The following is a 121896-nucleotide window of genomic DNA, read 5'->3' as shown; positions in this document are numbered from 1 at the left end:
AAACCTTGTTAATGAGAGCTTTCAGTTTACAGTTTGCAAGAATGATTTAAATCACGTTTTCCTTTACCATCATGAGTCACTGGGTGTATAATGATGCAGTTTCATTTAGTCAGTTTCACCTATTTAACACTGAAACTACTACACAGGCTAGAATGGATGTGTGTAGAATGGTTTGATTTGTCAGAAACGTCCATTCCAAAGGTTGTACAAATAAGTAAAATTTAAAAAACATTTTTATCTGCATGGCAAGCCTTCAGGTACAATATGAGAGAAAGTGAAAGATGTTTGTGTGTTTTGCAATATTAAAAGAAAAACCACAAAACCAATATGGCAACTCTCAAAGAATGTAAAAACTCCATCCAGCCTGATGGAAATGTTGTCAAATTGTGGGGGAAGACTGAACAGCAAATTTCCATTCACTGCAACACTTTGTATATTTTTATAGTATGTAAATGATGCTTTTGGACTGACGCGAAAATGTTCTGCTTGTTTTACACATGCAGTACTAAGCTAACACATTAAAAATACAATCAAAAATAACCACAAGCTGTTAAGCTGTATACATTTACACTGACGAGGGTGGGTGATAAAAGTACACTGTAGACCGTCATGCTTTGGTTTCCTGTGCCTGTCTCTTTGAAACAGGAAACTACACTGTCTGAGCAAAAACCAGCATGTTACATACCCTCTGTAGTCAGAGAGAAGCAGCACAAACAGGAGGTTTCATCGCGTTTTTGGTCTGCATTTTCTGCATGTGGATATCAAACGGAGTCCATAAACGACTTGGTGAGCAATTTTATATATTAATGATAATATTCCACATATATACATAATTTTAGTAATTTATCTATCAAAAAAAGACTTTAGAAAATGTTTCACAAAACCTGCCGAGATTGTAAAAAAAATCTCTGTTCTCTTAAACTTTACAGCAGAAAAGTAAAAATTATTAAACATCTAAGAACACTTTGTCATCGTTTATTATTGAAGATGATTTACTTTATTGGTTTAATTTGTGGACGGTGACTTTCTGCCTTGTTATGCTTCACTTTTGTTAATTTCTTGAATAAGTTAAGTATAAAATCCTAAATTACTCTTTGTTTTAATAAACCAGATGAAAGCGTTTTCTGGAGCAACAACAACGTGTTAAAAGCAGAATCTACTTTAAATGTTTCTGATCAGCTTGTGTTTGCTGTTGTGTGGAACTGAAAGTGGAAAAACTCTGAATGGAAATGTGTGTGTGTTTGTGTTGCAGGAGACAAACTGTGATGCTTCATTTTTGAGAACCATCCTACGCTTCTTTTGATATGACCAAGAAAAATACCAACCTGCCATGATGAATGTGACAAACGATGACTGCAACATCCAAACGCAAGAGTACGAGTATCATCTATTCCCGGCCGTCTACATCCTCGCCTTGCTTGTGGGTTTGCCGGGTAACCTGGCAGCCCTTTTCGTCTTCACCTTTAAGATCACTCACCGCACGGCCTTCAGTATCTACATCAGCAACCTGGCGGTGGCGGACATCATCATCCTTTGCGTTCTTCCCTTTCGGATCCACTACCACATAAACAGGAACAACTGGCAGTTCGGGGACTTCACCTGCCGCCTCACAGGGACTCTCTACTACGCCAACATTTACATGAGTATCTGCTTCATGACATGTATCTGCGTGGACCGCTATATGGCCACGGTGCACCCGCACAATTACCTGAGGATGCGGAGCCCCTGGTGCGCTCTGATTGCGAGCGTGGTGCTCTGGTGCGCTGTCGGAGTTGCCATCCTGGTCTTCATACTCATGGGGCCTCTGAAAACCAACTCAGACAATTCTCAAAACCTCAGTTGTTTTGAAAATTTCGCCAAGATAGAATGGGACACTCGTCTGGGGCCATACAGCATACTGGGCCTCGTCTTTGGCTCCTTGGTGCCCACCATAATCATCCTAGTGTGTTACCCGCTGGCCGTGAGGCGCATTTCCCTGATCCGAACTAGAACAGCCCAAAAAGCTGTGAGGGTCATCTACACCATTCTAGTTATCATGCTGCTCTGCTTCCTGCCTAACCACATTGTGTACTTGCTGCACCTCCTTTACCGCTGGGAGATGATCCAAAACTGCTCCTTTGGCAGAGCCATCTACAACGCCCGGCGGATCACCATGGCGCTCATCACCCTCAACACATGTCTTGACCCTGTGCTCTACTATGTCACCACCAGCCACTGCCACTGGGAGCGATTAAAGATGACATGGCTGTGGGGAGCGGTGAGCCGGAGGAGGGGGGTTTATACCATCGCAGTGAACTGAGGACGGGGGCAACAACACACTTACTGTAAATACAGCTGTAAATAAATAAGACTCTATATAAGTGTCATTATCACTGGACATGTAACTGGAGGACTGCAAAGACTTTTCGATAAAAGTGTTTATTTGTGCATCAAAATAAAGGGATAAAACAGAATTCAAATGGTCTTTTTTTCCTCAAACTGAGTCAATAATACGAAAAAAGCCTCTGTGTGTTACATGTATAAAGGCAGCAGCTCTTTTGTTGAAGTTTACATGTAGACATTTCAGTTTCTCTGCACTTGCATGGAGATTTTAACTAAAAATGAGCTTCTTCTAGTGTGAATGTCCTTTGAGGCTAAAAGTTGCTTCAGCAGATTCCAGATGGAAGACCCTTTTTCAGCAGGGATGAGAGGAAGCTCCCCAGGTCCTCATCCTGACGAAAGATAAGAAAACAAACCAAACATTTTAGGGAAATAAGAAAGTTAGCATCATGTTTGTGCTTGGCACAAATTAGATTTAAGGAAGTAGCTCAGGGGTTTCCAAACTTTTAACCTCATCGGGGTTTTCCAGCCTCATATAGGGCCTTGCTATACATGAAAGTATGATTGGTCTGCGTACAGTTAAGCACAAATAGCCTGAAATACAGGGAATGCACATACTTCTATCAGGTAACACGATGCTTTGCAAATCAATAAATAAAAGCCCCAAATATTTGAAATAAAATTCTCATGATTTTCTTTTGAAGAAGGCCAAAACCTCGTTCACAGATGGAAACCTTACTTATAGGTCCTTAACATTAGAGAATAACACCTGCCACAGATTAAAAAAAAAGATGAAAATAGCAAAAACATGGTAAAACATATTATTTTACAAACTATTTAATATATTTACCATTCAAATGATCTAGTATATGTGTATTTATCCTTTAAACGTCTTAATTTTAGTCAACCTCTGAAGCACACCTCATTGGATTTCATTTCATGGATTAGTAACAACATTCCTACAATCAACTTCGAAAAGACCACATTTTAAAAAACACTCCAAAGGGAATCTAACCAATAATTACATTTTGGATCTTACATTAATACACTGTCGACACATCTTCCACTTGTTTTTTAGAGGGTGGTATCTTCATAGGAATTATTTGGCTTCAAACCTCCCCTGCACGGTTTGATACTTCATCTTTACTGTGTTTTCATAGAATGTGCAAATAAGTCAAATTAAACATAAAATAATATTAAGACAGTAATTTTATAATAATTTTACTGTTAGTCACTCAGGCTTTATTTACGGTATATAACACTTTTAAAATAAAATGCAATTTAGAGCACTTCACAAGCAACTGATTCATCGTCTATAACTAAGTAAGCGGAGGTTACCACTACAACTCACCCGGTTGAGTTGGTAACCCATTGTACTGAAGACTAGAACCCTTACTGCAGATACCTGGAATTGAGTCTACATGTCTTATGTGCCATTTCTCTTCCATTTGTCTACTTTTTTCTCCGGTTTTGTCCTGTCCTGTCAAAATGAAGGCTAAAATTCCCCAAATCTCCCCCTCCAAGACCTCCTGCACATGATCTTTTGCAATTCATAAATAACATTAATTGTTCAGCGCAAGTCTTATTACACCCATACTTTTCCTGTCATCAAAAGGATCCTTCAGCCTTCTTCCTTGAGGTTCTCTAAAGTTCTCAATTACACCTCAACTACTAATCAAAGAGATTCGATATGTTAAGTCATCAAAAACTGTAAAAATAAAAACTTTCTTAGTTGAACCTGTGCAACACCACTTGAAGTTGCAAGACATAAAAGATATAAGAAAGAGGCATAAAATGCACAGTAGAATATTTTGTTTTTTTTACCCGCTGCTCTTTGCACGGAACGCACAAAACCACAGAAACCTCTTTTCTTCTTTCCACTGTGACGGAGTTTAACAGGCTGGTTTCCCCACCTTCTACTTTCCCCTTATTCTCACTTTCAAAGCCCCTACTCTCATACTGTCCACCTACGCGACTGTTTTCACTCCCCCTGGCTGAACTGCTCACCATCAGGCCTGTGTAGGCACATCTTAACAGAAGAACTGTCATCTCCTGAGCACTGCGGTCCCAATTTTACTTGAGTCCATCACTGATAAGGATCTAGGACAGTAAACCATGATATTTACATTAACCTTTATCAATCTTCTTGCACTCATTGCGGTCACAATGGATCCCTTGTTTCACGTGCCAAAATAAATCACATCTTGCAAATACAGTTGGCCTCGTTCTTGATATGAGCTGTCGGACTGCACTGTAACTCTTTGAATATTTCTGCTGCATGCATTAGTGTGACCCAGCTTTAATTCACTTGTACACCTTTAAAAAAATATTTACAAAATTCACAGTTCACCAACTTGAAAAACTGGAAAAATCCAGATAAAGTTACTAGAATTTAAAATTCCTTAGGAGCTGTACAAGACTATTGGGGGGAAAAAAAGCAGGAAATAAATTATACCAGAAGCAAAGAAAACGTCCCTCACAGAGCTCAGTGACTTCAGATCAGGAAGATTAATGCCAGATTTAGACCAGATCCTTTAGGTGTGTTTTGGTGGTATTTCATAGCGAACCGTTAGCCTCCACAGCCCCACACATACAAACTAACACACACACACATGGTGTTCGACAACAACTAAATCCAACCTTGACTTGCTTCTAATTTTATCAGATGAAATCCAAACACACACTTTTAGTTCTACCACATCACATTTGTTGGAATAAACTTGTGTAAACTTCCCCGAGTGCAGTGAGTCACCAGTTCTATTTAACAGGAAGAGTAAAGTTTAATATCAAACACCTCCGAAACTACTGAGTCTTTAACACTTGCAAAGGTTAACATTTGAGACCAATCTCATCCTAAAACCCTGAGTGTGACATTTACGTGCTCACTCTTTGGACCAGAAGACATCGTGATTTAGAAATGACTTGTAAACACATTTGTTTTGCATCTCCCTTTCTTTTTCTAGCAGTCTTTCTACTTATTGTTTTATTTTAATTTATTTATTTTCTCTAAATGATTTTTATTTCTTTCAAAGAAAAAAAAAAAATAAAGCGAGTTTACATTAACGTTTAAGAGGAAACTGGAAACTCACAGGTTGAGGATGAAATTAATGTACAGTCATGATTCATTTAAGAAGAAGGTGCAAAAAGGCATGACCGGAAAAACTCTATTCAACTGCAGCATCAAGAACAGAAATATGACATTTATATTTGTTTTTTGTATTAATTTCAGTGAAGGTACTTTCCATGGCACGACACCCCACCAGAGGTGCAGAAAGGAAACCTTGTTGCCACTTTCCACTGCACTTTGTGACACTTACTTTTGCTTTTCTTTTGGATAGGGCGACTATATTACGTACTGAGCTACAGAAAGCTATCAGTCTAATCATCTTTAGCTGATTTTAGTCTGTGTTAGGTTTGTTTATTGGTAAATTACTACATGTTAATGGAAAAAAAGAAATTATAAACAAGGTTACAACTAAATATAATGTTACCCACAACGAGAATATTTACAGGTCAGAGCAGGTCATCCAAGCCTTTATGTCTTCAAGATCTGCTGTTGTTTAATCTGTAGTTTAAAGTTTGGAGTTGGCTGAAGTAAAATTGTAAATATTTATTATGCTTGAGTTCTGCACATCTAATTCTGTAAGACAATAAGAAGACTGGAATTACCAAAACTTTACAACTACGTCTAATCCACAGAGCTGGAGGATGCTCAAGTTGTTTTTCAAATATCACACGCAACTTCTTTCATTTCCTTAAAATGTGTGTCAGTGCAGCGATGATTTTAGCCACCATTAAGACCACATTTATATTTGTTAACCTATAAAGAAATAGACCTTAACACTACAACTCTCGGGGACTGTCCTTTTTACCCCATCCTGCAACTACAGGAGCAGCAAGAAGTTATTTCTTGAAGAAGTTGGTAATTTCTATCTATTTTTTGTAATTAGAAGTAATATATTTAAGACTATGTTTTAGGGGTTTTACTAATGATTTGGATTATTTCACTACAGACTGCAAAGTTACACTGACCAACCTTGTGTTGTTGATGGATTACCTCAGATGTTCCCCAGACTGAAGTCTGGTTCATTTTCAGCATCTTTTTCCTGCCATGTCATCTCTGCTCATCGGGAATCTCACATGAACTTTTATTGAGGGGAAAAAAATCCCCCAGCCTCACTATGCTAATGTGTTTATATATCCTAACCAAAGCTCTGTAGCTAGCCACCAGGTAGCACACCATTATATATTAGTGTCTTCATTTAAGTCCAAAGTGATACCAGAGCTGTGCGTTTTAGTTTTTTAGAAATCCCTCAGTCAGAACATTGCGTATCATCTCGCCTTGAGGCGACTTTTGTTGTGATTTGGCGCTATATAAATAAAATTGAATTGAATTGAATAGATTGAAACAATCGAGCTAACACCCTGCCAACTTCTAACTCTGTTACTTTGTAAATCCTCTTTTTCATGGATGCCTGGATGATAACTTTGTTGTAACACCTGGAAGAGCAGCCGCTCTGATCATTTTACTGAAGATTAAAGAATCTGGACCGTTTTTAACTCTCAGTGATGCCACAGTGTTTGTTTGAATCTGGGAACTGAAGAAGAGTTTGGACCCAGAAAGAGCTAATGACGTCAGACTTAAGAGGTGGATTAGCTAAGACAGCTGGATAAAGGAAAGATTTTTTAAGTAAAGGCTCAATTATAACCTGTTAATAAAGATCAAGCGATCATATATAATCTTCCGACATATTAAGTCAGTATAACTTTTTTAATTGCAATATGAGCCCCTATTTGGACCTCTTTAAAATGTTTAGTACCTCCTCTCAATTTTTAAGTCCAAAAAAAATGGCATAAAATCTCCTGTACACTATATACATTATATCTCATGTTACATGTCTATCTTCTGTTTTCCAGCATCCTGTTGTTCCTTCACAGAATTTCATTGGAAAATTATTTCATATCTCAAAACAGTGATTCAATAACTAGATGATTAGGGGAACTACCAGGCTTCGACTGCATAGGCAGTCCTCTAATGTATCTTTTTACCACCCCACTGTATGTCTATCAGTTCTCTATCTTGTTGCTGTTCAGAGCATTTAAAAGAATAAATAATAACGAAACGCTCCAAAAATAATGTCCATGTTTTCACCTGGTAACTCCAGGAAAGCAGCAGGACTTTGGTGTTGGAGTCTTCGGCAGAGGAGGAGACTTTGATGACGATAGACTCCACGATGACTGTGCCATCAGGGAGGTGCTGGATGGTGTAGCCTTTTAACACACTGAGGCAAAGAAAAGCAAAATGATCTAATTTGATAATTATACTGAGAGAAATCAAGCAGACTTTAGAACAAGCAGATAATAAGGCCGACACATTCGCATTAATCATTAGCTAGTGGCAGACTAGTGACCTCACTCTCACCTCTTAAGGTGCGTGTAGATTCTGTGGAGCGTGTCGGCGTCGCTGTGTGGATCCTGGAGCTGCACGTGGCAGGTGAACCGTAACTGATGCTCATTGAGGCCCAGCTCCTTCAGGGCCTGCTCTGATGATACCAGCTTCAGACTCTGTGTAGTGAAAGCCACAAGGGGGTAATTATCATTATACAGTAAATAATAACTGAGCAACTGCACGCCACAAATGAAAGGGATACAGCTGCCAGTTTATTAGGTACACAGATCTAAAGTTAAACCACACAACGTGATGCAACGTTACTGAAATATATCAAAGCAAGTTCTAAAATAACTAGACACAAAATTGAGTCCTCTTAAAGGTAGATCTTGATCTTCATGTATATTTTGGCGTTTCAAAAAAATTAGAATCTAAAAACATGTTATAAACCATGAAGCTTACGTTTTCCTTCATGATGAGCGTTCCGTGCATGGTGCGAGGTTTTTTGGGATCAGGCAGCGGCCCTACAGCACAGCAAATAAGATACATCATTGTATAAACTGCTACTTGTGGTCAAAATGAACAAAACAGTGAACAACAATACAAGTCCTGCAACAAAGGCGTGAAGTTCAAGAAAAGTGAGCAAACCTATATTAACCTCTTTGAACTAGAGAGGTGGTCTGCTGAGGAAGTTTCATAGGTTAGTGAGGTAAACTGAGGGTAAAGGGTGTCACAAAGGTAGTTTTAACATAGATCACCATGGTAACTTATGCTGAACATGTAGACTGGTCTGGAGAAGGTTCAGCGTTTCAGTTAGAAGCTGTCTGGAAGCGCCACATGAATTCACAAGTTTAATGATTTCCTGCCAGCATTCTGCCTCTTCATTATTCTTTTATTTGAGGTTCCAGGGCTGACTTTTTCTACTTTATGTTTTTTATTGTCCGTCACCCATTCCTCTGACACATGTCTGACAGATGCAGGCGGAGCTCAATCTGTCAATTCTGTGTAGAATTAGAGCAAAACGGTGCATCAAAGGCCCCTTTTCCATGTGATCTTTTGTGCAGAAAGCCTGGGTTAACACAAAAGGTTGCTAGCCAGTGTTGCAACTGGGGTTTCAGGTATCATCAAGCCAGCAAACACAAAGAAAGCCTGGTTACGTTGAACTTGATTTATAGTACACCTCTCTGGAGGCCAGGCACTATTGCTTATAAAACCAGTGCCATTTTGAAAGGTTTACCAAGGAGGGTGCTTTCACTGAAGAGGCACCTTCTATAACTAGAATGAATGTGGCATTTGTTTGACTTCCTTTATAGTGAATCAAATTGTGTTAAATTGTAGTTTAATGTAAAGAATGTTTATAGCATTTAATGTATTTATTTATTTTTACTGATGAAGTAAAATTGTTAATATTTGCTTCAGTTGAGCAGTAACCTCACTCTGTATTCGTGGTAAGATGAGTTATCTTAATAGAAAATCCTCCCGAGTGTCCACAGTTAGCTCTGTGGACACTCGGGAGGATTTTCTATTTTTGTATTAGGTTGTTCATTTTGGCCTCACAGTTTGAAGTGGTTACTCACAACACTTGGGGATATTTTTATTCCAGGTGGACATTAGAAAGAACAGCCCAAGGCTTATGGGGCAAATAATTCAACATCTAATTGGAATTAGATGTTGAATCTTTTAATATGACAAGTTGTTTTCAAATCTCATGAGCTACAACAAACAGATTGGCCACCATTAATCCCACATTTCACATTTTAGAAAATGAGTACAATGACCATCTGTTTCTTTTTTAATATGTACAGACATACTTTTAGTTTTTGTGCATTTATATATTTTACTCTTGCAGAAGTACTCATATTTTTTTTAATGAATGACCATTTATGACCGTAAGTCTTTTACCTCGTTATCACGGTATACTTCTGATCAGGAACTGAAGATTTACACTTACTAACTCCAAAAGAGAAAATGCACTAAAGTCTAAAATACCAGGAACTGGGACAAAATTCAGCAGTTCTTGGAAATCTTAAAAACTAGGTGACAGTTATACAGTCATAAAGCTGCTGCTGTTGTAATGTCCCCACTTACTTAAATGACATTTGCCATTACCACAGCTAATGTGGGTCACAATTCTGAATGGAGGTGGCACAAAAGGTGAACAACTGTCTTCTGCCAACCAATCTCAGGACAAATAAAGCTAAATCTGAAGTGAAACTAAGTAGGCACATTGCACCTAAACCATTATTACCACAGAAAACAAGTTACCTCCAAGAGCCATCTCCCTCTTCAGTAGGTTTAGTGAGATATCAACGGGAACGCTAGGGTTTGTGGTCACAGTCGTTGTCTCTCCATTAGCGGGCATGTAACAGTCGATACCTGTCATTAAAAGAAGGGAAGCATTAAATGTGAGCATGTTTAACTGATTTTAAGCTTTACTGATGAGCGGACGGTCTGCACTCACTGAACTCCTGCTCGATCTTCCCCTTTAGGAACTCCATTTTTACCGCCTCTCCGTGCACGAGCAGCATGTTGCGAGGCTCTGCCATGCGAATGAGCTGCATGATTCCTTTGGCGTCTGCATGTGCACTGAACGACATGTACTCAACCTGCAGCTTCACATCCAACTGTAAGAATCACAGAGAGATTTAGAGGCAATGTAGAGCGTTGGCTATGCTGATCAGAGACCTTACAGGATATTAAAGAAGACATTATTGCCTTCAGGTGGTGCAACTAAGCTTAGTTTAAAAAGTAGGGCTAGTTTCACAAAAATATTTAAAAGAGGTCTAACCCAACAGAACAATCTTTCTAATGCAACTTAGTTTCTTAGGCTAATCTAACTTAGCTTACTCAAAAGCAATAAAGAATGGCTCATTTAACCTAAAAAAGACACATTTTACTTCCATGCTAACTTTAGGAATGGTAATAATGAGTGACATTTATCTATAAGCAACAGTCAATAACAAAACAATAAAAACAAAACTTTTGTGGAAAATGTTATAGGTGTATCGTCCTTGTAACAGTGGAATTCTTCTAAATGATTGACAGTTTCTGCAAAGAAACAGATAATCAGTAAGATACTGCCACCTCGGCAATCATTTTTTTCACCTTTAAAAAATAAAATCTTATTTATGACTATGCAGTTTTCTGTAATGGATGAATTTAGGTATCTATCTGAAGTCTGACTATTTTGTTAAACTAAACTATAGTCAGTCAAGGTCTGCTGTTGTAAAACCAGATACATGACACATTACCAAAAAACTTATTGATAATAACCATAACAATTAAAAACTAAAAATACATCACATTATTGTTGTTTTTTGGTATCGTTTTCTAAAGGTCGAACGTTACTCTCATACTAGAGTAAATTATTTTCCAAGAAAAGCGAGAAAACACACATTATTAAAAAAATTGCCATTAAAGAACAAAAAAAAAAAACCCCAAAAACAAAACCCCGTCATTAACAGGAAATATTTTGTCCCCTAATAACTGTGTAATGATGTGACAGGGCTCATATGTAACACAGCAGGCTTCATCAGTCTATTAAAGTGATGGTGATCTGTTACTCAGGTCAAGGTCACTTAAAAGTTTATGTGGTTTAAACCTTAGAGCTCAGTACATATACTATGCACATGATAGTGCTGTGCCATATAATATTCTCTGCAATAATACCAGTATAAACCTTTATGGGATATAAAAGTGTCATATTGTTACGCGTTTACATTATCTGAGAAAATCTCACAGATGTCTGACATCTGTATCAGCCCCGTGTCCACTTCCAAGGACAATTTAGTAAAAAGGGAGCTACTTCAGCGATCTTTAACAAAGCACAGGGGTTTGTGGAATACGTAAGGAAAGTCTTCCTGCCAAAAGCGAAAACAACAAACTTCTTTCACCCAAATAAACGTTATCGTTATAAAAGCTACCGTGGATTTTATGAAGGAACACGAGGAAGAGATGCTAGCAGGTGGTGATGAACAGCACCGAAGTAAACAAATGACTCAGCCAAGCAAGAACAAACAGTGGATGGAAATTACTGATGCGGTTACATGGAGCCTCGATCCAAAAAAACATCGACCCAAGTTACGACACCCAGGGTAAAAAATAATTTTCAATTTCAGTTTTATTATGTTGCCATGTTACACTTTTCCACTGAAAACACTACTACTGCTTTGTGCTTTCATTTGACTTACGGTGTGTCTGTCTATATACTGCTGCACCACTCTATAATGCTGCTGCTGGCACCTTGTGGCAATATCTTCACACTTTGAATCAGGTAGTCTATCATCAGTGACAGGCGCTAAATGGAAAAGGAGGATGGAAAATGCCCTTCATTTTTTATTTATTTAAATACTGCCACCTGCAAGCTGCACTCAAACAAATGTTTTTCTCTTTGAAAGTGGTATTGCATATTTCCTACAACCGAGTTCACAGAAAAATGAGACTGGATGGAACGACTGAGGAGGATGTGAATAAACGATGTGACTTTATCTGCTCACCCCCTAATTTTTTTTTCCATCTTGAGAATATAAAGTAAGTCTTACCGTTGCTCTGCCTTCCATCTCCAGTTTCCTTTGCCCATTTAGGATTTTGTGACCGATTGTTCCCTGTACACAGTAGCCAGGCATGATAACCTAAAAAAAAACAACACAAAAGCACACCTTTTAGGTTTTAAGTGTTACAGATTTCAAAAACGCTGTCCACTTCCTTACAATACTCACCATGTTCTTCTCATTGCCAGCCCATTTCTTGAATATCTGCAAAGACTGACCTGCATGCAACATACCCGGTGTTGCAAACACCACCTGAAAGTGTCCACATTATTTTACTTCACTGCACTTTGACCTCTTCAGTGAGAAACTTCGCATACTTTTGATGTACAATGGGACTCACCATAGGACCGGGATTATCGGCGTAGGAGCGATCAAAAGCCTTGATGTGCTTAAATTCAAACATGTTTCTCTGTACAAAGGTTTTTCGAATCTTCTGATTGGTCCACGTTATGAAAAGCTTGTAGTAATGATTGGCTTTCTCTGTCAGTCCAGTGGAGAAGTAGATTGGGGCCTTCAGGTTCATTCTCTCCCTGTGTGGTGAGAGGGGGCAATTAGAGCGTCTGTCCAAAGAGCCAGTGAAGAAGTTAATGTGCCACATTTATTCTATCAAGCTTAATAAATTGAATACAGCTACTTTAGGGAGCTGTCCAGACAAATATCAGCCCTTTTTGTATTGTAATAATGTGCAATTACTCTACACTGAAAGGACTTTTTATTTAATTGGAATGTCAACAATTATGTGCTAGAAAAATTGCCTTTATCTGATATCATTCAGCCAGAGAACAGACCGCGATTATCTTCACGCATCACTGTCTTTGCTCTCTTCTTTCTAGCTTTCACAGAGACTTCCTCCCTTTTTAATAGAACCCATACAGCAAACAGAGATAAAAGGCACACTTGCTAATGCTTCTGAAGAGTCTTTTAAAACAGATCTGTACCAAAATGTTTCCAGCAGGATGCAGAGTTCTTGTGCTCGACCGAGGGCGAAAACTGGAATAAGAACCTGGAAGGTTGGGAAGAAAAAAAAGATCTTAGAAAATATATAATACTAAGATGAAGAAAACCCGACTACTCGCAAAAAATGCAATATTCAATAAACTTTAACCGTTACCTTTCCTCCTCTTTCTATGCTTTCATGAACTTTCTTCAGAAAGTCCCGCTCTCTGCACCTCTTTGAGTCACGGATGGTGGTGGCGTATGTAGACTCAGAGATGAGGATGTCTGGGCGACACTTATCGATCCACGCGGCACTGTGAATTTACAACACCAGCATTATGAAACTGTCACAGTCAAAAGCTTGGAAAAACCTAAGAATTAAAAGATGTTTTAATTATAATTTTCTATTTTTTAATTAGGGAATAAAACTAAAGACATCAAAACAAATAAATGAACAAATGTGGATTTATACAGTCGGCGCTAGAGGTTTAAACAAAGTGTGTATTTAATGTATGTGTAGAAAAAGTTAAGGCAATGGACTTAAAAATTCTCTCTAATGGCCAGCTATACAACCCAGACATTCAATGTCCAGGAAAACTTTCTTTTCTTGTTACTGCTGAATGTCTTGTAAGCTAACCAACTGAAACAAAAAGCGAGACATGCAGACAACAACATCACCCACTCATCTATGCTATTATCTTGTGGTCAGATTATGTAATCATATGCATGTCTAATAGTGACGTTGGTGCTTTCCTCCCTTATATATGTAGTTATTAGGCCACAAAGATACATGCACAGTTGTTTTTTAGGTGAAGGTAACAGACATTTGAATCATTTTGAGCTTTTTTGTACTGCTGCTTATGCTAAACTAAGACCTTCCTGGCTCCAGGTTGATATTTAAGTAGTACTGATTTGGTCATTTAAACATCCTTGAAGACAGTGGAAAGTCTGGAGCTACATCTTTCATAATCTATGCAACCCAATCCTAAAGATTACATTGCTTTATACCCCTTTTGACTACAGCGGGGCTTACACTTTACAAAATAAACAAGCTGTACTCAGTAAGACTTTAAGCTAACATAGAAAGGTCATAGATCAAGTGAGCAGTAAGTATGTGTGACTGCAATACATTGGTACAGATATATGCCCTTTAGTGCTGAGTAACAGACTAAAATAGTAAACTTTCGTTGACCAAAACTGAAGCATAAACATCTTGGACAGTCTGTCCCAAACAGGAAGCCATAATATTTCAAGTTCAATCAAAATGCCGTGGCAGCCGTGCCATTTTTAAATATGTCACCAACAGTGTCCCTCACTCGCCTGTAACTAAAATCTGACATTGGGACCCATTCGACCGAAGTCATGATTCTGACTCAGCTAATGCCTATTTCTTGTATTTCTTAGTCCAGGCAGTACTTCTCTTCTAATTAGTCTCCCTCAGTAGTATATACACAGCGTCCTCCCTGCAGCTTATGTGGAGATCTGTCGCTGACTGAACTTTGGGAAGCATTGATGTGCCTTCTGATCTGAGCTGCTATTAATTGGTGAAGTCTGAGCCCCTAATGAACATTTTCTGCAGCAGAGGTGACTCTTAAGTCTGTCTCTCCTAAGGCAGTCCTCACAAGAAACCGTTTCATCTGGGTGTTTGATGTTTAAAAGTTGTTTATATTTTCTGGTCTCACTCACCTTCATGTCTTAAATACTTAAAAGTGACTTTCTGTTCACTTTACTTGTTTGATTAAGGGTTGCTTTTAATACCTGCAGCGGTCAAATAGGGCTATTTACCCACTCACCCCTCTGTTGGGGATCCCTTTCCATGAATGACTGCATCAATGCAGCATACTGTGCAAGTGATCAGCTTGTGGCACTTAAGCTCATCTGCATGAATAAGGTATTTCTCAGCTTCCTTTCTCAAGTCATGTAAGTTGGCTGGCCAATCAAGGACAGTAATGTCATGATTAGCAAACCTTTTAGTAGTAGTTTTGGCACTGTGGTCAGTTGCTAAGTCCTGCTGCAAAAGGAAATCTGCTTCTAATAATACATTTACCCTTTAAATAAGCTCAGTGAGATCCCAGCTTTGATTTTTTTTTTAACACTGTTTAGAACAAACAGACCGGCCTCTATTGAATATTGAAATTTATTACTGAAAACCTCTCCATATAGTTGAATAGTTTAGTACAACTAACACGTTCTTTAATAGTTTTTATGTTTTCAGTTGCTGTGTTGACCCCTAAAAGGGTGTAGTCAAAAGAAGAAAAGGATTCAAGCTTAAAAAAGAAACAGAATTAATAAAATAAAGCCATGGGATTCCAAAATTACAGCTTATTTTTCAACTTCTGATCATTTTTTTGATCCAGAAGTTATTTTATTTCGCATCGCTTGTGAAAAAAGCAATTTAACGGATGTACAAGCCATTAATGGAGGGTCAACCTCAACACGCAAATTGTCAGAAGAATAAAATTACTGAATGAAAGCAAGAAAGAAATACTGCATCTTAGGCTTTTGCGCAGATCAGAGTTAGGATTTTAGGAACGACTCAAAGTAAGGTTTTAAGAAATTCAAAATGGGCACTGGCAGTCTTAAATTTGTAAATGTATGATCTATTTTTTAAAGAGTTAAATAACTAAAAGAAAAACCTCAAACAAGTAGGTTCACTTACCCTAAATGCCTGTCCGGTGTCATGTTATAGTCACCCTAAAATAAAAAGAAATTATTCTCAGATTGCACTTGATAAATTCACCTACTGTGACAGAGTGCACACTTGTTTACACTCACAGTGTAGACCACAGACTCTGATCCCACTTTGATGTGAACCATAGCAGCTCCCAGGACATGGCCTGCATAGTACGCCTTGATCTCCAGCTCATCATCCACCTGCCACCAGCACAAAACAGCTTGAATTGCCATCAAAAGAGAAGAAGCAGCTGGCGCAGAAGCAACTATTAGACATGTGTGCGTGTGTGGTCAAAAATGATGTCAGCACTGCACCTGGACAGTCTGGTGCAGGTTCAAAGGAATCACTTTCTTCATGCAGTCCTTGATCATCTGCGAAGTGAAGAAGTTGGTTTCTCCCTTTTTGTCAACGGTGATCTTCCGGAAATCTTCCAGTAAAATGGGGCAAATGGCTTTGGTGGGATGGGTCATGTAGATGGGTCCATCATAGCCCACCATCTCACTCATGTAGGGCAGAGCACCACAGTGGTCCAAGTGGAAATGGCTGAAAAACGTAGAAAGGTGTACTATGTTCCACACATGGTTGAGATTATTTAAAAAAAGGTGCAATATGAAGAACATAACAAATAAGACAACAAACCTGATGATCAAACAGTCCAAGAAATCTGTCAGACGCCCGTTCTGTGTTATATAAGAAAAGTCTGGGAAACGTCTCTGCAATGATAAAACAATCTGTTATAGGACTGTTACTGAATGGAAATCATCTTCTTTCAAAGGTAGAAAACAGTGCATTTAAAAAGGAGAGTCTCTTTCTTAGAAGGACTGTTTCATAATAGCTGTGTTTAAAATGCATTCCAAGTCAGAATGTACAGAAATACCAGCAGTTTGCACAGAGAAGCCCAGCCCACCTCTGCCAGCTTGGTCATACCTTTACTGCCAATGTAAGCGTTGAATAACAGAGTCCCACGTCACTCAGTGTCTGGGTATTGTGAACTGTCATTTAGTGTGCAGACACAAACGATAGTCACTGTGCGTTCCCTGACTCAAAGCTGCAAGGAAGCAACCCTCTCATCCATTGGGGAAAACCTCAACGTACAGGTAGGGAACACAAGCTGTCTGCTCTCACCTACTGTAGGGCAACTCAAGAGGTTCCATTGCCTGAGCTACTCGCTGAGGTGAGTCCAACTATATCAAGTTTGAATCTCTCATCCTCACACACCAACTCAGGCTCCTTCTCCACCCAAAAAGTGATGTTCCATATACCACAAGCTAGTTTTGGAAACCAGGGATCCTCAGACCTCAGACCACCGTCTGATCCACCAACCCCCTATGGCCCCTCTTTGTCCTTTTATTGCAAAAAATTTGATGGTAAGGACTAGGGCTGGGCGATATATCGAGTTTTTTAAAAATATCGATATATTTTCATACGAGATATAAGATGTGGCAATATCGTTTATATCGATATAGCCTATCTTACGTTATAATTATACTTGTGGAGCCGCAGGTTTGCCTCTCTTTCGTCCACTTTTGTCTCTACGCAACGTTACTCGGCCTCGCCTCCCCCATAGCTTCACCTGCAGGCAATGACAAGATGAAAGCGGAAAATCTCCGTTAGCGAGTTACCGCGGATGGCCCCGTGCGTGGGGCTGGACGGCGTCAACGTGTTAGCGAGCTAACCGCGCTAACGACATGCAGCCCGGAGGGGCTGCACGGCCTAAAATCCTTTCATTTTCTCAAAACTCGACAGTGCGCCTTATGTATGAATTCTGGTTGTGCTTACTGACCGCGAACCGATTTTATGTGGTACACAGCGCTCAGCAATCTGTCAAAAAATGTTTTAATATGACTTTGCTAAGCTACGGAGCTGCACGGCTTGATGTCGGAGGATTACGGCTACCGGGGAGGAGCCTCGCGGAGTGATACGTACTGTGTGTGTATAAGGACCACAAATGGCACCTGTTTAGAGACGTGGTGCAGCTGTGAAATCTGTCTCTTTGTTATTACGCTCAGCGTCTATTAGTTTACATTTTGACTGCACAATTGTGAGCTTTTTGTTATGCACAAAAACAACATTGTTTTCTTTTATTTATGGACCATGATTATTTAATAAATGCTGATAATTTATTTTTGAGTAATTTCTTCATGTACATCTACGCTGTATGTAAATAAAAGTGCCCGTGTGACATCTGGGACACAGTGTGACTAAGAACTCTCTTTTTGTTCTTAACTTATGGCTTAAAAAAAAAATCGAGATATATATCTTATATCGCCATCCAGCTAAAAAATATCGAGATATGAATTTTGGGTCATATCGCCCAGCCCTAGTAAGGACTAAAGACAGTCCAAGACAGTAACAACTGTGTTATACTGCTAACACATCATCGGTTCTTCGAAAACATCCCGCTGACAGCAGGCTAACACAAAAATACGAAGAACCCAAAGTTATGTTCAAGCTGAGTGAATGCAGACGCAGGCCCAGCAGGTAGAGCCTGATCTTCAACATGTAACGAAAGCATTGATGAGCAGTCAGACTCTTCTCTCTATCTTCTTAAGTAGAATCACTGTGGTGACCCCCTTTAAGCCGATTTTCAATTTTACTTTGTGTTATTGTTGATTTTAAATAAGAAATATCATTAGTGTCCTCATTAGGATAGGTGTTTGTGTCAGTGTGTGGGACTAATCCTAATGAAAATCTTAACTTCTTCAGACCTGCCTCCTGTCTTTTTGTCAGCAGATCTCACTACAGTCTTGTAAACCTTCCCAGTGTAAAACAGCCTAGTTGGTGTTAACTTTTGCTGTCATATTTGAAACACTTCTGTTTCACTTTAGAGTCTTTTATTTTGCCAAAGTCTCATGTAGGGTTTTGATTTGGGATTCTTGTCAGTATGCTATGTGCAGGGTGCTTATAACTACCAATAAGATAAAGGAAACCAATAAGGGTAAAAAAAAAAAAGAAAAAAGCTTTTGCTATAACAAATGCATTATGTCACTCACATCATCGTTGTAGCCCATGTGCATCCCACAGTCCAGCATTATGTTTTTGCCTCCGATGGAGACGAGGATGCAGCTCCTGCCCACATCCTGTCCAGCACCTTGGAAAGGCAGGACAGAAGATAAAAGTTCAGAATTACACTCCTTTAGTAATGGTAGTAAACACACAAGTGCGCAGCGGTAGGATTTAAAGGCTAAGTAGCATCACCAAATACAAACAAATCCCGAAGTGGTTTCTTTTCATAGCAAGGCAAATACTTAAATAGATCTTAAAAGTTTTCCAGCTCATGTACAATATGAATGTTGACGGAACTGAGGCGCTAGCTAGCTAGCATCTGTACTCACCGAGTGGCGTTACTTTTATTTCAGGCATGCTTTCTCATTGGGCAGCCTTTTTTTATATACACAGGTAAATGACACCAAGGTTACCTAAACGTCCAGGCTCTGTCAGCTGAAAATAACTTCTGAATTATATAGGAAAGTTTATTGTGTGTAGCTTTAAAACATGCAGCTAATATTATGCACTGACTTTATTTTTTAGCAGCGTTGGGCTAACACGCAAGACTTCCGGCCAGTGCTTTCACAATAAAACCCCCTTGCTACGAAAGGCTGCAGAAAACACAGGTGGAAAGGTTTTGAAGACTATTTCCATATCTCATTTTGATAATCTATACTTCCTTTCAAGCAAACCTTGAAAACAAATTCAACTATCTATATTCCTTCAAAAATACTATGTCTTCCACTTTTAATTATACTGAACTGATAGATGTGTGAATAGATTTTCAGCATAAGGAATATGACACCTCTAAAAATGATTAACCAAGAAAAAGTGGCATCACGTAGTCTGGATAGCACTAAGAATGAAAGGGGAGGTTTACAACATGCTAATAAGACCTGCTATGGTTTGGAAACTGAAACGGGGTCACAGGATAACTGGCCACAGTGATATTTAAAGTCCTCTCATCCTGCCTTGCCTCTTCTTACTCTTTGCTTACTTATTATGCTTCACTGCCTACACACCAGCTACCATTTCATGTGACATTTCAGGTAGCAATTCACCCGTCTGGAGCTCTTTTTGACCTAATTTCAGCACTGCCTACAGAGATTTCAGGTGCATTCATTTATAAAAGTTCATTTCTGGCATACAAAGGCTATGCTGTTTGTCACTTTTTATTTTTCACACATCAGTGACGTTTATGCAACAAAACTATTTGTTTAAGTGCGGCGGTTTGGGTTATAATAACTTCTTTCAACAAGTCTAATAAGCAATCAAGGTACAAATTTCCCTTGCTTTTATTTTGAAGATAAAGTCGCCAATTTAGAGCCTGCGCAGTAGAACCGGATAAGAACAGACAGGATCTGTCGCTTCACGGTGTCGAGAAAAAGAAATGCGTAATTTTCCTTTCAATTTAAACTTTTCTTGTAGGTGACGAGTTCACTTCTTGATCGTTTACCACAGGGCTTACATTTTTACACAGTTCCGGTTTGTTTGTAGCCCCGAAATACATTTTTTCATTCATTTTTTACGTGCCTGTTTGTGTCATTTGCACTTCCTGGTAGAAACCATGGCAGGCTCAGAAGACCAGAAGTTCTCCCTCCAGGAGGTCCTAGACACTTTTAAGTTGTGTCTGTCGGAAAATAAAGAAGTCTATCTAGAACAGTACGTCGCTGGATGGCGTGGGCTTGTAAAGTAAGTGGTTTGGTGGTCCAAATATTCTCTGTTGTTCTTACATCAGTGTAGAAGTAAAGTAAGGCGAGCAGATCACAGCAAGGTAAATGTAGGACAGAGAGCGTTTACTATAAGCTAAGATCAAGTCTTGAGATTTATATCTGATCCAGCTGACTCTTCATCTATTTAAAAAAAAAAAAAAAAAAAAAAAAACAACTTTCGTATGTTTAATGAATAAAAAAGTGTCACCTTCATGCCATGAAAACTTTCCAGGTTACAGACCCTCAAAGAACATAGGGATAGGCTAAAATTTTCTTTTTAATTAATTATTTTATGAGTCCTTGCAGCTTCATAATTACAGGAGATATCCACAGATTTGAAAAACACATTAAAGCTCTGTTCAAAAACAAATAAATTGTATAACCTGAAATCAAACCCCCCTTTTGTTCAATTCTGTTTTCTGATTCCAACTTTGTGCCTCAGTATCATGTCTCCTTTCCCTCAGCCCTAACTGCTTGCACCAGATGGCTGCCCCTGACTGAGCCTGGTTCTCCCTTTTAACAGGTTTCTTCCTGTTACAAGGAAATGTTCTTTCCCACTGCTGCCAAAATGCTTGTTCATAGGGGGTTGTCTGATTGTTGGGGTTTCTCTGTATTATTGTAGGATTACTGTACCTTATAGTTTTAGGCACTTTAAGGTGATTTTTTTTGTGATTTAAATAAATAAAATTGGATTGTATTGAAAGTTATATTGTAGTTTCAATTGCAAAACTACAACAGTCAAATGTCTGTGAAACAAGGGTCATCACAGGCTGAGATAGGTGGCTGATCAAAACAGGTTATAGCATATGAAAGGGTCTACTTTACCTACAGACTGATTCCAGAATCATATTCCTGGTAATAGTGTGCCTTCTTGGCTAGGGCTAGGTCTCTGTGGAAAAAGAGATTTTATTCTCAGTGGACTTTCTGGTTTTTAAAAAAAAAAAAAAAAAATCAATAAAATGTGATGACAGAAGCAGGCCGACAAGTATTTGCAAAGCTGGTAATGCTAGCATGAGTGTTCCCCTTTAAAAGCTCCATGTTTTTCTTATATAAGAGCAATTAAAAGATCCAATAGAAAAAAGAAACAAATACCAGAGCTGTATAGTGAGAGTTTTGACGGAGAGTATAGTTTGGACTCTTTTCAATTAGGAAAAAATGAAAGTAAAGGAATCAAAGGCAACACAATAGCATTACGAAACAGGCTGAGGCACAATAACTGCATCTTGATAATATTTTAGAAATGACTGGAATTTGTAATTATAATTGAAATTCAAATTGCAGCGGCTTTCATAAATGTTGCATTTTTATTGTAAAAAGTATGAAATATTTTTGCAGCAGGAACAGCATAAAAGGGAAAGAGTTGAGCTTCAGCTCTGGTCTGTGAGTGAATTCTTGGAATTTCTCATGTGAACTGAACCGATTATAATTTGCAGGCATTTAGAATTTACTGCCGTAATAGTAGACCAAAAGGACACCCAGGTGTTAACGGAGTGTGTTTTTACTCCTTGTAATAGGTTTCTGAACAGCTTGGGAAGTGTCTTTGGCTTCATTTCTAAGGATGCTGTCAGCAAGATCCAGATCCTTGTGAATTATATGAATGGTGAGAACGCTTCTCACTATGCTACTGTGCAGTCGATGGTAAAATACGAACTGGACAATAATCTCGTGGATGTGAACAAGAAAGGAAGCCACCCAGAGTCTGGCTGTCGTACTCTGCTGAGGCTCCACCGCGCTCTGAGATGGCTGGAGCTCTTCCTGGATCGCCTGCGCACCAGCACAGAAGACAGTAAAACATCTGCCCTGTGTGCAGAGGCCTACAACGAGTCCCTCGCCCAGCACCATCCGTGGATGATCCGTAAGGCTGCGGGCATGGCCTTCCTCGTGCTTCCTGGCCGCCAAACCTTTTTCGAAGTAATGAATGTTGGCCCACCTGAGCAGGTTGTGGCCAAGCTGGGGGAGGCCCTACCTCTCATCTCTGAGGTGTACCAGATCACAGAGGACCTATATGCTCAACATAACATGCTTGATTTACCTTAGAAGCAAGAAGTGCTAATATCTGACACGTCATACTTTATATAATTAAATATTTGTAACTTGTCCTTGGTGAAAGGCTGCTGAACAAGATGCTTCTGCTGCTTGGTGAAGGATTGTCATAATTAGCTGTAATACCACTAAGATTAATTTTGAAACTACTGTATACATGTTTTAACATAAAATTCTGTACATTTTCCTCCAAGTAATGGACCTTTGAATGTATTTTTATTAACTCATCTTTTGCTTTTAAATCAACAGTTCCCAGTCTAGGGTCAGCAATCATTTACAGTATATTAATTAATATTAATATATTGTTTGTAGTTAACTCAGATTTTGAAGATTTTACATTTTTAGACAGAAATATATAATTTAAAAAGCTGCACCTTTTAAACTTTTGACCATCCACCCATCAATCTTTCTGAGTAAATGAGCCCAGCCATCTCTCAGAGGAAGGTTAAACATGTAGGATAAGATCCTGTTGGTTTAATTCTTATAATATTTAACAGAATAAAATCCTTCTTCTAAAATAACCAATCTTAAATAATAAAAATCAGTTTATTTCTTTTTAAATCCTTAAGGACTTTTTGACTTGGTTTTTAATTTAGTTTAAAATTGCAATTAGATCTTTATACGGTATTTGAAAAAGAAACTGATCCTGAATTTACCTTAAATCCCTTCATTAGTTAGAATTTTTTTTTTTAAGTAAAGCTGCTGGAGAAACACTCTTAGACAATAAATTAATAAAAGTTAAAATCTAAAAGAGTTTTTAGACAGAATTTCAATTTTCAATTCTCTCCCAACAGTCAAGATTTAGAAAACAACACGGCAAAATAACTACTTCTATTAAAGCGTAAATGACAATACTGATACAAAGAACTACAAACAATACAAAACAATGTCTTTTTCTTCAATTCTAAAAGGCTTTTCATACAGTTTACAATACCACCTTAATAAATGGACTACACAACACTGCTTTACCTGGGAATGCTGTAAGTTGATTTTTAAGTTACTTGTAAGCACACATTGTGTCGCTTCGTCTGGTCTGCCCTCCCTTGTCTCCTATTATTCAAGGAGTTCCCCAGGGCTCCATATTAGGACCACTATATATAACTTTTCCATTAATTTCCGTTAATTTATTAAATGCTGCGTTCTGTTTTTATTCAGTCATCTATTGTTATAAATTATTTACTGTTATCATTTACTGTTTAACTCCTTCAGTAGTACAGACCCTGGAATTTCTGCACTCATTCTTTGATGTTCTCATTTGATCTCATTGTGACTGTTCTAACCTCAGTAACACTTTTTACTTTGATTTAAAAAAGAAAATCTGAATTAATGAAATAAAAGGAAATATTGATCTGCTTGAAGTTTTCGGATGGAGGATGTTCAAATTACAGTTTTCCATTGTGGTCATGTTTGGGAATAGCTGCTCTGGATTGTTTTGTTTTTTTTAAATTAATTTAAAAATATGAAGGGAACTACAGTGGGTCCCTGAAGTCTTGGGCTCCCGTTTAAAGCTGCTGTTTTTGCAACAACATTTATTCAAAGGAAATAAACCAAGTTTGCATTTTGGATTTGAGATTTCAGCATTAAGAAGTAATGAAGAAACAATGAAATGACAAATTAATTAGAAGTGAACAAATGTTTGGCTCTCAGATATGAAAACAGGCTGAAGAGATTTAATATCTTAAGAGGATTAACAGAAAAGTTATTTACTGGCATGATGATGATATTTTGTAATGCTTAAAAGACCAAACATTTAATTGGGGAAACATGACACAAAGTAATAATGAATAATAGTGAGGTATACCAATTATGAAAATTGTATGGAATAAAGTAAACTGTTACGTCAGTTTTTCAGCTGCCATGCAGTATTTAATCCAGTGTTAAAATGTTGAACCTTCTGTTGCTGGTAATCATTATTAATGACCTTTCTATTTAGATATATTACAAAATATTCCATAAATATGGGATGATGATATATTACAAATGCAAATGGACAAACATACTTAATTGGGAAACAGCATGTTGTAAATCATTGATTAAAAAGGTTTAACTCTGTACATTGTTGTTTTCCATAAATTCATATCACTTCAGTGTTTTACTACACATCTGATTTAGGTTTTTTCTTGTTAAATGAAGATTTGTATTTTTGTTACATGCAAATGTTTATTTATGTCCACATGAACAAATGTTTTGCGTTATGAATTGATTTATGATTAATGTACAAATATTATGATAGAATATAGCATTGTATTTGGAACAAGCATGTTCTGTATTCTGTGTTATTATTCACTCAAACATGTAATAAACATTGCAGGTGAAAAAAGACAGATGTTCCCGTTTGGCCGTGAAGGATGTACTTAAGGTTTCTTATTTTGTGAATTAAACTTTGTCATGTGATTTTTTTTGATTTTAGAAAATAAGTCATTGTAAGTGCAGCCATCTCACTGTCCTTAAACAGCATCTTGAAGGTGACAGAAATGAACACATATCATTACTATGAGACTAAATACACTCACCGGCCACTTTGTTGGGTACACCTGTTCATCTACACATTAATGCAAATGTTTACTCAACCAATCACATGGCAGCAACTAAATGCATTTATGCATATAGACAAGATGATCAGCTATAATTCAATCTGAGCATCAGAATGGGGATGAAAGGTGATTTAAGTGACTTTGAATATGACATGATTGTTGGTGCCATATGGGTTGATTTGAGTATTACAGAAACTGCTGATCTGCTGGGATTTTCCCACACCACAGAGAATGGTCTGGAAAAGAGAAAATTGATTGATGATTAAGGCTAAGGATATTTTTCCTACATTATTTTATTTTAGGTAGTTTTGTGAGAACACATTATTGTTTCAGTTAGTTTTGGTTTTGATTATAGTGAACACGTTTTCAAACCTAATTTTAGCTTTTAGCTCACTAAACAATAAAATAAGCTTGCCACCTTCTGTTTGCATTAATGTATGAAGCTGCAGTTGCATGTTTCCAACAGCAGGGGACTCCCACTCTCCAACCACAGGTTGTCAAGGCAACCAGAGTGTCATGGCAACGTTGCTGACGCTTGAGAAAGGACTTAATACCCAAACTGGGAAGTAAAGCGCACAAACGCTAATTTAACTTGTTGACCGGCTACGGAAGCGTACATTTATACGTTTAACCAGTGCGATAGTTTTTAAAAGCTGTGCTCATAGCCTTTAGAACAATATAAACTTTCTTTACTCTTTTTTGTAACGCACTTACGCCGAAACACAGCTGGAAATCTTCAAAGCAGCGGATCTTCGATGCATCTAACAAGGCCAAAATCCTCTAAGGGGCGAAGCAGACCTGCTGTAGACAGCTCACTGTATCCAGGGGAGGCGAACAGCATCCACAGGGAGCCGGGGTCTCCTGAGTTCCGCAGGCCGGACAGAAACCTTCGCTCCCGGTCTCAGCCCGTCATGTTGCAAGCTAACCACCTGAGCCAAGAGGAAGTTTTGCACATGCTGCAGCGTACTCCTGCTGCTCCGCCACAGTCCTTAAACAAGTACAAAGTCCTTCCGTCAATAGAGAAGAGAAGGCAGTCAGAGGTGAGCCTGCACAAAGACGTGTACAACCTTAACCTAGCAAAGGATGGTGATGATGTGACCAAGGTCTGCAGCCCCAGTGATTCAACGGCAGAAGCTGGCAGTGGCAGTTTGCTTCTTGCTGTAAGAGCTCCATGCGGAAGGAGGTTTCAGCAGCCCTTTGACCCCACACACACTCTGCTAACAGTGAAAGCCAGTGCAGAGGCCAGGTTTGGAACCAGGTATGAAGATGCTTGCATTGAGACCATGGAGGTGCCACGCAGGACCTTTAGAGACCTGCGTATGACTCTGGCACAGTGTGCCATTCCTAACAGATCCGTGCTGTGCATCTCTCAGAAAACTGACACTATGGGGGGACAGGAGTAATATGTGTTCTTTGAGGTCTGTAACTGTGCATTTTGTAGCTTCACTTGGATATCTGAACTTCACTGTGCAAAGTTTAAAAGGCTTCTTTCGCACCAATCTGTAGCCTCTAAGATTTTTAATGCCAAACTTTGTCCAATATGCACCTTACTCAAGTAAAATTAAACTTCTCGTGCTCAGGATCTGTGTAGCAGAAGAGATGTTTTTCTGCATTGTGTTCATGAACCTGCACGGAGTTGTGATTCTTCAGAGTACTTTGAGATTATATACATTTCAGGATGTATAAATAAATGTTTCATAACTCTGGAAGCTCAATGAGCAAATGGGGTTATATATTTGGAAAATAAAATATTCACAACGACGTTGATTCTCAAAAATGATTTAGGTGGTCTTTACGCATGTAAAAGCTCAGTTTTGCAATCTACATTTAATAAATTTTAGTATAGCTCCTTTCAATTTGTTTTCCCAAAGTGTTCATTAAAACTAACTTATCATAATCAAGTTTTATTATTAAATGGAGGAAAGTAATCTTTTGAATCATTTGATTAAATTTAAATTAATAAAATGTATCCTTTTTCCAGGCAGTTCATGGCATGGGCAAGCAAGTATAACATCTTCCAAAAAAATAAGTTTAATGACAAAGTAAAATGGTAGAAGTTTTACATTCATGTCTGCAGTATATACCGTTTATATTTAGAGTTCAGGGTGCCTCACATCCCACTAAATGATATTTACTAGTTTAATTGCTTCAGTAAGATTTTGCAAGCTGGAATTGTACAGCCTGCTCCTGAAGGCATCATCAAAACCTTATTACTCAGGTGTACTCATTATAATGTAAGCTATTAGAACCACGCCAAGGAACTTGGAGTTTTTCACCAGAGAACTTTTGAATCCATTTAAATTGCTTGTGTGTTTGACTTCACAGAAATGGTAGTCAACACCAAAGTGAGTCAATTAGTCTGCTTAACTGAAAATACAGTTTTACATTTTAAATAAAATTATGCTCAAATGTGTTTCAACAAACTCATAATACCATTTGTGCCAACTCTGGAAAATTTATTGAAACAATCACACAGTAAAGTTAAAGGGGGAAAAAGCTATCAGGTCTCTCCCTCTGTCTCTCTTTTTATTAACTTATTTTTTAAACTTTAAGTCATCTTCTCAGCAGGCTTTAACAAGATTTTTTTTTTTAAATCCACAAAAAAAAAAAAAACCTCAGCAACATCCTCACATGAAATTATGACTCCCGCTACAGTAAGACAGGCATTTTAAACTTTTAAAATGCTTTAAGCCACTCAAGGATAATTGATCAAACTCAAGTCATGCAAACATCTATACTAACTACATTAATATTTCACTGCACAAATAAATGAAAGAACACTGCAATCCAACACTCCTGTATGCTTTAAGGTGACGTCAGTGAACAAAGGCAAACAAAATCAAAGTGCAAACTTTGTTTGGCACAGTTAACACACGCATGCATCTGTAAACAATAAAAGTGCAAACAATAAATCCTTGGGGGAAGGGGGGTCATTAACATTTTAGGCAACATGTCTGGTTGTTGCAACTTCAGCTTATCAGGTTCTCCATTTCCTCCAGATTGGAGGTGTCAAGTTTGATGATTTTCCTGTCTGTAGGTGAAAGGAAAAAAAGAGGATGCGTCATTAGGATCTGGATTCTCTCAATTGTATCAAGCTCGAGTAAAAAAATGGAACATACCGAAATGCATCTCAATCTGTTTTATAATGTCCATGCTGTGCTCGCTGTCCACCATATTAACAGCAAATCCACGTCGGCCAAAACGGCCGGTACGGCCAATGCGGTGAAGGTATGTATCATTGTCAGCATTCCCGTCCAGATCAACTGGGAGTTCGAAGTTCACCACCAAAGACACCTGTTCCACATCAATACCTGCAATCCATGTAAGCAAAATAGTAAGTGCTGGATAGGGCTGTTCGATATAACGATATATATCGGATGACGATATAAAAAAGCCTATTGTTTCATTTTACGCTATTGTTTGTTTTGTGGTGTCGCAAAATAAACTGTTTACGGCAATATTTTTTCATCATTTTGATGGTCATTGTAGTGACTATATTAATTTCTTAAAGTTCTCTCTTTCGCTTATATTTTATATAACCACACTACGGACGGACAAGCGCCTGTTTTTATGCACTGTCGTTAGCAACAACGATGGTAAAACCTTCGCTTGTCCGCTTGTTTATTTTCCACATAAACCTTTCACAATAAAGCTCAAGATCCTGTTGAGACTTAAAAAAAAAAAAAAAAACCCTGAATCATGTGAAAGAGTATGCAGAGTATTTATGGATGAGAAGCAAAAAAGAGCCGTCAGGTGCTAAAAAATAAACCTTAGACTCAAACATTAGAACAGGCTTTTCTCCGCAGAACGCTATGTAATAAATACTCAAAGAAAACAGCGGCCGGTGCAACTTATGTCTAAAAATGCATCCTTTAATAAATCTGTTTTTTTTAAAACACTCGACTCCAGGTACACGACGCCCAGCTGGAAACACTTTCCGCAAGTCAAGCTGCCCGAGATTCACAGAAAATGTTAAATCTTTGTGATTTATATCGTTATCGGGACGATAGATGTCTTATATCGGGATATGAGATTTTGGTCATATCGCACAGCCCTAGTGCTGATGGACATGGACTTCAGGGATCAACAGTGGTTAAAGTGATCTACACTGGCTCACTGATAAAAAAAAAAAAAAAAAGTTTTAGACAATTTCCCCACTGATGGATTAAATAATAAATATTTTAATAAACCGAATCTGCCTCACTTTAAAATAGACGTGTCCACCTCTAGCTCTACATTAATGGGTGCACACTTACCACCATTGGTATCAATCATTGGCAATCAACTCTCACTTAATAGCCTTCTTACCTCTTGAGCACACATTCGTGGTCACAAGCACTTTCTCTTTGCCGCTCCTGAAGCGTTCAATGACAGCAGCTCGCTGCTCCACTGTCATTTCACCACTTAGCAATGCCACCTGATGGCCCTCTTTGGTCAGACTTTCTGTCAGCCAGGCAGCCATCTTTCGGGTCTAAAGAAAGAGGGTAAGAAAAGAAGTTATAACCACACATACTTACAATTTAGCCACTAAGGGTTTGGGGTTTTTTGGGTGGGTGGGGTGGTGGTGGTGGGTGTGTGGGTGGGTGTGTGTGTGTGTGTGTGTGTGTGGGGGGGGGGGGTGTTGATGAACAGTGCTGACCAAAAGTGTTGTGCTTGTGTCACATTTCTCCCCTCAATTTTAATAGCACTCTAGTTTTCACACAGTCATACTTACTTTCTACATCTCATTCACTGACATATACCAACATTTGCACCACTCAACAGGTCATTTTTAATACGGACAAGCAGGGAGAGGCACAGGTGGGTCCTCTACATCCCATTTTTCTACACCCTGCCTGGTGCCAGGTTTGGCTGGCCCTGGGGATAGGTTGACTGAATCCCGGGATCACTGTTGGCTTTTTACCCCTTAGCTTTAATAGCTCATCGCTCCTTCAGCCAGGTGAGTTAAAACTGATCATTTATTAAGTGAAAAGGTCACACGAGTCTGCTTTTTCTAAGCTCCAGCTTCCTACCTAGAGCTACAAGCAACCACAGCCTGAAAAAAAGGATATTTCCTCTGTCAACAAAAACACCGTGTCTTGCAGCCAAATAAACTCGGGGCTCATCATGCACTATTACTCTACTAGTACTGGTGTCTTCAGCTACACTTTATCTGTAGATTAAAATTTAGGATACTAACTTACTGACATAAAACCCTTCTTTTTGTGAGCTCTCTCCTTCTCACGAGTTACAGTGCTTTCAGTGCCAAATTAAAACCATTAAATCATAGTTTTTGTTAAGCAGCTTTGAAAACACCTGACTTACCTTGCAAAAGATCATGGCCTGTGCAATGGTAAGGGCCCCGTATAGATTGCAGAGTGCCGTGAACTTGTCCTCCTTCTCTTTGCAGTTCACATAGAACTGTTTGATGGTATCCAGAGTCTCCTCCTCACGCTTTAGCCGGATTATATTAGGTTCAGAAACAATTTGCTCTGCAAACCTCCACACAGAGTCCTCAAATGTTGCAGAGAAAAAGAGCATCTGACAGTTCATCGGCAGCTGTCTGCATAAGTGTGGAGACAAAGTGTGACAAAAAACACTTGTTTAAACAAACAACAAAGAATGTTAAGTCATTAGACCTCTCTTTTCAGTTTATTGTTGTGTGTACATTGGTATATTGAGACGGAGGAATGTTAATGTGGCTTTTGATATAACTGATTAACAAGTGTTCCCTGTAGTACATTTTTACATTAAAAGAAACATAAGGTTCCTGAGATAAACCAGACTGATCTTAGTGGAAAGCAGAGCAGCACGTTGAAGCTGGTACTGCAGGGTTCAAAACTGTGCAAACTATTAAATGTAATACAGAGATGGCATGTGTGAATAAAATATATTAATCAACAAAGAAAAGGCTGATGATGCCAGCAGTAAAAAATAAATTAATAAAAATGACAAAGTTGTAGTTCATGGTGGAGCTGCAGCCTCTCCTCTCGCACTCACAAAAACACATGCAGCAAATCTGAGGCCAGTGACAAAGGGGATTTCCAGAGTCGAACAGAAGGGTTCACTGTGACTACAATTAGAATCAAAAGAGGACTGTGGTGGAAAATTTTACATTTGTGCTTCCATAACATAACACGATTAAAAGAAATTATTTTTTGTATGCTGGTCTTTAAGAGTTCCTTCCTGTGAGAACAAAGTCTTCATGTTGCTTGGCTCACATCTAAAAATGTTAGCTTGCCCTTTTTGCTGTGAATCATACTTTATATATGTATGCATGCATGTATATATTATTATCAATCTCCACTTTGATGGGCCACCTGCTCAACAAGTTTAAATATGAAGCGATCTTTTCACTGACACTCAAGCAAAAAATGCTGTTTAAGAAAAAATTAAAACGACAGGATTGTATGCAGATATAAATATAGCGGATATCATGTTAACTTGGCTGCCAGCTTACATCGTCTCTGCTCGCTCTTTAATGAGTTTTAAATGATGTGAAGTCCTCTCCATGACCCCTTTTAAACTCATCCCTGCATGCTTCAGGTTATCACACAGACACAGAGGGAAAACTGCTGTCAGCTCTCGCAAAGCATTTTGTGACATCAGATTTAAAGACTGCGTTTTTATTCTAATTTGTTCTTTATTAGCTTTGTCGCCGCAAGAAGGAAATCAAAGGTGTATGGGAGGAGGTGAAAAGACTCCTCTACTCACACAGGTGGTTCAATAAACAATACTTATTTACAGATGTTCTCATTGCGATTTTAGGAACAAGCACTGATGCTGTAGACTAGAACAATATTTCTTCTCGTCCACCTTCACTATTATCTTGGTAATAATGCTGGCTCTTTGCAGACTGCCATGTGTGTTTAAGAGGAGAAGCTTCAAATACAACAGGATCATCTTCATTCCCGCTGTGTTATGAAACTTTGTTGAGAAAAGCACAAGTTGCCTAAGCCGAATCCTTTTTCCCACATCTCTCTCCCACAAGTAAAATCCACGTGCATGTATATTTAAGTACAAATGTGAGTGGAACGCCTGCACTGTGGCATCAACCAGTGCTGTCTTCTTACTGTGTTTTCAACACCAACAACAGGTTCTGTAGTTCAGAGGTATATCTTTTATTTTTAAAACTGGCAACTGAATAAATTTTTAGTGAAGATTCGTGCCACTTTGGTGGAAATAAAGTTACTGGCCACAATAAGCCAGAAGCAGGCTAATCTACCTACCTGATGTGCTTTTGTTGGTTAAGCTGAACCTACTATGACTGATAAAATGAACTATGACATTATAGATTATGGCACCAAATACTAAGCAATTAAAAACCTGCTTCAGGTGAACTGTACTGCATGCCATATTTACCAGCCAGTGTTTGTTATTGTAAAACTCTGGAAATAAAAATATGAACATAAAGACCGAAAGGAGTGCACCTGTGGATTCGAATGCTCTGGTCCCGGTGGCCCTGGGTGGCGATCATCACATCAGCCTCATCCAGCACAAACATAGTGATCTTTTTGGGGTCAATGAGCTTGTACTTGGTGCACCAGTCGTGGACTGTGCCCGGTGTACCAATGACAATCTGCTGTTGCAACTTGGCTCCTCGCTCCACTGAACACAATGCAGAGAGTCACGCAGTGAACACAGACTGGTGACTAGAAATCTTTTCTTCAGAAGAGAGTACAAACACTATCACATTCTTACTTCTATTTCCCCGAATGGCATATGCCAGCTTCACATCTGGACAAAATTTCCCCATTTGCTCAATGACTTGACCAGTCTGCAATGCGAGCTCGTACGTCGGTGCGATGCAAAGGCACTAAAAGAAATTTTTTTTGACCTAGTGAATACATTTCAGGGTCTGATAAAAGGATACCAGCTGTCTCAAGAGATTGAAAATGCTGTGATACTCTGAGGATGTTCTGCTTACCTGAGTCCACTTATTGTCAGGGTTTACATGGCTGAGCATGGCCAGAGAAAATGCAGCAGTTTTACCTGTGCCAGACTGCGACTGTGCAATCAGATTCTGAGGTCTGAAAGCAGAAAAAAGTAGACATGAAGAAATGAATAAATCACAGAAAAACCCGATGTGCTGAAGATTTGAAAGGGTTTTTAAAATTTTGACTGCTTAGATTTTTTTTTTTTTAATCATTACAACAGGACAAAAGTCCATTTAAAAAAAAAAAGAAAGAAAGAAAAAAAAAAAATCACAAACTAAAGTTTTATTAAGTAAAAACCCAAAAAACCAAAACATACCCCATGTCCTCAAGCCTCACCTGCTGAAGCCAGGGTTCCAACACACAAAAAAATGTGCATAAACATGTTTATTTATTCCCACCATTGTTTCAATTATTTGTTGTCAGCAGATTAGACTTGTGACCCTTTCATCGCATAACAGCTGACAACAAGCTGACTAAACAACAACAAGCTGTTATAGGCTTACAAAATAATGCCTGCTAATGTTGGGCTTGAGTGTCCTATAATTTACCATTTCCTTCTGATAAACAGTTGTATTACATTTCCACATCTTATGGGAGATTATTCGCAAAGTGTCCCAGTCCAACAGCGCTGAATTCGTCAACATCGGCTAACAGCATTTATCAGAGGCAAAAAAGCAGTGCTGTCACAATACTAGAATTCAAAGTCAATACCAATACCCAGGAAATTATTCGATACCATTATTTAATGCCACACACAAGATTTTAACCCAATTTTTTTTGAGCCCATCCTGCAACACCATCCTAACATCAGAACCAACAACCACCTTTATATATAAATAAAGTAAAAACAATATAAAAGACTAATAAGGGCAGAAAAGTATGTATGTCCAGTTGACTAGTCACATACAATTATGGTAGCAGGTATAAATTTTGGGCCATTGTACACTATATGCAAAAAAGAAAATTAATGGTTGTTCTTTTATAGATAATTGTGAAGCTTTTATGCAGCCATGACACTAAACAAGTATTTTATTCTTTTTTCTCGACTCGGTCATTTAATTTTCCATGATTTGCTGGTTTGGAAGTCTTAAAAATAGAAGCAAACTTGGGGGGTGAATTGTCAAGCTGTGCCCTTAATGACTTTTTGCATCTGTATGAGCTTCTCAAAGGCACAGATCATCGTTTTGGAACCTCAGCTTCTCTTACATGTTGAGTTCCAGATGTTTCAATCAGGGCTTAGGTTTAGTCTCCCAAAGGCAGCAGAAGTAGATCCAGCCTGTTATTTACTCCATCTGCTCTTGTTTTTAAGAAACATTTTAAACAGTTGTCTTCCATTAATTGTGGCAACAGTTATGTACTTTGTTTTTTTCATGGCCAACTGTATGTATGCATTTTGCTAGACTGTCTGTACAGCATTTGTTAATTTAAGGTTCCTATATGCAAGGATCTGTTAAAGAGTAATTAAATATTAAAATATTAATAAAATAGTGTAACTTTTTGGCACAAGGCACCATTATAAATGAACACAAGTGTGACATCCACACACATCTTTAAGATGAAAAAAGGCAAATGGTTAACATTTTTCTGAAATAACTTAAAATTGCTGTTAAATAAATCTCTTAGAATATTTATCAAGTTAATTGTTTTGGCACAAATTCAAAATTAGTGAATATGAACTCACAGCTGTGCCAGCACAATGGGCAGCTAGCCAACTAGCATTACCCAGCATGTCTTTTGGTGGTGTAATTTTCTAAGTGAGCAATTATCAGTATTAAAAATAGGTAATTTTTTTTTAAAAATCACTATGCCCCATGTTTCCCCTGATGAAGTGTGTTATTTTTAAGTTATTAATTGCTGTAATGTAGTAATTTATTTATTTCATATGATTAGAAAAGTGAGAGAAAAATACATTTAACACAGGACCCCACAGGAACCGTTTCTCAGCCCTAAAAGTGGTCAATAATGCAAAATACACAATAATGTAAACCACTTGAAAAACCACAGTGCACGTTTTTTCTGGCCACTGGAAATTATGACTGTACGCCCTTAACACCATTTGTTGAGATGACAGCAAAGAGATGTCCATTAAAGTGCCATTATTATCAACCTGATAATTTACTGAGAAAAAAAAAACTACTATAAATTTTAAAAGAGCACGCTACTGTAACATTTACGAATTTAAAACAGACAGATACTTGGGATTCTCCCCTCAAACAACTTAACTGTTTTCAGTCAATAAATCAAACAGATTTCTCCCTTCGCTACTAAAACAGATGACTAAAAATCTGACTTATTATAGTGTTGCATTTTCTAACTAGTAGTCATTTTCCTTTTCCATTCATTTTCTTCCACTTATCAGGGTCATGGCAGGGCTGGAGCCTATTCAAGCTACCACTGGGCGAGAGGCAGGGTACACCCTGGACATGTTACCAATATGAGGCAGGGTTAAAACAGCATTAGTCCCATTTTCATTTTGTTTTCAACTGAATTTGCCATTTCAGTTTAGTTTTTATTGTTTTGATGTTCGGATACTTGTCAAAGGCAAGATCTAAGAGGTTCAGAATAGCAAATACAATAAAACAACACTTTGAGAAGGCAGCTTACTCATTATCACTCACGGCCTCATATAATTAACAAGAATCTCCACCAGAGCCTCACCAAGCTCAACAAACTGGACAAAACAAACAAACACTAAAATTAAATGGAATTCCCTTGTATCTTTGAACTTCGTGTAAATCAACAAATACAAATTTGAAATGTAGTTTTTTTTATAAACAGACTTACGGCTGTGCCAACATCATAGGCAAAGCGTTTTCCTGGATCCTTGATGGTCTGTTAAAGCCCATATTGTACACCCCCTTCAGCAACTCAGGCTTCCTATTAAAAATACAAAATAAGGTAATTTTATAAAAGTAACACACAAAGCAAACGAGCATGATGGAAGTTTTCCTTGCAGACTCACAGTCTCAGCTCCTCAAAGGTCTTCACCGAGTACAGTGGAGAGTTGGGGTCCGCCTGCAGGACCTCCACCTGGTTTCTGTTCCTCACCAGTGAGCGGCGGATTAGTTTGTTCAGCAGAGACTGCTCGGCCAGGTTGACTCGCTCCTCTCCCCATCCTCCATTTCCGGCCTTCACGGGCATGATATTCCCTACACAGGTGGCAATACCAGCAACCACCATGACAGCACAATCACAAGTTAGCAGTTAATTTAGTTAGATGTGATTTTAAGGAGGAAAAACGAATAGTTAAGTTACCGTTTATGTCTCCTATCACGTTGCGTGGACCACGAACTCCACTGACTTTTTTGGAAAAGTCAAGCTGGTGAAAAAAACAAAATATGTTTGAAATTTTTTTGGCGCAAATAACGCAGCAGTGACAGCGAAGTCAGCGTTAAGCTAGCTAGTTAGCACGCGTTTTGACCCAACAGTTTGGAAGTTGTTGGGTAACCTTTAAAAGTTACCTGTGAGGATGTAGCCTCCTGAACATCCACTGCAGCTGCCCAAGAGTTTTGGGACATTTTCAGGCAGTTTTTGTGTAGTTTTTTTTCCGAGACGAGCAACCTTTTTTCTTTTTGTGCAAAAGTTTGATGTCAGCATGAGCGATGTGCGTGAGCGCGCCGCTGTCCCGACCTGAACCAACCGCAACCTGCTGCTGGACCACGCGTGTCGCATTCACAAGCGTTGGAAATATTGACTATATTAAAACTTCAGCCCACAGACGCAACTAATCAAAGCAAAAACAAGCTGAGTAGTGGTGCTTTTGCAGCTTTTCGTTTTGAAGCCAATTCTTTGACGTTTCTTTAGGTAAAATGTGTGAGAGAGCTTTTAATCAAGTTCCATCCACAGATAGTTTATAATGTGATAAATATTTCTAGTAACTGCGCCATTTTCATCTTTCTTTTTGTGTGATACAAGAAAGTAATTTTTTCCACAAGTTTGGAGAAACATTTCGTTTGTTTGTTTTGAACTTTTAACGCTTAAATACAAGCCACGATACGTTTACGCACTTTCTGAGTGATACGTGAATGCACCACAATGAACTTACTGACACACCCTTCATAGAAGATGCAACCAATTACTGCGCATCGACAGGTATTTTAAATTTTATCACTTAAACTGCTAAATGCAAAAATACAGCACTTTATAACGTAAACGTGTGTTTACATACGTAATGTTTTAGTGCTAGTTTACTAAATGCGACTATTTTAATGTAAAGTAACATTCATTATTTTCAAGCTAAGGTTCGTGTTAAAGTTTACAAATAGATGGCAACGCACTACATATTTAAATTTAATTTAAATATTTTCTAAAGATCCATATTTTCTAAAGATCCTTGTTAAATTAATGTTAATTTAATCCGTATAGGCTATTAAGGGCACTTCAAGACACTTAAATTTACATGTTTATATTAAAGGGTTTTTTTCACACCGAAACGACCGTAAAGCAAGTCTGCAGTTACCAATTATATGCACTTTGGTTTACAAATTACTTATGTTTTTGATAAATTGATTTTTCATGAGCCCTACTACAGACTGGCAACCTGTACAGGGTGTACCCCATCACTTGTCCTATGGCAGCTGGGATAGGCTCCCAGGGACTTCCATTCAGCCCCAGTGGATGAATGGAATCAGAAACATCAGGGTGGATACATGTAATTAATGTTGGAAAAGAAATGACACCAAGCTCTCCCACAGGGGAACTGTAGAAAAGGGGAGAGGCCAATGTGGTACCCCAAATTTATAGGGTTGCACCAAAGAGGAAGAAGAAAAGGATGAGGAGGGGCTCTAACTGATAATGAAGATAATTACAGGTTTGGAGGTCCTAAAAGTCAAGTATACCAGGAACAGTTTGGGGTTTAGAACACATTTAGTGTAATTATAACAATATGTAATTTATGACCCAGTTACATGTGTGAGATGGACGATTCCTCTAATTCATGAGTCAGTCATTTAAATAATTTTTCAGTGCAAAACTAGAGACGGTTTTATCAGCTTCTCAAGTGTGAGGATTTGCCTATTTTTTTGGTATCTTGTGTCTTTAGAAAGTGGCCAAAATAAGCAACCAACATTTGGGATTTTCTGACATCTTATAGATCAAACGATTAACTGAAGGATTAATCAAGTTGAAAGATGACAGAAGCAGTTTTTATTTTTGCAAAAGAAAAGCTCTGGATTGACGTGGGGTTTTCCTTTACCATTCATGCCATGTGGATGTGAGAAATAGAGAAAGAGAGGTCGAGAAACAGATAGAAAGGAAAGCACGAGGGAAGGGGGGAGGAGGAGGGAGCTTTATTGGCTGCAGGTTAATTCAATTTGGAGGCGGATGTTGAGTTTCAGCCAACCCACACGCACACACGCACACAGACAACGATCTACATGTTTGCAACTATAGTAAAATGATTTTATAATGACATATTAATTGTCATGGTAACCTCAAGCAGAAAACAGATGGATGTAACAGAGTGATCGCAAAACAGAGAGACAGCCAAACGCCCACACTGGATTAAAAACATTAAGGGCTTTCCAATCGCACCACAGGAGAGATTCTAGGTGATATGAGGGAGACCTGTAACGCTGTATTTCCCACCTCTCTGCTCCTGGTGTTACAGTACATGTCAGGCACTGATCTCATGTTATTAAAGAGGATACCTAACACACTGTCATCGAGGGCTTGAATGAGTGGGTGGTGCTTTGAATGGGGATGGGAAGGGGGATGTTTGGACCCTGTGTCTCAGTCCCTCTCTCTCTTTCTGTCTGTCTCTCTCTGAAACTCCAGCGTCCACACAGTCAAGAAGAGGAGGAGGAGGAGGAGGAGGAGAGAATAAATGAAACAGTTTTTGCAACCACATGTTGCTGATTGAGCCGCTGCAGCAGCTACCCTTCCTTTCTTGTGGCCGCTGCATGTGTAGTTTCCACCACCTGTGGCCACACTCCTATTTCCTCTACGCCACAGAGAGAGAACAAAAAAGGGGCATCTGAGAGAGGTGGAGGAGGAGGATATCTTTCACGACAAGTGGACTTCTGATAGAGAGAAAAAGAGAGAGCGAGAGGGAGCTTACTGCATGCCAAGTTAATGCAAATGAAAGGTAAGATAATGAGAGATCAAAAAAAAGGGGATCTGCATATCAGATATGTTTTCATGCTGCAGAGTGTCTCTCTGATGGCCCACATCTCAAACAAGCCTGTCATTTGTTTTAAATGAAGAAAAAAGGTCAGCCAGTGTGATGATGATTAAAACTGCCAGTGCTGCGTCTCAGTGTAAACAGACTGCGTTTCAACAGGTGGTTTTCCACAGCATCCGCTCTCTGATTCGACACTAATGAGTTCAGAGGACGCTTGCATTGCTGATAGAAAATGTTCAGAGTTGATGGCAAACCCCAGAGTGTGGCTGGAAGATTCATGTGACTGAGTCAATCAGGAGAGAAGCATCCTGGGACTGCCACTTTTTAACACTAATTACTATAAAGTGAGGACCCTAAAGAGACAGATGCTCACTAGGCGCACTGAAGTGAAGCTTTTTAAATTGACTTTTGAAGAATAAGAACCTATTCCATGACAGTAATGCTTTATTTCCAAGTAACTTGTGATTTTATAAATATACGTTGATGTGATTTCTCCTTGTAGTGTTTCTTAGATTGACATTTCAATAACAGAAAATGAATCTTTTGCAGTCTTGATTTTTCACTTTCTGATCTATAGAGTGACATATATGTATGTATAAAAATATCTATCTATCTATCTATCTATCTATCTATCTATCTATCTATCTATCTATCTATCTATGTGTGTGTGTGTGTGTGTGTGTGTGTGTGTGTGTGTGTGTGTGTGTGTGTGTGTTTGTGTGTTTGTGTGTGTGTATTCCTTCTCAGTCAGTGGTTTACTGAGCACATGATGGCAGTGTTGAGACAGACGAACACAAATGCATCTCTGACCTTTTCTTCGCAATAAACAACCATGTGGCACCTTAAAACCTAGTTGGACAATTTCAAATACTAATCAAATCTGTTTTGTGATTCTCACGAGCGTCCAATGTAGTCAGAGAGTGTGGATGTTGTGCCTGAAGTTTGAATTTACTTTATTTTTATACGATTTTATGGTTTGTGTGACCAAAAGGTGCAATCAGCCCCTCTATCACAAATGAATGCACACTTGGAGATGTTACTGGTCAGTCTGCAGGCAAGCAAGCAGAGCTGTCTCTATGGATATTGCTTTCGTCACAATGCTTCCCATCAAGCCTGTGCTAAGCTCTGGTCATGCAGCAGATGCAGACCCTTCACAGCACATAACCAAGATTTCTGGTGGAGGAGACACCATTAACGATGAAGCACAGCCCAAAAGAAACACAATTTTATTGAATACTTACCTAAATAATTAGCAGTGCTGTTTTCCTTTGCGAGTATATTTAAAGCACGTGAAATTTCTTTTTTCATGTCTCATAGCACACAATGCAGTTCCCTGTCTTCTCGAGCTACAGCATATCACTGTTGTGTTGCAAAAAATGATGGTGCTTTAATTGTGTTCTGCTGCTGACCTTTTCCTGAAATGTCCTAAACACCTGTGCCAACTTAGGCGTTTTGTTTTTGCATCCTATCAAAAAAAAAAAGAAAAAAGAGAAGCTCCGATCATGTAAAAAATGTGCTGTGCTGAACTGACATCTAGGTAGCCCCTTTCAGATCTAGTTTTTAGTAAGAATCTGTGATATGTTTTAGTGTTACTGCTGGGAAAGCAAGCAATAAAATATAAGATTAGAACAAAGATAAGAATAGAGAGAACACCAAAGCGTTCAAATTTGAGAGATAATACAGAAATATATGTTCTAGCTTCATATTGGTCAAATCTTGGCAGCCATAGCTGGACTGGCCATCGGGCATACCGGGCATTTGCCCGGTGGGCCGCTGGCGATTTTTTGTTTTTATGGGCCGATCGATTTTTTTTTTTTTTTTTTGGAAGGGTATAAATAATGAAAGGTGTTGGATTGGCCAGTTGGTCATGATCGACTCTGGGCTGGACCAATTACAGCCGAGGAGGTCGGATGCACCCTCCCCCTTGTTTAGCAATCTTATAGACGAACTAAAGAAAATGGAGAACAAAAAAAGGAAAGAAGGTGCAGAAAAAATTAGGGCCAAAAAGAAACGAGCCCTTCAGGCAGACGCTGCCAAATGTGTAAAAATAACTGAATTGTTTGGCGGTAGCTATGGCATAGCTTCCACAGATTTAGCAACATCAGCAAGTGGTGGAGGCCAGCAGGTGGATAAGGGAAAGGGGAGGCAAGAGGAGGAGAGACCGAGGCGGCCGCCGTTCATAGTGGCAGAGGAACTGAACTTCAGGCAAGAAGTTATGACCTGCTGTCTGTGTCAGATATAAACCAAGTTTAGTTGTAGTTTGTTTTCGTTGTGCTGACTTTTTACAGGCGCTTAGAATAACTGGTACTGCGTACTAGCTAGCATGATGGAGTTTATATACTGCTGGGCGGGTGCTATGAAGTTACTGATAGTAAATTTTATTTTATGCTTCAGGTTAGTTTCTCAAACTCCTCAAAATCTTAACAAATTGTGCCAATCCTTACATGTTGCACCAGGCTGATTTATCATCTAAAGTGGAGAAGTCTGTGACAGAGGAGACAGAAGAGCAGCAGAGAGAGATGGAGAGATGACTTCATGTCATCCATGAGGGATGCATTTGACATATGTTTCACATATTATAGCCCAACAAGTTACTCATAGCAATTTAAATACCAGCAATCAGTTTTTGGCAGACAATCACTTTTTTGGCACAACACCGGCTATTGCAGTTAATAATACAACAGCTTCTTGCCATTTTTTGTGTTTCTTTTTATCGCTGTGTAACTGAGCTCAATTGAAAGCCTGCATGCGCTAGTACCTCTTGCCACAAGTTCCCAGAATCCTTTGCGGTTTTATCCCTGAATGACGTCACATTTTTGGTGGGCCGGGCCGATTTTTTGTCCCAGTCAGCCCTGTTGGCAGCTACAACCAAATTGAGCTATAGATGTAAGAACTTTTTGAATTATTTAACAAGGCTGCACATGCTAACTAGCGGTATATGCATTTGCTAGTGGCAGCTAGCAGCTAATTGACTTAATTGACTTGTTACTGTTGTAGCAAACAGATGCCAAGTTCCTAAATTCGGTAGCCATTATTGAGCTCACTAGTTTGAGAGAGGCTAGCTACATGTCAATGTGGGAAATTCCATCATGACATTAATAATTCTAGTTTTTTTTTTTAAATTTCAACCTTAATACCAATAGTTCAGATTTTAAGTTTCAAATTTTTCTGTTATATTCACATACCACTGGAATATCATTAGCAGTAATGAAATAGTTAATATAGTTAAGTGGATACATGTCTATGTACATATACATATACATACAGAGAGGCAGTGGGTAAGGGTCCAGCAATTTCAGTACAAGTGCAAGGTATTTAGATTTTCAGCAGCTCAGTAGCCAGATGGCTTGCTGGTATAAACTGTCCATCATCATCAGTACAGGAGTATCAAGCAGATCTTGATGCTCCTGTATGAGTCAGTCACATCCATACCTTGCTAGGATTTTCTAGCTTCAAATGACCAAAGGGGAGATTTGAAAATGCTAAGCTTCAATGTCCATCTATTTTATTACTACATTGCACATAGATATATGTACACACTTACATACCTAATTCTCCCCATTTGCAAATGTTTTATGACTGATGAATGTTTTCTTTTCCCACCAGCATCCTAAAACCACCACAATGCCTGGACTCATTAACAAGGAGAACCGGGGCGCTCTGCCACTCAGTGTGTCTGACATCAGTTCCTGTGTCAGGGGTTACACTTTGGCTCTGACAGCTTCTATGACCTATGAAAATATTGAGGATCATGCAATTGAAGGTGAGCGAGACTCATTTGTCACTTCAGTAATTTGATGGCTCACCACTTTCGGCCAATTTAGATTAACCGCATGCTCTTTTAGGCACTTGTAAAATTCATTATTATCGACTGAATAGGAAATGCTTGGTTGGTGTGTCTGGATAAAGCTCTTTCTTATTTTTGTTTTGTGTCTCTCTCTTACTGTCTTTTAGGGATCTTCATTTATCCACTGGAGGAAAATTCTATTGTTGTAGGCTTCGAGGCTATGATATCTAGTCAGATTATAACACTTCAGATCAAAGACAAGGCAAAAATCGACGACTGTTATCTGGATTGCTGCGGCACTTCTAATGGAGCTCTCCAGAGTGGCAGCGGTAAGACCAAGCAGCTCTAATCAATACTGTTATATTAGCAAAAGATCAAATGAGATGAGTGAAAGTTAAAGGTGTTCAAGTTGAGGAAACCACTGAGAAGCATTACTCCAGTCTGCAACTCCCTGCCAGCTTTGTGGAGTGGTTTAGGCTCGTTTATATCTTTGAATTAGTTTCACAGCTGCAGTTATAGGGTGTGTTTTGTTATCTTTCAGAAACCCCACATTTCCTCTTTGGTAATCCCTACCAGATGATGCCAGATATTTCCCTCGGGAGCTGGTGGAGACCAAAGCAGAGTAGTTATTGGATTCAAGTCATTAGACCTCCAAAAAACAAAATAAGATCAAAATATATCAGTCATGTCACCACAAGGGGTAGTACTTAACCTGTCAGGCCCTGTGAAATATGCATGGTACAATATTTGCTTTTGCTCTGGGGGGAGCTTCCTGCAGTCAACAAATGGGCTTCAGGTGCATTAGCATGTATGAGGGGACGCAAAATTTACCATGTAACAGTGGATGTAGCATCCAGCTTTGTACTAAGCATGGGAAGTCAGTTTATGCTCCACCCGGCTGCTTCAAGCTTGATCATTCTTTGCTTAGATAACAGAAAAGATTTCTGGTCTCCCTTTTTTCTCCATTGATAATCAAGTGAAGCAAACTGCGTCATTACTTGAAAAAACAAAACAAAACAGAGATACTGAAAGTGACTGACATTCAATTTTGAAGTAACCCTAAAGATTTTTCAATGCCCAGCATTAGGATTGTGCTTAAAGTCCTGTGCTTAGGAAAGGTGTACATTGGAGTCAAGAGACGTAAGTGAGATTTTATACATCAATCAATCAGTAGGACTAATTGTTTTAGAAAGAAAAAAGGGATAATTCAAGAAAGTAATTTGTTGTAAGAAAACGGTTGAACAGTTTTGTTTAATATTTTATACATGCAGGATCGTAGTTACTGTGGTTATAGTTTAAAAATCTGCTGTTTCCCCTTCTAACAGGACACATAGTGATGGATGAGGATTTTGAGAGGACCGTGTTAGTAGTTAACCTTGGGATCATCCCTCCCATGGAGACGGTCCACATTTTGGTCAGTACCTCCTCTGAGCTTTCCACTCTGCCAAGTGGGGGCATCAGAGTCTCATCTCCACCTGTGTGTACGCCCCGGGTGCAGAGGTCCATCAACGAGGAACAGGGACTGTCCCCAAACTTCTCCAGAACGTAAGAAAGTTGAAGAACAGCAGAAATCACTGTCTGGTTGGCTTAAGATGGTATATTTCTAAATGGCATCTGGCACTTTAGGCTCTTTAAACTCCAGTTCTCATACTTCTATATGGTTTTAACATATCTATAATTTTCCCACTTTTAGGCGGGACAGACAGACCTCTGCTTCAAGTCCTCATGACCAAACTCCCAACACACCTCAGCTTTGGTTGGCTTTATTGCTGGAGGAGGAGGCCATCAACTCCATGGACTATGAGTTTAATTTCCAGCTTGAGATACGAGCTCCCTATCTCCTCGCAGGTCCGTCAAATTTCTCTCATGAGAATTTCTTGAAAGTGCATCTGTCTGCAGTAAGAAGCAGCACATTAAGACGATTACTGCAGTGAAGTGTGAAAAACACGTGTTTGCAGAGATTTGATCCTGCTATATATTTTCACCGACTCTTCTAAAAGAGGGGGACTTGGCCTAGCATAGACTATACAGAATGCTACACAGCTAGCATGGATTTTTGTTCTAGTACCAGCAATTCTGAAGCTCTCGAATGAGCCTACAAATATTAAAATATCAAGTGGGCACTAATGCTTGACTAAGCTTGTGTCTCACCATAAAGTTCTGAGATATCTAGTTATGACTAACTAGATATCGCTGGTTTTGCTGGTTTCATTGTGTTTTTTTGTTTTCTTTTTTTATTATCCTGGGCTAAACTTAAGTCTCATGAATGAAGCTTCATATTTAATCCACAGATTTGAAATTAGTACATTCTCTTATTATGTACGGTAAGTATTAAAAGAGAACAAATTGACCATTATTATAGGCAGGCAACCAAATTAAGCTCTGGACAGTTCTGGCGGATCTGCTAATCTCAGCCAACATTAGCTGATGGCTCAGCAGGTACCGCTGTGCACATCCATTTGGCAAGTTACATAGCCCTCTATTTAAGCTGCTGTAGTCTGCCTACAGTTGCAGCACATCTGCAGGCCTGCTTTCATGCTCTACCTGACTTAATATGTTTTGCTACTGAAGATGTTCTGTTCTTTAGTGGCTTCAGTTTAGAGGACTAACAACTTGTTATTTGATCTGCTGTGGATGACGCTCTGCGCAGGTGTGGAGAGCCCTTCTCACGCCATCCGAGCTGATGCAGATCCTCTGGCCCGCTCTGCTACCAGAATTGTAATCACTCTGGCAGACAAGTACACTTATGACTACCCGGTCGTAATCCTCATCTACCCAAGCGGTAAGTCTTCAACTTAAAAACAGCCCCACAATTTTGTTCTTCCACCCTCAAGTAAAACAAAACCAAAAACAAGTTACTTCAGCTCTGTGAGACTTTTACTGCAGCCCATAATAAGATCAGTGAAAAGGTGATTCACTGCCTCACGTTGTGTTTGTGAGTGCCTCTTCAGGAAAAAGGTCTTCTGTTATTAATGTATGACATGCCAGTAGAGCCAGACTCTGCCGTGTGGGTGGGTATTGTCAGTTTTCTGGTTCTTGTATTTCCCTCACCGTTGTCTTAACCTGCAGTGTGTGTGTGGGCCGTTTGTCTCCCAGAGGGAGGAACGAGCCCCGCTCAAACTGATCCAATAGGCCTCTTATGAAGGCTTTGTTCACAAACAGACCTGCGGCCAGAGGCGGGCAATTTAATTCATCTCATACGAGTGCTGCAGTTTCAATCACAACATGGACGCTCAGCCAGACCAGAGAGATGGAGGAAATTGAGGTGCAATAGGAAAAGAGGAACAGTTGGGTTTCATCATCAACTTGGTTGATTAATTGCCTAATTGTGTCAACTTATTGCTGAGTTTCTGAAAGGTTCAACCTTTAAATTTAAGGATTTTAATACTTCATGTATTGGAAATTAATATCTGATTTATGACCAGAGAAAAATGCATATTAACAAAAATCATAAGAAATGAAAAAGTATTTCCAAATGTTATTTTCTATCAATAAACTGAGCTTATCAGCAGCATAAAATGGATGGATGAAAGGATGGGTCTCTCAACCAAGAAAATATCTAATTAATTGAACTTCCTCATGAATTTTAATGTCAGAAGTTTTCTTTAATAACACAAAAGCGCTTTTCTCTCATTGTCTGCAGAAAGCTAGAAAAACATTTTGGGCATTTTAGATATGCTTTAGATAAGCTTTTTCAAGACCTGCAAAGTCTATGCAGAGAAGAAAAATAACAGTTGAAATCCCCAAGATTTGCACAGATGCCTGAGCATCGTTTCTTTTTTTTTTATCTGTCACCTCTCAATCCTAACAGTAACACAATGTGTCTGGTTCAGAGGGAGAGGAACCAAACACATATAGGTGCAAGTTTAAAGAACACAATATAAATAAATATTACCAACCAACCCATCTGAGAATTGGTTAGAATTTCAGCACTTTAAAGGAATAATTTAACCGTGGAAAGACCTCCTACGTATATGAACATATATTAGGAGATTTACAGGTTTTGAAAGAATATACAATGTCTGACCCAGCTATGTGATCATTTCCAGAGGAAGTGTTTATTTAAAGAGTTACAGTTCATCGCTGAAACTGCTCTAGTGAAGGATACTGAAGATCTTTGTGCTTGATCTTTGTGGAGCGCATTACCATTGATCACATTTTGCTGCAGAGACAATGAGTCTGCAGGGTTTTGTGCATGCTTCTCAGTATCATATTGTGGTCTTCCATTTTTCCCGCCTACCTAGCAGCTTCATATTCAGCATCCTTTGTTTCATATACTGTATTCACTATCCCTCCTCTGCACATGTCCAAACCATCCTCGACTACCAGGCTTTGTCTCCAAACCGTTCATCCTCAGTTGTCCCTCTGATACACTAATTTGTAATCCTGTCCATGCTGGTGACTCCCAGAGAAAATCTCATCATCTGCAACCCTGCCACCTTCAGCTTAGCCTCGTGTCTTTCTGTTAGTACAACCATCTCCAAACCAACCATCATAGCAGGACTCACTACCATCTTGCAAATCTTTCCTTTCATTCTTCCCTTTCTATCTTTCTGACTCTCGTCTCCACCTGCTCCACCCTGCCTGCAGTCTCATCTTTATCTCTTTCTTCATTGTGCACTGTCTATTGCTTTGGTTGTTCCCCTCCAGGGATTTAAACTCATCTGCCTTCACTGTCTCCACTCCCTGCAGCTTCTCTGTTACAACTATACCTATAAAAACAAGATGATGCAAATGAATTTGTTAAACTACAGACATGTCTTAAGGATATAAAAGCCTGTGTGACCTGTAATTTTCTACTCATAATTTCCCTCTTTTCATTAATAAGCCACTACTCCATGTCATGAACTTTTATTCTTTCTATCGTTTGTATTTGGACCCTGGTCTCTCTGTTAGTTGTTCATAGGAAATCATGTGATTGTTGTGTTGCTTTCTTCAATATTTTGAGACGACTGCTGTTTTGAATTGGTGGTATATAAATAAAACTTAAAGTAGCACTTATCATGTGTAGATTTGCATATAATGATTTTGATACAGGGACAATAAGGATACCTGCAGTAGTACATCTTATTGCTTATTGTGAATGATATCCTGGAGCATTACTCTGTAAGTGGTATTTTATGCTTATAACTCTAGATGGTGGTGGTTTACATTTTAAATGATGTGTTGGGCAATGTTGTTGCCATAAAATATGAAAGGATAGGGCGATAGAAAGTACGAGACACAAAAGGGAAGAATGAGGAAAAAAGTAATAAGGCCAAGACAGTGAAAATCTGTATTTTTAGATTTCCGCACTTTCCTTCCCTTCAGCTTCAGACATTGTCCATCTGCTTCATAATCTTGTCTGAGGCATTTATAGTAATGTCTTTGCCATGACCAACTGTGCCACTTTAGAGCCTCATGTGCCGCATGTGCTCATTGAGAACGGTGACATGACACAGGAGGAGTATGATGAGTATCTTCACAGCCGGAGCGATTTCATCAAGGCCACCAAGAAGGACTCCAGCAATGAGAGGAAAGTGAGTGTCCATGACATGAGCACCACACCTGAACTGATAAGCACAATATCACACTGCTTTCATTTTGAGCATGATATCACAAATATTTCCCTGTGAAAAATATTATTTATTTGGCTATTTGTTGCAATTTAGTGTTGTATAATACAATGATATTACGCACTGCGGTTTCAAAATAGGGTTGAATTGGCTCCTGTGTGGCATAAATACTGAAACTTCCTTTTGTATTATGAAACTTTATTAAAGTTGGCAGGTAAACTATGACAGAGATTTTTTTATTTAAACTGATCTAACGACAGTAAGTGCCTTAAAACCCAGACAGGTAAAGGAAAACCTCTACTGTGTTCTTTTTGTTATATTATACAGTTTGTTTAAAGAAATTTGTGTGATAATCAGCATTGCTGAAAATCACACTATAATTAAATGTATATGTTAAAACATTAAATTTAGTATCTTAAACCAAGCTTAATGCTGAAAAGCTACTACTCCAAAGCTAAGATGATATTAAATACTACTCAGTTACGCTAGTTAGCCATAACTTTAACCTTTTTGTGAGACCAATCTGCAGGAACAGACTGTGTGCAGTGTGAATAGTGGACCCAAATGCAGACGAACGAGTCTTTATTACAGCTGATTACATGAATGCAAAAGCAAAGCAACACAAACTGTGGCAAGAAATAAGCTAAAACATAAACTGGAAAAGCTAGGAATTACTATAACAACTATGAACATGATTTTGAGCAGGAGGACGAGAGAGACTATGAGACCAAGAAACATAAACATGCCCTGAACAAAACCCTGGAAACCTGACGAGATGTGGTGGGAGGTAACACAGACGACCTGACAAATACTGAAAGAAAACAGACTAAATAGACACAGGAGGGGGTCAGAGTGGAAACACATGGGGAAACAGCTGGCACAAATAATCATAATGACACACCAGGGGAAGTAAAACAAAACACACTGAACATGGAGACACCTGACTCTTCAAAATAAAACAGGAAAACACTGAGACACGTAGACATGACACCACAGGCTTGACAACACAGACAAGAAATACACGAGACTAACAAAGAAGACCTAGGTGAAACATAACTAGTATAAACTCAAAGAAAACGAATAATAATCCTATAACTCTACATTATCTCAAGATATAGCATAAGAACATAAACTGAAAACACTGACATTTTGTCACTCATGATTACTTCCCTGCCCTTAAAACTTGTACACAGTTAGCCGTTCCAACAGGACAACAATCCCAAACGCATAAGAAATGGATAAAGAAGGCTGACATTAAACTTTTAGAATAGCCTTCACAAAGACCAAAGAATATGGTTCTATTAAAAAATTATGGACTATACTTAAATGCCAGGTGTTTGCTAGGAAACCAACCAATTTCAATGAATTCTACCAATTCTGCCAGAAGCTTGTTGATGTCTACCAGAAGCATCTGGTCTAGGTGGAATCTGCTAAGGGACATTTAACCATATTAGTGGCAGTATTTGTATATATTTGAACCTGTGTGTGCACTTTTGACCCTGTGTGGATTATGGAAAATCCCAAATAAATTCAAATAAGTCCATCAAACTCTTGTTTTTTAGAGTCATTAAAGATGAATATTGTACAATTATTCCTTTGCTGGAAAAAGAACAGTTCAACTCCAGCTATGTTGAGCTTTTGCCATCCAGTCAGTTAGGAAGCATCTAACTGATGCTTCATTCTAATATGTAATTAAAGCACTGCTAACTAAATGTTTAAACTAAAACAGATAATATTTTTATGTTAAATAGCAAAAATCTGGGTCCATAGTAAGTAGATAAAAAGGCTCGTCTTTTGAGTGGCTACTTCGGTCGTTGCTGTGCTTTTTTTTGGAAGTCGAATTTCCCAGAGGAACCCACCCGAGGGATTAATAAAGTTCTATCTTATCTTATCTTATCTTATCTTATCTTATCTTATCTTATCTTATCTTATCTTATCTTATCTTATCTTATCTTATCTTATCTTATCTTATCTTATCTTATCTTATCTTATCTTATCTTATCTTATCTTATCGTACTAAGTGTACCTACACAGTAAACATCTGGTTAAAAGAAACATGCGATTCTTCTTTTGTGAGCTTTGCTTGGAGATAAAGCACAACATAATTTAGGTAAAAGACAAAGTGTTATTTGATAATGAACAAAGAGAGACTTCTCTGGGCTTCAGCTCGTTAGCTCCACTTTCACTGCTGCGCCCCTGGTCATGCATGTGTCCATTCGCGTCTCAGCTATGATGAGGTTGTTAAGTGACCAGCAGCAAACAGGAGGAGGAGGAGAGAGCACTTAGCCATAAAAATGTGTTTCTATGGAAACACTCCAAAGGCACTGCACAGTCTGCTTTGACTTTTCCAGCACATATACATAGAATAATTGATGTGATTCTTCTACTGACCTGATAACTTGTCACCTTTCTTGCTTCTTCAAACCTTTAATTAAAGCCTGAGCAAAATTGTCAGTCAAACCGAACCCCATTTAATTCATGCTTCTGTTTTGCTGCCTTTATAGGTAGATATAATTCACAAGAGACTCCATAAGGATATCCTCCACAACCCTGTGGTTATGTTGAACTTCTGCCCTGACCTCAAGTCCATTTGCTCTGACTTGAGGAAGGTTCACGGCGAATTCATCTTCCTCATCGACCGCAGCGGCAGCATGAGCGGGGTTAACATCAACCGTGTGAAGGTATTTTAATCTCAATGCGCCATGCGTTGCTATAAAGGTGATCTGCGAGCAAACATTAAGATGCATGCTGATTTACATATAAATTACACACCGTATCACATGCCATCAAGAGTTTTTTCATTAAAAAGTATTACAGTTGATGTCAAACACATCAATATACATTTTCCAAAGAGATTAAATGCAAAGTTAATCAATCACATGTCGTTAAGCGCTTTCAAATAGCTTTTTAAGCTCAAGGTCTTAGTGTTTCTGCTATCTGTGAAGATTGTATGTGCTTAATCAGCTGTAGGAAGGCATGCATTCAAGGATATTGATCGTACAAATCATTCACTATCCGCCCATCTTCCAGTTGCTAGGATTTGAAGTCTAATCGGTCTTCAATAGGCTACCTATAAAGCTAACTCAGGGTCATTCAAGGTGGATATATTTTTTACCATGTTTATTTGGCTGCTTGTGCACTGAATGTGTCCTGCGATGTGATGCTGGCAGGTGTGCATTTGTGACTCATACCCTGGGTTTTATTGAAGGTGTTACTACACAGTCTGGGCTTAAGACCAAGGTGAGCCTGACTGCGATATAATGAATATTTACCAAGAAGTACTGCAGAATAGCTTTTAATACATCTATAAAATTGGAACATTATATTTCTGTTTCTGAACCTGAAGGAATGTTTTATTGGAGATTGTGCAGTCGATGAGGTATTTGTGATATCCACCTGAACAGAGGTTGAGATAAGTGGTATTCTTCTAGAAACGGCTCCTCTCCTGTAGAAAAGGCGGTGATGGATGAAATGATTCTGTATGATGGCTCTCACTCCTCTCAGGCAAAATCTGCCGTGGAGCACTGACAGCTGTGTAGAGCACATGCTTCCATTTAACCACGCATTAAGCAGAGGAGTGTTTTATTTTTTGCTTTTAGAATTTCAGATTTCACATCAGTCTTTGTTCAGGTCAGGAACTAATGCTGCTCTCGGTCTTTTTTTTGTAGGATGCCATGGTGGTTAATCTGAAGAGCCTGGTGCCTGGCTGCGTTTTCAATGTCGTAGGATTTGGATCTACATTTAAATCACTATTCACGACAAGCCAAAGCTACGAGGAGGTAATGCTGCTCTTTATAACGATAATGAGATAATCATAGCTAGTTTATCGGTCATGGGTTGTAGAACCCAGACAAAGCCTTCAGGGGCAGGAAGTAGGATAACACTGTGCAGCTCAGAGTGGACATAAGTATGTGTGCGCTTAAACGCCACATAGCCAAATATACAGATTCTACCTTGAAGATGAATGTAACCTCTGGATCTAACTTGTTACCCAGCGTAACAAGTCAATTCAAAGCCATAAGCTATGAAGATTTTTGTGGAATATGGTAAAAAGATGTACAAGTTAATGGACAGAATCCAATTGAAAACTCCTTACAAGACTAAACAGCAACTGAAATTAGTATCAATAACAGTTTTAAAGGTTCTAACTTTCTTTAACTCTCTTTGTACTTACTTGGTGAAAAAGCTGGTAATGTTGCATTCAGTTAAAACAATCAAAATGCCTCTTGGGATCAGGTATATGTCCTTCTCACTCACTATTGTTGGGATTTAGTTGGCCAAGCTTTAAAAACCAAAACTGTTACTTCAGCCAGGCCGAAAACATGTTTGTTTCTGCATTAAAGTTAAGCATTTTAACACATAAGTCTATGGGACTCACTTTTGGATCTAGCTTCAAGCGGCCATTTGAGGAACTGCAGCTTTTAGGACACTTTTCTGCATTGCCCTTGTTTTTTAGCCCAGTGGATACATCTTGTGTTTTTTTTCCCTTCCTCCAAAGGAGCTCAGTGCTGTAGCCACCCACCAGAAGGCTATCAACATATTTTGGCTTCACTTCTAGGAGCTGTCATGTCTTGACAGCTCAACAAAACATCAGACATCCCCATACACAATCCACACAAACAGTGTTTTATTTTAACAATGAATCTCATTGTTCTTAACATTAAGCAGGAGGATATTTTTACATCAAACTCCAAATTAGTTTCTCCGTGGCAAAGTCTAACAATCCCTGAATCACAGCCCTGATTAAGCCTAAGGACTTAAACTGTAGTTTACCTTTTATTTTGAAGGCTTTTATGATTCACTTTGAGCAATCTTTATGAAACAGCCAGCTCATTTTAGCTTCAGTGCTGATTAATAACTGCTCAAATCTCAGAAATAATACAACCCTGTCTTCTTATTTTAACACAAACAGTTTTTTCTGACTTGAATAAATATAGATCTTTGCATTTTGTGTGTTGTGTGAGTACAGCAGCATTATGTCTTGAATTAACATCTTATTTTCATGATCCAGGATGCCCTGGCCATTGCTTGCGAGTATGTTAGAAAGATAAGAGCTGACATGGGGGGGACGAACATCCTGGCACCGCTCACATGGATCCTGAGGCAGCCTTTGATCAGTGGACACCCCCGCCTGCTCTTCCTGCTCACAGACGGTGCTGTCAGTAACACGGGCAAAATTATCGATCTGGTCCGCAGTCATGCACGCTACATCAGGCAAGTATTAATGTTAACACACGCTGAATGTTAGACAGAATAACGAATAGCATTATTAGGGATATCTTCACTGTAAAACCTGTTCTGGTTTCCAGACATATACAAGCAACCCATTTGATGCTAAAGACACTATGCTGTTGTAATAAATCCTTGCTTCTTATGCAGATAGCAAATGTGGAGCTTGCCTATACTATAAAATCACATCTCAGGGTTAAATGTAGGACCTGATTCTGCAGCTGTAATCCTTTCAAAATGAAATCTGGCAACATGCAGCTTGTGTTATTTCATTTCAGCTTCGAATTCTGATTAAAAACCAACAACAAGTCAGTGTGAATGAGGAATTAAAAAAGAAAGAAAGGAAGCATGTGAACACCGGGTTGAGCTGCCGAGTGAGAGGGAGCACCAGTGGAACAATAGACCTGCAGTATGCTGGGAAATCATTTTATTTTGCCACCTGCATCTAAGTCTCACACTGAAAAAATCCTGTCCCTCTGGACATAATTGACTTTTGTCTACTCCCTTTTAATGGATGCCTCCCCCCAGACGATTGCATTAGGCACACGGAGCTTGGCCAAACCATCAGCACTTCCTGGGCCGTAATCGCTCTAGGCTTGCAAATAAGAGGCGCCATTCAGAAACAGGCACAAACAACGATCAATCTACATTTTTGTGAATCCACGATGGATTTTTAACTGTGTCGAGGGAGAAATTTCTTTTTTCAGTCTGCACTCTCTGATTTAATTAAAAATGCAAGCTGGTGCAATGAAATTAGGCAGCTCATCCCTCTGTGGAAAATGAAATATGAATTGTAAAATCGTTTGCTATCAGCCAATCTGCCTGGAGAACTATTTCGACTTCAGTTTCACCAGAAGATATTGTAGGCTTTTACATAAAGCTACTGAAGAATTATATTATTTCTAGTTCATAAATGTCTTTGCAGCATCTCGTTAGTTGTCTTTGTGTTGTGCTCGCATTTTGCTGTCATGCTCGTGTGTTTCGTGAGCTATTCGTGGAGCTGCAGTGTTTAATGTCTTTGTGCAGATGTTTTACGTTCGGCATAGGACAGAATGCTTGCAGGAGGCTGGTGCAGGGGCTGGCGACAGTTTCCAAAGGAACAGCGGAGTTTCTCGCTGACGGAGAAAGGCTTCAGCCCAAGGTACTAATTTCCAGCTTTGTGTTGCTCTCCTAACAACAGCCAACTATTCCGAGGGCCGCTGGAGAGCCATTATGCAGAGGTTTCAAAGCACCAAGTGTCCGCCACTGATACCAATTAGGAAATCATATCTCAGAGACACAATTCACTTTATGTTTTGGTCAGAGAGAAGCTGGCTTTTATAGTGGAAAGTCTTTTTTAGTTGGCTTGTTTTCACTCCACAGATGATAAAGTCCCTGAAGAAAACCATGTCTCCTGTACTCAGCGACATTTCCATCGAATGGCTCTTTCCTGAAACCAAAGAAGTGCTGCTCTCCCCTGTGGGCAACACTTTTCTGTTTCCAGGGGACAGTCTGATTGGCTACAGCGTGGTTTGTGATGCCACCCGCTATCACGACAACCCCAAATCTGTAAGACACCTCTTAAAAAGTGACAAATGACAGCATGCGTGTTGATATTCTGTTTTGTAAACACTTCAGAAAAGGAACATCAGATCACACCATGTTTTTCTTGTGTTTATGTTCAGTGTGATAAATCATTTAATCATTGAAGTAAATCCTGATGGAGATATATAAAAATATAAAAGCAGCTCTAAGGAAGCTTTTAATCAAACCTTGTGAAAAAGTCTCTTTTTGCATGTGTCACCTACTCAAAATCGAAACAGGATAAGAGGAGGCGATACAGCATGATGCGCTCTGTTGAGTCAGCCAGCTCAGTGTTTTACCACTCTCAAGAAGAGGACCCAGTGAAGACAGCTGGTGACAATCTGGGTTCACACAGGGAGGGCCATTCTGGAACTCTGTATGATTCCTACCAGGACTCCATGATAGACAGCAGCCCTGTCGGCACAGACCATGACCCCATGGGTAAGAACTTACGGCAGAAATGAGTGGTTGACTCCTGAATGAGGGGATTTCTGTTTTTCTAAACTATAGGTTTGCAGAATGTCAATTTGTGTGCTCCTATTCTTGCAAATTGCTGTAATTTAGGTGTAACTATGATTTCCATCCCAACTGCTGAAGTGGTGTGTTAGTCAGACTAAAATGTGTGTTATATGATTGACAGGAAATTTTGCACAGGTATTCACGGAACCCACAGGATGAGTCATATTGAATTTTATGATCCTTTGACATTTTTCATCCAGCGCTGCTATGAGGTTTATATTTGTGGTTTTGATTGAAATGCCTTGACAGCTGTTGGATGGATTGCCCTCAAATTTAGTGCAGACATTAATGTCATCCTGAAGGTTTTTAATAGCTGTAGGTGTCCTTTAACTTTCTATAAGGTTAAAAACAATTTGTCTAGTACTTTGCTTTATCACCGAAAAAAAGCAAAACTATTCCCAAACCCACCAGTCTAATTATACCTCGAAGTGTAGGAGGTGAGTGTGCTGATACGCTAATCTAATGGTTCTCAAATGTTTTCTGGCATGTCCCACTTTGGAAGCTGAAAAAAAGTTCATCCCACACGCCACAATTTTTATTGATTGCAATGAACAAAGGATCCATGTTTTATTACATTTTACTTAAATAAAAGTGCAAATCAGCACAGACTCACCTTAGTTTCACTTTATAGACTTTACCTGGCTGTTTATGATGGCTGCCCCACAGTTTGAGAACAACTGCATGAATCCAAGCATGGTAATATTGCCATTTTTGGCAAGTTGCTATGTGCCTGTGAAGGTTCGCAGTCATCCAGGTCGTCGTAGTCTAAGGAGCTTGGAAAGAAAAGTATCTGGACTTCTTTAAGTTTTCTTGAAGATGTTTCACTTCTTATCTGAGAAGCTTCTTCAGTTCTAAGCGCAATTGGTGGAGAATCCTCGATTTTAAGCCTTATGGGAGTGTCCACAAGAGGGTCATGGACCCCCTATTGATCTTCTACCTAACCATGAGCCAAGGTGTGAAAACGAGTGTAGTTCACAATCAGCCAAGGTTTCAGGTGAACCCATTGTGATGAGGTCAAAAGGCCCAGGATGTTAGTGGGTGTTGAGGTTTCTTGGAAGGGATCTCAAAACTGGATTATAGATGGCAAACAGTTGGTGCCTCAGTTCAAAGATGGTCATTCACAGTGGACATAGATGGCTTCTTTCACTCCTCTTTCAAACCGTCTGTCTTCTCTGTCCAAAATGTGAACATTCGCATCCTCAAAAGAGTGACCTTTATCCTTTAGATGCAGATGGACCGCCGAGTCTTGTCCCTTGGAGGCGGCTCTTCTATGTTGTGCCGTGCATTTATGAAGTGGCTGTTTGGTCTCTCCAATGTAGAGGTCTGAGCTTTCCTCGCTGCACTGTACAGCATACACTACGTTGTTAAATTTGTGAACTAATCAGATAGTTTTAAAAGAGCTCAAAGTAGGGCGGTTGTTCCCAGACTATGGGGCATAAAACCTGCAGTAGGAGTTCTGCAGTAAGGCTAAGCAAGAATGATGCATTGCCCTGCACTGCCAGAAAGGCAGGGAGTAGTTTGTAAAAGGAATGCCAGGTTAATATCAAGCAGATGATGAATCATTTTACAAATACCAAAACAAACACTATAACATATGGAGAGCCTTATCTTACCATTGGCTTACCCACACAGTGGGTAATGAAGAGAGAACACAGTGTGCTCAGAGTCTCAATATATTAGCTTCTGACAGCACAAAGCTGAGAAAGGTAGGACGCCAGCTGAAGCCTTTGTTTGTCTACTTTTTTTTCTAATGTTGTATTTCATTTTTACTTTACAGCGAGTGCTTTGTCTATAAATCAGGGAGTTTGCAACCAGGGATGTAAGGTCCATTGGAAACAAATGTGGTGAACTTGGCATTTTGATTTAGTAATTACCATTTCAGTGTGGTGGAACCTACAATTATGTGTTTCACGGTGTTGTGAATTCGTTATCTTTGTAATTTTGCGGGCTTTTTTCATTTTTGAACAAAACATCAGGTTTAGATAAGACATCACCGAGAAGGCGTGCCTATAGTACCAACCAGATATCAGACTACAACCCAGCAAAGAAGGTCTACACTCCCAGTGACTCCAGCTCTGTGGTGGTGAAGAATCCACTGAGGAGAGCCAAAGTCCAGGAGCTGATAGGCCAGATGAGCCCTGAATATGATGCACAGTGGAGGAATGACTACCAGGTGAGCTTTAACAGTAACAGCTTCCTTTTTAGTTTGCGTTTTAACTGATTTAACGGCTGAAACATGAGCACAAAAATAAACCACTATCAGCTGTACAGGCAGGAGACTTTGATGATGATGGAGTTGTCATGATGTCATTGTATAGAAATTGATATTTATATTCAGACCCTGCTGACAATTAAACCGAGTCTTGTCTGGACTGAAGTATAATCAAGGACGCACTAATGCGCTCTCTTCAGTAATGAAGGGCAAAATTTATGAATTGCAATTAAGTCCGACTATTACTCGGGGAGCGTGTCAGTATAACTAAGCAGAATTCACTGGACTGTAAAGAAATTATCTTCTCTTGTGAATCCAGTTGAGGATTCAATATATTCTTGCTTGATTAACTGAGTAAATATAGCACATTTCAATTTTCTGCACAAATTAAAAGACTAATATAAAAGATTTGGAATCCTCGGGCTTTTTACACTAATCAAAAACTCAATGCTGCGATGGCCATTCTTCCTTTGTTACGCTGACATTTTCTAAACTAGAAAATTGTCAGTTGCCCTGTTGCAATACAACGCATGGTTTGCAGAGTCCTTATGTAATTATTCACTTGAAAGCCCCCTGAAACCTGAGCCTGAGTGAGCACACAGAAATGACCAGAATTACAATTAGTAGGCGAGGTTGCAAACCTTATTAGACCTGTGATAGGACCAGGGTCTTTCGAATTAAAACTCCTTCTATTGTTTTCAGCCGCAGCTGGCAAGTCTGGGTACCACATCTACCAGGGGGCGTTCTGCCAGCTGTCACAAGCCGCTCCTTCAACAGGAGCTCTTTCTGCAGCAGGAAGCCGACTCTGAGCATCATTTTCATCCCCAGCCACAGGACGATCCTCCGCCCAGCGGCGGCAACGTGACGCCTGTGTCTCGCAATGCTGCCAGGGAAGATGGATCCAGATCTTCCACAGACAGCCCATCTCTTGGGAGCATTGGAGACACAGGTGAGAGGGAAAGTAGAATTGTTTTGCATTAGTAGAAATCTCTAAAAGAAAGTAAACATTTTGAAGCTGGCCTGATTTTTATAGTGTAGCAGCTAATGGGTTGAATGCGGAGTGCATCGTTTTAGAGGGGCTTAATTACAAATGCACTGTAGCAGTAAATTAACAGAGTTAGAGAGCTAGAGGAGAACATAACCTCCATCTGTACAAATATATGACTTACAGTGAGAAATTGGCTAGGGCAGAACGGTGGTTAGCACTGTTGCTCCACTGCAAGAAGGTCCTGGGTTTGAATCTAGAGCTGGAGTTAGATAAATATTGGCTAAACTGGCTGTAGATGTGAATGTGAGTATGTATGGTTGTCTTTTTCTGTGTTGACCATGTTAAAAAAACATATTTATTTTTAAAAACATGTTTAAAAGGGGATGTTCATATTCAGAGGGAACCCGTGCCACCTTAAAATGATGGACCTGTCCATAGTTTACTTGGACTGTGGTACACATGTAGGGCCAGCACAGAGCTCCAGTGCTGCATCAACAACAGTTTAAGCCATAAAAAACACAAAACAAACAAAGGACAAATCTATAAAATGTCTTTATTAAGTAATTAACAAATATGTAAGAGGTCAGTGTGTCACCGCTTCCCCAATAAAGCCACCAAATGCTGAAATGCATGAGAGCTATGTTCTGTAAGAGCCTGGGTTGGCACCAGAGCTGGATGGGCGATCGACTTTGATAGAGGCACATTTGATTCAGCTCACTTTGCTGTTTCATTAAAAAAGAGAAACGTGAACACAATTTAAAAAGATGCATGTCTTAAGAAGCATAGTATAAAAACAAGAGACGTTTTATGATGAGACAGAAGTAGATTAATGAACTCATCACATACGAGGTCACTGACTGTGAGCACAGAATATACTCAGAATATTAAGATTTGTTTTGCAATTTTCAGGTCAAATCATGCTGTAAAGCCAGCTGCACAAGCTGATGAATAACCTCTTTTTAGTTCCAAAGAGACACATGAGGGCTACTTCCCAAACTCTTGACTTACATAGGCCCATCCACTCCAAAAAACTCCAGTGTTCTTGTTAGTTAGTGACCACAATTGGAGCACATGTACTAAGCTGCTATTACCCAAACAATTGACTTGAGCTTGAGCTGCAATACCTAATTAGACATGAGAGTGTTTTAACTTTTTCATTATCAAAACTGTACTTGTAGTTGCAAAAGTATGTCAGTAGAATTCAACCGAATTCAAAAAGTGACCTTTTTTGGATAGGCTTGGATCCCAAAAGTCCATAATGTTGATGTTGGCAAGAGTGCATTTAAAAAGCTTGTGTGTGCACATGAAAGAGAGAGGGATAAACATATATGAAATGTGCTACAAAAGCTGAGATGCTGAGATGTGACATGTTTGCAGCTTGGATTGTTAAGGGCAGTGTCAACACAGGCCAGCAGGGAGTCAGGAGAATAGCATGCTCAAGCATGGCATGAGGTAAACATGATCGTAAATCGAAGCTCTGACACTCAATTCACGGGAAGAGCAGGAAATGTTTTTCAATGTCTGGGGACAAAGCACAAAATTATCTAGGAGATGAATGATAAACAGAAGAGGTAGAGTTTTAGAAAACAGTTATTAAAGTAGAAAATCAAGCAGACAGAAGAGCTTTGGAAACAGGAAATAAATTAATTCAGCACAAATTCAGTTCCATACGAGCAGCAGCAGGTAATAAGCTTAAGAGAAATAAGAGGTCCTCGCACGGTGGGATTGATAAATCCACATCAAATCTTGCTCCTGCGATGTTTCAGATGGTTATGGACACCAGTTGTGCCGAGCAGAAACCCCACAGGATACCCACGCTGCACATCTGGATGCTGCCAACCAGCACAAAGGTGACTGCAAGGCTGTGGTGTCTGGACTGCTGTGCGGAAAACCAATGAAGTGGGAGGTTGTGTTTGATATCGAGCCCTTTCTGAATGGCCGTGAACGTGAGGAAAAGGTTCACGAGGAGCTGTGGAACGAGACCTTCCACCACCTGGCCGGCCGCTCCATCATCAACGACTTTGAGCACATGGCCGATAAGGAGTGTGAGATTGAACACGGTGAGCTCTATGGGGATTCCAGTGTTTAGAAGGAGACGGGGGTAAATTTTAAGATTAAAAGACTTTGCAGCAGTAGGCCTCCTGCTAATTCAGATTTGATATTTGGCTGTCTGTCGTCTGGTTTTGGCATTTTAGATATAAAACTTTTCACGAATAGTTTGACATTTTGTCTTTCTCACTTTCTCACCAAAAGCTTTTAGAGAGGACTAACATCACTGTCGTGTCTATCCATTAGATACAGTGTTAGGTGGTATGAGGTCCTTTAGAGATCCTGTTATGGGATTTTTTTCCCTTTGCATGGAGCCAAGTGAGCTGTTTCTTCCTCTTTCCAAAGCAGTGTAAATTTTCTGATTTACTTCCTTACCCGAAAGTAAATAAGTATATGTCATTTATAATTTACTAATGTTTGGAATGATTTTATTTGATGTTATATAGTATTATATATAATGCTCATTGTGTTTCACAGGGTCTGGCAGGAAGTACCAGTTATACGGTATTCACACCAGCAAAGCCTGCAATATACTGAGCAAATACACAGCGTTTGTTCCCATTGACCTGGACACAAATGAGTATTTGCAGACATGTATTGAATACTTAAACCCTGGTAAGTAACACAAATTAGGTGTGACAAGGTTCCCTTAAAAAATGTTCAATCAGCTGCTTATTTTTTTAGAAGACTGCTGCTGTGCCTGACACAGCAATCTAAAGTGTGATATTTTTAGAAATGCCTTTTCTTTTCTTTTGCAGAGCATTTAGAAGAAAATATCAATGTCATTCTAACATCTCGCTGTCAAATATGAAGCATGAGATGAAAAAAAGGAAACTTCCTATGGCATTTATAGTCATTTTTTCTAAAACATCAGTCTGAAAGAGTATCTAGCCTTGATATGGGTATTTCAGGCACAGCTCATTGACATAGCCGCATTAACATCACACACTGGTTTCAGTATCCACATTTTGAGGATTAAGCATTAGTATTTTGGCTACTATCATATTTCTTTTGGAGCCAGACGCCTGTACAATCCACAGAGACCAAAAACATGCTGTAAATATACTCAGAATAACAGTTTAACATGTAAGTCTTGGAGCCAGCTTTAAGTGACACCTGAGGTACTTTAGTTTTTAGCACGTCTATGGTGGCTTCATTTTTTTCAGCTCCTGTGGTTGCCCCTTGTTTGAACCTTTCGCTTGTGAAAAGCAGTCAGTCAGAAGAAACCTGTCTTAAAGGAATCTTTGCCTTTTAAAGGAAGACGTGCTAACACGACATGTTTCAGACAGTCAGTGACCTGGAGAGCTGCAGTAAAGCTCACTATTGGGTTAACTGGGATTAACTTGAAGTGTGAATTATGCAAAGCTGCTCCAGGAGAGTCCAGAGCTGGAATTCAGCATGATAGGCTACCAAGAGCCCAGAAGCGATTTGGCAAATAGAGATCATTAACTATAAATTAAAGTAAGTGGCATGTAGCAGAAACAGACAAACAAACAAGACAAACTTGTGATTTAAAGTGGGTGGATACAAAATAACCAGGTAGCCTCAACCAGTCAAGCCTCTACCAATGGGAGTAACAGATATCTTTAGTAAACATAGGATGGCATGTAAAAGGGGCTGCTTGCACAACCAGAGTGATGGAAAAGAGAGTGAGTAAATTTGTGGCAAAAGATTTTGTGGGCAGCAATCTACTAAAATAATTCAAATAATAAAAACAATCACTACTTCCTCCAGTTGAACATGGTAAATTTTACTCTTATTAAACAAAACCACCATGAGTGAGTGGGGCAATGTACACCATATTATTTTAAACTTCTTACCTAATTATATATACTTTTTTTCTTAAAATATCTGCATGCATCTATTATACTGATACTGGTTCCTTTCCTTTTCCTGTAAAATGCACTAATGTAATTTATAATTTACTATTTTCATTCATGTTTATGCAGAAAGGGATCATTTATACTCTATAAATACAGGATAGAAACCCCCAAGAATTCTGCAACAATGGATTTTGTTAGCCATGACTGACTGCAAGACATCGCAATGTAATAATTCAAAGTTGAAAATTACAGTAAAATCAAAGCCTATAATGTTGAAAAACATATTGTTGCCACACCACATTACCAGCATGTCCAAAAAACCTCCCCAAAATCTGTGAAGCAGGTTTAAAAAAATAATGGTAGAGAACATTTTCATGATTAAATTTCATGTCTAGAGTTTAAGTCCCTCTTCTGGTTACTTAAAGGTTAAAATGTGTCTATGCAGCTTAAATTATCCCATGTTTATAATAAAGTGCAGATTTCTTTCTGTCTGAATTACACATCAGATGCCCACAGCAGGCTTAAAAAATGTCTCACGATCAAAAATTTGTTTTCAGGTGATGGTCTGAAGAGGAACTCACACCCCAGCTCTCGCTCAGGGAGCAGAAAGAACAGAGGTTACTCCATCGGGCTTGGCCGCTCTCAGTCTGGCGGCATGTCGGAGGAAGTCGAAGATGTCCTGCTGCACAACAGTAGGCTGCATTTTTTATTCTTGGCTCACATTTCAGTCCTAGGGAAGGCGCTTTCATTTCTGGATCAATAGCCAGTAGAAAGAAATGAGACACGAAGAGGTCTTTTATTCTGATGCAAGCATGGAGTATATGATCAAAGGAAGCAGTTACAGGAGCATTATTCAATGAGGAAAGAATAAGAATCATATTTATTAACTGAAATCTTGGTTCATTCAACAAGGGAAAGGTTTCGATCTTGCTTCACCAGCTCTGGGAGCTGTGAGATGTTGAGCTCGAAAAGCCGAGTGCTACTTTACATTAAAAATAATCCAGCTTCAGCAAAGGGTCACAACATTTTAAACTGATTTTTCAGTGGTGGCATAGCAACAGCGGGAGCTAAGACGAGCACGCCACTCGAACATCTGCTAGGCACTGCCGGTTAAAAAAAGAACGTGCACAGATACAGATGAGTTGCATCAGCATTATTAGACAGATACCACCCTTTTTCCACAAAAGAATGACCTCTTAGGTTTGGAATGATAAGAAATAAAACTGAGCACAGCTGACAGTTAAAATCTTTTTCATCATCGTCTCAGGTGGAGAAGACGGCGTCTCTCCGTGCAGCACCCCCTCCTCCGCCGGCTGGGAGAAGTGTAGCTTTGCGGAGGGTAAGTGTTACACATCAAACGGTCAGTGAGTTTGCTGTGCCCCCTCAATTTTCCCTCCACGAAGACCTTTGACATGCACTGTCTGGCACTTTGTTGTCGTTTTCTCTGCGGCGCGGCCGCACTGGTCCAAATGAGAAACATGAGATTATTGACATTTTTAGTCCCTGTGCTTGTCAGTGACGACAGAAGTCGACAGAATTTGGTGGCTTGTATTGACAAATGCCGTCTGGATCTTTTTTGGAAAAAAATAAAGAAACAAACAAGAAGAGTTTCACCTGGAGAGGAGAGGCAGCTATGTCTTCTGCTGTCACTTATATATCAGTGGGTGTTTTTCAGGCATTTATTATTTCACACTTAGGAGGGAAAACTAAATAAGGTGAAAAAAATGCACTCCCTCACTTCTCTCTTTTCCCTTGGCTAACTCTGCCTCTCTTTGTGTCTTGCTGTCTCCAAGTCTCCCAGAGGAGTCCCTCTGTGACCTCCGACCAATCACAGAAATCGGTGGAAAGCCTTTTTTCTGCCAGGTGGGTGATTGGAGGCTTGCTGGCTGAATTAATGTGCTGAGGCTGTGCTACCACTACATTAGGAACTAAATGGGTATTACAATTCGACTACTTCACAGGGCAGAAAATATTCTTAACATCATCTTTATCCATTCCTGTCAGCTGATTTTGGCTTTTAGCGTAAGCTGTATTGAGGTTAATGTATCAGTTGAATGCAGGGTATCATTAGCTGTGACCCTGAACTGAGTTACAATTTCTTCTCCTCAACACAAAGAGTCCACAGCCATGCTTGCAGCTCTGCCAGGATGTGTTTAGAGCTGAGACACCTAGGTTATACAATGTGCTGATGCCTGCGCAGAGTGAAACACTGTTCAAATGAATGAAAGAAAGAGGCCAGATGGCATAACTGTAAAAAATATACAATATTTTCAGCTGGTCTCTAATGGAAAATCTCCATAGCACTGGATGAAAATTGACTGATTGAAATAGCTGAGTGAAGTCTGACTTTTGCTCACCTCATCACAAGTGGCCAATCATGTTAGTTAGAAAAATTTTTAAGAAAAATGTGTTTGGCTGGAGGAGGAAAGATTTGGAGGTTTGCATAAGGGGGTTACTTCTGGGAGAGTATACCACTCTTGCAGGTAGAACATATGTGCTGAATGATGTGTAGAAAGTATTTTCTGAATCAACTCAAATTGTGACCTGATTTTGGTGTTAAATAACAGGTTAAAAGAGAAAGTTACTTAGATACAACCATACTTAATGGACAATGGAGATTTGTTAAAACGAGCAGTCAAGTTCAACATCTAAATATAACAGATTTAGCCATACGGGCAAATTTTTGTCTGCAGTCGCTTGCAGGTTAACATTATTCATTACTAGTGAAGAAAAATCAAAAGTACAAAAGGATCTGTGCGCCGATAAGAGACAAAATCATGTAAATGTTGAGACATTTTGCAAAGAAAATAATTTGAGATTATGTATATAAGTCAGATAAAGCCACTGCTACATCACTCACAGAATCTAAGCTGAGCATGTTGGTCTCACCCATATTACTGTAGTTAGATCAAATGTTGAAGCTGATGGGTGAACATGATATACTGCATTCTCAAATGAAATAACTCTGAAATCATAAGGTAGCCGTGCCCTAAGGCATACCCTGCATTTTTGTCTCTTTTTTGACCTCACATGGGTACAGTGGGTTATATGTGTTTTTATAAAATACAATATAAATGTTATACAGTTTGTTACATAAATATTTGGACATTTTGTGTAATCTTGCATCTCTACGTCCCCACAGTGGAAATTTAATGAAGAAGTGCTTGAACTTTAAGCTTATTTCAAGGGTTTAACAAAAGTATTGCATGAACGATTTATAAATTACAGTCACATAGACTCAAAAGTAACTGGACAAACTAATATAATTTTAAATATAAGAATTGTTTGTAATACTTGAATGAAAATAATTTGCAATCAGTAGACTGCATAATGTCTAAGACCATGAAAATGGGTCTCTTTGCCTTTGGTTTTGTATTTAATAACTAATAGTTTAATAAGAGATGGTGTCTTTGAGTGCAAACAGGTGGATATACAATTTCTCTGCTTAGAGAAGCTCCTTGATTGCTTTTGCAGTAGGTTTTGGGTCACTTTCCACTTGCACTGTGAAGCGCTGTCTGATCACTTATACAGCATTAGGCTAAATTGGAACAAGGTATATTGCTGTGCTATTTTTTCCAAGTATTAAAACCTTAAATGATGTTAGTTTGCCTAATTATTTTTGAGCCTTTATGCATCAAAAATGTAATTTGTAAATAGTGGTTTACAAAACCTTTGTAAAACCCAAAGGTGAGAGTGTGCAGCGTTTGATTTCAAATCCACAATGATGGAGTACAGAGAGAAAATTAGAAATTACAGAAACACTTTCACCAAGACTTTAAACTAGTGATTGAGACCATAAACTCACGAGGACAGTGTTTACAGAGCTCATAAAAAAGTGAGCCGTGTTGTTATTTTCTCATAGATTTCTATACAGTTGTACTACTTCAGGAGTTGCCCCCTAATGGTCATATAAAGGAATGCAGATATAAGGCAATTCTTCACTGATTTGACTTTTTATACCTTGAGGGTAGTTCCCCTTAAAATGTATGTGGTCTGTGCAGTTTCATATCAATCCAATAAACAGTCATTGGAGATATTTCTGCATAGACGAAGACATTTTCCATCCCTAGAAATGGAGATGCCCAGAGGCTAAAAAAACCTCATTACCATTCTTTTCCTTCACAATCAGTGGATTACACCTAATGGTGGTTTGTGTTTCACATACTTTACACTGTAATTTACTTCTGCACCCCCCTCTCCTCTTTAAGGCTGGCCCTCAGCAGGACTCGTCTGCTAACTCGAGCTGCCAAAGGATTCATGTGTCGATCTCACAGCAAGTCTGGTGATTCAATTGGAGAGAGCGACAACGAGAACAAAGACTACATTCCTCTGGTGGGCTGCAGATCTTTACATGTGAATGTTTTTTTAACGTACACTAACTCGAGCTGACAGAGACTGTGAATCTGTCAGAGGCTGTTTAGACAGAGCGAACAATGAGTTCGCTCGTTTATGCTGCTTTGAAGAGCCCTGAGGCGTAAGGTGCACAGCATGTAAGCATGCTGTATTGTAGATTTAAATGTAGCGTGTCTGTAGTCTGACATTATATACACTCAGAATAAAAGAGACTTAAATGAAATTTCTTTCTGTGTTGCAAAAGAAATGGGTATGATTGATGGATTAATAGGGTGCTTATAATATGAGCATTTAATATTATAAGACCATGACCCTCACTTCCACTAACCAAGACCTTAAAGGGAGCTCTAATTGTTCAGCACATGGCACATTGTCCGTATATTGTTTGGCACTTCCCAGATTCAGTGGAATAAAGTATGTGTCAGAAATGAATAGCTGTAGAATAAAAGATATGTAGAATAGCTGACCATGAAATGATTTCCTCTTCTTGTAACAGCGAGGTATCCTTGGTCAGAGCATCTCACAACAAGCTGTTGATTGGAGCAGAAAAAACCCCACATTGCAGAAGAACAGCATGAATATGAATCAGCTGTGGACTTGCTCCCTTAGTCCTTATTTTCTATTGATACGCATAAAGACAAACACACAGTCTGCCAACTGAAACTGATTTTAGATGCTCTCCAAATACATGCTGCCCTCTGCTTCACTGCTGAAGGATTAAAGACTGCAGTAACTAAACAAATTAAATAATTTTCTGTACAGGTGTTGTTGCAGTTGGCTTGTGGTGCATTTCCCCTGGACGCAGCTCTGTGCGATGCCATTAATGTGCCCATGGACAAGCTAAAGTGGACGTCCCCCTTCACCAGTCACCGCACCAGCCTGGGCCACTTGTCTCACTCCAGCAGCCGCCGCGCTGAGAGTGCTGATGACGGATGCAGATCACCGTTTGAGCAAGAAACATATCAGCAGCCTGCAGATCACACCGCAGGCATTCACAGCCTGTCTCATCTGTCCAGGAGCACCTGGACGGATGCTGGTCCCTCCTCGTTAGCCAGCCCATCTGCCGCTGCCAATCCCCCGCTCTCCACACTCTCCCGGGTGGATAGTGCACAGAGCTCTGGGTCAGGGGGCTTGGAAACACCATCGCCTGTAGAAAGCATGGTGTGGGCTACAGCGGTGGCCCTTGCCTGGCTGGAGCATAGCTCTGCCAACTATTTTATAGAATGGGAACTGGTAGCCGCCAAGGCCAGCATGTGGCTGAGTGAGCAGGACATCCCAGAGGGCCGAGATTTAGCATCAGTGAAGGCTGCTGCCAATCAGCTCTTCATCATCCTCAGACACTGGGATGAAAACCTGCAACTGAACATGCTCTGTTACAACCCTAACAGCGTCTGAGGCCTGTCAGTCCAAGACTGCAAGTACTCAAACCCTAACGATACTATGCTAACTGAGGCCATGCTATTCTCTGATCAGCAGTTTGTCCTCTGGAGTCTGATTTTGCGTTGCAGTTGTGAACAATGTGTGTTTTCTTCTGTTTGTGTGCTGTTCCTCCAAACATATCACAGGCTCTTCAGAGGAACTACAGTGTGTGCAAGCTGTTACCTCGCTGGTGCCATATGCTGTATCTGGATCACTATTAGCAATGGAACTATCCGAGTTATGCCACTGATTTGAGTTTGAAAGAGAAGAATGCCAGTGTTAAATTTGTAGCATGCCATCAACCATCATCATCTGAGAAAAGCTATTACTGTCATCACATTGATGTAACAAGGAGAATGCTGCAAAACTATGGTAAGATCAACTGTTCCACTAATTAGTACACGCCATTTTTACAACAGTACAACCTTTTCTGAATTGTTTGGATTGTGCTGAGGGGAAACAAATGTTGAAAATAATAATCTGGTTACTTGCCCTCAGTACTGGCACTCTTTTCTAATGCTCGGTGCCATTACATTGTTAGTACTATTTGCCATTTTTGCAGTTTAATTGTAGCAGAGAAAGAAAAATATGCAAAAAGCTAGAGAAAATATGACATAGGTTAACAATTTGTTTGAAAAAAAAATATGTGGTATATGTGGGGAAATGTGTGTATCTCTCTAGCATGTGATTTACTGTCTATATTTCATACAGTTTTTATTTTCCCGTACCTGATTATAACTGTTTTAGAGTATAAGATTTATTATTTCTTTTACTTAAAAACAAAAACACAGATGTGGAGCTGGATGCACCAGCGGTTTGCAGGTTCAGAATTATCCTCATAAGCTGAAGGTTTGCTAAGTAATAAGGAAATTTACACTAATTTAACTCTAATTCACACAGAGATCTTCCCTGTAATTTACCAGGTTTAACTGCTGTAAGCTGACATAAGCATTGTTATTAATCTGCTAGAATAAAAAAGTGATTACGCTTTAAGAGGTTTTTCTAAATGAAGCTTCTCAAAAAATAGCACGAAACCTACAGAAATAATTAGGCTTTTAGCACTAAGGACCACACTTGACTTAAAATATATCAAAAGCATTATATAGACAAAAGCATTGGGCCATGCCTCTTAAACTTTGAATTCAGGTGCCTTTTAAAATGGCTCATTCTAAAGAACCCACTGAATTCAAGCATGGTACTGTAACAGGATGTCATATCTGCAATAAGTCAGTTTGTGAAATTTCTTCCCTTCTTGCTGATTCCGAATCAGCTGTAAGTGGTATTATTGCAAAGTGGATGTGATTAAGAGCCACAGCAGCTCATACAAAGTGGCAGACCATGTAAAGATGCAGAGTGGGATGGCTGAGTGCTGAAGTGCATAGTGCATAAAGTGGCAAACACGGTGCTGACTTAATACCTGTAGAGATCCAAACCTCCACTGGCATCAGCACAAACCCTGTGTGCTGAGAGCTTCAAGGCATGGATTCAATGACCAAGGAGCTCCTGTAGGAGGGGATTTGTATTTCTGCATTAATAAATCAGTGCTGTACATGCATCATAACTGCGAGCTGTTCTGTAAACCTACGCTGTAACCTTTGCCATAACCTGACATGCTGCTCCCTGGAAATGTAACTACACGCCCCGTTGATGTAGCCCTCCCCTGTTGTAATTGGTCCGTTCAGGGAATCCTCCCCTGAGTTTCTGGTGACCTTGCTGTGGTTTTTGAATGAATCAATGGAGGCATGTGCATACAACCACGAATGTGGACGTTGGGCTCTACAAGGATTCACTGCAAAAGTCTAAATCAGTCTAAATCAGCCGTAATGTGTAGTTGGCCCAGTTATTTTGTCCATGTTGTGTTTTTATGCACTACATAAAGATGTAGGAAATACAATAGTAATTGCTAGTAGTATGGTATAACAGGCAATAAAGGAAGCTAAAAGTTATTCTGTGATACTGGCTGGAGCACACCTGTCTGTAAACATAGCCGTCATCTTTATCTCAGTGTTATAGCTCTTAATTTTCATTATTGGGTCTTGCACAGTTGCAAACTGAAAAACTCGGACCATAAAAAGAGAGACAGACAGATAGAAACAGCCAAATTACTAGAAATTAGTTGCACATCCTGCTGACATCATAATCACATATAAACATATCTATATATATGCACAATTAAATTCAATACTTTTCTTTCCCCAGAAAGAGCTTTACTTTATAAGTTATGTTATTTGAATACAGATTTTTTATTTCAAAGAACAACTCACATTTGAAAACACTGTTTTAATATGAAATCACTCCCAAAACTATAATACAAATTCTGGAGAGATCCCACTGTGGACTACAGGTGGATGCTGGGGTGTTGTAGAGTTGAAACCAGTAGACATCAATGCAGGGTTAGATGGTAAGTTCTGCATCTTAAATGGGCTGCCAATTTGGGAGTATGTGTTTGGTATATGATGGGAGAGCGAGGCATGTTATGTGTGCACGATGCAATCCTTAATGAGTTTTCAGGATTTAGTTGACTTAAATATTTTTTTATTGGAAACTATTTATTTGCACATTATAAAGCAAAATCAAAAACGGTTAAACCCACTTGTAATGATCTATAATTTAATTATCACTTATGTTGGACCTTGGATTTGCAAACAGCTGGTGCTGCCTACTCCCCAATAATATGTACAGTGACCAAAAGTCCTGCTCCTGAAATCAAAGATGAATGGCCCCTGCTAATTATCACTGTCAAAGCTTCTTTACCTCAAGTGCCTAAACAAGGTTTAAATCAGCTGAAAATGTAAAACCTGTTCATTGCAGTAACAATTGGTTCATTTAAAAATATATACACAGTCGATACCCTTCTTTCTGCCTTTTTTATTCTTCCTTTTCAGTCCATTTGAGCATGTTTCAGTATTAATTTTCTATTTTTTCCCCCTCGTTGCAGTGTTGCTTTACTCAGGTATTCCTTTTTCCACTCAGGCTGAGTTGCATACGTCCGTCTGCATGAGCACAGGTGTTTATGTTATGGTGTTTGATGATTCAATTGCCACATTGGAGGCAGTAGTGCAGTATTTCCCTCTCTGAACTGAGAAATACAATGTAGATGTCATATAGTAATATTTTTGTCCTGTAATTGCAGTATTTAGTGCAGCTGTAATTGAAATAAGTATTTTTTATGTACCGAGTCAGGTGTATGGTGCAGTATCTTTCAACTTGCTGTTCGTGCCTTTATAAATGATTGTTAACTGTTTGAGGCTGCTGAAAGCTTTTGCTGTGTCTTTATAATTGTGAATGCTCTGACCAGCTCTGAAGGTGCATGTAATAAAGTAAGTCTACAACCAAAGAGCTGGGGCTCAAGTCATTATTGTTCCTCTGCTACCATGAAGGCAGACCTCATGGACTAATACTGTGACCCTTGTCTTTTTAAGGATCTCCTGCTATGCTGATAATTCCAGGTTTACCCATTGGTTTGTCTCACTAATCTTCCTCCAAAATGAAGGAAGCACAAATGTCAATTACCAGTGGAGATGTCCATTTTGCATATACTTTATGGTGACTGGACAGTAAGTGCTGTGGGGCAAACAAACATGAACAATTTTTATGTTGATATATTGGCCAGTAATGGCTTTAGAGAAATGTCATCAAATCAAATCATATCATGTAAGTACACCACAGAGAGCACTCGATGAGCTGAGGGAAGCCACTGATTTCCTGGGCTTCCTACCTGCAGGAAATTCTATATTAATAGACATACGATTATTGCCAATATTATAAAAATGTAACCTGTAGTCAAGTACCACAATAAAGCTCTACAGAACATCTTCAGTCACATTGGTCTCACAGCCCTGTCTGACTGTGGCCTGCTGTTTATTTCAGTACATCAGAAAATTACTTGGAAACATGACACCACGGTGGCCATAAACCAGCTGTGAAATGGAGAGATTTTATTAGCGAAAAAGGATACGTGTTGCACAATGTGAAGAATTAAACTGGGAAAAAAGTAACTCTGTATGTACCTCTAAACCTATCAGTATAATGATCACCCAGCCACAAGTAAGAGCCCCACAGAGGTGCTCTTCAAAAGGAAAATCAGAAGGAAGCTCCCAGAAATATTACCGTCACAAAAAGATTTGGAGACAAGACACAAAAATCCTTAAAAAAAAAAAATCAATGGTCTACACAGGCAACAACACAGGGCAAAAATACCACCTACGACCCTACAACTAAAACACAAGGTTTTACACCTTATACATATGACCAGGATGCTACACCTGATTAGATTTTGTGAATGGAAACAAACCTAGAAGCTAGAAACCTTTCTGGTCATGCACTATTAGAGGTCACTTATTTAGAATGATGGTCCATGATGGTACTTTTATGTGTTCATCAGTTTTGACAAGGTCTCCAACACCACTGGATGAAATGCATGATGGATGGATCAACAGAAAGACCAGATGCATTTCTCAGGTCCCGTGTCAGGTCTTTGCTGTATTTCCACCTGATAGCTCTCTTGTTGCAAACATCCTATTTGATGCCTGTCAAAATGTGTTATTTTTGACACTTTTTTGTATATTCAGCTAAAGAAATTTGGACAAATTATGTGCAGGCTGCTAGTAACAAAGATACAATTTATTTAATTGGTTGTTTGCTAAATTGCTTGTTATGTGTAGAAACAATGCTGCTTCATCCCTTCAAATTACAAAAAAGGCTTTTTATGCACACTTGACAGGAGAAAAATGAGAACGTTTGGAGAAAGGGAGCAAAGTTGTTGGACTTCATGGTAAGTTTGGACAACATGCTTCTATAACTTGGTTCCAGCTGATAGTTGCACTCATCCTGCTGGTTGCTAGGGGCTAACGTTTGTATGAGTAATGATACATTCACAGCAACTGGAAAATGAAATTTTGCTCTTGCTTTGACTATAAATGCACTCTGTAAACTTACGTTTGGAGAGCAGTCTATTAAAAACTCTTTGGGCTTCACAACATTTTCCCATCACTGAACTGAAGTCAAGGTGACCTGAGCTACACTGGTTGTATTCCTTCCCCCGAGTGACACAGTACAAGTCTCATTAACAACAAAAAGCAGCCATAATGTGGGTCCTTGAAATCAAAGAGGGTGATAGTAATTAGGATGACAAGGCACCATTTACACCATCCACACTATTACAAGGTAAAACAAGCCTGGCGTGAGAGGCAGAGGGCGCATGAACGAGAAATGGGGGAAGAGAGGGCCAGCGAACGGAGCACCGGGTAAGAAAAATGAAAGCTCATTACTGCTGCGCTAATAACCGTCTTCACCCCTGTTTGAGAGATCAAACAAGACTCAAAGAGTTCCTGACATTGTGGAGTGCTTTGAAGAGCATGCACACAAAAACCCGTATTTAGATCACGATATTTTCTCAGGTGTGTTGTGATATTACGCAGCACGCCTTGATTCCAACAACAGACACGCACACACATTAAAATCACCTTAGAAAAGTTTGGACTGTGTCCTGTGTGTTGGTCCTGTTGCTAAGCTACTGACTATAATGCATGTGAAAATGTGTTGTTTGAACTAATCTTCTGTTATTTCATTTACAGTCCTATATATAGATTAGAATGTAGCATGACATGATCAGTGAGAACAGTGGTGGGTTTTACAAACATAACGCTGATGGGAGCCAAAGATTCATTTAGATTCAGGCTGGAAAGCATCAAAGTGCTCATTTAGCTCGACATGCACATCCATCTTCATGTTTTTTCCCCGCAGGTCCATTTACTCAACATCTTCAGTGACAATTATTCTGTTACATTCCAGCTACTTAAACTCGTCTGGCTTTAGAAAGGAGGCTTATGTCTGATTTAATCCAGGCCACTATATCACAGCAGTTTAAACTGGACATAAATAGCATACAGAGCAAACATAAGTAATTGCAGTGTTGGGCTGACTGCTGGCCTAGAGGCAGGTCGTGGGGCACAATAAATGACTAGTGTCTCAGCTTTGGGGTGCAGAACTTAAGATCGTGATTAGCAGTTGCTGTGCTACGTTTTCATTGCATAGCAACTGTTAGTAAGTGTCTATCTTTTTCTCAGTAATTTATGTTTATTAACCTCAATGTAACAGTCAATCCAGGACTAAACTTTGAGCCACAGTAGAGTCGCGCTGTTGATAAATTATTTAATATTTATTTAATGGATTATTTATTGTTAAGATGACCACATGAGGAAACTAAATGTTTATGTATACACACATTGGCCACTTTATTAAGTACACCTGTTTGCTAATGCAAATATCTAATTGGCCTATCACGGTCAAGATGACCTACCGAAATTCAAACCAAGCATCAGAATGGAAAAAAAGGGATTTAAGTGACACTGAATATTTCATGGTTCTTAGTGCCAGATTGCCTTGTCTAAGTATTTCAGACACCGCTGATCTACTACAACCATCTCAAGGGTTTACAGAGAATGAGTCAAAGAAAATGAGCAGTAGTTCTATTTGTGAAAATGCCTTGTTGATGTCAGAAGTCAGAGGAGATTATCCAGACTGCTTTGAGGTGGTAGGAAGTATATGGGAACAGTAACTCATGTCGAACATTAAAGGAGATGGGTTGCAGCAGCAGGAGACCACACCGAGTGACATTCCTATCAGCTGGCAGTAAACTGAGGTTACAGTTCACACTGACTCACATTCACACTCACAAAAATCAGACAAAATAAGATTGAAAAATGATGCTTGTTCTAATGAGTCTCCATTTCTGCTGGCACATTAAGAATTTGGTGTAAAAACATGAAAGCATGGATCCATCCCGCCTTATATGAATGGTTCAGGCTGCTGGAAGTGGTGCAATAATTATCACTTTGCAAGTGAAGAACAAATATTTTCTTTGAATGAAACTTTCTCAACTCCTCTGCTAGAACAGTATATTAATGACAAAGGTGGATTTTGATTTCATAGCCCTGAAATCCTCATATTTTCATGTCCCATTTTTTGTCCCAATAACTGATGTCAGATGTTTTTCCAGCTGCTATTCTGTGTGGTAGTGATCCCTGAATTTCAGCAGGAATGCACTGATTGGCACATTTCTTTTGGAAGCACATTTCTTGCGAGATGGGCACGTACTCTGTCATTTCATGTCATATTCTGCTATGCGCATGATTGAAAAATAACTGCTGAAAAACTTTCCCACCCACTTCGTCCATTCTCAGTCTTTATTGAAACTGCTTTTGCCATTCTTTGGGGTGGTTTCTGCTATTTTCTGCGAAACTCTCCTTTCAAAGTCGGGAAAAATGGGTTACAGGTTAGCCTCCACTTAGGCAATGATGACAGCCTTCCCTGCTTTTCTTCACAGCCATTAGATACAAACCAGACTTTAGAAAAATGTCTTTCTTGCAGTCTTGACTCTCGAAAACTAGATTCAATCAAAATCTGGGACAATGTCTGAATGTGTGCAGAATAAGAGACAGAAATGCTGCGTTCCCAGCGATTTGATGTAACCTCGACCCTTCATGAAAATGATCAACAAAAAGTGGTGCGGATCATTTCAGTGTTTATTACAAGTACATTAATAGTTTCACAAGTTGAACAAATCTGCTTCTTGTCGAAGTGTTGCCTTGAATGAAAATACATTTTTAAAAAAAGCTCTTGAAAATCAAGTTGATGCACTATATTGTTTGATCAAAGTGTGTCTGTGGTTCACTATGGTGCAGTTTGCATTAGTAATGCACATCCTTGCACCGCCAGCCTCTAGCCATGATTGTCATTAATTATTTAATACATTTAGGGAAGGGATGGATGGAGAGAACTTTACTTTGGTCAGAGAAACACTAAACAAGGATGAAGAAAAAACGTACATGGGATCATCTCTCTAGCAGGAAAAAGAACCCCCAAAATAATAAGCTGTATGTTCCCTTTTCTTAAAAATTGCAACCTTTCTACTGAAATGTTATTTCTCATCAGGTAGGCTTCTGGGACGAGCTCATATGCCTGCAACACAGTCTTCTTCATGACGTCATAATCCAGGCTATCTTCAATCGATAAACTGGTACACACCTCCTGGGCTTTGCCAACCAATTTGCATTGTAACAGCAGCGGCCAAAATTCCTTCGGCCAACTTAACGCGGCCGCTATACGCTCAAAAGCGTTAAAATAGGAATCCACTTCGGCCTCACGAAACGGGGGAACCAGTTTAACGTGTTTGGTGATGTCAAAACCTGTCGGGACCGCGGTGGACGTACTAGGATGACTAGAGGCAGATGTGGAGGGCTTTCGCTCCAGCTCCAAAGCTCTGACACGGAGGTGCATTGCTTGTACCTCAAGCTCTTTAGCACGGGCTTCCACCTCCCTAATACGGAGGGTCAAACGGAGATCTTCCGTAGACCGCCCCGCCAGGGGTTCCCCGGCCGTACCAGACCCAGCTGCTTCAGGCTTCGCCCCAGCAGCATCAGAGTCCGCCTCGGCTGCATCAGAGTCCGCCTCGGCTGCATCAGAGTCCGCCTCGGCTGGTAGCACGTTAACAGGCCCTTTGGGATCCGGCCCCGGCTCAGCCTCCGGAGCCACCTTCACACCCCCGCCATCAGGCTGCTCTACAGCTGCCTTCGGGGCAGGAAGAACGCCTCGCTCCACCAACTCTGCACACAAAGCGTCCCTAACCACCGCTTTGCGGGCACCATAGGACACTTGAACGTCATAACAACTAGCAATGATAAGCAAATCCGCTTTCCTGCACTTCACAATTCTATCCCACGAAGGCGAAGTAACAAAATCATCCAAAGAAAACTCCATAATTCCACACACCTACCACCCCCACACCCAAGAAAACCGCCAACAGACCAAACACACGCAAAAACCCACAGAAAAAGGCAGAGGACGAGCCCCCAATTCATGTTACGACCCGTCTAGGGCCAGGCCATAACATGAGCGAGGCACTCGCTTCCCTCCCCAAGACCCAAGCAGTCACACGCAACAAATCCGTTAAATGTGAAGTGATTTATTTACAAGGTGAATAAAGAGAACCAAAACGGGAGTGTCAACACTTCAGGGTGAGCCAAGGCCAAAACAATAAACAAAACAAACCTACACAAATCCCGCACCCCTGACCTCACCAAAATAAAGTCAAAAATAAAGACAGAGTCTGACCTCCTTAACCAACTCAAAACAGGAGAAAACGGGTGATCAAAATAAACGGCAGCTCACCCCTACCCACTCCACTTCCACAATTTTCGCACGTATACTGCAGCCAACGGCTACCACAGGACTACTGCTGGGTGATGAGGAGAAATGCGAGGACCTCTCCCGCTGTAGCACTCCAGCCTCCTTTTATTGGGCGGGTCCTCCAGCTGGATCCAATCACGCCGGGGCAGTATATCCACGCACCAATCGGAACAGGGCCCTGGCACAGCTAAATTAACATAGAAAAACACAACACCTGCACAAACAAACACATGGACATACAAGTTCGTAACAGGTGAAAAACACACATTTTGTAGCCCGTTTCTGAGGGTTGTAGTTTCAGTATGGTAAATATTTGTTTGTTGCTGACAAAGAACAGCACAGAGGCTCTGAACATGGCAGCACAAGAACAGCCCCTCAGCAGATCCATAGAGGAAGGCATCAACCCCAACCACAGGTCCCAAGACTGTGCTAAGGTGCCCCAGAGACTGTCCAGCACATGTAAGATGCAGTTGGGGCAATCTACACCGAGTCACAACCAAAAGTCTGGGATAGTGGTAAGTAAATGGCAACTTCTAATCCATATTTGGCAACATTTGTTCCACATATGGATCAGAAATTTCCAAGCTGTTATGGGAGATGGTACCAAAAATGGCTGAGAGCAAAAGATCCTTTGGGACTTAAAATTACAAACAGACAAGCAGCTGGTGGCCAATCAATCAGAAACAGTGGTGACTGAAGATTTCCAGTTCGCTGGACGTGGAGTCCCAGTTAACTGGAGCAGAAGTGGAAGGTAAAGCACAAAGGGGTCACAAATCACGCCAGGAACTAAAATTCAACAAGAATCCAGGAACATCCAAATTTGGGTGCGTCAGTAATAATATGAGCAATACAAAACATAATATAAAGCCTCCGTTCACTAGAAAAGTACTTATACTTTAAATAACTTCAAGTTTATTGAGCTAATAATGCTAAAATGCATGAATATTTACGTAAAACTATAAATACAAGACTTTCCTTTTATTGGAAAAAAGTGTTTTTGCATTGTGCTTCTTATACAGTACTGCCTGTGAAACATACAGCAGTCCCAGTACTGTAGTTTCAGCTTGATATAAAAAAGGAAGAAATAGGAAGCATAATACAAATGACAGAAATCAGAATAACATCGCAGGCAGAAATGATTAGTAAATCTCTCTCATTTGAGGTGCAGAAACCGTGAAGGTTTTGATTAACCTTGTTTTTATTGCAATGTACCAGCCATTTACTGAGAATATTTGATTCTTTTGACGTAGTAGCACTCAAATACTTGAACTGAACTGTGTGTCACCATGCCTGGAGGCTAACCGCATCCTAAAAGAAAAAGAAATCAATCCACTGCCTTCCCAGTTAATAACACTTCTCAGGAAAAAAAGGAGCTCTAAAGCAATTCAAGGTTTCCTCTCTCTAATAAGGCACTAGCAGAGAAAAATGCCATTTCCACTTATTATAAAGAATAAGATAAGTTTTATGAAGTACAAATGTGATACTCAGAAGTCTAGGGTGTAATTTGTCTGATTATTTATACAGTCTGAGAAAAACATATCAGACATGTTATTTGAATCAGGGCCAGCTGGCGCCTGAGCAGGAAAACGCGATCTTTTAAATGGCAAATTTCATTTATAAAATCTACTCTTGGCTGCTCCCTTCTTCACATGAGGCCACACCAGCAGGCAGCTCCACATATTTGATTAGGCAGATGCTTACACTGGATGCCCTTCCTGACACAAGGCGTTTGTGACTTCTCAAAGGATCAAACCAGAGAGCTTTGGTTAGTTAGGGGAATGTGTAAACCACTGCCCGCTGTAGCCTCCCACCTCAGAGTGCAGCAATCATTTCACTTCCATCAATAAGCCTGTGTGAAGCCCTCACGGTGCGCTTCTTGCACAGTCCTCATGCCGCATTGACATTCAAAACTCTTAAGCGGGAAATAATAGAAGGAATGTCTTTGATGGTTCCCTCACTGTCAGAACGGCGACTGCCCCTGATGCTAAAAGCACTGCACGACTCGACTGATGGGTTTCCATGGTGTTGAACCAGCGCTGCTGCTTTCATGTTTGCAGCAAAAAAGAAAAGGGTTGTTTGTTAATGTACCACTATTAGATGAACAATAATGTTCTTACAGATGTGATCTTTTGGTATCATTGCTTGTTTTTTTTAAGCTACATTTAAAAATAAAGTCTGTGTGGTTAAAAAAAAGTCTCGTAGCGACGATTTAAAACTGAAAAGTTCAGAGAAATAACAGAAGTTTTTGTCTTTAAGTCACACTGAACAGCAGTCTTTAGCAGTTAGAGTTTCCTTGTGAAATGACAACATTAAAGAGTTACAGAGTGGGACATCTATTAAAGCGAGAGCAGCATTTAAGATGTTTAGCTCAGATGTTCATCCCAGCAGTGATCTTTGGTTTCAGTTATTTCTGTTTTTAAATCTTCTGTGCTCCACAGACCGTTTGTGATTTTGAGGCTCCTCTGAGCTTACTTCCTGTTTTATTTTGAAGGTTAATTCCTCATGTGTTTAGAGATGTTAGATGAAGTTCACCTGTACATTATTGTCATATATTACTCCATGTAGTCCTCGGTACCCCATCTGAATGCACATCCTCAGTTTCTCTCCTCTTTTTGTAGTTCCTTTGCTCTACAGATGCAAACAGAAGAAGATGTGATAAAGGAGATGAGTCGAGGCAGTAGGTTTTTAAAATATACATATACATATATATATATATACATATATATATATATACATATATATATATATATATATATATATATATATATATATATATATATATATATATATATACACACACACACACACATATACATATAATGTGACAAGATAATATCTTTTCTAATCACATAGATAAACAGTGTAGGACCCATAATTTGATTGTCTTTAAGAAATGAAACAATGTGTTTAAAAAGCGCAAATTGCCTTCTCCCCTTGGTTTTTAAAAAAATACCTCTCATATCATGTGAAGGTTAAAAAAAAGTATTTTTAAAGACTACACCTGTACATCGCCAACAGTGCTTCTCTTGACAGTCCTTTCTCCTCCAGATGCATTTTAGGAATTGAGATATCATTCAAAATGGCATACTGGGACTGATTTCTGGTCACAGACACGAGGAAGGAGGAGAAGAGGAGGCACAAATTAAAGAAATGAGAAAAGCCTGCAGTCTCTGATCTTTCAGTCTTTCCATTCCTTGTGTTTGATTTTCTGTCATCTTTTTTTCATTGATCCTATTTGCATTTTTGTGCTGTGTTTTCCCTGCCATTTCTGTGCAACACTTTGTTCCGCATCAGTAGTCACTAAAAAGAACACGCCTCCAAATGTTTCCCCATTTAAAGAAATGCTTTTTGAAAACAAAGAGATAATCACCCTGTGCTTTCTGCGGAAAAATATACCATTTCAACAATTTTGTTCATGTTTTCCCACATTCAGTAAATACACTTTAATTATATGACATTATGTTATATGACATTTTAAATTATATTACCATTTGTAGATCACTGTGAATGTAGAAAGAAAGCACCACACTGGTCAACTGCTATTCACTGGTAGGATCTGTCAAGTGTGCCATATCACCCAGCAGGAGCTGAAAGTCTAATGAGTCTAATGAAGGTCTAAATCAAACATTATTATCTCTTGCTGAATTTCCAAATAATTTTTAAGCACTTTGTTTACTATACATTACATTTGGGGTTTTTATAGCCAAATAAAAGTGATTGTTACAATGTGTACTCTTAGTTCAAATTGCAAGCCAGGATAAAAGCAGAGTGTAAAGTCTTTGCCAAATCAAACAGGTGGCTCATCGGTAAGATTTCCATCCCGGATCAGTGAGGATATCGGTTAGGACAAAAGAGAGGGGAAAGGCATGTTTAGAGGAAGTGAGTGAGAAGGTGAAGTATAAACGTGGAGGTGAAGGCTTCTTTCTTGGTCAGTATCCTCACAGTGCATGACAATGTAAACATCACTGTTGACAGTAATGCTGGTGCTCAAGCATTTTCCCATTGCAGGCTTGAGCCTTGGTAGCATCTAGTCCGACATATCTAATACTAGAAAAACTAATCTTTCTATACTTGGTTATTCCCTTTTTATATTTCAGTTACTGTTAAAACCAAACTCATACTCTTACCTTCTTCTGCTGCATCCACAGATCAAAGCATTTCTTATGAACCACATTTACCGTGATGTTCATTTTTGTAATCAGTCAAAATGTGGAATATAGTCTCACCACGTAGTAACATGATAGAAAAATGCCACATGTAAATCTTTTTGGGCACCAGGAGTGTCCAAACTAAAACTTACAGCACTGCCAATCTGGAGTGAACCAAAGCTGTCCACTGACAGAAAAACTGACAAACCTACAATCGCATTCCTGCAGAAACACACTGCAAACATGTAAATGTCAACAGTAACACTGCAAGAAAAAAAATAGCATCATGAATATTTGTAAGCCAGTTACAGGCCGGGTGGTAAAGTGAGCTTTTAGGGGCCATCAGTACATTCAGCAGGAAGGAGTGGATAATGCTCTCTCTGCTCAATTACACTGTATGTCTGACATTTAGCTCAGGTTTCTTTAGAGACCATCCAGCATTGGCTCAATCCTTGAAAATAAATATCTGTGGACTGGCTGCTGAATACTAATCTAATGATAATGCCAAAGCTCCAATCTAATGTTAAATAATACATTTGAGGTTTCATGGCATCAAGTGGGAGGACAAAATTTGATTTTTTCCCTTTCTGTGAATAATACAGATAAATTTGAAAACACAAAGGGCATTTTTATGTGCTCAAATTGCTGTAAGATGGCTTCCTCTGGAGGCACATATGAATCCCTGCTGGTCTGAAATTGAACCGTGCACAAGCATTTTCTCCGACTTCTGATCTAACATTTTGATTTTCAGTTTCACTGACTAAAATTGAATAAAGTCATGCATTTGTCAGCGAAATGATAGTTTCATACCTTTACCTGGCCTCAAGATGAAACCTTTTGGAGCTCTAAAATGAAACAGCCAAATGAATAAAGGCACGATTCATCTGGTATAAGGAGGCAAACAGAATCCTACAAACTGCAGCTGGATTTGCACTATTCAGAAAATAACTATAATTCAGCTTTAGCAGTCACATTTTATGCCTATTCATGCTCTTTAATTCCAAGATCTGAATCACTGGTTTCCCTCACAGGCCAATACCTCCCTCTCCTGGCAGAAATCTCCACCTCCCATAGACAGCTGACTAATAACAAAAGTGAAAAACCCTTTTGCTTTTGCTCCTTTTGTATTTAACGAGGTTTCAGCTGCAAACAGTCAGCAAGTTGATTTCAGCTCCAGCGGTCGGCGGCTATTATGTTTTCACATGTTGTCCCTGCACTGTTCTCAAGCTGCCACTCTCTGTACTGTGGCTGAATGCACTAAAGCCCGAGCACCCGCTGCACGCCTCTTTATTAGCAGTCATCCAGAGGAAAGCAAAGAAAGAACACGACAGGGTAAGCTCGATCCCAGTCTTCAGAACAAGGACAGAAAGTTGTACAATTATCCCCCCCGTCACCCACCTTCCTCTCTGCAGTGTGAATTACAGCCTTTGGTCTGCCTCCTCTGCACAGATCACAACCTGGAATGAACTGCCAGACCTTACCAGTGCTAAAACAATACGACTTTAAAAGTGTCCTGCTATGCTTTTCCTCATCTACTGTCATAAATGTGCTGTTACACCAATGGGTGCTGGTATTAAACATGAGATCAATGCATGTGCGACAGATCCCAGCGAGCTAAAAGCTCAGCCAACTGCTCTTAATGCTCAGCCTCAAACTGTTTTTTCTACTCCTGTCTCTCCATGGAGTCCAAAAAAGCTTTTCAAAGAAAAATATTTCATTGTCACTGGAAACTGTGCGACTCTTCTTCGAATAGTACCCCCCTACCCCAAACTGCTCTCGAATGACAGTGTGAAGTTGTACCACACTTTATCTGGCGCCGTTTGCACTGGACCTAGTTTATTTTTAGTTTCTGCAAGAAAACGTTTTAATAGCTGTACTTGTCTTTAGACTTGCATGTTTCTCAAGTTTGCACAGTAACATCTACTATCACTATATCCTCACACGCTTCGAGTCACAGGCATAGTTTGTTTAAAGGTTCAGTATGCTGGATTTATAAATACTACTTTTTGTCATATTTGCTCAAACCGTTGCTATGTTCCAATAGTATGAATACAACAGAGATCACCTCATATGACACCTCTTGAATACCATTTGCAAGGATCAACCATGCCTGAATGAAAACAACCAATCAGAGCGGCACCTCCAACACACTATCAATAACTACTTGTGCCCATGCAGAGCAGCGCCCCCATGTTCAGCATATGGTCTCACTCAATCTAGTGCAGTTTCTGTGGGAGAAGGAGAAGTTTCAGAAATTCATAGGCTGAAAAACAACAGGCAGCAGTAATGAAGTCTCTGCAAACAGCTTGTAGGTGCCTTATCACCACCTTCTGGCAGTAGTACTATATTATCTTCTACCAGGCACCCATAAAAACAAGGGGAAATACATAAAGTTTTACTGATTTTAATATTAGATAAGCCTATCCCAGGAAGGGTACACTCTGGAGAGGTTGCAGGGCTAACACACAGACAAAGACAACCAGTCGCACTCACGTTCACACCTATGGGCAATTTAGTTTCCAATTAACCTTTACCCACTAACTGCATGTCTTTGGACTGTGGGAGGAAGCCGGAGTACCCAGAGAGAACCAGACCTTCTTGCTGTGAGGCAACAGTGCTAACCACCGTGCTGCCCAAAATTACACCGTGATGTAATTTAATATTTTAATAGCCAAAAAATCTCGCTTACAAGCCAATTGTAAGCAAGATGGCTAAAAAACACTGTAAAAACCTTATACATGAACTAAAACTATCAACAGAATTCACAGAAGCTTTGACTTTATGTCCACAACATGTTTGTTTTGTTTGGAACAGATAAGTGAAACTTTCCTAGTTATACAGGCAATTGGGATTAGGAATTGGTGGGAAAGAAAAGTTAAACAGCAGCATCCACTATTAAAACACTGCCCTCTGGGTGGTCAAAGTTTTCTTTAAACCTTTAGATGCTAATGACAAAAAGTATCTTTATAAAAGACGACAGCTTTAAATGTGGAGGAGCTAAATCAGCTTGTTTCCGACAGTGAAGAAACTGAGCAGCTGCACCAAGGTCCAGTATGAGATAAATAATTTCGACCATTGAATTATGTAAAGCTACTTTAATAGAGCCAAAGAATAAACACAGAGCTAGAAATGACCACAACACATTCCCTTAAAAAATGCTAGCAGGAAAACAAAACAAATTAAGATAAGCAAAATGAGCCCGTTTCCCAAAAGCACCTCAAGGCTAAGCTTATTGGATTATCCACATCAATAACAAAAAAAGTTTCCCAAATGCAAAATAACTTACAGACATTCTTAGAGATACTCAAACATTGAAGTGTGCCTTCTGCTCTGGCTGTGAAAGGCTGCAGAAGGGCCTGGGAGGGGTTTTAACTGCAGCTTTTATTGCTTATGCTAATTTCTAAGCCCTGTGATGATCTTTCAGAGACACAGATGAAAAGCAGCTATATTTTGTACGACGCCCATTTTCTCTTTGTAGCAAATTAATGTAATAACATGAAACAGAATCAAACCGTAACCGGCGATTGACACTTTTAATTTGACTTTTCTGACTAATAAAACACTTTTTTGTTTTGTTGAGTGTCACGTACTTGCACGAATGACAGGAAGATGTTGATAATAAGTGCTAAAATGCATATATTTATAGAAGTGCTGTGACTTAATCTTAACTAATTTCCTAAGGGTGTTGGTGTAATTTGGCAACAAGCAGAGAAAGCCGTTGACAACTGCACTTGAAGCTGTGTTTTCTCACTGAACAATCACAAATGTTTCTACAACATTCAAGCTTTTTAACTGATAAACCCCATTTTTATCCGCCTCAGAAAATGCTTTCAGAGACTTAGATTATCAGGAAGCAGGGCCAAGATCTGTGAGAGTGTGAGCACACAAAGACCTCATTTTCACTCTGAACATGACAGGAGGAAAATCCATTTTCTCAATCAAGATGAATTTCCAGTTTTCAATTCTGATTTGAACATTTGATTGGAGCTGTAAATGCACTATTATTCAGCACAGAGATTTGCCGCAGGAAAAGCAGAAACAAGTGCCTGTTTTAAGCCTGAAAAGGCAGTTTTTGAAAGATAATCTTCAAGGTATACAATGGCTGCAACAGGCTGAGAGGACTCTAGCACTTTAGCTGTTGTAAAGAGGCACCACCCTGTCTATAGATGCCCTGCAAATGGGGCATTTCTTTGGCTCTGGCAGGGCCTCGTAGCACTGGCTGCAGGTACACACATGACCACACTCTAGAAACACGCAGGAGCGATCCTGGCTCAGGCAGACAGTGCAGCTGGTGGGGGATATGCTGCTTTCCTCTATGTTAAGTTCACGCAAACGCTTCCTCTGTTGTTCCTTGAACTCCTCAAGTATGCTTCTCTCCTTCTTGTTCTGTCTGCGATGCATGTATTGCTTCCACAGGATGTAGAGGAGCGTGGAGCAGGCAGCCATGCCGAACACAATCGCCAGAATCCTCCAGAGTCTAACGCTGGTCCCCTGCTTCCGCAGGAGAGACTCGTAGTCCAGCCGAGTGAGGAAATAACAGAAGCCCTGTTTGGGTGGTTGGAGCTTAATCAGGTTGTTATCCAGGACCAGCTCTCCGACTCCTGTGATGCTGTCACCCACACGCAGCATCTCCTCGGTTTCGTGGATGCCTTTTGGTCGCTCCCCGCTGATGAAGTGACCAATAACACTGGACAAGGATTGGACTGTGGGGTGGAAGTTCTCGTAGGTGGTCTCCAGATCCAACTCCGCTGCATCTAACGGGCGTATAACTCGGACTGTGGAAGCGATATCGTCATCATGTGACCCGAGGGCAAAGGGAACTGTGTTAATGCGCTGATGGATGATTTTCTCTGTGCTGTTCCTGTGTGGAAACATTACATTAATTTATAATCACTATCCATGCATCAGAAAACAGCAACAGTCCAAAGCTCAGCTTATAAAGACAAACAACCATATTTTGGGCTTTTTTTCTTTTTTTTTTGATTATTAGCTCTTTATTTAAGCTCCAGTGTATTTTAAATAGTTTCTTTGCATGACAATAATAATCTCAGATTATTCGGCAATTTTCTTATAATCAAATTATGTAAAACTGCCATATAAACATTTTTCAAAGCTTTTAAAAGAATCATTTAAAAAGATATTTAAGAGTTTCAAGTGCGAATGACTTTTTAAGTCATTTTTCTCTGTCTTGTTTTTTCCGACGTGTAGGGTAGATTTAATAAGAAGGATATAGGTCAGTAATGGACAGTCATTGCTTTTGCCTCAGCCTGTCAGTCACTGCTACAAAATCTGAGGACCTCATGCGTTCTTTGCACACCGCCTTTGTAATATGCAATGACCTAATGAACTTGAGGCAATTTTGGGAGATTCAAGCTGGTATTTTTTTCCACAGTTACTGAAAATACTCAATTACTTCGGCTGAAAAGCATGCACGCCCAACACTTGTTTTAATGCACTGCACTTTTATCCCTTGCACAGAGTCCGGTATGCTTTGGACAAGAGATATCTGAGTGTGAAGGCAAAACTGGATTTTACTAGTCGATCAACACTCCTGCCCTCACCTGTGACCATGACATGTGGGTAGAGACTGAAAGAATAAGAAGATCGTGAGAATAAGAATAAGAAGGAGAAAAGCTTTCTCCGCTCTGACTCTCTTAGAGACAGGGGAAAAGAGTAGAGCTGCAACTCATCCTCAATGAAAAGAGCCAGTTTGAGGTGGTTTGGGCATCTGACTAGGACGCTTTCTAAGTGAGACATTTCAGGCAAGTCCAACTGCGAGGAGACCGAAAGGCAGACCAGGACATGGTTGAGAGATTATGTCTCTCAGATAGCCTTGAAAGGGCATCTCTGCTTAGACTGCCACCCATTCGACTCAGTTAAGTAGCAGAAAATGGATGCTGGGACTCACTAAACAGTTGGCAGCAGTTTTTCTTTTCCCTGAATATTTGGTCATGCCTGTGAAAAAAAGTTATTAGAGAAGAAGGTGACTTCAGCATGAAATAAGCTCAATTTAGTTACCAGAGTATTTGGCTCTTGAGTTGTTTAGCAGGCTGCTGTCTGCGTCAGCGTTACCATCTGCTCTCCCTCTAACTACAACACTGACACAACTGTTTTTCCCAATGGCGAAACGTCAGCATGTAATCCTGTTCTCCGTCTACGTTTATGAATGAATTTGATAACTGCATGCCATCATTAAACCAAAAATCACTTAGCATAAATAGTTCCGTTTTTTAAATTAAAAAACAGATGTTTGGTGTGGAAAACAGAAAATGTTATTTATTTCAGCTGAATAACAAAACATTCAGACTGTCTGTAAAAAAACATATTTATTTAACCTCTTACCATATGTGAGTGGTGCGGTTCCACACCATCTTCTCCTCCTTCAGCGTCAGCCTCTCAATGACACCTTTGCAGTTATCGACAAACTGGCTGTTTAGTGTTTCCTTCACAGATCTCACCACACCTGCAGTGTGCAATAAATAAGTGTCAATTATTTTTCAGGACTCCCAATAAAAATAAAAGTTACTTTATTTAGGTTTTCCGCACGGCTCAGCAAACCTTCTATGACGGCATATGGGATACATCTTCCAGGAGTTTCAGACAGGATGGTTTTCAAATCTTGGTCATGGGAGACTTTCTTTGCTTCCTGTAGAATAAAAATAAATATATACTAAAAATGTAAGGAATTTTCACCCTGCATATGATAAACAGAGAAATGCAGAAATATGTCTGACCTTTAATCTGGCAACTATTGTAGCTCTGCTTCTGTAAATGGAATAGAAGAATGCGGTCAGAGCCGAGCTTGTGGCTAAAACCACAATCTGTGCCGTTGAGGGCTTCCCACTGGAGTCCATCCTGAAATCTACAGCATTGAAGGTCGCTGTGAGAGAGGAGATGAACACATCAGGAAGTTATCATTCATGTCAGTCCAATAGGCCACAACTGTCAGAGTTTGACCTACAAAGTAGTTCCTGGAACTCACTAAAAGACACTTTAGCCACGGGAAAATGATCAGCATTGTAATATTTTTAAGCACACTGAAGATGAAAAGAAAATGCATAGATTTCTGTTGAATAAAGCAACAGACTCTTTGCTTTTACTTTCCACAGTCCGATCAACCACAAATGTTGGAAATTGTCCATTTACAAAGCCACCACAAAGTGCAATTTCCATTTTCTGCACTTGAACTCCATATTATAGGATACCATTGTTTTTACTCCAAAACATTCAATTAGACTCCACAATATGGACACCCTACAAATAGTTTTGACTGTGCAGCAGTTCAAACTACCAATAAACCACATTTACTATGAGATTACAAAGAGCAGGAAATCCTCACAACTCAAAAATTTAAAGGAATTTTCCGCCAATCAATCTCAAAGGTCTTGTTTGTTCTACCAAAAATCTAAACATATTTAGATTTTTTAAATATATATTTAAAAAATAAACATAAAATATATGACTTGGGAGTTCAGTCCTGAGCTACACACGTGGTGGAGACTGTCATGTCCTGTGGGGCACGGCAGCTGCTCTGTGGGAGAGAAGGCAACTCTCTGCTGAGGTGGTGGAAGCTGCACAGAGGATGGTTGGATGCTGCCTTGCCGCCACCACCACTACTACAGACATCTACACCAGCAGAGTCAGTAAGACTGCTGAACTCTAGTGGTCCCAGCCAAAGGTAACACCACTTGTGTCTTTGAACTATACACTTTTTGTTTTTATTTATACTAAAGAACACTGTCAAATTGTTTTAGGGTGCTTGCTTCTGTTTCTTTTCTCTCATTCTTGTTGGCTTTAACCAGGACCTCAGCGAAAAAAATAATTTCACCTCATGTGAGTATGTGTTGCAATGACAATAAAAATCCGTAAATATATGCAGACTTTTGCCACTGCTGTTGCTAAAAATCTACCGAAACAGGAACGTCAGAGCAAAGGTTGCGTGGCATCTCGTTACAACTTAGAGCAAATTTCAAATAGGATCATCTCACAAATAAAGCACATTGAAACTACCCATAATTGAATGCGTGTAGATAAATACTTTTGAAAAAGTCACGTCTGCGGCTCCCTAATGTTTTGCTTTTCTCCTTTTCATATCTAAATGGACTGGAAACCGCTCACAGCTTAAACGGTAAATATATAGTTTATGGTTACTCCAGTCTGGACACTAAAATAGCCCCCATTAACTAACACGACAAGAGAGTTAGCTTCAGCAAACACAACATTACTCAGTGCTAACAATTAAATCATCAGCTTACATGGTAATATCAGTCTTTGTCAGTAAATATCCTTTCGTTTAAAGCGAAGTCGTTAGCTGGAGTGTTGACTAAAGTTATCATTTCCTTCACTTCCTTAACTGACATTACTAGCTAGCTTGGCTAAATTAGCAGTTTGCTAGCTATGCCTTGACTGGAAATGAAAGGACGGCTGAGACATTTGTTTGAAATAAGCTGCAGCCGTCACATAAGGAGACAACTAAAAGCAGCTTTAACGGACTGTCCAGCCACACATTTACACTCGATTTCCTGTCAACAAACCTGAAACAACAGCAGTCTCCACAGCTAAGCCAACACCAACACCGGGAAAGACACCGACGTGCACTTTGCCTCCCCACCAGTAGATGGCAGTGTGGCAGCGTACATCTATTCGTGAACTTGACGGCCATACCAGCTCCTATCCAAGGTTAAATAAAACTAAAGTAAAAACTAGAAGGAAAAAAACAAAACAAAACAAAACAAAACAAAAATAAAACAAACAAAAACATTTTAGATACCGAAATAAAAAAACAACAACAAACAGACGTTGCAACTCGACAACAACAAACTGAAATTATATTAAATGCTTACAAAACTAGATAATATAAAAATTGTACATGCTTTAGTCTTTATCAGTGTAGCCAAATCTGTCAAGCATCAGGAGGCTTTGGTGTATTTCTTTAGTGAGACTGGAATGTTTATATGACATTAAAAGCATCTCATCTATATCTGAATCTGACTTCTTCCACATTATAGTCATAAAAATGCTCAAAATTACACTGAAATTGGACTAATTTAATAATAAAAACTAACATGAAATGCGCATAATCACTCTGGAAATTAACAGAAACTAAAGTGAACTGAAAAGAAAAAAGAAAAAAAAATCATCTACTCAAAAGGTTAATTGAAACAAAAAGCCAAGGTTAAACTCAAGAGCTAAAATGTCAATAGACATAATTCTATGCAAATGAAACATTAAAATCAATCAGAACAAACAAACAAACAAAAAAAAGAGAGCAACAGAAAAAGCGCATCTATAAAAAACGTTTTTTAATAAGTGAAGTTAATATGAAAGCCTTATCTCCAACAGCAGATTTTCCCATAGCTGGGGCAGAAGCAGGGTCACCTTTAGATTTAAGCCCCAGAGAAGCCCCACTTGAGATTCAGGATTTCTGCTTTAGAAGTGATCAGTGAAATTTTGTGCAAAAAAATTCTAAAACAAACAGAGATCCAGTGGAAGGAAGCCACGATTTGGGTGTTTGAAAACCCAGTAAGAAGCTGAGCTGCTGAATTCTATTTGAGGTGAGATCGAGAGCCACTTTTCCTCAGTGCCATAAAGAGGGAGTTGCAGTAGTCAGATCTAAACAAAACAAGTAAGTCAGCAACTGTTATGTTTTTACTAGACATTGTGTTTACCTTAGCTAAGGCACTGAGACCTATTTTTCCAGCAATAAAGTGCAGCTTTGATTTTTCCCCCTTTTTTTGTATAGGGACAAGCAGCACTGATGGCACTGATGCCATCTGATAGCCACGGGTCTTTAAAATGCATTAAAATCTGCAACAAACTAGAGACAAACAAGCATAGACTACATACATGCATACAAACATAATGACAGCTTTGGGCGTGCCAGTCATGCAAATTCTAAACATTAAAATGAATGTTAGTTACACATCCTCTCATTATATCTCCTTTAGGCCTGCCGCTGATCTGATTTCTTTTTTAATGTTCCTGGTGTTGTTCTGCTCGTGTCTTTTAATTCTCCTGCTGCACCATGAACATTCTAGTGCTGCTGCAGAGGACATAAAGTCAGTGCTACAGTTAAAAAAAAGATATATATTCCAGTCCATAAAGATGTGAAGGTGTACCCAAAAGCCTCCTGGAGGGTAGGAGGGCTTCCTCGCCCTGGGGTGACCCTCTCTGCCTGCAGTTTATCCAAGGCTGCATACAAATTGTGTTTTCTCGGCTAGCATTAATGGCACTCTTTAACCATGACTTTGGGTCATCTTATAAATCATTTCAGTATACACTCATGCACACACTTACATTTGGATAAAACAAACAAAACAAAAACAGAGACAGTGGCTGTCAGACAAAATTAAGTCCAGTGTGAGTCAGTAGATTTATAACAGTAAGTCCAGTAGAATGGGTACGCCTTTTGTTTTGATGGATTTCTCCTTAAGAACCATATTTCAACTAAATGACCAAATTATCTTTTGTTGTATATTGCCTCTTTGCACTTTCCCATTGCATCATGTGCTTGGTGTATTTCTAGTGTGTTGTGGTTTCAGTTGGCACAGTTTGTAGCAGGAGGCTCTTTAGCCTGAAAAGCCATGCCCTGCTTACTCAAGCCGAATCTATCAGATAAAGAGAAGAGCTTTGATGAGGCAAAAATCATTGGAATTAGGTGCAATACTGAAACTTAGTGCATTGGGTGTATTGAATACATTTATACATTTTCAGATCATTTTTTTTGGCTACTCTGTATATCTCTAATCATTTCTGAGTCTTTGTTTTTAAACCAGGTCAACCAGCTGTCAAAACCACCCCGTACAGCAATCCATTAAAATGGTGGTACTGCACAGTGTTGGAGTGAATTGCCTGAAAAAACATCAGCCAGTTTCACTCAATAAAAGTGCTGCTATCAGAGCAAGCAGAGCTTTGGATTAAAAAAAAGGCTGTTTTCACACGTTTGATGCTGCTGGTTGAAACAGCATTTTAAAAGAATTTGGGTCATGCTGGGTTGAATAAAGTGGAAATCCTATAAAAACAGTGAAACTGCAGAAAAGCAGTTGATTTTGTAAACACGGTATCAGAGTTCTTTAAAGGCGTTTTTTTTAAACTACTTTTATGATGTCTACCTAAAGTCATCTCAAATATAAAACTATGAAGCAATGATAAAAAGTTGCAAGATAAAATCCCTGCTGGTATTTTGTCCTTTTTAGATACTTGGGTTTGTTTCTTATGGATCTGATGTCACTCAGAGCTCTGTCCACTCAGTAAATGCACATCTAGTGTTTACTCCTGTTTCTTTTCATTGTCTCTCCTTGCCTTTGGGATGTTTTACGACTTCTTCATTTGTGGGAGAAATAAGAAGAAATGGATGTAGCCACCACGATGTCACCTTTTGGCTAATTATTTGTTTTTTTTAATAATACAGAGAAAACCCAGAGAAAGCAATCAAAAGACCCCCCCAGGAGCAAGTAATTGGTGACAGTGGAAAGGAAAAACTCCCTTTTAATAGGAAGGAATCTCCAGCAGCCATCTGCTACAACTGGTTGGGGGTGAGAGAAAGAAGACAGAACCAAAGACAGAGTGCCAGAGCTTAATAATGTTTACTGAAATCATAGAAAGGGAATGTTGGTATATTTTTTTCATGAACTTTGCAACAACCGGCCTTCCTCTTTGCAACCAGAGGAGTCACCACCTGCTGGCTTCATTTTTTAGATCTGAAAGCTACATTTATCTTTCATACAGTCTTTCATCTTATAGAAATGAGCAACCTAAACTCCTGGGCTGTTTCTTTCCTCTGTTCAGTTACTAAGAACTCGTCCTCCACCCTCCAACATGAAAGATAGCTTTCTTCATCCTTTTACAATATATTTATCTATTTATGTTTAGTGAAACAAAGGTCTGCATTTACAATTTCATTTTGCAACTTTGTAAGTCCGAACTAAAAATCTGTCTTCTGCCTTCAAATAATGTATAATTCTTATTCATATGATCAATTCCTGTTATCTTGCACTCAGCTCATTTCACATCAGTAATTATTTGCCAGACACACCGCACAGAAATGCTCATTGTAATTATTCAGATGGGCTGTTTAAAACGTAATGAATGAAGGAAAGCAGCAGGTGCAACAGCCTTTAATGGTGCATTTCTTTTTACTCGTCTAATCTTTACATTCACTAACTGCATTTACTTCTTGAAATGTCCCTGAAATGCACTTCATCCTTTTAGCGTCCCTTTTAAAATCTTAAAAATTCAGCAAAGTGAAAGCAAAATCTGTCACAGAAAACTCCCGTGGCTGAATCAGTCTGACATAATCAACCTGACATCTGAATGATCAGCCTTCACAAAGTCAGGGAGCTTTGCTTCTCTCGGGAAAAGTTGCAGCCTTATTTTCAACCTCAACAAAAGAGCAGGGATGTCCTGGGGGAGTTCTTTTCAACATTAGTCACCTTATTTTGTGGAGAGAATCTACCTTTCTATTACCCCCCTCTGCCCATGTAAGACTACCTCATTTTGTTTGTGTCAGTCACAGAAAGACTTCCGTTCAAATGCCAGCCTGACACATTCACATTAATTTCAAACAGACAGAAATAGAGATAGCAGATGGAGGCAGCAGCTTTATAGGAGGAGTACTAGAGGCGAGAAGAACATTGTATGTGTCCTCTTGATGCTGCACCGCTGAAAGGACGACATTTGGAATTTGCTGCGACTGATTCAGAGAAGCCTGGCATTTTGCCTGCCTGTGCAAAATCCACAACACCCTTCCTTTTCACTGTTACACAGCAGGCACATTCATTTATTGTAATACTCTTTCAAACTTACAGTAACTTACAGGTGCTGAAATTACAATATACAACTGCAGAAGTAACCACTCGACCTTTGAAATGTCCAAATACTCACATGTGGTTGGAGGAGTGTCTCACTAAATTAAAGACAATATCAGTTAGAAGTCTTTTTCTTTTTACTCTTCAGTAAAGTGCCTTCATTGACAAAAAATATTTGGTGTTAATAAGCTAATCAAAAATTAGCAAACAATCAAAAGATTTGAAGAATTTAAATGTAAAACATGTTTGGAATACTAACTGCTTTTACTTCTGCACATGCATACAGGCTGCTTATTCATCCACTGAAAAGCATATTATTTGAGAAAAACACTGAAATGAGCCGGCGTTCTGCAGCCGGAGGACTGCTTTGAGCATTACTCAAGAGGAGCACAGGATGTATAATGAATGTAGCTGGCAATGACTTTATTGTGGTGTCTCACATATATTTTGCCCTTGAAAGCATGAAAAGGTTTTAGCTGCAACATGCAATGAAACACTAGTATTCCTGATACCGCTGAATATACTGGTATGCATAATGTGCAGTTATCATAGTGCGAATATGAGATGAAGGAAAATGCAACATCCAAAATGTGGTTTAAAAATAAATGAACATTTCAGGAAAATGCTGCATGTTTATGTCCATATTACAGCTAACATGAAGATCAATAGTAATCTTACACACTCACGGGACACTTTATTAGGTAAAACTGCATTTTAATGCAAATGCATCAGGCATGTAGGCATGGTTTAAACAACCTGATGAAGTTCAAACTGAGCATCAGAGGGAGGACAAAGGTTTAAATAACTTTGAATGTGGCATGGGTGTGTTGCATGTTTAACAGGCAGGCGTTAGCTGATGCAGACACTGAAGGAGACAGAACTAAGTTTCAAACAAAAAGCGAGCCTTTTATTGTGGCCGATAACATAAGAACAAAAATAAAGCGAACGGTAAAACTAAACTAAAACCTAAACTGGGAGAACTATGATAACAGACCAGGAACATATGAAAAACTAAAACATGGAACATGACCTGAGCAGAATCATGACATACATGAAACTTAACGGAGGAAACACAAACAACCCGACAAAGACTGAATGACAACACACAGACTGAATACACACAGGAGGTGATCAGGGGAAGTGGAAATACAGTGGAAACAGCTGAAACAAATGAACATAATGACACCTCAGGGGAAGAGTAAAACTAAGCACGCTGAACATGGAAACACCAGACTTTCAAAATAAAACAGGAAACATTGAGAGACTTAGACATGGCACACAAGCTTGACAACATGAAGCACGCAAACAAGGAACACATGACATATTGACAGAGAAGACAAGAAACTACAAATGAATCAGGAATGATAGAAGGAACAAAACTAGAATGAAACACAACCAAACCCTAAGCACTGAGCATATATTCAATATAAGAAATCAAAAAATACAAAATGAACTCAAAATGCTGGGTCACAGCAGAAACTCAAATAACCACTTGTCACAACCAAACTATGAAGCAGAGCATTTCTGTTGCTGACCGTGTGTCAGGGTCTCTGAGTATTGGATCGCAGGTTTTCTGTAAATGATTATTCTGTTAACTTCTGAGAATCATTTCTTTTTTGTATTTTTCTAATAATAGTATTTCTTTATATTTATATTTCTCTGGGTTTAGTTCTTTTGAACATCCAGTTCTGTTAACAGTTACAGTTTTGGTTTATATTCAGTTCATTGAGTTTCTATGTATTCCTGCCTCTCATTTGTTCTGTGTCTTTAGTCTCTGTTTTTGTGTTTTGTTACTTCCTGTTTTTATTGTTGTCGTCTGGTGTCTTTAGTTTACTTCCATCTGAGTCATTATGTTAAGTATCCTCAGCTGTGTTCCCACCTGCTACTTTCCCCCTCATTATCTGAGGTGTTGTGTCTACACATATTATTATGTGTAGACACAACACTGGTTAGGCACATTTTATGATTGAATGATTCACAGGACAGTGCTAAGTGGATGAGACGAATAAATGAAAAACATTCCTCTAAAAATGGACAAAAATGAGTAAAAAAACAGCCAATGCCAAAGAAAATCTTTGAAAGAGTCTCAGAAAGTCTGTTGCTCAAGACCACTTTAAAAAACTTACAAGAAAGTCTAGCTCAGAGGAACAAATATTAAAGTAATGAGGGATGGTTCAAGACTTTTGCCCAGTGTTGGGTATAGCAGAAATGAAAGACATACATTATAGGTCCCCTTTAAAAAGCATATGAACAGATATCAGACTCCTCATATGTCTCATTATTTATTTATTTTCTTGTGCTAAGAATCCACATCCAGATACTTAAAATAATTCTAATTAACATGTATTAATTAGCCCTTGCTTCTAATGTCTTGGCTAATTGCCTCATTATTTTTGCCTTATTTTTTCACTGACCTTTAAAACAACCACTTAATGCAGCACAGCACTGTTCCACTTCTATAGTGCAGGATTAAACGAGGGGGAGTTGACCTGCATGTCTCCTGTGACTGTCCCCTTCTACTGAGCAAGGACGGGAATAAGCCTCCTTTCTATAATGTCCTGCACGTTCCCTCTTCATTAAACTATGATTCACTTGAACTGAATTACGTATTCAGCCAAAGCTAGAGAATCTATAGTATGGAAATTAGGTGATATTGATTTTCTTCCCTTGAGGCTTTTACTTCCTGTTTTTGTAAACAAAGAAAAGGCTTCAGCTCTACCAAACATTCTGTAATGCTACTTTGTCATTTTTTGTCAGACTAATTTTTGATTGGCCGTGGGTGTGTTATTGATAGCGGCAGTCTGATGCGTGAAAAACACAGCAGCCTTTCTGTCACTATTCCCTCTCGCGCTTTCTTTAAGCTACGGCTGCCTGCATTGCTGTCGCCCTCACGTACAACCATAAATCAGCCATGTAAGAGCTGGGCCCCTCTCTGCCAGACCCTGCACATTGATTACACTGCACTGGGTAAGTGTAGCGTGATGAAGAGAGAGCCCAATTCAATTAGGCTGCCTTGCTAGACAGAAATACGTAGAATATGTTGGCCTGGATAAAAGAATGTCTTCTGTCGAAACTGAGGATAAGGAAAAAGAATTTCAGAGGTGAGGCAGGGATGTCGCTTAGGGAAAGTAATTGGTTTGCTACGATAACCTTCTGCACCCTGGATTGCTTGTGAGTTGATAACTGATGCACATTTTCAAGGGTAGAAGAGAAAGTGATATGATGATGATAAAAGATTTGTTTTTTATTTCCTGCAACTAACAGCGAATAAACACATTTTAATCAACCTTAGGTCAAAGTCTGCTTGCAAATCTTCTGACTTTGTCGATCCCAGTTTGAACAGATTTCAAGAAGATACATTGTAACTTCTTAAGTGAACCCAGCTTTTTTCCTCTTGTACACAGCAAAATCTCCAGTGTTAAATTAACACTGGAGAGTGTCTATATGGGTCCACACCTCTGAGTGGTAAATACAACACTGTTGAGTGTTAAATTAACACTTTTGACAGTGTTATATGTTTACAAGTAACCTAGTCAGTTTTGAAGATTAACAATGGCTAACACTGAGCAGTGCTGATTTTCTAACACTGGAATATTTCTAACATTTTGAGTTATTTTATTTTCCTTGGCTGCTTATCAAATTCAGGGTAGCATAGGGGACTGGGGCCTGGAGTTTTTCTAAGTTAAATTCTAGCCTTTTATTAGTACATTACAGGACAGCTCATTTGTATTACAGAACTGGACCTCTCAACTTTGATTATTTAGAGCACGTTTAATGCAGTTAGTAAAACAAGACTTCTTTTGTGTTTAATTGTACAAACAGTCCATCCTCCAGTTTTGGTAAGCAATAAAAAATGATTTTGGGACTTTTTAGCTTTCAGGGTGATAGAGGCATAAAGACAGGAAAGCTGGAGAAAGACATGCAGCAAATGTATTAAGGCAGGTTTGAACTTGGGTCTCTGGATTAGCCTTACAGTATATGGATCACCTGCTCTACCCGGGGAACTAAACCAGCACCCTCAGTAAGTATTGTTTGTATTCTGTTTGAACTAATTAGCAGTCCTTGCACTTGCACCGTGTTAACCATGCTGGTTAGCATTAACTGATCAGTTCATTTTGTTCCACCCTGACACTATGAAGGTTAAAGGCTCATGTTAGACTGATTTTTTGTCATAACACAGTTACTTTGCATTATCCAGTAAGTATAATATTAAGTGTATTATTTTATATATTGTATCTATTTTGGACACATCTACTATTTGTTACATTGCCACATATGTTTTAGCAAATGTTTTAAATGGTAAATGGTAAATGGCCTGCATTTGTATAGCGCTTTTCTAGTCCCTAAGGACCCCAAAGCGCTTCACACTACATTCAGTCATTCACCCATTCACACACACATTCACACACTGGCGATGGCAAGCTACGTTGTAGCCACAGCTGCCCTGGGGCGCACTGACACTTTTATTTGCCTGGGCAAATAAAAGTGCATGAAAAGTTCACAGGAAACAGTTCAGCAGTTCTAAAACTAAAAGTCGAATATAAGTCTAAAAGTCCAATATTAAACTTGAATGCAGACAGATATTTAAAAAATGCACCACACTCTGTCTGAGAGCAGTTCATACATTAACCAAAATAAGAGCAATGGGTGAAAAAAAGAGAAAAGTTGTTGCAGTTTCACTAAAAGCTGAAGGACTGAAACATATGCCACATGATAAAGAGACTAAACACGTATTACACTAATTGCACTTAAGTGAATTCTTGTATGGGATGATAACTCACGCAAGTCAATACTTAATACACAAATCCATTTCTTTAAAATCATGATGGATCTTTTCAGTTTAGTACATCAGCATCTGAGAGGTGATTTATGGGACCAAAGATGCTTGGATAAGGCCTCTCAATCAGACTGTCTTTGGTAACTCAAGGAGTTAATTCTGGATCAGATCCAGTCTTCATTCACTAAATGTCCAACATCTCTTAATCATTTGACCCACTGTGGTCTCCTACGTGGTGACTGCTCAAGCATTTCTAAGCCCATTAACTCAGTTTCAACAATCCCAAGTCTTCCCTTTCAGTAAGCATTCAGAGACAGCTTGGATGCACTTAATTTTTTTGCTCTTGTAGTTATAATAAGAGGGATTTATGTGTGTTAATAATAATAATAATAATAATAATGGATACTTTATTGATCCCCATGGGGAAATTACTTGTTTTTCTCTGCATTTGACCCATTCACTCAGTGAAGCAGTGGGCAGCCCACTAAGCAGGCGCCCGGGGAGCAGTGTGTAGGGATGGTACCTTGCTCAGGGGTACCTCAGGGTAGCCGTTAAGTGGATTCGAACCGCCGACCTTCCGATCATGGGGCGACCACTTTACCTACTGAGCTATCCCTGTTATAACGCCTCTAAAGCTGTTCAATCTGTTTCTCCCCGCGTGCTTTTTTTAATTCACTGCACACACGACGGGTGGAAAGAGGGACATTTATTTCCCAGTGTTGCCACAGTAACAATTTTCTAAGCTAAGAACTTCATCCACCATGTACACGTGACAGCTCAGTCCATTCTGCCCAGCACAGCTTGCTGGCAGACACATATGATACTTATTTTGATTCATTGAAGCAGAGTCATCCAGCCAGTAAACAGATGTCTGGACACAATGTGGTGATGTCGGACAGATGATCATGCATTTTCATCTTAGCCATGTCCACAGAACAGAGCTGAAACCTGGAAGTGTTGTTTACATACTACTAATGTGCAGAACACAATACATTTACATTTATAAGAGACATGTTTTTGACAACATAATAAAGGACAATAAATGCATCTACCAAAAGGTTGATTCTCTTCATTTTATACCTTATCATTGCTTCACTGACGCTGCATTCAGATTATTAATAACCTTTGTTCAGGGTTAATTAGCACTAAACAGCTGTGGTCAGTGAGAATATCTTTTTTTTGGTGTTATACTGGCCCAAATATTTTCAACAAGTAGAAATGTGACTTGATGAGGATGATGGTAAAAAGAAATTCCAGGGATTATCAGAGTCATTTGGATTCATCATCAGGGATCATGGCCAATCCATCTGGTTGTGATATTCCACAAAATAAGTTACATTTAGTCCTGGGATAGAAAAGGTCAGGTTAATGGGGTTAATCCTTGAAAGTCTGCACCGATTTTCAGTCACTGCTGAAAATTTTTTTCCAGCAAACCGTCCGGTGGGTGTTACCGTCCATCGAGTTTTTCTGCTAAAGTGGATGAAAGGTGAACACTGACCTGGAGTCTGAAAGTGGTAGTGTTGACCCTTTTCAACATTTTTAACATCTATAAAACAAAGGCTATATTCAGAATATGGACTGCTCTTATCTCACTGCTGACAAAATGTTTCTATTGATCCTTAAAAGTACAGAAAAAATCTAAGTGTGTAGATATAATTTGTGAAATAAGAACGAACTACTAAATGTATTAAGCAGGCATCCATTAAAGCATGACATATAGACATTTTCAGTTACAAAAATAATGGGATTCTGTATTTCAAAAGCATAATTTAGTGCTTATCAGCTGTTTTGGAGTTTTGGAAACTTGCTCTGTCTTTGAAAATGTTTTTAATTATGCAGTAATATCACTCAAACAGAATTTTTAAGTCCAATCCTAATTAGCCTCACTATTATATCTCAGATATCTTTGCATAATATACAGTGAGCGACTCAGCTGTGGAAGGAAAATTCTGCTAGTTTATGTCTGAAGTGAACTGCTGATGTAAACAAACCTTTGACAGGATTAAATGGCCTTACAAATTTATCTAGTCTTAAAAGAGGGGTTAGAATCATTCCAGAAATAAGGGGTCTTCACTGTGCAACACTTGCAACATCGATCCAAAACACTTGCATCCTCAAGCTGTTAATAGGAAAAGATAATTCCGCTGATCCTGCTTAAACAAATCACACTTAACAAGTGACTTTTACAACTCATTTAATAAGTAGTTACCTAAGAGGGAATACTTGTTTTTCTCATGTTTACAAGAAACGTAGATAGAGTGATAGCTCAGTGCAAAGCTGGATGGATAAATAGTGCTTTGGGACTGAGCCATTTGGAAACAAAACAATAAAGCAGGGAGGGGGTTGAGAGTGCCCGAGTGCCGGGCTAAGGATCCTGCACTGATCAGCGCTGCATGATGCAGAAAACAGATGAGAAAGAGGAGGAGGAGGAGAGGAAGGAGGAGCGAACTGGGAACAGACTGGCTGAGGCTCGCAGCTCTCAGTCTCTTCTCTGTGCTTCGCCAAGCAGCTTCTCTGTGCTTTCCTCTTTCTCTCTCGCCCACATCGGCTTTAATACTCTTCTTGCCTGAGCTTACAAGAGGAAACGTAGCAACAGAGGGGCTCGCTCACTCGCTCGCACCAACTTCGCCCACGCCATGCTGCCCTGGAGAAGGAATAAGTTTGTTCTGGTGGAGGATGAGGCGAAGAGTAAACCCAAGAGCCTGGGGACTGGACTGACATACCACTCCATCCTCTCTTCTCTGCTGCGCTCCTGTCCTGACTTGCTACCCGACTGCCCCTTTGACTGGGTGGGTAGCATCTTCCACACAAAACGGCAAAAGGTTGAACTGAATAAAGAGGAGCCGGTTTATAATGTGCGCTACTTGGGAAGTGTGGTCACCATTACGGCAAAGGGAGATGGCTGCACCCAGGAGGCGGTGGCCAAAATCTGGGCGAGGAGCAACTATGGGGACCAGAGTGTCAAGATGAGGTTAACAGTGGGACCACAAGGGATCCGGATGAGTGCCGACAAATCCGGGAAAAAGAAACCCATCCATCTTTACTCCCTGAACAGGATCACTTATTGCACCGCTGACCCGTGCCGGCCCAAGATCCTGGCTTGGATTTATAGGCACCAGGTCAAGAACATGGCGGTGGTGCTCCGGTGTCACGCAGTCCTGGTTAGTAAGTCGGAGAAGGCCCAGGCAATCGCCCACAGCCTCTACCAGAATGCCACCTCCGCCTTCAGCGAGTTCAAGCGGCTGAAGCGTCAGAGTGATTTCCGGCACTGCCAGCAGCAGCTGCTCGGTGAGGAGGCAGTGCCCCTGATGCCTCTGAGGAGGCTGCTGAACGGGCAGTGCCACTACAGACCGCCTGCTGACAACCCCGGGACTGCCACCCGTCTCTGCTCCATCACAGAGGAAGAGGAAGAGGAGGAGGAATGTGAGAAGGAGAGCAAAGATAGAAAGGAAGAGGTGAAGGAAGCGGAGGAGGATGTAAAGGAGCAGCAGGACAAACAGAAGGTTTTAACGACAAACACAGACCCGACTCAGTTATTATCAAAGTTGGACATTGGGGATATTGCTCGACTGGAGCAGTGCCAAATCAACTTTGTCAGTGACAGCAACAACAATACATTTACCTTTATAACCTCTCTGGTGTGACTGTAACACAGTTTAAAGAGTGCAATTCTGCACTACAATGACACATTCCTCTCTCTGCCCTTCACTGGTACCCCACTCAGGCTCCCTCCTGCCCCAACCATGTAATGCAAAGTGTTTACCAGAAACTTCTCCAACTTACCGGGTGGACAAGAAGAGGCAGACGATCGTTTGTGGGAGTAATTCCTACTCTGCCCGGATGCCTCGGATTCGGGCTTGACTGTAGCAGTTTGGGAAACTGCATGTTTACACAGGAGGGCTGGTGATGCACAGACTAACAGCAGCACAATGACAAATGAGGACACTGGGTTCAGAAAACACGGGAGTGCTGAGAGACGCTGAGATCGCTGACATTTGTGTCACATATTGATTGCAGCACCGATCAGGATGTAATTAGTAGACCTCTGTCTCTTATTTTTGTGAGTATATTTCAAGCCTCGTTTGTAAACAGGGTCATTTTTTGGACTGACTTGTGATATTTTTCAGGGAGGTTCTTTGTAAATTTGTGTAACTTTTCTAAAATGACAATCCTCATTAAAATGACTCGCAGACTGACCTTTCCCAGCGAAGAAGTTTATTACGGTTTTACTAATGATAGCAGCCGACTAATGAATAAGGCTATAATTTAGGAGGCAAGCCATTGAGTCGACATGTTTATTGCTGCCATTTGTTAAGGTCCTTATCATTTATGCATGACAAGTCAGCAGTAACCTTTTTCGTGCTGAGCTATTGTCTTTTTTCTCATGACATCTTTGATCCTTTGGCTTTTAAAATGAACACTGTGATAAATGCGTGACCAGGGACTATTACATAACTGTTCATGCAGCATTGATTAATTCTTATAATGCATCTTTTAAAATATATATTTATGATTTGCTAAAGCAAAAACAAACTGTTTGCCACTGCTCTGCCCGTCTTAGTTTTGCTAATGCAGTTTTTCCATGAGCCCTTGCAAAAATGCAAATGACCCTCACTATTGAACACAAGTGTTTGAAATATGACTGTAGCTGATTTCCTGTTGATAATATCTGTGCTACTGTCCCAAGATGCATTGTGATTACTATGAGATGAAGCTATTTATTTTCCAAATATGATGAATAAAAATTACCCTTGCTTGGGTTTCCTTCTTGAATCTCAGGAGGAGTGTATTTCAAGATGGTATCAAAGAGATTATTCAAATGAATGCAACTGCTCAGCATTCCACTAGTGTACATTTGCATGTTTGTGATGTGAAAATATGTCTTACCATCACGTCAAACACAAGAGAACAGCCTATTTACATCCGATTAATCTGCTTTCAAACTGTATAGAAGGATAAATAAATGTTTTTGCCACAGAAAAGACAACTTTCAGCTGCCAGTTTCATTAGATGTTAATGTGGTTTGATAAATTTCTGCAAGCCTCGCAGTGGCTCTGCATCACTTAACCCTAAGGGGAGCAATTAATCAGTGGGCTGAATTGTTCAGAAAAGGAACATAAAGCACCTGCCTCGACAGGACGGCTGTCAGGCTCCGACAGTAACGAGTGATCCAAAACGGGGACCAGGAAGTTGACTTACTAATCAAGCATATTGCTGCCAAAATCAGCTATTTCTAATGAAGGAAGAGAGTTTAACCGGGTTTACTGGGATGATATGTAACTATACCATGTTTGGATTATATCACCATAAAAATAATAAATATATTAACGTTGAAAAGCTAGTAACAGTTAAACAATTCATGAATTCATGTCAGGTATCAAACATCAAAAGCCGTTTGAGCTGACTTTTCTCATTAGAGATTCTACTTTTGAAGAGGAATGGCTTCGACTTTATTGCTGCATGAGAAAGCAAAACCATTTGGAGTTGGGTTGAATTACTGAGGCGGATTGCTGGAACATTTGAGATCAATAATTTTCTTTTCTTGAAATGAACTACCTCGGAAATAGAAGATGATCTCATGTCAGGAGATGGAAGATAAAGGATTCATTTGTCCTTGCAACAAATCCATTCATAGGAGAGATTACGGAATACTTTCATTTATGTGATTTTTTCCCCTGCATTTTAATACTCAGACACACAAAACACAACGCAATAAAGTCACACTGACATTCTGCTATGGGGTGGTTAAGCAGAGGAACCACTGTGTTTTTACGCAAACACAACTCTTGTCAGGCAAACATAAGAGAGGGAGCAGATGGCAGCAGCAAGGTGCACGCTGAGCTTTATCACACTCGTCTTCCAGAATAACAAGGGCTCAAGCCCATATCCGGAGCTTGTTATGTTTTGTCACATCGTCAGCCGCAGGAGATGCTCTTTAAAAACATAAAATCTAATCAAACCCAGCAGACCTGGGCCTGTCAAGTATTACATATAACCAAGCTGTGCCATTTTACAGCAGGGTGTCTGAGGAGATCCAAATAGCTGCTTCCGCCTGCACACATCTGTTCTTAGTCTTTCTCATCCTCATGCAGTGTCTGTGAGGCAAACACAAGGGTGTGTGACAGTACCACAGGCCTGCATGTCTCCACCACGACGAGGAGGAACAGAGGAATAAAATATTGTGTCCCAAAGTAGCTGGCGGCAGGCAGCAGTCCATTTTATTCCAGGGAGTAATGTGCAAAAAAACCTCCCAAAAAATAACCACACACACACAGCTTCCCCAAGAGCATGACAAAGAGGAAGAACAGTCCACAAAGCCCAAGGAAGGACACTGTGAATCACCGAGACGTTGGCCAGTACTGGGAGAAATGAACAATAATGAAACTTTATGAAATATAGCTGTAGGCAGCAGTGAGGAGGGACAAGCAGTTCAGCAGGGCACAGTCACTATGGCAACTTTTTCTGATCGTGTTAAAAGCCTGTCTGTAAGCACTGACAAGAAAACCATGGACTGGTGCTGGCATGAGGTCACCCAGTCATTTTGGGAGTCTGCATTTTGTAGTCTCAGTGTTAGCAATTTATGGTGGCAAAGGTGACTGTGGTTTGACAAAAGGGTGGAGTGGAGTTATCAGATAACACTTGCAAGCTTAGTTAGCAAGCAGCATCCACGAAACGTACACATAGAAGCACCTACTTGCTAATTAGTAACACACCACAACTGAGGCACAAGTTTATTGGATGGGCTGTACCACATCACACTCCAGAGGCAACATAAACATGGATGAGTGGTCCAGTTCATTAAGCTGACTGGCTACCAGTGCTGTGAATACAGCAAGTAAAAGGGGCAGTATTGCCAATGCCAACACTGATACTGATAGTGTTAACGTATAAAGGCCGCTTATGCAGTGGAGATTGTTGTGTTATCACTTATGAAATGAATAATCATGATTTTGCAAATTATGAAGTTTATTGGTGTAATTTTTACTTTCCACAATAATTAGTTAACATAGTAAAAGACACCATTCAGCTTTTCATGTATTTTGAAACTGCTCTTGTGCCTGTCTGTAAAGGGTCAGCATGTACTGTAGGTTAAAAAAAACAAGCAGAAATAGACAGAGTAAACAAAAAGGTTTGGACTTTTTTCATAGTACATTTTGAGGTATATCTTTTTTCATTTCCAAATAAATGATTCCTTTAACGAGTCAGCGGGCTACACACTGAACTTAGAGGGTAGCAACAAAATATCGATACTATCGCACTGTATCGATCCAATCAGACACCAGGATTAGCATTAATACTATCGATATTTGAATTGTTCCGCCCACCTCCACTGGTTAAGCCCATATAGACATGTATGGGCTTCAGCTTCCCGTGTAAAGGCACCTCGCAATCAAAGCAAACACACCTTAAGCCAAAAGAAAATTGAAACGTAATTGTAAAACATTCTCGTACTGTTACTTGTTATTGTGGGGTTCTTTGTGCCCAGTTATAAATACTTTTAATGATGATAATTCTACTTTTGAAAACAGTGATCTGCAGGAATTAGCTAAGTTTTGAGTTTTAGCATTTCTCTGTTGGCTGCATTTTAAAAACGTATTTCTAGTCCTAATGTTGCTCCGTGGTAGAAAAAATAATAGTATTTCAACAAAATGCAAATTAAACTAATTTGGGGGTCCAGTCTTAACAAGTAGTGCAGATATGTGCCAATTTGGGGACAAATAATCAAACTTTGTGAAAACGTTGAAAGTCTTTTCAATCCTGTGTGGTGAAAATTGATATAAAATACAAATAGATCTGTGCACACCTCCAATTTTGACCCTTTGGTTGCACTAGATTGCTTGGTGGCATTGACCCAATTTATTGTGCCAAGTTAGTCTTAAAGTTTCACAAAAAGGCACCTTTAAAGGTACCATCTGAATCTCAGTTATCTATTAATATCATCAGATTTCCTTTGACCTTTCTCACAGCTATGACATTTGAAGAAATGTTGCATCACATTGTTCCAATACATTAGTTGCAGCTATCTTACTAAAATGAACTTGATTAAAGGAAACATGAAGACAACTTTAAATCACATCATATTTTCCATGCAAAAGGCTCTCTCCAAGATCCCAAAGTATTTCACCTTGTGATTTGTTTTGATTAATAAAAACCTGACTGCAGTATTTCCTCTGGCAAAACTAAAAGACACCATTGAAAATAACATTTCACAAAACATATTTTCTTGCTGGATTCATTACTGTCTCTTGAGACGTGTGACTGGAAACATCCACAGGTACCTTTTTTGCTTGGTGAAGACCTCAGCTGTGGTGGTTGTTTGTTTGCCCAGGTAGATAGAACAACAATGACACCTATCCACACTCAAAAACAAAACTCAATAAGTGACAAGTGAAGTTCAGTCAAATAGCATTTTTCAGTTCTATAAGAGAAAAGACCTGAAAAAAGTGTTATTTTTGCAGTTAAACTGCAGTGTATGCTTGCTTGCCAGAGCTTCCCTCTGAGACCCGTGGATGTATTAAACAGAGCTGCATTGCCTGCCTCACCAGCCAAAAGTTTTCCAGTTACTGGGTTTGCTCCCATGGTTTCCAGTCCACTGCACAAATGCTTTAGCATTTTCCTGAATATAAAACTCATTTTACAGGCACTGTGGAGGTTTTACAAATATGCAACTCTGTGGATTAAAAATCATTGCAAAAATGGTTAAGAGACATACCAAAACCAGTGGGAAAACTTTTTTTGTGGTCACTGGGACACACTGTGTCCCACTGATCTCCACTTCTTTCAGTACATATGTGATAACAGATTCATGCAACGATTAGTAAAAATCACTTCCTCATTTGCTGTTGTTTTCATTTCTACAGTTGTTTCTTTGCCTGAAATCAGGCAAATCATCATGAAAATGTTGGTGCTCACTAAACAACCCATGCTGCTCCAGAGACCGCGCCTTATTATCTGCTGCTGTCATTCTGCAGTTGCAGGGAGTTTACAAGTTCAAATGATCACAGCTAACAAGCATCATTTCCCCTACTGTGCAAATCTTATAACACCTTCTGAGAAAAATAGTTGCATATCTAGCAAGTTTCAGATGAGATGTGGTGGGTTTTGCCGCTCAGCATCACTGTCAGTATCACACTGAAGCCCTCAAACAACAAAAATGCACTGCAAGATGCACATTCAGGATTTTTCTTATAACTGCAACGATTTGTGTTTAATATTGCAAGATACAGCTGCCCCACAAGATCCTAAAGTGAACCAGAACTTGGTAGAATAAACTATCAAATAATCTCTTGAAACCACCACAACTGTTGTTCTTGAGTATAAACGGTCTCCTGGGAAAACAACATAAAAAAACAAAAAACCTGGAGTGTCAGTGAGGAGACCTGTACAACTATTTAACTCAGGAGTGCACGGATTCGTTTAGGCCATGTAATACCTACAGTTTTATAGTTTTCCCTCAAAAATATAATCAACAATAACATCTTTGTCATTTCACATGGACAACAAAATTGGATACAACTATATCATTGCAAGGTCAAAAGAGGTTTAAAAGTGTGACTATATAATATGCATAAAAAGTCAAAAAATTATACAAGTCTCTAAAAGTAATTATAAAAATGAAAGTAAAATAAATGGTAAATGGTAAATGGCCTGTATTTATATAGCGCTTTTCTAGTCCCTAAGGACCCCAAAGCGCTTTACATATCCAGTCATCCACCCATTCACACACACATTCACACACTGGTGATGGCAAGCTACATTGTAGCCACAGCCACCCTGGGGCGCCCTGTAAAAAACACATTATACCACATATATAACATATTTCATATTCAACAATTCTAAAAACAAACATTTTGTCTCAAGAAATGTGGCCAAATGCACATCACGGACTATAAATGCTTTTTCTCTAGAAGGGTGTTTTCTTTTTCATTTTTCCCAGATTCATGGCCATGTGTGTGCTTTGCTGCTCCTGCCCGCACTACTTTATTGAAACTCAGCCTTCCCAACTAATTAACATGACATTTGCCATATTGGAAAAATTGCCCCTTTAAGATTATGTTTAATAATGTTACACTAAGGAGAAACAACACTGGGGAATGTAATAATAACCCTGTCACACACCACCTGACGTCTTTATACCACACAGTCGGAGGAATGCAGGAAGGCTGCACAAATTACTCGTGCACTGACGTCACAGGAGAGCCATTACAAGGACTAATTATGAAATCAATAACCCAGGAGCATAGGTTTGTGCTTCGAAAGTGTTCTTTTATGGCACCCAATTTGAGGCCGTGCTGCTTACGTCCTTGCAGGATCTGCAATTGCTTTGGAGTCATTGTGATTGTGCGTCTACTGCTTCACTGATTGCAATAGTGAGATCGAGTTACATGCTGAGTCAGTCTTGTATTACGCCTGTGATGTATGCTGTTTGAGTTGCATCGTGACATCAGCGGCGATCACAGAAAAACAGTTTTGGAAAGAGTGAAATAAAAAAAGGTATTTGAAGGAATATTTTAATGTTCTGAGAAATCCACTAATATACTTCACAAGACAGGTGAAAATATCAATACTAGAGTGATTTAGCAGCAGGGAATTCAGGCTAAAAGCCTTTGAAAGTTACCTCAGAAAAAAGAAACAGATGGACAGATGAACTGATGGGCATGTTTGAATTTATTTCTAAATTGGGTGTTATAACTCACATATTTCGCAGTACCATACGTAACTTAATTCTGGGGTTTCTCCCATTTTAATGAGAAACAGATTAAATTTTTAAAAATTTGTTTGAGTACACAAACAGGCTTCTAGCAATCTAATCCTTGAACATTAAAAGGCACAGAACAGAAGTCTCATATTAAACTAAATGTTGCACGCAGTTTAGTGATGAATATGTTTTCAGTGCTGGGCTAGAGGTATTCAGTGTAATATTTTAGTCAAATAAATGGATCCCTCCAGTCATAAAAGGTAGGTGAAGCTTCCTGCTTTGAAAAGTGAGCCAGTCTAGAATTGCCTTAAACTGCATTTCTACTGCCCAGCAGAGGATTTGCAAAAAATACGTTAGATTGTGTTGCAGTCTATTAGAAATTCTCCCTTCTGCTTACTTATTTGTGACTTCAGCAAACATTTCCACGATGATCTGATTCTCTAGTTTCAAGTCTTACTTTTTTTCATTTGAATATTATAGTCACATTTATAGCCATAAAGGAGGAGACACAGAGTATGTTTTATGGTGCGCCTGCCTTGTGATTGACAATTTACTACACATGCCTTCAGAGTCGTCAGTTTCTCAAACTGATTTAGCCCTCGCTCAAAGTTTGAGGTTCAAAAGAATAAGCTGTGATAAAAATGCTTTGCTCTCAGAATTCACACCCTTTGCATGTCTGACATGTGCTTTGTACTCTCTGTAAAGCAGGGCAAAAAAGCTGTGTGACACACAAGTAGGGCGTCTGTTTGCCAGTTTGTTTTAGTGCTTACAAACTTAGAACTGGGTATTTTGTAAAATTTCTGTCATCTGTAATCAAAAGGATAAAAGGAAGTTGTTCCTCCCCACCATCACTGAGGGCTTGCTCATGTGGGACTGTTGGATTTGCTCTCTAATCTTTACGACCCAGAGTGCCTTGAAACGACTGTTATGCACTGCACTCAATATACACTCCTTCTTTCAGTTGCTCCCAGCTATAAGGGGTTGCCACATTTGATCATCTACCTCCATCTGAACCTATAGATTCCTCTTCAGTCACACCAAACCTCTGCATGTTACTACATCCATGAACCTTCTCTTCAATCTTTCACTTTTCCTTCTTCCTGGCAGCTTAATATGCAAGGCCCTTTGTCCAGCATATCCACTATCCCTCCTGTCCAAATGCCCAAACCATCTCAGCGAAGCCTCTAACTTTGTCTCCATAACGCTCGACCTGAGCTGTCCCTCCGATATATCCATTTCGACTCCTGCCCATCTTTTTTGTCAGTGCCTCCCAGACATACATCATAGCATCATCTTGTAAACCTTCTTTTTCACTCTTGCTCCTGTCCTCCCACCAAAAATCACCCCTGACACTCATCTCCACCCACTCCACCCTGTCAGCACTTTCTTCTATACCTGCCTTGTGCATAGTCTGTTGCTTTTGATGTTTGAACTCAGGTTCTTAAACTCATTTACCTTCACAATCTCTACCCATGCATGCGGAGCTTTTCACATGTCTCTGTCATTTATTTTCTTTCTAGTGCATACCTCCACCTCTCCAGGGACTCTTCCACCCACTCCAACTCTCACTACAGATTGTCGTCTGCAAACATCATAGTCTGTTAAGACCTGCCTGACCTCACCTGTCAACCTGTCCATCCCATCACCACCACTGCAAACAAAAAAGGGGCTCAGAATCGATCGCTAAAGTAATCCCACCGCCATCTTGACCCCATCTGTCACTCCTACCACACACCTCACTACTGTGTGGCTGTCCCCATGCAATCACTAAACACTACACTACAATATACACTCACTAACAGTTTATTAGGTACACCCGTTCAACTGCTTCCTTTAAATGCAAATATAATCAAGATGACCTGTTGAAGTTCAAACTGAGCATCAGAATCAGTGGGAAAAAAGAATTTAAGTAACTCGGAGGTTGTTGGTTAGAGGAGAAATGCCAGACTGTTTGGGCTCATGGAAAGCTCAAATATAGATAAATCTCTAAATGCAAAACATTTTCAACATTTAAGAAGATGAGCTACAGCAGCAGAAGACCACGCTGGGTGCAAATCCTGTTAGCTAAGTGTCACGGTACTGGGTGTAATTGTAGTTTAAGTTATATTCTTGGATTTGTTGTTTTTCATTGTTTTGGTTCTCTTTATTGTTTTCTGCTTGTGTTATATTTAATCTCCCTGGTCTTTATTTTTCTGTCACGGTGCCTTCCCTGTGTTCCACAGTTAGTTACTCTTGTCTCCGTATTTCTGGTTCCCTAGTCTGTCATGGCTCCATGTCACAGTGTCAAGTCCACGTCTTTGTGCATGTTTCTTGTTTCCTGTTTTACTCTGACAGTCTCGCATCCCATGCTCAGTGTTTTCAGTTTTGCTTCCTCCCTGTTTTTTTAATTCCCTCGTTACTCCCTTGTGTATTTAATCCCTGTGTTTTCCTCTGTCTGTTGTCGTGTTGTCACCCCACATTGCTGTGTGTTTCTCTGTGCTCCTAGTTTCCCTTGTTGTTTCTTGTCTGCTCCTAGTTTCTAGTTTCCTTGTTTCCTAAGTTGTTAGTTTCCTAGTTTCTAGTGTTTTAGGTTCTCTTTCCTTTTCAACTGTTTGTATTACCTGAATTTTGTTACAGCATTAAAGCTGGCTTCCTGAGTTCACTCCTTTGTTGTTCGTGAGTCCTGCATTTGGATCCTTCATCCTGTCTGTCACACAGCACTAAATGTGACACTGAGAACAGAAAGATAAGGTTACAGTACACATGGGCTCACATTTCCAGCACCTTGTTGAATCTGTGCAAAAAAGAATTAAGGCAGCTCTCCAAAACAGCAATAGGAAGGTATAACTAAACAAAGAACATGTATAAATACAATTTAATAGAATGGAAAGAAGAAAATGCTCATTGTATACTATTACACTTCTACTTTGGGTCTTGGTATTGTTTTATTTTACTTCCAGCACATTTACGCCATGCTACACTGCATCTCCTGACTGCATTGGTAACAAACAAGGGTAACACTATGTAATATGACCTGGAATCTAACATTGGGCAAACATTTTTATAGCTGATTTCCTTTTTTCTGTCTACTTTAATTGGCTTCTGGTAGTATAGCTTATCAATCATTTTTGAAAACCTTTTTCTTAAAGAAGCATGTTAGGGAGAGTTTACCGTCAATCAAATTGAGTCTGCTGCATTTCTCACGTCTTTCCTTTTATGTTTCCTACCTCTGATTATTAACATTGACCAAGATTTAAAGATCATGTGAACTTTCTGCAGAGGTAGAATATTCCAGTCATGTTATTTGTTCGTCTTCTAAAGGCATTTTATATTTAGCTCTTAGAAAACACTAGGGGGCAACCGGAAAGTAATGCACTGCAATTATCATCAAACTCACCGCTATTTGCAGGAACAGCGGAGGTGTACTTGTCATTATACCTGTGGCTCTCCGAGTTCAGTCTGATGCAGCATTTTTAGCTCTTTGATGTCTCAGTGAAAGGCATGACTAATGTAATGACCCAGCAGAAGCACAGTGGAGAAAGTTTTATGAAACAGAAAGAAACAAGGCTCTATCAGAAGGAAGAAAACATCCCTATTTACCCCTTAAGCATTTTGGTGGACGGTGAAGAGGCAATCAGTCCAACATCCATTTGTTTCCCAGTTTTCTATTACCTAGGGAATGGAGAAACAAGGCACGAGAGAGCAATCACTTAGGCACATATGCACACACACACACAATCGAACACACACAAGCAGTCATGAAAGAAACTGGGCCAAGACAAACAAATACACATAGAAGGCTGAGGGCATTTCATTTAAGTAGACAGTGTTTGAGGATGAGATAAGGCTTTTTTTTGTCTATTTGATGATCTACAGAGAGTAGCAGGTAGATAAAAGGGGCAGTGGAGTGTGTGGATTTGGCCGGCATGTGAGTGGGTTGGCACATGACACAGGAGCCAGTTTATGGATATAAGCCAGCCATGGCCACAGTACCTGAATAAACAAGGATGCACAAAAACAAACAGGCTGGACCTCTGCAGCCTATTAGAGAGGACACTCCAGGGGTACAGATTTATTTTCGGCATCACTACACTGATGATCAAATTTCAGCATCAGTACCTGATGACTGATTTTTATTCATTTATCTCATTAAAGAAAAAACCCCACAAACACTACACACAACTAGAGAAAACAAATGCATGGATTTGTGAGTACAGGTGTAACATGAAGTTTATTCATGCATTTTATCTGAATATATTAAATGGAATGCATAAATTAGTAACACTCTCAGTAGAAAGATGTAAAAGTATCCCTTAAATAATTAGAGCACTTCAGTTGCTGGATGTAATTGATGAAATCTTAAAAATATTTAATTATATTTTTAAGTGGTCAGTTTAGGCTGTTTTTCCCTTTTTAAACTCGCTGACATTTTAATCAACTGCATGAAAAGGTGGCCTTGATCTAATGAGGTCTAATTGTTAAGCTAACAATGAAGCAAACATCATTTGATTATGTTGTGCTCTGCAAGTACTGCCTTAACTGGATTATAATACATAATAACATTTTATTATTAAAAAGAGAGGCATGACTACAATTTTTGACTCGTTGTTGTTGTTGACATGTACAGTCGACATCAGAGTGCTTGTCTTTTTTATTTTTCTAGTAAAATCAAAATATGATGACCCTCTGAAAGTTAGGTAATGCATGCAAAAGCCAGATAGGGTCAGACATGATATGCAATGACTTCCCCCCCCATGCATCTTTAGTATTTGTTGAGCCAAATCCATAGCTTAGATGTCTGAAACATTTGGCATGAAAAGAGACATTTAAATTTTTTTAAAATAAAATCCATATGGAGGTGCAAGGCATAAATCAGGCTATCAACATTACCATCAGTCTCACTGATGCCACCTCTGGAATAAATGGAGATATGACGGTGATTTCCCTTTTACAGCTTCTTCCATAGCTTGGACAAAGTGGCTTGATTAAGGGAGTAATCAAAACATTCTACCTAGCCACCAAAAACCCCTCCAAAATATCAGAAAAATTGATAACTGAATCGAAATCTTTAAATTACCGCTATCATTCAAAGAAATCCATAACAGTCTGTCTTCATAACAGTCCGACATGTGCAATAAAGGTCAAAGATGAAACACATTGCACTGAAACAGAACTAGAGACTCATTGCCTGAAGATTTTTTAAGCATAATGCTGGCTCGTATTGATTTTTTTGGGGGTTGCTTTGTTTTTCTTTTAGGATGCAGTGGGCTGGAGAGGTCTGTGGGTTGGTTGCAGCCCTCAGGATGTATTTTGTATTTGTGCATTATATAGCAAAAGTCAGACGCCTACCTCAACAGAGTCCTTTTGATGTGGAGTAGTAGCAACTGTACTCCAAGCCTCTCCTGATGACTGAGCTCCTCACACTAAGTCCAAGGATGAGCCCAGGCACTCTTTGGAGGAAGCCCCTTCATGCTGCCTGTTAGCTTCACCCTTTGTACAAATCTTTCCACATGCTCAGATTTTTCACAGGCTACAACATTTGATTGATGGTGGCACAAAAAGTGAGGAGGTCACAGTAATTCAGCTGGATTGATGATTCTCAGTGTGCAAAATTCAATCCAATAGCCAGTCCATCTAATAGCTATTATGGATATTTAGGCCAGTATTGCCAAGCCGAGGGCCACAGTGCTGCTGTCATGACTTAGAAGTGAAATAAGGCTAAGCCTCTGGGCAGTTTTGAACTCTCTGGATACTTTTTTTGAATCTGTTCAACCCTTTTTAGAGCTAAAAATTAAATTAAATCCCAGAAATTAATTGGTATTTAATAACACATACTCACGAGAATTTAAATATTTTCTTAGGCAATTTCCTTGAGACTAATGACTCCCTAAACAGAGGGTTCATTTGGATGACCCCATTTGGCATTTTAAGATGCATGACAAATCCTCTCACTCCCTAAGACAGTGCACTTGTTCAGATGGTATCAGGAGAATGTCATTATAAAACCTGCCAATCTTGGGGGGCGGGCGGCAACTAGACAGTGTAACCTTGAAGCTTAAGGAGATAAAATTGGCGATATTTATGGAGTAGCAAGCGTTTGGCATGGAGACTTTATGGGGTGACAGAAACTAAAAAAGACTTTCAGCTTGGAAATATGGTGAAAGTGCAAACTCTCAAACACTGAGCTATAAAGGAGCTGTCACTGCTTTGCTGACTAATGTGTCTTTTTGTTTCGGTCTTGGAACAAATAACTTTACTGCTTTTTAATCTGGCTGCTTTGCTTTTGTCTGCAGAATGAGCAGTTTGAGAGATTGCGGTAGCTGCAGGCAATATGAAAACTCTTTGTGCTTGGGTTTAGTCGGGTTTAATCCATCCCTGATGCAATCAAACATGACTATTGCTAAACATGACACACTTCAGAAAAACAACCTTGCTATTACCCATCTAACAGTGGAAGTTGGCAACCCTACAAACACATTTAGCAGGGTAAAAAAAAAAAGCCATCAGCAGCTGTGACTTGGGGAGGCAGCACAGAAAGCTGTGGGGGCTGAAAGAAAACGGAGGGAAGTGCAGGGGCGGCTAGCAGCAGCTGGGTGTAATTGGTCTGTTACCAATACTGTGTCCTCCCGGGGCTACTGGTTTCGTACAGTGGCACAGCTGTTTGTTTCTTACTTTAAGGGCATATAATTAATTTTTGACCTTCTCATCTATGCCACATTTCCTTCCCATCTTTACAACTTCTATAGCTTCGAGTGTTTTAATTAGCTTTACAGAGTTTGCATGCTTTGTCGAGCCCTTATTAGGTTGTGTAGGCCATACTCATTCATAGTGTTGTATCATTACTCAGTAAAAGTAATGTATTACATAGTATTACTCATTACTTTAAAAAAGTGATATGTTACCAGAGTTATTTAGTCCCTGTAGAAAGTAATGTGTTACACGGCTCATCAAATATAGAACATGGCCTGAGATGCACTGTCTCATAATTACCACTTAACATAGACCTTAGGCTACTATCCTGCACAATATCCAAAGATATTATCCTAAGATCATCATTTTAATGCTTTTTAATGTTTAAGCCAATAGCAAGTTGTTAGCGAGCCACAACAAACAGGACTTCAGTGAAAAAAGTTTTTAGCGCTTGTTGTTTTGTTTGCTTGCAAAGTGTTATTGTTTCGTCTGCAGAATTTTTCATTTTTGCAGATGCTTGCAAAGAGTTGATGTTGTGTGTGGATAGTTGTTTCTGGCTTGGGCTCAGTTTGCACTGCGGGCAATAAAAATAAAAGCAATATTAATATCTCCTCTCCTTTTTAGGAATGCATTCGGATGACATAGACAGCATGTTTTTCAAAAGCAGAGAGCTGCACAACCATGAGAGAGCATGGAAACTCTAGGGACCTACCTGGGTTTGAACCCTAACTAATGAGCCACACTGCCGCCATTATTCTCCTCCACATATAACATGAGATTGTATTTGATTTGATTGTATTTTTTTTAGTCCACCCTTTGTCCAGATGATTAAAGAACATTTGTACAGTAATGCATTAACATTACCACCTTACAGAAAAATGTTCCACCCAGCAGTGCTCATTGTCTGCTTGTAAGATAATGAAGCATTCATGAAAACCTTTTAATCATTTCTTAATAAGGTCGCTTTTATTTTTCTGATTATTATAATTTTTTTTTATAGATGAATAGTAAATGCTTATTTCAAGATGGTTAATAGAAACAACTTATCAAGCACTTCAACATTTCTTATTTTTTAGCTGGGATTAGCACTCTAAATCACCTTGGTACTTCCCTTTAAAATCTTCACCACAGATAAAGGAAAGCTGTAACATCACAAAGGTTTATGTCAGGCCAAACGCTTTACAATATTGGTTTTATTTTTAGCATCAGTGCATCACGCATATCTGCTTGAATGTTCAAACGTCTATAAATTCATCAGATCTCCTTACAGGCTCTCCCCCAGCTCACACTCATTGGCTATGTTTTACTTTCTATTCAAGTGAACGTCCTTGTATCCATTTTGTCTGTTATCTCACCACCACAACATCACACAGCAACACTGTTCTGAAAATGTTGACAAGCACTGGAGGGGAATACTGATGTAGTCGCCAAAAGGAATGCGGGCACACACACACACACACACACACACACACACACACACACACACACACACACACACACACACACACACACACACACTAAGCCATCACAATTTCAAAATTTGCAACCCAAAAATGAATTTTGTGGTTATTTATTTTGACCCTTTGCTTTGGCAGCGTGCGATGAAGTCACCTTATCTGTTGCCCGGTTTTTCCCTCTCGTGCTTGGGTTTTGCTGCATTTCCTTCAAAATAAAATTCTACCAAACTTAAATAAAAGCCGTTTGGGTTTTTTGCCTGTACCGTTCGGCACTGTAGCAATCAGAATTATTGTCTGAAGGCCAAGAAAAATGCCCAGCAGATTCACCAATAGATGAAAAAGAAATTTCTAAATCAAGTCGTTTGAAAAACTTAATGTCCTCCCACAGTTCCCATAACATACAGCTAATAAAATTAACACTTCGGAAAGTTGGTTAGCTGCATCCTACTTTCTCTAGGCAATGAGTTTCTGTTTTATAGCTGTATTTATGTCTTGTCTCTGTTGTGCAGCCACTGCAGATTAAAACACATAGCGTGTTTGTATGTGTGTGTGCATGTGTGAGGTTGGAGAAGAAAATTGCAAACCATTCTTCTTTCCCACCCTCAACATTAATGTCTCACTTGGGCTCCTTCACTCAGATTGCTCATTTTCCAGCTGCTGCTTTTTAATAGAAGTCTAGCCTGTGAAACTGGACAGTTGGTGGAAATCCATCGAGGATCATTTAGCAACAGGATCAACACTCCACTCAGGCCAGTATATAATGAAGTGAAAGAGTGTGATGTACATAAAGTTACTTTTTCACTCGCTGTGTGACCTTTTCACTGTTCTGTTATTAAACTTTATTGTCCTGCAGCGATACGCTAAGGAACCAAAATGATCATGCGGTAAATTTTATTATACAGTCAGTCCTAAATTCACAAAAAATATATCAACAAACTCCAGCTGCATAACAGAGGTGTCCTTTTATGACCCAGTCTAAGTCACAGCTCTCCAAAATGAAGACCCCCCTTGTTGAAAACCCAGTTCATATCATCTTCAGACAGCCAAAATAAATAAAAATAAAAATTCTCTTTACTCAGTATTTAGCAGTTTTGTTCACAGCGGTATGATTCTAGGTTAGGGAAAATTGTTCACCACTTTCCACTGGTGTCCAGTGAAATGCTTTTTAGAAAACTACTGGAAGAAATTTAGAACAAAAGTTTCATTATTGATGATTTTGGAGCCATAACCAGCTTCTTTAAGTTGAAACACCAATTAGATTTAAGTGTTCTTGTGTTTACCAAATTTTAACATGTACCTTTAAACATGGTAAAAATCATTAGTATTAAAACACCAGCAGCTAGTATGGCTGCATATTCTTCTGTCTGAAATCCCCCCTTTTTAGTAAAAGGTAAGATTTTTATTTAGGAACACAAAAAATAAAAAGAGAGAAATTTTTGCATTATAGGCAAGTATCACATTGCAGAAAGTATTGAGGAAAAAAAATTCCATGCCCAAAATAATTAAAGACAGTTTTAACAAGGTTTTAATGATTTACATTGAGCACATGTGATTTAAAGTGTGTTCCAAATCAACCCACAATGGCACAAAGTTTCTTAACTACTCTGGCAGCTGACATGGTATCAGTGTTGCATCTAGTAAAAATGACAGACTAGACAGGTTTCTGTTTAATGACATGTCACACTGCGTTGGGAGGAATTATCATAATGAAAATTAGTTCGCTGCGCTCTCGCTTTCTCCTCCACCAGCCATATAAATAAATAAATCAACTGTCATCAACCAGCGTGAAGCACAGTCTTCATCAGGAGAAATGATTGGATCTACACACGCAAACAGCTAGCATCTAAATACTCATTTAAAAACTTGCCTTGTCATACAGCTGATAGCACATCTTGACCTCGGGGTTTGAGATTAAATGAGATGAAAATGAGTCTTTCGAAACAGTAATTAATCCCTGACATGAATATTATTATTATCATTATTATTAGAGCATGATCTTTTTCATCTTTAGGTAAGTGAGGACTTGAATGAGGGGAATCGTCTTGATTTTTTTTAATCTACAACTGAGCTCAGCTTAACAGAGGAGTGTAACTTAATTACCAGCTGCTAAATTGAAATGCAAAATGCTCTTTCTTCTCTTACTGAGGCAGAGAAATTCAACAGTTTGGAGTTCAAGCACGAGAAGAAACAAACTGTCACATTCAGAGCACATCCGCACAACTCGGCAAGCCACAAAAATAGAACTAGATGTGTGTATTTGTCTCTTCTTAAACAGAGAAGGACAAAGAAATACAGTTTATTATGCAACGGCAAGTAAAAAACAGTGTTTTCTGTCAAAGTGTGGCTGAAGTAAGCTGATGTGACTGCATTTGAATATTTAATGCAGCTACAGGTCCACTCTGTGCTTCTGGCTGTGTTCATGCTCACGGTCGTTAGCTAGCATGATTTAACCGTATCATATTTCAGCCAGTCACTCTCTTGTGTTTCATCAAAACAACCACGAGGCTCAGAAGTTTGCTTCCTCTTTATGCATACTCTGAGGAAAGATTCCCACTACAGATTTCATTTTTCCTGACCTATTTCCTTTTTATGTAACATTGTAGCTGCTAAAGCTCATTCCCAAATCTCGTCTTGTTTGGTCAATCTCCTCTCTTTCCTTTTCAGCATTGCTATTATTGTGCAGATGAGTGCTGTTATTGTTTCCTTCATACCATCAGACAGATTTAGACCCTGTTCAGTCAAAAATATAGATGAACGGATGGAAGCTTATCCCCCAAATGCTTTTCTGCTCTTTTATTATTCGCTCTTACATAAGCGGAGCTTCTCTGCCAAGACCTGTGATTCATGCACCTTAGTTGTATAAATATTTGGTGGTTGGAATTTTAATAAAGAAGTCGGCTGAGTTTTCCTCAGGGAGCGGTGCTGAGTTCACCCTCCTAGTGCAACGGTTACCATATGCCAATGATGAAACATTTTGCCCTTGAAATAAAAAGAATAATGAAAGAGTTCAACCATGAGTCAACAGTTAGGATAATGGGGAAATCCAGACTACACTACACTATCAGCTGCATGTGGTTAATTGCATTTTACAAGGTACATGAAAGATAATGCTACGAGAGCCCACACTTTTGTGCTCTGAATGTAGGAAAAAGATGCCCACGGGGTGTTGTAAAGCAATAATACGTTACAGTTTATGTTGTTTGAGTATGTTTAATTCCATTAAAGCAGCTGGAAGAAGGCCAACAGCTGATAAGAATGGTGGAGTCAGACAAAAACAAACAATAGCTATAGCAAAGATCACACAAGAAAACATTTTATTCTTGCAAGTAATAATAAAACCAGTTTAGAATCAATAAAGGGTAATTGCTCAGTTAAAATATAGACAGCTGGTCCTATTTGATCTGGAATAAACAACAGAGAATATCAACAAATTAGATGACGCAGTGTAGCTGATGTTACTCAGCTTGTTTTC

General features: G+C 39.4%; 9 protein-coding genes across 12 annotated transcripts; 5 read left to right on the top strand and 4 right to left on the bottom strand.

Moving 5' to 3' along the window:
- The first annotated feature begins 703 nt into the window (after positions 1 to 703).
- LOC147305687 (lysophosphatidic acid receptor 6) lies at positions 704 to 2299 on the top strand. The gene is made up of 2 exons (XM_086278084.1): positions 704 to 786; positions 1253 to 2299. The coding sequence occupies exon 2, from the start codon at positions 1331 to 1333 to the stop codon at positions 2297 to 2299; it is 969 nt and encodes a 322-aa protein (XP_086134210.1). The 5' UTR covers positions 704 to 786; positions 1253 to 1330.
- A 100-nt stretch (positions 2300 to 2399) lies between these two features.
- ints11 (integrator complex subunit 11) lies at positions 2400 to 19421 on the bottom strand. The gene is made up of 17 exons (XM_086278083.1): positions 19204 to 19421; positions 18862 to 18959; positions 16508 to 16581; positions 16183 to 16411; positions 15970 to 16068; positions 15854 to 15888; positions 13370 to 13508; positions 13197 to 13261; positions 12599 to 12788; positions 12427 to 12510; positions 12250 to 12339; positions 10170 to 10332; positions 9974 to 10084; positions 8171 to 8232; positions 7742 to 7884; positions 7472 to 7601; positions 2400 to 2711 (listed from the first exon to the last, which is right to left on the bottom strand). Exons 1-17 carry the CDS (start codon positions 19229 to 19231, stop codon positions 2646 to 2648), a joined length of 1806 nt encoding a protein of 601 aa, XP_086134209.1. The 5' UTR covers positions 19232 to 19421; the 3' UTR covers positions 2400 to 2645.
- A 760-nt stretch (positions 19422 to 20181) lies between these two features.
- Positions 20182 to 22963, top strand: cptp (ceramide-1-phosphate transfer protein). 2 transcript variants are annotated; one of them, XM_086278253.1, is made up of 3 exons: positions 20182 to 20280; positions 20419 to 20548; positions 22083 to 22963. In XM_086278253.1, exons 2-3 carry the CDS (start codon positions 20424 to 20426, stop codon positions 22603 to 22605), a joined length of 648 nt encoding a protein of 215 aa, XP_086134379.1. In that variant the 5' UTR covers positions 20182 to 20280; positions 20419 to 20423; the 3' UTR covers positions 22606 to 22963. The 2 variants fall into 2 exon arrangements, with proteins under 2 accessions (XP_086134379.1, XP_086134378.1); XM_086278252.1 differs by having other exon boundaries at positions 20190 to 20548.
- A 2687-nt stretch (positions 22964 to 25650) lies between these two features.
- ubxn10 (UBX domain protein 10) lies at positions 25651 to 26725 on the top strand. The gene has a single exon (XM_086277433.1). The coding sequence runs from the start codon at positions 25901 to 25903 to the stop codon at positions 26546 to 26548; it is 648 nt and encodes a 215-aa protein (XP_086133559.1). The 5' UTR covers positions 25651 to 25900; the 3' UTR covers positions 26549 to 26725.
- An 896-nt stretch (positions 26726 to 27621) lies between these two features.
- On the bottom strand, positions 27622 to 36744 carry ddx19a (DEAD-box helicase 19a). The gene is made up of 11 exons (XM_086277432.1): positions 36523 to 36744; positions 36317 to 36380; positions 36024 to 36210; positions 35846 to 35938; positions 33052 to 33154; positions 32826 to 32940; positions 32555 to 32732; positions 30450 to 30687; positions 29454 to 29616; positions 28265 to 28456; positions 27622 to 28176 (listed from the first exon to the last, which is right to left on the bottom strand). Exons 1-11 carry the CDS (start codon positions 36577 to 36579, stop codon positions 28115 to 28117), a joined length of 1452 nt encoding a protein of 483 aa, XP_086133558.1. The 5' UTR covers positions 36580 to 36744; the 3' UTR covers positions 27622 to 28114.
- Positions 36745 to 38844: 2100 nt separating this feature from the next.
- vwa5b1 (von Willebrand factor A domain containing 5B1) lies at positions 38845 to 72008 on the top strand. Of its 2 annotated transcripts, none has more exons than XM_086277610.1 (22): positions 38845 to 39146; positions 42789 to 42945; positions 43137 to 43298; positions 44295 to 44514; positions 44663 to 44817; positions 45620 to 45751; positions 48364 to 48488; positions 51029 to 51205; positions 52193 to 52303; positions 53536 to 53738; positions 54780 to 54894; positions 55116 to 55301; positions 55556 to 55757; positions 57812 to 58008; positions 58750 to 58996; positions 60802 to 61095; positions 61562 to 61699; positions 63465 to 63599; positions 64175 to 64246; positions 64701 to 64770; positions 67116 to 67239; positions 68023 to 72008. In XM_086277610.1, exons 2-22 carry the CDS (start codon positions 42807 to 42809, stop codon positions 68653 to 68655), a joined length of 3837 nt encoding a protein of 1278 aa, XP_086133736.1. In that variant the 5' UTR covers positions 38845 to 39146; positions 42789 to 42806; the 3' UTR covers positions 68656 to 72008. The 2 variants fall into 2 exon arrangements, with proteins under 2 accessions (XP_086133736.1, XP_086133737.1); XM_086277611.1 differs by lacking the exon at positions 38845 to 39146 and adding an exon at positions 41990 to 42068.
- Positions 72009 to 76198: 4190 nt separating this feature from the next.
- On the bottom strand, positions 76199 to 84625 carry LOC147305681 (uncharacterized). Its single transcript, XM_086278607.1, has 2 exons — positions 80870 to 84625; positions 76199 to 80496 (listed from the first exon to the last, which is right to left on the bottom strand). The coding sequence occupies exon 2, from the start codon at positions 77437 to 77439 to the stop codon at positions 76471 to 76473; it is 969 nt and encodes a 322-aa protein (XP_086134733.1). The 5' UTR covers positions 77440 to 80496; positions 80870 to 84625; the 3' UTR covers positions 76199 to 76470.
- A 466-nt stretch (positions 84626 to 85091) lies between these two features.
- On the bottom strand, positions 85092 to 90730 carry mul1 (mitochondrial E3 ubiquitin protein ligase 1). Of its 2 annotated transcripts, none has more exons than XM_086278298.1 (5): positions 90551 to 90730; positions 88751 to 88896; positions 88575 to 88662; positions 88359 to 88479; positions 85092 to 86877 (listed from the first exon to the last, which is right to left on the bottom strand). In XM_086278298.1, the coding sequence occupies exons 2-5, from the start codon at positions 88868 to 88870 to the stop codon at positions 86148 to 86150; spliced, it is 1059 nt and encodes a 352-aa protein (XP_086134424.1). In that variant the 5' UTR covers positions 88871 to 88896; positions 90551 to 90730; the 3' UTR covers positions 85092 to 86147. The 2 variants fall into 2 exon arrangements, with proteins under 2 accessions (XP_086134424.1, XP_086134425.1); XM_086278299.1 differs by lacking the exon at positions 90551 to 90730 and adding an exon at positions 90272 to 90501.
- An 11346-nt stretch (positions 90731 to 102076) lies between these two features.
- fam43b (family with sequence similarity 43 member B) lies at positions 102077 to 104353 on the top strand. Its single transcript, XM_086278606.1, has one exon. It carries the CDS (start codon positions 102236 to 102238, stop codon positions 103241 to 103243), a length of 1008 nt encoding a protein of 335 aa, XP_086134732.1. The 5' UTR covers positions 102077 to 102235; the 3' UTR covers positions 103244 to 104353.
- The last annotated feature ends 17543 nt before the right edge of the window (positions 104354 to 121896 follow it).

Source organism: Aulonocara sp. 'chitande type north' Nkhata Bay, linkage group LG20 (genome assembly GCF_057382095.1).
Source record: "Aulonocara sp. 'chitande type north' Nkhata Bay isolate Kocher_YH1m ecotype deep benthic linkage group LG20, A_spYH_male_GT1.1, whole genome shotgun sequence".
NCBI lineage: Eukaryota > Metazoa > Chordata > Actinopteri > Cichliformes > Cichlidae > Aulonocara > Aulonocara sp. 'chitande type north' Nkhata Bay.
The sequence above is the reverse complement of the archived record's forward strand: the minus strand, read 5'-3'. Positions and strand labels throughout refer to the sequence as shown.

Coding starts and splice junctions, on each gene's coding strand:
- LOC147305687 (XM_086278084.1), top strand. CDS start 1,331: ATGATGAATGTGACAAACGATGACTGCAACATCCAAACGCAAGAGTAC.
- ints11 (XM_086278083.1), bottom strand. CDS start 19,231: ATGCCTGAAATAAAAGTAACGCCACTCG. Junction 16,412..16,507: donor TTGGACTGTTTGATCATCAG/GTTTGTTGTCTT, acceptor TACGTTTTTCAG/CCATTTCCACTTGGACCACT. Junction 8,233..9,973: donor GAGGGAGATGGCTCTTGGAG/GTAACTTGTTTT, acceptor GCTGTGCTGTAG/GGCCGCTGCCTGATCCCAAA.
- cptp (XM_086278253.1), top strand. CDS start 20,424: ATGGCAGGCTCAGAAGACCAGAAGTTCTCCCTCCAGGAGGTCCTAGAC. Junction 20,549..22,082: donor GGATGGCGTGGGCTTGTAAA/GTAAGTGGTTTG, acceptor TCCTTGTAATAG/GTTTCTGAACAGCTTGGGAA.
- ubxn10 (XM_086277433.1), top strand. CDS start 25,901: ATGCATCTAACAAGGCCAAAATCCTCTAAGGGGCGAAGCAGACCTGCT.
- ddx19a (XM_086277432.1), bottom strand. CDS start 36,579: ATGTCCCAAAACTCTTGGGCAGCTGCAGTGGATGTTCAGGAGGCTACA. Junction 30,688..32,554: donor CAGAGCATTCGAATCCACAG/GTGCACTCCTTT, acceptor ACACTTATGCAG/ACAGCTGCCGATGAACTGTC. Junction 28,457..29,453: donor CACGAATGTGTGCTCAAGAG/GTAAGAAGGCTA, acceptor CATGGATTGCAG/GTATTGATGTGGAACAGGTG.
- vwa5b1 (XM_086277610.1), top strand. CDS start 42,807: ATGCCTGGACTCATTAACAAGGAGAACCGGGGCGCTCTGCCACTCAGT. Junction 53,739..54,779: donor AGTCATGCACGCTACATCAG/GCAAGTATTAAT, acceptor GTCTTTGTGCAG/ATGTTTTACGTTCGGCATAG. Junction 55,758..57,811: donor CACAGACCATGACCCCATGG/GTAAGAACTTAC, acceptor ACAAAACATCAG/GTTTAGATAAGACATCACCG.
- LOC147305681 (XM_086278607.1), bottom strand. CDS start 77,439: ATGGAGTTTTCTTTGGATGATTTTGTTACTTCGCCTTCGTGGGATAGA.
- mul1 (XM_086278298.1), bottom strand. CDS start 88,870: ATGGACTCCAGTGGGAAGCCCTCAACGGCACAGATTGTGGTTTTAGCC. Junction 88,480..88,574: donor CCCATATGCCGTCATAGAAG/GTTTGCTGAGCC, acceptor TGCACACTGCAG/GTGTGGTGAGATCTGTGAAG. Junction 86,878..88,358: donor AACCGCACCACTCACATATG/GTAAGAGGTTAA, acceptor GTTTCCACACAG/GAACAGCACAGAGAAAATCA.
- fam43b (XM_086278606.1), top strand. CDS start 102,236: ATGCTGCCCTGGAGAAGGAATAAGTTTGTTCTGGTGGAGGATGAGGCG.